This window comes from Brachypodium distachyon, chromosome 1 (genome assembly GCF_000005505.3).
Source record: "Brachypodium distachyon strain Bd21 chromosome 1, Brachypodium_distachyon_v3.0, whole genome shotgun sequence".
Classification (NCBI taxonomy): Eukaryota; Viridiplantae; Streptophyta; class Magnoliopsida; order Poales; family Poaceae; genus Brachypodium; species Brachypodium distachyon.
Genome location: NC_016131.3, coordinates 28,018,050 through 28,143,772, shown reverse-complemented (window position 1 = coordinate 28,143,772; position 125,723 = coordinate 28,018,050). Strand labels below are relative to the sequence as shown.

The following is a 125,723-nucleotide window of genomic DNA, read 5'->3' as shown; positions in this document are numbered from 1 at the left end:
CATGTCCTCCCTCTTCACCTCGTGAACCAACCCCGGGTCCCACCACTCCAGCATCCAGCTCCACAACCACGCCAGTCAACAGCACCCCTTCCACCCCAACCACGTGTCCGCATTCCTCTCCACAAACTCCACATTCTCCTAATTCCATCAAACCAAACTCCTCTGCAACCAGCTCTTCACCCGCTCCTCGCCCACTTCCGAAAATAGCAATCCATGTAGCAATTCCGGCAAATGACCATACCATGCGGACTCGCAGCAAAGCAGGTTTTGGCTTACCTGTTCGCCGTCTGAACCTTCACGCTTCCGCCACCATTTCTCCCATTCCTAAAACCTACAAAGCTGCTCTGCTAGATTCTTACTGGCTGCAAGCAATGCGAGACGAACACTCTGCTCTTCTCCAAAACAACACTTGGACTCTTGTTCCTCGTCCTCCGCAAGCCAAAATAGTCTCTGGAAAATGGGTTTATCGCCACAAATTTCATGCCGATGGCACTCTGTCGAGGTACAAAGCTCGTTGGGTCTACCGCGGCTTCTCCCAACAACCAGGCGTGGACTTTGACGAAACTTTTTCTCCTGTTGTCAAACCCAGTACAATTCGAGTTGTCCTTAGCATTGCCACATCCGCAGCATGGCCCATTCACCAACTCGACGTCAAGAACGCTTTTCTACATGGTTCCCTCCTAGAGACTGTGTACTGTCAACAACCAAAAGGTTTCGAAGATCCCGCTCATCCTGATCACGTTTGCCTGCCAGAAATCCTTGTATGGCCTCAAACAAGCGCCTCGCGCATGGTTCCAGCGCTTTGCTAGCTTCATCAAAACCATAGGCTTCGTGCCCTCTCAGTCAGACTGCTCCCTATTTATTTTTCATACCAACTCTCACACTGCCTATCTTCTACTTTATGTTGATGATATTATTCTCACTGCCTCCTCTGATTCCTTCTTACAGCACATAATCAATAGCTTATCTCAAGAATTTTCCATGACTGACCTTGGTGATTTACATCACTTCCTTGGCATCTCTGTCACTCGGTCATCTTCAGGTCTTTTTCTTTCCCAACGCCAATACACATTAGACATCCTATCCAAAGCTGGCATGTTAGACTGTCATCCTACTCGAACTCCAGCTGGTTTAGGACAAAAGCTTTCCTTCGATGGGATTCTGTCCCTGATGCCACATTCTATCGCAGCATCACCGGCGCCCTCCAGTACGTAACCATCACCAGACCTGAACTTTCATATTCTGTCCAACAGGCTTGCCTGTCCATGCATGATCCTCGTCTACCCCACCTAAACCATGTCAAACGTATCTTACGCTACCTTAAAGGTACTCTAGATTTCGGTTTCCACATAAACAGCTCCCCACCAACTTCCTTGACAGCATATAGTGATGCAGACTGGGCCGGTTGCCCAGATACTCGACGATCTACTTCCGGTTACTGTGTATTCCTGGGCAAAATTCTTGTTTCGTGGTCATCCAAGCGTCAATTAACAGTGTCCAGATCTTTTGCTTAAGCTGAATACAAGTCTGTAGCTCATGCAGTCGCTGAAACAGTGTGGCTGCGTCAATTGCTGACTGAACTTCATCGCCCCATTGCTCAAGCCACTCCGGTACACTGTGACAACATCTCTGCCGTTTATATGTCCGGCAATCTAGTTCAGCACAGGCGTACAAAGCACATTGAGATTGATATTCACTTCGTTCGTGAGAAGGTAGCTCTTGGTCATGTTCGTGTGCTTCACGTTCCAACCAGTGCTCAATTTGGAGACATTTTCACCAAGGGATTACCAACGGCAAGCTTTCATGACATACATTCCAGTCTCAATGTTGGTGATCCCATCGCTGACACTGCGGGGGGGTGTTAGCCAGAATACTATTGTTATACTTTGTACTATGTATTAGCTTTGTATTCTTTCCCACGATCTCCACTCGGTTTCCCTCAGCAGTTATTCAGTAACTCATATATATGTTCTCTGCACACGATAGTCAATCAACAACGATTCTATATCAATTATCAATGTTGATTGGTAGTATTTGATTGGGGTCAGATAGTGATGGGAAATATCTATTCAAGTGCGGTTCCAGAGCAATATAGCATCAAAGTGAAACAAAAAAACTGCATGTCACTTCTGTTCCCAGATTCAAATAAGAATGGTAAAAGATTAGAGCTCAGAGAGGAATGCAGTCAGCTGCGTTTGAGATGGCGTTTTGGAGTTGGTGGGCCGGCGAGCAGGGTATGCGATAGATCGAGCAGGGCGGCGCCGGACATCTCCTGGAGTCTTGCTGGGCTGCACGCACGTCTCGATCGATCGCAGGGCGGCGCCGGATATCGAGATAGATCGATGCCTTTTTTGGGCCCAGTTGAAGGTTTCTGTCTCACTTATATGGCGTCTTGCTGGGCTACCTAACGGGCCTTTCCTCTGGTTTTCCTGGGCTATGTGTTACCAGGCCGAGCCAGGTTTTTCAGGGACGAAATTTAAAGCCAGAGCCCGGCCCGGAAACTGAACCGGGCTGGAAACTGAGGCACGAGCTCGGCGCGGGCCGGTTTATTGGGCCGGGCTCGCGCCGACTCGTCAGGCCGGGTTGCCGATGCCAGGTCTCGCTGTGGTTCAGTGGGCTGACATTGCAGGCTACAAAATTTGTCAGGCCCCAGGCCATGGCCCAAGTTGCCCGGGGCCCAGCTCCGCCCAATCTCAAGCGTATAATCAATTTCCGTTCTTCTGCCAGGTGCTTTTATACGTTCCATGCATCTGACTGGGAAAGATGCTCTCGGTAAGCCGGGATTCAAAAAAAAGCATTTTACGTGGTCGTTCATCAGCATAGCACAATAAGAAAAGCTGTTGATACATAAACGCGATAATTGTTTTATTCATCCTGTGGTTTCGAATTTTCTGTTTGCTAATTGTTAAGTTGAGGCACTTTTGTTGCAGGTTGTTGTTTCTCTACGAGGAAAGATAGTTTGGGAAGGAATGACCAGGAATTCACAACATCAACTAATCCTGTTTGCCATTTTGATATTTGTCGTTTGCATCTGGTAGCCTGAAGACCGATACTGTACGATACTTCTGTTGATTTATCGAAGCGCTCTGTCAAGCATTTGACACCCTTCTACACCAGCCTCCCTCCGTTTCTTTTTGTTAGTCGCATAAAAATTTCTTCTGATTTTCTAAATATAAGGCGCAAGAAGTCTGGCCAGGCCACACATATCGTGTGATTGAATACAGCTGCATAACCGTGTCTTTATTTTCGTTGCATCGGCAGATCAGTTGTGCATTTGAATAAAGTATAGCCTTGCGAAAGAAAAGAAGGGAGTAGCTTTGTTTGACACGCAAGAATGTAACTCTTAATTCGTTGGATCGCAAGTGGAGTAAACAAATTGTTAAATTAGATGTCCCATTGACGAGATCCTGAGTTTCTGTAAATGTTTCTCTTCCAGATCTACTTTTTTTTTTATGTGATGTGATGTCTAATTGTAATGTTTTATGGACAATGAATTGTAAAGTCGTTGTTTTAATTCATATTTGCACTAAAACAACGACAAACATTTAGGATCGAAAGTAGTAGTACAGTACTATGTTTGTAGCATGCCAAAACATTTATAGGATACCATCAACTGTGCCAAAACATGTAGCAGTCCGCAACAAGTTTTTCTTAGAGATCATGGGAGAGGGGGGATGAAAATCCCCACCTGAATATCATTACTAAAAAAGGAGAGGTTACTCATTTTCATTACAGTCATGGCAAATATCCAGAGGCATGCCAAGTCGCAGCGCTTGCTTTCTGGTACTGAACTGGATACTCCTAGCTATAACAATTTTTTTTGAGCGAACTCCTAGCTACTCCCTCCGTTTCATAAATATTGGCACGGTTTTAAACTAGAACTAATTCAAAACCGAATCTTTATGTAACGGAGAAAGTATAACAAAACCAAATAACTGGTGGAGACTATCAGCTCGTAACTGGTCTGGAAGCAACATTGAAGACCCCAGGCCTATTTAAACAGGCATAGCATGGCCCCTCAGGCCTGGTTACAAAGGGGCCGAGCCGGGCCCAAAATGCCTGCAACATGCCAGGGACAGTTCGAAGCTCCACCGGGCTGGACCGGCTGTCGTGGTGGTGTCACGGCAGATGTCATAGGATGGCTTATGTTGGGGCCGATGGACGAAGGAGGATCCGGAGGAGGGAGGACGTGAAGAGAAACACGCACAAGCACTCAAGCACAGACAGATTTACCTAGATTCGGAGTCCTCTTGCCGAGGTAACACTCCTACTCCTGCTTTGCTGTATTAGCCGAGATATCGAGATCTACAATGGTGCTCCCTGAGCTGTATTCTTGAGGAAGAAGAAGAAAGGAAAAACCCTAGATGTCTAAATCATCGCCCCCTCTCCGGAGAGGGGCGGTGCTCTATTTATGGACCGCTCATGTCCCACTGACATGTGGGTTAAGGGGTAACGTTATCTTCTTTGGGCCCCGCTAGGCACGCGCTTTGGTTCCCTCCAGGTGGCACCGCAGGGGACAAGACAAATTTAGTTTTCTGGCGCCCTGCAACAAGTACTGCTGCTAGCTGCCGGCTTCCGTCACAGATTCTCTTTCGGTGCTTCTCTGCGCAGTCGCCTGGCACCGCGATGTAAGCAGCGACTGCTTTCCCGTGATAAAGAGAACGCTGCTTTACTTTGCGCCATGAGATAAGGATAAGACCGTTGATCCATCTTGGCGGGGGCCGAGATCAGTGTACTCGTCCTTATCCTGCAAACACGTAAGACAAGATAAACGTGCCGGCATACACCTAGTATCCCGGCTTAGTATTAGTTTGGCTTAAGGATGCCGGCGTATATGCCTATGCCGGCCTTGCCTTCGTCATCTCGGCTAATGTGTGTCGTCAAGACCCTACTCAGGGTCATCCCCCCGACACTAATCCCCGAAGCTGTTGTGGTCCGACAGAGGAGAATGTCAGGCCACGACAGTTTCCCACACACAAACCATCGAAGCTCACCAGGGCCTAGCCGAAAAGGATGCCGAGACAACCCCGAGTTCTTCTTAGCCGAGATCAAGTCAATCCGACATACCGGGCCAGCGTGCTCACTCAGGTTTGAACCGAGATTCCTTTCTCCTCCGTGGACGGCAGTAGAAAACTTGCTTCTGCCGACATTGGTGCCACCTGTCGCTTATACTCCACGTTCTACTTAAATAACGGGAAGATAAGACCCGAAGTGATGCCGGCGCGTCTTTTAAGGCAGCGCGTCATCACATCGGACAGTAAAACTGACAAGCCATTAAGGGAGGAATATCGGTTCCCACGCGGATCCTTATCCTCCCAGATTCGACGGGATTTACTGCGACTCTCCGCGCGTTAATTGGATTGATTGCCGCCATGATTGTGCGCAGCCCTTTCGTCGGCCACAAGGATCGTGGGTGCGGAAGATCTGCGCCCCATTAGTGTCCTGCTGGTATAAATAGAGGGAGGGGGCGAGGGTGAAAACCCTTCGCACTCCCCGGACCTTCTCGCGCTCCTCTGCTCCTCTGCTCCTTGCGCACTCTGCCATTGTTGCTGCTCCAAGCTCTTCCGCTGTCGCGCCTCTTAGCTCCCAGCGACCGAGCTCGCCACCGCATACTCGCGCGTGCTCGCTTAGTTCTACACCGTCGTTTCCTTGCCCGCTTGAGCCTTGCGCCACCGCCTTCTCGCCAGAAGTCCTAACCCTAGATCTACTTTTCGAGCAATGGCTTCTTCCCGTGACGCCGCCGTCATCGACCCCGCTGCTCAGCACACCGAGGAGGAGACGGGCTCGGAGCGAGCTGGCTGGGAAGGCTCCGATGTCTCCCCGGCGGACATCGAGTGGCTCCGCCGCTCCCGGCGGATTCCAGAAGACGTGGAGTGCCGGATTCCCGGCGACGAGATTGTGCCGGCACCCGAATCTGGTGAGCACGTTGTTTTCCTCGCTCACTTTGAGCGCGGCTTTGCTTTGTCGGCTAGTGATTTCACTAGGAAATTTTTAGACTTTTTCGGCCTTCTGCCACACCACCATCCGGCAAACGCCATCCTCACTCTCTCGGCGTTTGTCACCTGCTGTGAGGCCTATCTCGGCCTCTGGCCTTCCGTCGACTTGTGGGCCAAATGTTTTATGTTCCGGCCCCAAGTTCTTCCCGATAAAGAGAATCCCGGCGCCGCCACCGTCATACCCCGCCGGGGTTCGGCCTTTCCTAGGATCCAGGGTTTTGAGTCCTGCAAAAAGTGGCTCAAGACCTTCTTCTATGTCAAGAACTCCTCCGACACCGACAAGATTAATCTGCCGAGATTCATAGTCGGCCCTCCGGAGGAGAAAAAGAACTGGAAGTACGACCCAAAGGACAGCCTTCCGGAGATCAACGAGACCCACGCCGGCATCCTTGAACTCAAGGAAGAAGGGATGACGGCCGATGACTTGCTGGCCACCTTCGTATACCAGCGGTTATGCCCGCTCCAACACCGGACGCACAAGATGTGCTTCTACGGTGGTCAGTTTGACCCGAACCGGGTGTCCACCGTCCGGCTAGACTAGGCTGAAGTCCGGCGCCGGGTCAAGGCGATCGCGAAGATGAGTATGCCGGAGCGCTGGGAATGAGGTATGCCGGCATACAGCCGGAAGCACCGTCCGCCCCCGGTGAGTTTTTGTTTATTCATGTCTTTTGTTCTCATCCGGCATACGGCTATGTCGGCTTTCCTTTGACAAAGACTTATCTCGGCACAACTTGATTCTTTTATGCAGAAGTTCACCCTTCAGTGCAGCGAGGACGGGAAATCCCTGGACAAGCGCTTTGGGAGCCAACGCGTGACCATCGATCATGAAGATCCTGACTCGGAGGATCACATGCCGATTGCTCATGCCGGCCCTCGTCGTACCGAAGGTAATCACTCCGACATTCTCTCATAGCTATTATAACACTTGTCATTAGATTGCTCACACCTGCATTAATTCGGGGACAGCCGACTCGGCCGATCCCGCTGCTGCTGCTGAGGCGTCGGATCCAGTTGCGGCTGCAGCGCCAGCCCATGAAAAGCACGGACCCATGATCGTTGGGTAAGGCTCACAACATCCCAATCCTTGATGTCGGTTTTCTTCTTTACTATCATGAAAATAAATAACTTTCATTCCTGCAGGGAGGCTCTGACGGCCACTCAATCTCAGACGTGTATTGCGTCTGAGATCCCGGCAGCTCCATCTCCTCGTGCTGAGCCCACAACTCAGGCCACGGGAGAGGCCGAGACTGCTGCGGATCCGACATCCCCCGTCCGGGATGTCGGCCCGAGCATCGACGCTTCGAGCGTCGCACAAGCCGGGACGACCGCAGCCGGGACTGCTCCTTCGTCGGCGGCAACCGAGACACAAACGGAGCCGCCGGTCACGGAGACGCCTCAGCAGCCGGCCACAGAGCCCCAAGGACCCCAAGGACCGCAGACTACAATAACACCGCCATCACCGCCACCGTAGCCGCAAGCTACTCAACTAGCGACTGCGCAAGCTAAGAGAACCAGGAGCTCCACTATCCCGGCTGGGCAAGCGCCTCCAGGTTCCTCCAGTTCACAAACAACCAAGGGAGTTCCCCTCAGGACGACCAACGGGCACAGCTGGGGGTCGCTGGACCAGTTCGTAATGGACTGGAACAGCGCCGACAGCTATGAGGTGAACTCCAGCACCCTCCAGACAGCACGACAGAGCCCTCTGATGGGGCCTGCACCTATAGCGACTCCGGAGTCTGTATCGGCTCGGATGTTTCAGGCAAGGATTGCCTTGTTTGAATCCAGCCATGCCGTCGAGGTATGCAAAATTCCTTTGAAGTTTTTTACTTCTAATTCTAGTATCTATACTCCTAGTCCTCGAGGTTTAGGGCGAGTAAGGATTAGTCGGCCTGAAGCTTATCTTAGAAAACTTCAAACATCATTCCCCGAGATTTAGGCCGGGTATAGAATAGTCGGCTTGAAGCTTAAAAACTTCAAACACTTATTCACCGAGATTCAGGCCGGGTATAGAATAGTCGGCTTGAAGCTTAAAAACTTCAAACGCTTATTCCCTGAGATTCAGGCCGGGTTTAGAATAGTCGGCCTGAAGCTTAAAAACTTCAAACACTTATTCCCCGAGATTCAGGCCGGGTTTAGAATAGTCGGCCTGAAGCTTAAAAACTTTAAACACTTATTCCCCGAGATTCAGGCTGGGTTTTAGAATAGTCGGCCTGAAGCTTAAAAACTTCAAACACTTATTCCCCGAGATTCAGGCTGGGTTTTAGAATAGTCAGCCTGAAGCTTAAAAACTTCAAAAACTTATTCCCTGAGATTCAGGCCGGGTTTAGAATAGTCAGCCTGAAGCTTAAAAATTGTTGACCTCTCACTGCAATAGAATTAACTGTTGATTATTATCTTGCAGACCTGCATGAACAAGCGCACGGCCACCTTTAAGATGTTGCTGGCGAAGCATAAGAAGCTGGAGGCAGAGCAAAAGGCCTTGGTAGCCGAGCGCCAGAGCCAGAGTAAGCACATTTCCACCGACATAAAGACTTTGTCCGAGTATTATTGCACTGCAAAAACTTATACGTGCTCTTGTTTACAGCCGGGGACAATGCTCAAGTATCTGAGCTCCTGAAGCGTGTCGCCGAAGTACAAGGTATAAGCTTGTCCTCATCCCGGGTTTCATCTATTTTAAATTCAAGCTTCTGTAACATACGTCTGCTAACCAGATGAGAAGACTCGGCTGGAAGAGCAGCACCGGGATCAAGTGGCCCGGCTGAAGGCGCAACTCGAAGCTCAGGCGGAGGCGCACAAGACTGAGGTAGGTCAACTGACCTCGGCCCTCTCCGCCCAAGCTGACGAGAAGATCCGCCTAAAAGGCGAGGTGCAGAAATGCAAGGATCTCGTCGCCAAGGTCGAGACCCGCGCCAGTACTGCCGAGAAGGAGAAGGCCGAGAACGCCCGCCTGCTCAGCGTATGCCGGCGTGACCTCATCAAGATCGACTCAATGCTGACGAGTAAGTTGCCCCTATACAAATCTCTTCCTCTGATCACACGTCCGAAAGTGGCAATAGGGTGCCGAGACTCATTACTACCTGTTTGCCTTTGTCAGAATTCTTCCCACAATCTGTTGAGACTGCCCAAGCTGTCGTGATCAAGGCCCGCAAAAGAAGGGATCCAGCCAGGGCAGCACCCTTCGAATATGACTTGGAGGATTACTTGGTCAGCATTGCGAGCCGGGTAAAGCCTCTAAAGTGCTTCGGGGTGAATATGCTCAATGCCGGGATCCGGGCCTTCCGAGCGTTGTGGCCGGGAGAAGAAGCCCCAACCGGCATCCCGGAACTGGCCAAGCTCCTTCTGGAGGTGGAGGACCGGCTGAACGAATGGCGGGAGTCAGCCCCTCGTGTCGGCGCCGACGAGGCATTGTCGTTCGTACTCTCTTGGTACGACAGCATCAACCTCGACGTGCTGCAGTCGATGCGAGTCGGTTCCCCCTTCCTCTCAGATCCGGAACTCATCGCGAAGCGGCAGGAGCGGGCTTATTCCTTCATCCAATATGCTGACGTGCATAAGTTTGTGGAGGGCCCGGTTTCAGAGGCTGATGCCGAGATGGCCGAAGAAGAAGACGAGGAGGCAGTCGACGAAGAGATTGTCGTCGAGTCGGCTTCCACTGCAACAGATGCGCCGAGTTCCGGCGCCAACAATCCTTCCGTTACTTCTTAGGCATGTTAGAAAAATTACTTTAAGATTATCAGATCCCCGGGATGCCGGGTGCAGATGTAACCGAGTAATAACACTTTTGTTGGTGAAGCACCATACTTTTAACTTATTTAAGTTTTTAATTACCGAGTTCCCAACCGAGTCACCGAGTATATTTTTTCTGTTGGTGAAATTTTATGACTTCGGTTCTGTTGTCTTCCTTGTCGGCGTTCGACGTATGAATCGCGAAGTCATAGAACAACCCTTTCAAAAAATTAAACTTGACAAACTCGCTTGGAAATACCCGAAACCTGAATGAAATGCCGTTTGAGTGAAACAACGCGCACCTCGGCTCGCTTCTTTGTTTGTTTCCGCAATCGTTTTTCATGTGTTTAGTTATCTCGTTCTCAATCTCTAGCTTGCCATGAAGCCGGGTTGCGGACAGCAGCGAAGTCATAGAGGGGATTTTCAATACCGACACAGTACTAAACCGACATAAGATTACACAGCTAAGCCATGCCGGCATACAAAATGATAATTGCAATATAACACTTAAATAGCATGAAAGTCCCCGAGTTCCTTTTGAGAATCCGGCGGATAATTTCATTGTCTCAAAACATTCAACATAAGGAGAAAATGATACAAATACTCATCTTTCAAGTATAGAACGGACGAAGTAAAGCTACATTCCATGGCCTCTTGGTATCCTCGCCTGACCTGTCCATCCTGTTCGCTTTGGGATCCTGCGCATCTATAGGATAGTAGGAATCGTTGTGTAGCGCTTTACTCACAATGAAGGGTCCTTCCATGGAGGAAATAGTTTGTGCATGCCGGCTGTGCACTGCACAAGTCGGAGCACGAGATCTCCTTCCCGAAATACTCGTGGGTTTACCCTCCGGCTGTGATAACGCCTTAGGTGTTGTTGATAGATGGCCGACCGAGATAGAGCCAGTTCCCGTGCTTCTTCGAGCAGGTCGACATCATTTTCTCAGGCCTCTTTTATCTCGGCCTCCGTATACATTGTCACTCGCGGAGAGTCATGTTCAATGCCGGCTGGTAAGATAGCTTCTGCCCCGTATACGAGGAAGAATGGCGTGTAGCCTGTAGAGCGATTTGGAGTTGTCCTGAGACTCCATAGCACAGCTGGGAGTTCATCTAACCAGAATCTTGGAGTGCGTTCCAGTGGTTCGATCAACCGAGGTTTTATGACGGCTAGAACCATGCCGTTTGCTCTCTCAACTTTTTCGTTGGACTAAGGATGTGCCACGGAAGCAACGTCTAGTCGAATTTTCTTTTCTGTGCAAAATCACGCAAAAGGTCCTTCCGCGCAGTTCGTTCCGTTATCCGTGATGACACCGTGCGGGTAACCATACCTCAAAATGATGTCTTTCAAGAATGATACCGCAGTTTTGCCATCACACTTTCGTATCGGCTTCATTTCGATCCATTTGGTGAACTTGTCAACCATGACCAAGATATGCGTCATGCCTCCTCGCGCCCGCTTGAAAGGTCCCACCATATCCAAACACCAAACAGCAAATGGCCAAGTGATTGGAATAGTTTTGAGCTCAGATGCCGACATGTGAATCTTGCTGGCATATCTCTGGCAACCGTTGCATTTCCGGATCATGTGTTCCGCTTCCTGCAATGCACTCGGCCAGTAGAAACCGTGCCGGAATGCCTTGCCCACCAACGTTCTTGAAGATGCATGGTGACCGCACTCTCCCTGATGAATATCTCAGAGTATTTCTTGTCCTTCTGCCGGCTCAACGCATCGCTGCAAGACGTTAACACTTCTCTTGTATAGTTCGCCATTGATGATAGTGTATTCCTTTGCCCTTCTGTGTTTGCCTTGCCGACACTTCTTCTTCCGGGAGACTCCCGTCTTTGAGGTAAGACATTATCGGTTGTGCCCAAGCCGGTACGGGGCGAGTAGTGAAAACCGGCTCATCTGGTTCGTCTATCTCCATTGGTTCAACCGTCATTGCTTCCACCGAGTTAGGGTGCTCAGTCCCCGGATTACCGGAACCGCTGCCACTATCAATGTCCATCGGGGTGGCGTCAGCTTCCGAGCTATCCGGGATAAAGATTGACTCCGACTCTGGTGATGGCTTGATGGATAGTTTGCGTAAATGCTCCAATGCCACACCAGCCGGGATGGCCTGTCGTGTTGAGCCTAGTTTCGACAGCGTGTCAGCTGCCTCATTCTCTACCCGCGGTATATGATGGAATTCGCACCCTTCGAAGTGACCACTGATCTTCTGAACATGAAAGCGGTAGAGTGCCATATTGGCATCCAATGCGTCCCAATTGTCGGAAGCTTGCTAAACTACCAAGTCCGAGTCGCCAAAGCATTGAATCGTACAAACTTCGATTTCTTTTGCCATCTTTAGTCCGTGCACGAGTGTCTCATACTCGGCGACATTGTTGGATGCCGCAAAATGAATTTGCAGCACATACTTAAGTTGGTCGCGCTTAGACGAAGTTAAGACTATGCCGGCACCAAGCGCACTTTTCATTTTGGAGCCATCGAAATGCATCTTCCAGTAGCTAGTTTCAGGCGGTGGTGGCTCATATTCCATCTCGGCCCAGTCCACCAGGAAATCCGCCAGAGCCTGAGATTTTATGGCATCCCGTCTGTCGTACTACAGCATGTAGGCTGCTAACTCAATAGCCCATTTTGCGATTCGGCCGCTCGCGTCTTTATTGCTCATGATTTCCGAGATGGGCGCCTCACATACAACCCGGATTTGATGTGCATCAAAATAATGCTTCAGCTTCTTTGCCGCCATATAAACGCCGTATGCCATCTTCTGGTAACGGGGATAATTTTGCTTGGACGACGATAATACCTCGCTCAAGTAATATACCGGTCTTTGCACCGATTTGCCGGTTTCATCTCTTTCCACCACTATGACGGCGCTAACGACTCGGTTTGTTGCTGCTATGTACAACAACATCGGCTCCTTCTCCATTGGCGAGGCTAGTATTGGCGCCGTAGCAATCATCTTCTTCAGCTCTTGAAAAGCTACTTCTGCCTGTTGCGTCCACACAAATTTGTCGGTTTTTTTCATCAACTGGTATAAGGGCATTGCCTTTTCACCCAGCCGACTAACAAAACGACTTAGCGATGCTAGGCACCCAGTGAATTTCTGCACATCTTTGAGACATTTTGGCAGTTTCATTCTTTCTATGGCGGCAATCTTCACATGGTTCGTTTCTATACCTCGGCTTGATACCAGGAATCCAAGCAGCTTTCCTGCCAGCACACCGAATGTGCACTTGGCCGGGTTTAGCTTTATTCGGAATCTCCTCAGATTTGCGAATGTTTCCCGGATATCATCCAGCAGCGTGGCACTTGCCTTGGTTTTTATGACGACATCGTCGACATATACCTGCACATTTTTGCTGAGTTGATCGTGCAAGCATTTCTGCATGCATCTCTGACAAGTAGCCCCTGCATTTCTCAAGCCAAACGGCATAGTGCGATAGCAATAAGCCCCAAACGGGGTGATAAATGATGTCTTTATTTGATCATTAGGGTTCAGCGGTATCTGGTGAAAACCAGAGTACGCGTCTACAAAAGACAACAACTCACACCCGGCAGTAGAGTCAATCACTTGATCGATCCGAGGTAACGGGAAAGGATCTTTTGGACATGCCTTGTTCAGGCTGGTGTAGTCGATACACATGCGCCACACCTTGGCAACAGTTGGGTCGTCTTTCTTCTTCTCGACCATGATCGGGTTTGCCAGCCAGTCGGGATACAAAACCTCCATGATAAAGCCAGAAGTTAGAAGCCGGGATATTTCTTCTGATATGATCTTCCTTCTGTCGTCGGCGAAGCATCGAAGGGGCTGCTTCACCGGTCTTGCGCCTGGTCTGACATGTAATGAGTGCTCAGCCAGCTCCCTTGGCACACCCGACAGGTCCTGATTTGACCATGCGAAGATGTCCCGATGCTCACGGAGGAAGCTGGTGAGCTCGCCTTCCTATTTTTCACCCAGGCCGGCACCAATGATGACGGTGCGGTCCGAGAATTCACTGTCGACCTGTATTTTCTTCGTCTCCTTGGCTACCTGAAAAGCCACACTTCCATGGGAATTGGTCATAGCCGACAGACCAATCTGTGCCGCCTGGGCCATCGCAACAGCTTCTTGTAATTTCTTCTTCTCGTCAGCAATGACCAGTGACTCGGCCAAAGCAGATCCGGCCGCCACACACTGAAGGGGCGCGTAGAGATAAACAAAACTTTTCCTACGCGAACTCCCAAGATCTAGCCGAGGTAGAAGGCCACGAGGATTACCACTAGACGCGCAGTTGCGGATTATCGATGCAGCGCCTTAATGCAGTGCAGTCCCTCGATCCGATCCAGCCGATCCAATCCCGCGATCGTCGAAGTGCTGAACGTACAGCACCTCTGCCGGTATCCACACGTGCGAGGAGGAGCTCCGGCGGCGGACTGCTAGGTCCGGTGCGACGGTTGGACTGAATAGGGCTAGGGTTCTCAACGCATGAGAGTGGCGAACCGTGCCCCTTAGGCATCCCACACCCCTGCTTATATACCGAGTGGAAGTGGGCTCCAGCACTTGTGGCCCATCCACTCTGCGAGTCCAACTCGCATTGTCAGCCCATTTCCGGTTCGGGTCCAACCCGACCAAATACTTGCTCCTACTCTTAAGTGTGTGACCCCGCAGGCTCATGGCGACTTGGACACGATTGGAGTCCGACTCTCAATCGATCAATCGGTAGCGGCTCCTAGCAGAACGTGCCGACTCCCAAGTACCATCGAGTCATGATGACGTACCTTCCTATGTGACATACGTCTTAGTCCCTTTTGCCTCACGATATACCTTGTCGAACTATAGGCGATTAATCGTCATCCCTTTAATAGTTCAACTCTCTTCTCGATCTGTGATATACGATTCATCTGACTAACTCTTAGTCGATCGACCCGGTTAACAGTTAACCGAGTCGCGCAAGGCCATACTTCCTGAATCATATCACTCGAGAGGACCCAAAGAATATCTCTCCAGTCGGAGGGCCAAAATCCCATCTTGGTTATCCACATCACACAGCTTGATTCTCAGTCAACCCGAACTCTGCCTTGATAACTGTCCTGTTACGGAACAACGTTTGACAGAACCTAAGTTGGTGATCCACAACTCGGATTGTGCGGTAACCTCAGGTCTAAGGATTACATTGATTGAGACATGCAAATGACGACCTACTCGTTGCATCTCAATATGGGTCAGTCCGACTCGCTAAATTCTTTAGCCAAGTCCGTGTAAGCTGGAATGACATCACCATGCCCATGACAAGTGGAACCGAGTCATCAGCCAACTTTCACATTAGTCTAGGTTATGTGTCCAGCACAACCTCAATGACTAAGGACAATTTCGTATGAACAACATGAATACATAGTTCCACAATCAAATCACATATTCAATGATACATATCAGATGTTCAAACAAGGACAACTTAATAATCTTTATGAATACATTGGGAATTACATCATACATGATTGCCTCTAGGGCATATTCCCAACACACACTCCATTGAGCGCTTGTAGTTGCCAGTAATGGTTATGGTGCCATTCGGCCCTGACATCTTCATCTTCAGATAGCCTATGTGGGTAGTCGCCATGAATTTGGCCAATGCCGGTCTGCCAAGGAGGGCATGGTACGGACTGCTAAGGTCCACCACTTCGAACACCAGGTTCTCGGTCTGACAGTTCTCCCGGGTGCCGAATAAAACGTCAACTCGGATCTTGCCTACCGGGCACAAGATACTCCCAGCACGATACCATGAAAGGTAGTCCGGCTAGGCTCAAGCATGTTATCAGTAATGCCGAGTTTAAGCATCGTGTCCCGGTACATGATGTTTATGCTGCTCCCATTATCAATGAGGACCCGAGTGAACTTGACGTTAATGTCGGGCCTGATGAGTGTCGGGTCAACCACTAGAGCGTATCCGCCGGGATTTGGCATAACCTTGGGATGATCTGCCCAGTTCCAGTTGAGCTCGTGTTCCGACCAGTACATAAACTTAGGAACAGATGGTATCACAGCATTGACTTCCATCTCTCGCCTACGCTGACTTTGCTTGTCGGTCGGCTCCGTGATGAAAATCATGTAGCTCTGGTGATGCTCCTTGTACTCATTTCTTCTGGCATATTGTCGGATACCTTGGTCTTCCACCTGATTGACGGCATTATTACCAGAAGGGGCCCCTGGACCTGGGCGTTAGCGCCGGTGAGCGGTGGAGGAGGGGGCAGCCGACTTGCCTCACCCTTCTCAGCCCGCTGCATATGTTCTCGTACCCCTGAGCAGTTGAAAACCCTGGGCTGGTGTCTCCTTCATGATCCGGTGCGCGAAACAACGCGGTCCCGGTGGGCCTTGTTCTTCCAGAAGTTCCAACAAATAGATTCTGTCGAGCCGATGTCGGGCGTCCAGCGGCGACACTTGTATGTTCCCAACTCGAGCTCCGAGTGGGCCGAGATTATCACGCTCTCGCCTGAGATAACCTTCATCACCCATGGCCGAGTACCCGTCATCGTAACGGTCTTGCCGGCGATCTTCACCTCGATACAGGGGGTTGCGCCCGACACCCTGCTGACAAGCAGCTGTATTGGGTGTCGGACCCCGAGGTTGGTTTCCATGACCAGCCGAGTGACGCTCTTGCTGATCTCGGCGATTGTTGCCGAGACGCAGTCCACTCTGGCTGTCATCGACTCTCCTGACCATTTGTTTCTCGGCCAGAACCGGATCATAATGCTCTAGGCGCTTATCTCGGCCTGAGTTGACACTCTTGTCCCGTTTGCCACCAGGCGAGGATGCTTGCTTGTCAGCCCGGCCATCAGCACCTGTTGCCGAGTGAATGACTTGAGATGCACCGGGCTTGCCGTTCAACCTCATGTATGCTTCATTCTGCTCGTTAGCCATGCGGAGCAACTCCTTCACGCGTAACTGCTGCAGCCGGAGTGCCTCTCCCCTGAGATTCGGCAACTCTTCGGCCGCAGCCTCGGCGGCCCTGAGATTCTTGACAGGGGTGTTGTATTTCGGCTTCAGTGCCGAGGCAAAACTTGCCGACACTGCGAGTACCCCTATGCCATCTCTAGCTATCTCAGCGTTTAAGTTCCTGCCACGGTTACGCACTTCCCCAACTCGGCTAGGGTTAGTCAATGCGGTAGAATTGAGACCATGGGCTTTGTTATACTCACGGAGCGAGATATCAAGTTCTTGCCAAGCGCGAGCCACATCGACAGCCTCCTTCAGCAGCTTTTGGCGCTCCAACTCCAACTCCGCTTGCAGCTGGGCCGGGTTAGCGTTCGACGCCAGCAGCACGGTCAGCCATTCGATGGAGGCATGGAGCTGAGTCGGCTTTGGTGGCAGAGCCGATGTGCCGGCTTGAGCAGCAACGTTATCCGGCTTCTCCAGGGGGAACTTCGTCATTCTGCCGGATTTGCTTGGGACCGCGCCACTCTCTGCGGTGCCCTTGCCAGCATCGACGCCATGAGCCGTCACCATGACCTCCACACGGTCAGCGGGGCAGTCGACATGCCTGCAGCGAACCGTGCAGACAGCAGGGGGATCTTCGGCCACCACCACCCGCTCGGGGTACCTGCAGGGACTGTCGGTAGCGACATAAACCTCATGCATGCTGAAGTTGATGAAGCGGCCCACGCAAGGAAGCGGTGCGTTGTTGAAGCAGCCCGCATTGTTGTCGATGAAGCCCAGAGAGCCGAATCTCTGGACCAAACCCGAGACCACGCGCTCTCCGGTGACGAGGAAGCTTCCCGTCCGGATGAAAACTCCAGCCAGCACCGCTGCTGGCCACACGGTGGGCGCCAACTGTCGTGGTGGTGTCACGGCAGATGCCTTAGGATGGCTTATGTTGGGGCCGATGGACGAAGGAGGATCCGGAGGAGGGAGGACGTGAAGAGAAACACGCACAAGCACTCAAGCACACATAGATTTACCCAGGTTCGGAGCCCTCTTGCCGAGGTAACACTCCTACTCCTACTTTGTTGTATTAGCCGAGATACCGAGATCTACAATTGTGCTCCCTGAGCTGTATTCTTGAGGAAGAAGAAGAAGAAGAAGAAAGGGAAAACCCTCTATGTCTAAGTCATCGCCCCCTCTCCGGAGAGGGGCGGTGCTCTATTTATGGACCGCTCATGTCCCACTAACATGTGGGTCAAGGGGTAACGTTATCTTCTTTGGGCCCCGCTGGGCACGCGCTTTGGTTCCCTCCAGGTGGCACCGCAGGGGACAAGACAAATTTACTTTTTCTGGCGCCTTGCAACAAGTACTGCTGCCAGCTACCGGCTTCCGTCACAGATTCTCTTTCGGTGCTTCTCTGCGCAGTCGTCTGGCACCGCGACGTAAGCAGCGACTGCTTTCCCGTGATAAAGAGAACGCTGCTTTATTTGCGCCATGAGATAAGGATAAGATCGTTGATCCATCTCGGCGGGGGCCGAGATCAGTGTACTCGTCCTTATCCTGCAAACACGTAAGACAAGATAAACGTGCCGGCATACACCTGGTATCCCGGCTTAGTATTAGTTTGGCTTAAGGGTGCCGGCGTATATGCCTATGCCGGTCTTGCCTTCGTCATCTCGGCTAATGTGTGTCGGCAAGACTCTACCCGGGGTCATCCCCCGACACTGGCCCCTTTAAACCTGAAGGGCATGTAAAATAGCCCAGGCCCGTTCCCTACTTCCCTGCCAGCAAGAAGAAGAAAAAGAAAAGGCTCATTAGGCCAGGCCCAACATTAAGAAATAAAGAAAAACAAAAGAAAAATGCTAACTGGGCTGAGCCCAGCAACAGTAGTTAGTAAATGCATAAAAAAAGGAGGAAAGAGGCATATGCACAATGCCAGCTGCTGGAAGCCTGGTATGAAAAAAAAAGTGCTAATCGGGCTGAGCGCAAAGTTGCGGCCTAGGCGCAGCACATGCCGGCCTAGGTATTGGCACAACTTAAGACTAGTCCATCGGGCTTTTCTTTGGGCCCGGGCCCGATGGCCAGCTATAACAAAGAGAGAGAGAGAGCGCCAAGGGAAATGGAGAAAGAGGGAAAACTGCCAGCGTCGTGGATTAGATTACATTTTTACCCATGGCTCTTGATACTCCGCTTTTGTTTTGAGATGATACTCTATACATCTAAATTGGATTATCAAGGAGTATAAACTAATCTCAGTGACTGTCTTCAGATCAAAGGGAATTGACCGTCCAAATTAATTCCGTGATACTGTAAAAAAACAACTCTACTATGATTATAGCAATTCGCCTGTATACAATTGACGGCATAGCAGGAAAATTGTTGTCCACGAGACTCTCTTTCAGAAAGGAAGTTATAGATAGCATCAGGATTTACCTAGTACGTCAATACCTGATGACACCTAGCTCTTCAGTTATAGAGCGACTGCTCATCATGAGAAATATTATCTAGCTACTTTCCTCACTGCGACTACTACATTTAGTCCAGATCAGATGCAGGCCGCTGATGAGGAAGCTGCATGCTGGAGATATCCTCCCGGGGAAGATGGCCCAGCTCAGAGCCTCCACCCCCGGTGCCTACGTTCTGGCCCGTGACTGCAACCGTGCAATCATTCTCGAAAAATGGCAGGGTGGCCTTCCTGTTCTTCCGGAAGACGAGGTAGAGGATCGCGGCAATGTATATGAGCATGCCAAGGAACCCAAATATTCCGGCAAATACTTGGGACACGGTGGATAGCCCGCTGTGGAGGAGCACATTCAAAAAGCTGGTTATCAGGAAGTAGATGTTGATGATGACGATGAATGAACCGATAGCCCATGTTAGCACAGAAATCTGCATGCATCGGAATGCCAGTTAGATGCATCGGAAATGAGTAATCACATTGCTATGTTGTTTAGCATTTCCAATTATTGGCGGTGAAAAACTTACGAATCGTGAATTTACGTGCTGCCCCATCTTTGTTTTGCTACTGGTGAACTTAAGAAGTGGCACTAGAGCAAAAGGAAGTTCAAATGACAGTATCATCTGCATATAACAGTCAGAAATTATAATAAAGTTTACAAGTACATATACAGATTGACTTTCATGTGCAGCAGAGTTTCTTATAAAGATTAGCAGCAGGATGATGGAAAAGCAAAGAGTTTCAGCAATTACCGACGCAGTGATAATCAATTGGCCGGCTGCTGAGGAACCACCAATTAGTGATACAATCAGACTAGGCACAATTGCCAAGGACCTAGTTAGAAGGTTCCGTAACCAAGATGTCATCCGAAGATCTAGAAATCCCTAGATTAAGAAAAGACTAAAGGTTATCACAGTATATAAGATAAAAATTCAGAGGTATGGAATATGTTACTTTCCATTTACATGCAAAAAATAAATAAAAAAGTAGGATAGTTCCCAACCATGTTTTTTGCCCAGGGCTTACTACCGTCTCCATCCATTTTATCTACAGTTTAATTTATCTTGATTAAGCTGGTATAATAGCAATGGTAGTGCCCCAAGTTTTCCCACTTTCTTGTCCACTTTTTTCACAATTTAATAAACCAAGAAAAAGCATGCATTTCAAACATAATGTTTCCCTTGTAGATATTTCGATGTGATACCTATACAAAGCTCAATTAAGATACTAAATGTCGTTAAAAATCACATGCATGGTTACTTTGTTACATCTTTGCTTACATTTGCAAATATATTTGAGTATTCTATGCACTAGAACAAGATACATTCCGACAACATTGCAATTTACATGATAGATACAAGAGATGCAAACCTGCATGACATATTGTCCTGCATAAGTTCCCGTAATTGTAGAACTCTGTCCAGATGCCAACAAGGCAATTGCGAAAACCTTTGAGCTCCAATTTCCGAGGACATTCTACAGCAACAGGCAGAAATCAACACGCAATGGCGGAGCTTAGTTCAAGCCCGCCCCCCCCCCCCCCACCCACACACACACACACAAAAGCTATTTTCTTTTGTTGCATATCGGTTAGTAATTAGGTCTAATTGAGAAAGAATAGAGCATTTGCCACCCTCCAGATCAAATGCTAACTTAGCACATGATACTTACAACAGCGTTCTTCAGCAAATATTGTCTAATTAAAAATAAACTTATGATGAAACCATAATATAAAGACCAAAGTCCTGACCAACCTTTAACAAAAATGAAGCCTTGTTAAGATCTAGATCAGTGCAGTTCATCTGATCTTCTGGGTTCAAATTATTTGAATTGCAGACTGCACCACTAACAGATATGATAGATATGTTGATCAGAAATGCTACTGTGAGGGCAAACGCGCTTTCGATCATATAGAATCTACAGGCCTCCTGCAAGGAAGTAGAAAAAGATGTAAGTAATCCTCATGCATACTTCTGAAATTAATAATAAGATGTGCTCTCAACACACCAAACATCTGGGGGTGGGTACTTCAGACCTGAAACCCGAAAACCAGGCCGAAGCGGACCCGTATAGACCAAATTGTCGGTCTATTCAGGTATCGGGTTTCAGGTTCTGTTCTTACTTTCATATTATTGAGTCTCGGGTTCAGGTCTCGACATTGAAAACCCAAATAAACCATATAGACCGGATTTTTTGTAAAATCCTTGAGCACGTGAGCAATTGAGTCCAAACATCTAAGAGTATGTTGTACTTCCTCCGTCCAACGAAAGATGTCTCAACTTTGACTAAATTTGAATGCATCTATACACTAAGTCATGTCTAAATACATCCAAATTTTGACAACCTTGAGACATAATTTGTTGTACGGAGGGAGTATGAATTTCCAACTACTTGTGTTTGACTGACTGGGCATTCATTATGTATTGTTGCTATATTTTTTCGTGATTGGTTTGTTTTTTTAAAACGGAGATATTTTTTGTGATTGGTTCATTAATTTGTTATGTTTGATCTACTGTTCATGTAAAAAAATCGAGGAGCAATAAAGGTCTTTATATGTTTCGGTCCATTCAGGGAACCGCTGAATTAAACGGTCAATCGGTTCTTGTTTTTCCTCTTCAGGAATTCATTCTCATTTTTAGGAACCCGAAATACCCGAACATTCAGACCGAATTAATGCCTAGTCCTACAAACATTGACAAATTTGGGTGCACATAGGATATCAAAACAACAATAACACGTTAGGTTAAGGTAAGGAAATACCTTGATCCCATTAACAGATCGTGGCACTTTTCTCGATAGTACCAATGCTGAGTGGAGAAAAAGATTGTGCCTGCAGTTTTTTAATAGAAAAATGAAAAAATGTCTAATTTAGAATATTAAGAAATGCTCGGGAACAAGAGATGGATAAGAAGCTTACGGCATCACCATGGCACCAAGTAGTGAGATAGCAGAACCTGTAGCTCCATTTCCTTTGATCTCAGGAACAAAAAGGCCCCTCATTACTTCTGAAGAATTTGGTTTAGAATAACCAAGTTCAACTAAGAAGCAAGTTGCTATTAAGAATACCAGAAAAGCTATCAGAAATTCCAGCTTACGGACCTGCATTGAAAAAAACGCAATATGCAATATGAGCAACAAGACTACAAACATTGCTCGTGTGAGACTAATGCAATACTTAGTTAAAGACCTGTGGTAACGGCTAACAAAGCTCATTTAAAAAGTACTTTGTAGGTTCCAGAAAAAAAAATACTGCAAGCGGCAAAAAACATACAGGTCTCCAAAGGAAAAAAAAACATTTCTTTAACCTATGGCATTGGAACCTCATGGAAAAATACTAACCTTTCAGAAATACTCTGAAAGTAAAAAAGGACATATTCTTACCCCATATTGTTGTAGGAACAGGAGCATCAGAGTGCTGAATCCGGTTATGAGAACACCACACCATATCGGGATTTTAAAGAGCATGTTCAAAGCAAAAGCAGTTCCAATTACTGAAATGAATGAGCAATCACCAAATCTGATTAGGTATAATTACCAGACAGAATCAACATGTAGTTGCAAATATCTGTTACATGGAAATTTAACTGACAGTTTCCGTATCACAAACTGCAATTTTTAAAATTTAGATTTTGTTTATATAATGGGGTTTGCCTGCAACATCATGAAACATCTGAACTGTGGAACCCAGGTAGCTCTGTGATTCAATCAGAATGCAAAGCATGTGGCAGAAGTTCTACTTTAAGTCTTTCCATATTTTAATACCTTCAGGAATGTCGCATGCGACTACAGCCAGTTCTGCAAGAATCCATAAGATGAAATTTGTGACCTTGGGATATTCAGCTCTGCAATGCTCAGCAAGATGCTTCCCTATCATACAGTGAAAGTTGAAAAATTATCAGAAACGCTCACGTGGAAGCAATCAAGCAATAATGGATGCTAAACAAAACAAAGATAAGTGCTAGTGCTGCATGTCTCATAATACTGACCAGTTACAACCCCCAGGCTGGCTGCAAGTGATTGGATTACAAGTGCAGCACAGGACGCGATAAGTATGATCCAAAGAAGCTGGCAATAAAACAATATGGTTATGATTCTTGGTAGTGATAATCATGAACTATCTGAATGATAGATGACAAAAGTTCCCTCTATAGAATCCCATACTTTCTAGGAAAGATAGGATAGACAGGACCACAAAATGCTAGAAACAAGACAAAAATAGTGATGCACCTGATATTTGTATAGTGCTCCAGCCTGTAGGTCCGTCTCAACTGCAGATGGGTCGATTTTAGTAGTCATCAGCAGACAAAATAGAGAATGAGTACTCAAAATGAAATTAAAAACAAATCCAACTAATCTTACAGTTGCCAGGATCAATATATGCAATAGAGACGAGAAATCCAGGCCCTATGTATGAGAACAAGTTCTTCCAACTGTTTTTCTGTCAATAGCACAAATAGTCAGTCTTCTTCATTTGACCCCAGCATCCAGAGATAAATCCAGAAAAACACTGATTTTGGCACATCACGTTAAAAGTACAAATTCTAAAACATCACCGCATCAGATGCACATGTGAGAATAATCTTGAATAAGGAAGCAAAGAATGAACCTAATAACTAAGCTCGGATAGTAGTTGCCATAGTGACTCTTTTTTATCTTTCAAAACCAATCAAGAAGTATCATACACATATACCATACCTCCGAAATAACAATCTGATCAACATCAACGCTGTCAATAAGAGGAGTGCCAGGTCCATTCGAGCGATTATTCTGCCCGACGCTGGTCATAAATTGTGGCTGTGATGAGCATTGCCTTGAGCCACTCATCCCACTCTCTCCAAAGGACCCTCAAGCCTGTTAGCTGCAAACACACAATTCAACAAGGGGTGTTATTTATAGGTACGCTTTGTAATGACACTATCTCAGTAACTAAGTACAAAGAATATGCCTACTAGTGGAGGTGTACGATAGCTTCCCAATAGGATGGCAAGAACCATAGCCACTAACAAAAGAAGATAAGATAAATGAACACGAAGACCTGAAAATAGTGGACCAAAGGAAAGATACAGTATGTACATCAAAAAGTGGCAATTTGGACCAATCTTGATCTGGCAATTGGGATGACCATGCTCGAGCCAAAGACATCTACTTTAGTCAGGAAGATATATTCCTCTGAGCAAATTGGACGGTCTAGAGGTAAAGACACTTAAGTGTGTGATTACAGAGGGAGCATCGAGAATATATAAACAATAACAGTACATGATATATACTTTCGTTGAAAGAAGAGTACCTAAACATTGGAACGCTAAGCTTCAACGTACCTTTACCCCCCCCACACGCAAGCTCAATGCAACAGGATCCTATACGGACATGTGAAATGGAGATAAAATAATGGAAAGCGGTCGAGAGCTTAACCAGAAGTGTGGCATGAGGTCATCAATCAGAGACGCCACGAACAAAAAAGATGGTTCGAATAAAACCATGAGGCTTGAGGAATCTGAGCAACAGAGGATGATCCTGATCCCTAGGAAATGAAATTTGCTTTCAAGTTTAAGGTAGTACGAACCATCCCAAAAATAAAATGCTTTAACCTTTTTCCAAGTCAAACTTTTTAAAGTTGTGCCACATTTATAGAAAAATATAATACGGAGTAATATCTAAATATTAAATAAATATGTCTATATTATTAAAATAAGTATACAAAAAGATACCCCTCCGTGACAGATTTAATAAAAACAGATTTAGACTTGCAGATGTCGATACATCGTTCTATGATCAAATTTAAAAATGTTTGAACCAGATCAAAACTAGAACATCTCAGAGTGAACATTTCAAAACAGGGTGAGTAAGATTATTTTTTCTTGAGTGTGTGTAAGGAGTTTGCATGCATGTGCATGATGCGTCTCTCTTCCCAGGATTGCGAGTAGAAATCCCAGTTTAACAAACAGACGGCAAAAAACATCATCTAATTGCCCGATCCATGGCCTGATCGCTGCATGAAATCGCAGAACTAAAAACGAGATTGGCAGTCCGCGCGGCGGCCGCGCGCAGGGGGATCTGGCGGGCCGGGGCGGCCGCCAATCGCGCGTGCGGGCTGGAGAAAAAACAGAGAGGAGAGAGCGAGTCCGGACGGAGGGAGACGGCCCATACCTGCGGCAGCGGCGGCGGCGGATGAGGAGGAAGAAGACGAGGAGACGACGTCGCCTGCCTCTCCCGCTCCTTTCAGACTTTCGGTTCTGACGGAACACGAGTCCACGAGAGTCCCCCATCCCAATCCTGCCACTGATCCTTCTTCTACTGGCCCGGGCACGTGGTCCAACGGATTCCAAAGGCAGAGAGCTCCGTGCTGCCGGCTGCCGGCTGCCGCTGATGCACCGGCCACGGCTCCGCTCGGCTTGCCACGTCGTTCGCCTTCTGGCGGCCGTCGGATCGGGCGGGTACCACGTGTCTCTGTCCGTCCGATCGGAAAGGATTACTTGACGCTACAGGTGACAGGTCACCGACCTCTTTGCGCGTGCCCGGAGCCGTGGACCCACCGCTGCAGAATCGAGAGAGAGAGAGAGTCAGAGAGCTCTTCCAAAGGAAGGAAAATCTTGGCATGAATATCGTCTGTGTCAGCATCAGCGAGACTTGAGAAGATAAATACGGCCAATTATTCATGATTTTCTATATACTTCCGCGCGAAAAATGACGATTTTCTGTCTACATACTTTTCACGTTTTATTATTATTCCCTGCAGCTCTTTCTTTTTTTCAATGACTGTCCTGCTAATTTTGGGCCTCTATTCTTTCTCCACCGGGCCAGTAGCCGTGCAACCTTAGAAATTTCCTCGTTCGCATGAATAATTATGAGTGATGGTATAGCGCGCAGTGTACTAAAACAAAATCTAGGTGATCATTTCTTGTTATCCTGAGCTATCTGATCTCTTTTTTTTTTTTTGTTGACGGGTCCCAGTGTATCTTGTCTTAATGTCTTTCTTCTGAAAAGGGATTTGTTTTTTGTTTTTTCTGAAATGCAACCCACCCACGTTCCTTTTCATCAGAAGAAAAAAAAACGAATCGACCCGAGTCGAGGTTGGCTTCGTCCGGCGCGCCCGCGGCTTGGATTCAGCCCATGGAGATGCTGGATTCCGGCTGCGCGTCTAGGCCCATGGGTTAGTAGCGTGCGTACGGACACCGAAGCTCTAGGGCCCAGCAATCCCTCGGAGCAGGCCATGGCCCGTGGCATCCTCGAGCGCGCGTTTTGGGTTTGAAAGTCCAGCGAAACGTTGGACCGACAGAGGAGCACCCGGGCCGCTGCTGGCTGGCGGCTCGTTGTTTGCGCAGGAGGCCCGCAATTAGAGAGGACCGAGCAACGCGGACACCAGCAGCCAGCCAGTCAGCCAGACAAACCTCTCGTCTCGTTTGACATCGTGCTTGTGCTTGCCTGTTCGAGCAGCTGACCACGAGATTTTGGCGCACTTTCTGTAAGACCGTAGGAGGAGCGGGTTTTTTAATAGAAATCGATGTGAAGAGCCCATTGTTTCGGAAAAAAAAAAGCTGGCCACGAGACGCAACCGCGCTTCAGATCATTTTACGTGGTTTGGTGAGAGGTGGCGGTAGGAAATCACGAGTCAAAAAGGGCAAAATTGCTTCTTCTTTTTTTGTTCGTAGAACGTACGGAGTAGTTTTTTAGGTAAAATTCGTCCAGCAGACAACAACTTGGCAGATGAAAGCACATAAGTACATAACTGTAACAATCAAAAACCGACGAAAGCACATAACTGTAACAACTCAAAAACCGCAACATTGATGCCGTAAACTGGTATGTGCATGCATCGATGGTTACGTCGTGACTCCATCTTATTCCAGCGTGGCGGGATTTTGTCTCACGTGTCAGCCACGTAAACCCCTCGGGCTTCTTTTTTGCAAAATAAGCCACATAAAAGTTAGCCACTTCAATTCTAGTCATGTGCGAGACTAGGACGGCGACATAAGGAGAGGTGATTCCTCGATCAAGTCAACATCAGGTGCGAGGCTTCACAATGGCGATCAATTGGATGACAACATGGAACTGCAACTTTGAAGTCGGCGGCTCCCTCCTAATTACATATTTATACGCTCCTGCCCTCATATCATTTGGTAGGGTTTTCTCGTTGAATGATCAGGTGATTTTTTGTTGGTGGAACTTGTTGCTGGCTGTGATAATGGTATGATTAGCTTTGGATTAGAAGAGAGCAGGGAGAGGTTGGCTAGGGATTTGGAAAGGGAGAAGCTTGAGATGGATTTGATGAATGCGGCGATTTCGGAGGCTACATCCCATGCAGTGTACATGCCACGTAACGTCCCTGCCCTTGTCCATACCATCATGCCATGTTGGCCGAATTCGGCGCCACGACGTAAGCTGGACCGTAGCTGTACATGCATGCCACTTAGGGGGTTGACCGGATGTTTTTTCAAGTTGTTGTACTCATGGCTATTTTACTTCATATTTTAGTTTTTCTTCCCATAAATTTAGCCCTCAATTTACCATGGGACATGCATAATTTCATCGTATGGGCTTTTTCGCAGAAAAAAGGTTCACTTTTTTCCATAATTTTTACCCAACTCACTCTTAACTTCCGCTGAAGTATGGCTAGTGGTCCACACGTTGGTCTACGGCATGGTTGATTCAACCTACGTAGATTATGTTTCGTGACTGCTCGAAAGTCGAAACAGAGAGAGTTAGGAGGTTGACAACAAAGTCCAGAGAGACCGCTAGGGTTCTCAGATAGGCTCGAAGGGATGGATATGAGAATCGATGTTGACACATGAAACGGTGATGAATCAATAATCATGCAACCAGGTTGGATGATCAGTCGTTAAGCCAGATATGTCAGATCAAATCATGGTCGTAAGTGTTGTTTCCTTGCGTTAAGTAGAGTAACCGATCACATATCTAATCTCGGACAGAGGATGAGGCCCGGTAAAGTCGGCCAGCTTCAAAATTATAGGATAGACTTCACCTAACAATGGATTGGATAGTTTTTTTTTTCTTTGATGGATACATTAGATAGATTTCCAGGCACAAGAAACACAAGGGTTTTCCACGTCACCTCTCATAGCAGGCAATGCATGAGCTTTGTAGAGGCCTCTCCATCAACCCTGCATCCATCATGGCTGGGAGGGACAAACCCTTCATCCATCCATCAACCTCTTCTTTTTCCTTTCCACCCTCCTCCTTTCCGTGACATTCTCTGATTGGCGTCAGGCCCACACATGCTGCAAAAGGCGTGTCCTCCAAAGAGGAGGCCGTGACTTAACATGAAAGCTTCACTTTACAACTCCAACCCATTGGAAACAATAATAGTGCTGCAGCTTATATATATATCTGTATGTTGTGTTGTTGCAGTGACTAGAGACTAGACGCATTGCTAGCTATTCCTAGGGATCTCGATCGGTCGATGCATGCGTGATGCGCCCCCCCCCCCCCCCCCCCCCCTTCCCTGTCACGTGTCAACTCCTCTTTGTAAAAAAGCTAGCTGGCCGGCCCATCTTAATTTCTTTAGTTTCAACGTGGGGCAGCTCGCAGCATGGTAAGATTAGCTAGGATTATTTTACAAAAGTAGAAATAAATGCCTACACAACCGTTGTTTACAACAAATACAATTGACTGATCCCATTTTCTGTGAGTGTGTGTGGTGGTGTGTGCTCGGTGTTGTAATCGGTGTTTCTTTTCATCTGGTCGTATTGAGTTCTCGCTTGTGTTGCGTATGCTAAACAAAGTTCATAACTGTAACGTTCATGACCTACATTGCGCAAGGAAGATTTCTCTCTTATAAAACTACAAGTTTTACAATGGTTGACGATTTTAGAAACCGTCCAACCTAGCTGATCCAATGGCAGAGAAAGGAAAAGTACCGGAAACTAGTAAAACAAAAGTACTGGAAAATATTAGAAACTATCAGAATTATTGATTTATTTTTAACTAAAATGATTGATCGCTTAAAAACAAACTTGTAATCTCAAAATAAATGGAAAGGATCATGCAATCCCGTAAGCCTGTGAGTTGAGCGATGAACAAATCCACTACAACTCGTCGTCCCACGCATCGCACTGCCGTTCTTCTCCGGCTCCGGCCGCCGCCTCGATCTCCCAGAGCTCAACTAGATTCTTCCCACATGCACCTCCCTCTCTGCCTCCTGCCATTTTCCCTCGGTAAATCTGACATATCCATAGTTTTAGCTCGGCCTCCACCAGCAATCCTCGCTGTCATGGTTGAACATAGTTTTTCAGCCGAATTATCATGGACTCATGGTCACCACCTCCCGCTGTTCCTCGTTCGATGGCTGCTGCGAGAGGCAACGCCGGTCAGGAATTTTGGGGCCGCCGGAGAAACTGCTAGAGGGCGGGCCAAAGGGGATTATTAAGGGATAGCCGGAGAGTGCGAGATGGGTTCCGAAGGAACACCCAACGATGGCAATCTGGTCGGTGTGCCTCTCTCTGTATCACGGCTAAACAATCGACTGATTGCTTTGACAGAAAAGTGCAGATTAGTATTGACGTTCCTGGAAACCGAATGCCGCACGAGATTATTCATCCTCTCGCGTAAGCAGACAATCTTCACATAACACCTCGATGGGCTCCGGCCGGAAGACGCGCATGCCGGCGTCGTGTTTGCCACACAGCACCATGGCAGGAGGGGAAACAGATATTCAGTCTAGAAACGATGAAGGCGAAGGGTGGGCCTAGCCTGATAAATCTAAACCGTTTATTCCATGGGGAACACGATTAAAGAAGAATATTACAGATAAAGCTCAAAAACAAAATAGTATAGATATAGATTAATAATGCAGATCAATGGACAGAATTAATTCCGGCGGGAGTACCGAGAAGTACTCGACAATCACCGTAAAATAGTTCAAAATACAATGCCATACCTATACAACTAAACGGACAGAAAACACCAATGCGCCGAGAAAAAGAAGAGATCTATAATACACTTATGGTGGACATCTTTCAAGTTTCAACTAAGACCCCAAACGTGAGTCATACTGGTTAACTAGGATATACCTCGAGGAATATCTCCGATGTGCCCATCTCTCTCTTGATTTTGTCATAAACTTTTCCGATGGACGGTCTTGAGCTATATACCTCTAAAGTAAGTACTAAGTGATTCAGATTTGTCTAGATAACTGTATGTATCTGGACGAGTTCTAATTTATAGATGCATGCGAATCTAGACAATCCTGGTCACTTGTTCCCGGACGGATGAGGTATTTTCTTTTGAGATGGCTCCGGTAATGCCAATTTATTTGGAAACATGCTGCCCTCGGTAGAAAGAAATTATGCATCACTTTGTTTGTCGAAGTTAGCTATTCTTTATGTATTATTAGCTGACAAATTATCATTTTCTTACAACTATTGATTGTGATATGGGTTTGTAGAAGAAAGTATGTGTACATGGTGAAAGAAATTAAAACAGACAAGCTGGAGCTGTCCGTCGCACGCAGGTGTCTGTTTCCTCCAGCAAAGCTGTGTTCAGATAAAAAGAAACAAATTAATTAAAGTTGTGTTGGGTTGGACGGCGACCGCGTGGAATTAATTAAAGATGATAGTGCTTAAGTAGCTAAGCATAATTAGTCGTGCTGATCTCGATCTTTACACGTGGGAGCTTGGGTCTTTTTCCCTGAGGAAGCTGCATAACATCTAGGCGTCATGCATGTCATCAACGCTCTCGATCCCTTTCCCCCCTCCTCGCTGCTTTCCTACCTATTTGTAGTATTGTCATCAGCTAGCTTCTTTGCTCTTACGAAAAAGATCAATTTTTCTTCATGACATGGCTGGTGAAGATCAATTAAGACACTTGTAGATCATTTCATAATAAAAAAAAGGAAGCTTTTCTGCGCAAGGTAAATAATTGCATGATACCGTCACATGTTAAGACTCCTTTGCTTTGCCATCCACTCAAATTAATATACTCCCCTCGTCCAACAGAAGATGTTTTAAATTTGTTAAAATTTAGATGTATGTAGATATGACTTTGTTGGCACAGCCCTCCGACGAAACGAACGCTGGATGACGGAAGGAGACGAACTCGAGACACGAGTATTTCCGGCGACATACGCCTCGGCGCACAAACGCCTCCGCCGACGAACGGCTTCTCTTTACTCAAATTGGATACATACCCATGCCTCGCGCACATATGTACAAAGGACTCGACCCCACACGACGGCAGCCCCGGCAACCACCATGGGCACACCCACACGAGAGACCACTGGAGACTACATTTTTCTCGTAGCTACCGCTCTCTACGCAACTCTCTAAGCAGTACGGGCTTTATACACGGGCCAAGCACATGCGCACGCACGCACGCTGCCCACCTCGCTCGCCTGGCCGCGCGCACGACGCGGCTGCCTCCAACAGCCAGCAACGGTCCCTACTACATGCAGCCAACTTGGTCCACACGCCTGAGCAACAAACTCATGCATGCCACTAACCACTAGTCTAATCAAGATTACCACTAACAGACTTAGTGTATACATCCATTTAAATTTAATCAAAATTGAGATATATTTTTGTTGTACGGAAAGTACTAATATTAACGAGATCCATTTGTTTTTCGTCTGTTCGATTAGCTCGTGGCCGTGGCACGCAGGCAGGAATGATGAGAAAGGCTGCAAGCTTTATGCAAAAACATGCAAGGAACGAAGGATTCGATTCCCCACTACACATGCATGCACGCGGGTCGATCCAGCAGCAAAGGCCGGCGGCCAGCGGGTCTCTCTCTGACCATCTTTGTTCATACATCAAACACACGCACAGACTGGGCTGTACGAACGGTGGCGGATACACAGTTTGTGCTTGTGCATGGCCCCCGCAGAATCCGACCACAGGATAATATGGTCTGAGCGCGTGGGTGCATATGCCTCCAAATGTTCTTTCCTCCTCGCTGACTGCTTGCAGCCCCTTCGTTGACCGAATATATATCACCCGCACAGTGTTCCTCCAGCAATGCAATCATCTGCATGCATGCTAATTTATTCATTTTTTCGTAGAGCATTTTTCTTTTCAGTCGAAGAAGAATGGTTAAAAATACTCACTGTCGGATCCTAAATTGTTATCGAAATATTACATGTATCTACTATATTTAAATATTTTTTAAAAATAAATACATTCATATTTGGATAAAATTGAGACGATAATTTAGTATCGGAGGGAGCAAGAAAGTGTGTTTATCTCCTCGATGCAGAACACAGCAGAATCATGGATCGAGCGAGCTCTCTTGTGCATGAAACTGTGAAAGTGATGCATGCATCCAAATGTGAAAGTTAGCTGGCCAGTTCGCTTTGCGTGTGGTGGCGTGTGCATGTGTGTGGAGCCGTCTGAGCCAAGGGGCAAGCAAGCAAGCACTAGACACTAGTATAAATTTGGAGAACATTCCTTGTCCTCCCTCGGGGAGGAAGGCCCCAACAGATACACTCCATGGCGCTAGCTACCTCTCCACTGATCTTTATTTTAATTTGCTTGCTTAATTCATCCATCTCTTTGCCTGCCACCACCTCCAACTCCAACCAAACCAACTAAAATTTCCATATCTTTACGTGTAACCAAAATTAACAATGCTTCTGCATGCACTTTACTCCCTACGTCCCAATATACGAGACACGCACGCGTCCCAAGATTGTCAATTTAAGTATCAAAATATAAATTATATGACGTAAAAAATATATCATTAAAAAGTTCATTTGATTACGAATCTAATGATATATTTTTTATGAAATATAATTTATATTTTGCTAATTAAATTTGGAATCTTAAAATACGTGCGTTACTAGTATATATAATGGGAAAGAGAGAGTACTTCAGCTAGCTTTTTGCCAAGTATACGCTAATTAACCAAGCCTTCACTTGCATGCCAGGTGATCTTGGCCACTACTCAGCTACTGGTCAAAAGATGTGATAGCTAGCTAGCTAGCAGAGGGTGGAAAGAAACTAAAAGGTACTAGCTTTAATTTCCTCTGCTGACATTTGTTCAGTTAAACAATTGGCCAGTGGCAGCAGTTGCATGCTGGCCCTGATTAGATTAGCAAATTGATTCATTAATTAACGCACAATCCACGTATAACAGTATAACAGTTGGAGCAGCAGTGACCTAATGTTTACAGCCAGCCAGCTTTTCTGTCAGTGCTAGCTCACGTACGTAGTAGAAAAAGATAACATATGAAATGCACAGCGGCACAAGGGGAAAAAAATGCTCCTCCTACTGCAGTCAATTGAATTAAACAGCCATGTAGAGGGAGTATATACATGATCCATATATGTTCCTGTTGGAGCTGTAAGACAGTAACCAGCTGATCGATTGATGTGTGTACTGAATATGCAATGCAATGCAAGAGCGGCCAAGAACAGTGGCGTTGAAATTTTTTGACTGCATGTCATGTATGTGTCCACAGTACAATAACGACTGTACGCAGGAGTAGGGGATCGGAAAAACAATTCAGGCAGAACACAGCATGCGGCGGCATGGTCCTGATTCGCCTACCAAATTGTGCAGAGAGAGGGCAGGAGCTGCTGCTGGCCGGCAGGATCTGGTTTGGCGATTGGTATGGAGGATGAGGGCTGGCTGGTGCAAAAGAATCTGGAGCGCATGCCGTCCAACTGCTCCAGACAAAACCCAATTCACAAGTGAAAACCTAGAGAAAGAGATGCATGCTTTTCTACTACAGTATCTCTTCTCTCTCTATCTGCCTGACTATCTCTCTTAGAGGGGGGCTGCTGGCTGTGAGAAGACTGAGTGAGTGAGTGAGATGATGGCTTGTGCACGCAGCAGCTAGCATGGGAATAATGGCGATTCCTCTGCCTATCTGCTCTCTGTAGTCTCCATCCAGAGCCAAAGCTTCACAGTGTGCCACTGCATGATCGAGGACCCTATAAGCCTAGCCTAGCTAGAGCTATCTACTCACAAGGAGCCTACATGTACAAAGACGGCTTTGCTTGCAGGGGTGAGATCGATGATGAGCTCTGTCTCGTCTCAGCAGCTTCATCCAACCTACTAACAGAAAAAAAGGGTGCAATTATTTTTTTATTTAATTAACTAGCTAGGTCAGATATTTTTGGCAGTAATAACTTAACACTGCATTTTCTCAAAGCCATACTGGTGGTTGTTGGTGGTGGCACTGGCATGCTGAGTGAGTAGTAAGTTTGCAGTAATAATTATTGATCTAGACTCCTTCCTTTCCATATTATAAAACATATGCCTTTTGTTTTAGGTCAAAAATGAAAAGTTTTACTGATTTTATAGAAAAAATGTCAACATCCATAGTAATATCAGATAAATATATTGTGAAAACATATTCCATGGTTGATATATTGATATTGGTTTGATATCGTAAATGCTGATAGTTTTTCTGTAAATTTGGTTAAACTTTAAAAAATTAGACTTAACAGCAAAAACCATAAGCTTTATAATATGGAAAAGAAGAAGTATTATACAGTGTGCACCAACAAACTAATGTCGGTACTCATATACACTTATCTATGTAGTAGCTCTATTTCGGTATGCAAGTCATATCTCCCAAATCACCGCTACCAAGAAGGATTTAATAAAATGTTGAATCAAACATTAAATCTCATGTATTTCTCCCTCCGAAAATTAGTGGCGTGGATTTCTATAAAAATATATACAAATCCACGTCACTTATTTTGCAACGGAGAGAGTATTAGTTTGAGGAAAAACAAAACCGCTCGCACAAACATACGCTTTGTGCTGCTCTACTTCATACATTAGCTAGTCAAAGATTAATTTATTAGAAGAGTACTCTTATTAGAACATGCATCCGAGAGTTGGTGGAAGGAGAAAATAACCTGACATTTTAAAGATGGGCCTTTTTATATACCAATATTATTATAGGATAATATTCTGATGCATGAAAAGTTGGAATCCTGGCCTCCTCCCCGTTTTGGTTAATTAACGAATTAACCTCCCATTGCATGCATCCAAGCCCCCAAATACATAATGCATGCACATGTCTCTAGCCAGTGTTTTGTTGCTTAGCCCCCCCCACGCCTGATTACTTTTTGTAGAATAAAAAATTGGTAGAATAACCGTTGTTAATTTGGTTGGGTGGTAGACCAAGTAGTAAAACATCAAGCAAGGGGGAGAGCTGAGAGCAACCCCAAACCACCCCCTCTATAAAATCCAGCTCCTTCCCCCCTTGGCTTGCACCACACAGACACACCTTCCGCCGCCGCCGCCAGCGACTCCGGTCGTTTGCCAGCGAAAAATTCCTCTCTTGTTTCTTTCTTTCCATGGATTCTCCCTGCTACAGATGCAGATGGAGACATGTAGTCTCGTCCGTCCCTCTCGATCTCGAGTATCCGCTACAGTTCGTCGTCGTCCGGCCAGCAGCTTAATTGCAAGAAGGTTTGTTATTTCCTCCTTTGGATTCGATCGATCCGAATTAATCGATCATCGGCTGCGTGCCTGGCTCCCTGTATGCCACACATGTAGCCCGATCCGTGCCGAGGTTGGATGCTGTGGGTGGCGTGCAAGGAGCCAAGCATGCATACATACAAGCTCCATGATCGATCCATCCATCCTAATATATCTATTTGTCTGCCAGATGTGTTTTCTTCCAACATGTCGATGCATAGCAAAGATTCCATGTTTATATATGCCTGTCTTATTTCCATGTGATCTGCTTTTGTTTTGGTTTCCCGGCCAATTTGTATGTGCAGGGGCCGGCTGTGAATCGATGGTTCTTCATGAATCCTCCATGTCGTGTTCAAGCTTGATCCAGATGAGCGTGTGAGGTGTTCTGCAGGCTGTTTTGTTAGCTGTCACCTCTCGGTCCCCAAATTAAACAGCCGTTTCTGTTCCTTCTTTCCCATTTCGTTCCTCATGCATGCCTATGCTAATCTTGAGTGAAAAAATGGTAATTATTAGTTGATACAATATAGCGCCTCCCGTGTTTTCCTGATTTGAAATGTCAAACTAAAACCATACTAATTTTCGAGGATAATTAGGAGCATTTGTATACAACTCTTTGCTATGTTCACCGTGTCTTCCATTTTCTGAAAACCCATGTTTACCTTGCAGCTAGCTAGCACTGTAATTGTTCTGACCATCTTGTTCCTCACCAGCTCATTCACATGAAAAGGCTGTTACTACTTTCAATTAGCTTTTCTTGTTTGGCTTTATTTCTCTACTTTCCATGGTTATGGAAGTATGTAGACGTTGAACTTGTAACGGCTGCTTTGCAGTTTGTAATCTAGCCCTTTGCTGGGCTGGCGCTCTAGTCATCTCGAAACGTATGCGCTTTTTTTTTTAAGGAAACGTATGCGTTTTTTTTAAAGGAGACGTATGCGTTTTTTGACAACTGACACGCAATTCACTAAAATTTCTGCTACAAAATATATGGCCATCTGTAACGGATATCAATCTTCAGTTACTACTTGTTTGCTTGACCACAAGAGTTCCTATTTTTATTCTCATGTTTCTCTCCAAATATTGTTTAATTTGCATTAATGTGTCCTTACCATATGCAGTCAGTATCAGTTTCTTTTGAGCGATTGGCAGCTCTACCTTTTTTTTTTTGCGAAAAGAGGTCAGCAAGAGCTCTTCCTATTCATGCAGATGAAAAACAGAAAGAATTGTAGCTAGTGGAATGTATTTGAGGAGAACATGCCGAAACCCGGCTCAGTCATCAGTTTCCGTGATGAATATACATCCAGCAATCCATGCGAATTCAAAATCCTTGTTTCATAGTGTTGTGGTTCCAGGGAGGAAACATTTCCCGTCTTTCAAACTTGTTCGTTAGGGCTTAAGCCTCTCTCCGGTTGGCAGGATTTTTGAAAATTTGGGGACATACCAAAAAACATAGAAATTCAATACAATTTGCGGTAGCTAGAGCCTAGCTAGTGGTCATCTATTGAAACAAATGAAATCTTAAAGTGATATTTCCGAAAGGAGTTTCGATGAAAAAAAATTGCAAGACAATGTACTCCAATTAACCAACTGAAGTATTGGAAAGCACACCGCTGCTAAGATTAAAAAATCTGGTCCAATATATTCCCTTTTTTTTTAATATAAGGGTAAGTGTTTCCCCAGATTTCCTAAATGTAAGGCACAGAAACAGTTGCATGCAGTGAGAAAAATCCGTAGCCACAAAGCAGTGCTGCATCATGCGTGGAGAAAATCAGCGGTTTCCTTCGTTAGTGGAAAAAAATCAGCATTTCGATCCCTGCATTAATGGGCAATTAACGGAATGCATGCACCGGAGAAGACGTCTTTCCTAATCAATCTAAGCTCCTGCGGCTCGCCGGAGCGGAGCTCGCCTGGACGAGAGCGTGTTGGAGCTAGAGCTAGAAATTAAGAAGAATCAAACCGTCTCCATCTAGCTCCGGCAAGAGAGAACGGCCTCGGTTGATTAGCTAGATTGATTCATCGCTCTCTCTGCTCCGCGGCTTGGTTGAGATCTTGGAAGACCGAAACCTCAAGGTAACCCGATAATCAACGGACGGAATTAATTCTCGCGAGAATACTGAGAAGTAATCGTCAATCACCGTAAAAGAGCTTTTATATATATACTTCCAATCTGGGCGGGAGCTATATGATGTTGCAAAAGAACTTAGAAAACAAAATCATACTATACTCGTAGATGACAATCTTGTTTAGGCACTTTACAACAGAGTGTGTGTTTCTTGTGCATGCATATGTACATGCAGGTTCATCATTCATATGCATGTATCCAGCTTCTTCTTTTTGCGAGAAAATGAATCCAGCTTCTGATACTAGAAAGTTTGAACAGCAAGAATGCACTCATCATGGCATGAACATTATGTGTATGTAAATAAGCGCGCGTATATATATTCGTCTCTGTACGTAGGGAGAACAGGAAAGCCGTGCTAGTAGAATGCATGAACACCATTGCGCGAGAGCCCTAGCTACTATGTAAAGCTACCGGCCTCTAGCTGGTTATCTCCATGCTCTTGTTGGGTGATGCCGTGGGGGCAGACCAAGCCAAACACAAGAATTTTGTCTCGCAGGCCCTGTCTGGTCTAGCTAGCTAGCTCTACAACCCCATCCATCCATCTATCCAAGCTTCCTTCTCTTCCACTACCTGAGCAGAAAAAATGCATGTGGTGGCCGGGCCCCACCTTGCCCCAGGTCAAGTTGAGCTCTCTTGTGCTTGGTCCCTTGTGCTTTCTAGAGAGAGTGAGAGAGAAGGTATATATACGATAGAGAGAGTTGCTAGCAATGCCATTGTCCTCTCTGATGAGCAAGCTAGCTTAGCCAGGGTAGACATCCATACTCATGACTCATGAGCTTTCTCTCCTTCCAACAACAAAAGGGGCCCTGCGACTGCAAGAGATGTCTCTCCGGCCGAAAGGGCAAGGAATTTCCCCCGGTCGATCTCGTGCCTCTTATCCTACTGCCGGCATGCGTACTGCTACTCCTCCCAACTCCCAAGATATATAGCTGCTGACTGATTGACATGACTCCTTAATATAATCCCAATCTAGCTTAGGGTTGGTTAGTTAATTTGTCACCTCGGTTAATTAATCTCTCTACTGAAGAAGGCAAGAAGCGATGTTCCATCGTCTGAGGCTTAATCCCAATCTGACTTAGGCTTAGTTAGGAGTATATCTAGTTTCTTTTATTTTATATTAGAAGCACCGATTACAACTTAGCGAGCTGTATTAACACTCAAATCCATCCAGACCAATCGATCGGCTGCTAGCTTGTAGTTGACAAGGTAAATAATCGAACAGACCTGAACACCTGATTAGGCCCTCTTTGAATTGTAGCGTAGGATTCTCAAAGGAATTTAGGATTCTAATTTTTAGGAATTTTTCTTAAGAGAGTCCTTTGGATCATAGAAATGGAGTTGGCAAAATTCTATGAAATCTATTCCTTTGGCCTTAATTCCATAACAATTCTGACATGAGCTCCAAAATCGTTTTTTTCTTAAGTCCAATGCAGCTATGTCTTTATCTCTACTCCCGCAATACCTGTAAAATCGCTATGTTCATATTCTGTGCACCATCTAAAGATGCCACTACTCGACTCACTCATTATTACAAGCAAAGGGCCAAGAAGCACTGGGCAACACAAGGAGATAGAAACACCAGGTGTTTTCATGTTTCTGTTCTTAAAAAACGAAGGAAAAATAGAATTGTCTCCATTACTAATGATCAAGGTCAAACAACTTTGGATCCTGAAGAGATTGCTGACTGTTTTATCACTTATTTTAAAAGTATATTCTCTTCCACTAATCCTGTCAATACACAGCTCCCTCAAGCTTTTCATGCAGGACTTATTCAAGATGAATTTACAAATTCAATTCCGCGGAAGGATGAAGTTATTTGGGATATTTTAAAACAAATGAGAAATGATGCTTCCCCAGGTCCAGATGGACCGAATGCTGCTTTCTACAAGGCTGCTTGGCACTGGATAGGTGATGATGTCACCAAGCTGGTTCAAGAGTTCTACTATAAAGGTACTTTGCCCCCTCAATTGAACGAAACTAGCATTGCTCTCATCCCCAAAAAGAACTTATCACCAAACGTAAAGATTTCAGACCTATCAGTCTTTGCAATGTAATCTATAAAATCATTGCGAAATCTCTAGCCAATAGAATTAAACCTCATCCTCCTAATAGAATCTTGGATACTCAACAAGCCTTTGTTGAAGGTAGAAGAATATCTAACAATATTATCATAGCTCAAGAGATCACTCATACCTCCAGTCTTTCCTCTTGGAAGAGTCAAGCTTTCATGCTTAAAATTGATCTTGCTAAATCTTTTGGTAGACTTGAATGGAGTTTTCTTATCATTGCCCTTCGCAAGCAAGGTTTCTATGATTTTTTTATTAATCTTATTTACTCTTGTATTTCCAACTCTTTGTTCTCGGTTATCATAAATGGCAATTTGCATGGTCTGTTCAGGGGATTTAGGGGGATCAGGCAAGGTTGTCCCCTATCTCCTTATCTTTTTGTCATTGCTATAAATGAGTTGGCTGCAGGTTTACAGGAGGAGCTTCATAGAAGGAATCTGCAAGGTATCGTCTTAGGCCCAAACTCTCCTCCTATTCACTCCTTAATGTTTGCAGATGATTTAATAATTTGTGGCCAAGCAAATCAAGCTGAAGCTAGTACTATATGGAACACCTTGCAACACTTCTATGCTCTTTCAGGTCAGACTCCTAACTGGGCTAAGTCTTCTGTTCTTTTTAGTAAAAATGTCAACAATACTCAAAAGGACATAAAATAATTAAATGTATTTTCAGAGTGGTCAATATGACTGTCGATACCACTCATTTGGGCCACCCCCTTGTTATGCCAGCTAGAAATAGATCAAATGCTTACTCCTTTGTTCTCAATAAATTCAAATCTAAATTAAACGGTTACAAAGCGAACAAACTCTCTCGCGTTGGTGGATTAACTCTAATCAAGTCTGTTTTCTCCTCTTTACCAGTTTACTATATGTCTAATATTCTTTTCTCCAAAAAGATGTTGGCTAAAATGAATGCAACTATTAGAGACTTTTGGTGGACTGGTATTCAACAGGAGAATCAAAAGAAACCCCTTTACTTGAAAGCCTGGTCTGAAATTTGCAAGTCCAAGAAAGAAGGTGGTCTTGGCATAAGAAATCTTGAGGCTGTGAATAAGGCTATGTTGGTTAAGGCAGTTTGGAATATTGTGACTCAACCCGACAACACTACATCCAGAATTCTTAAATCCAAATATTTTCCTTTCACTTCGTTTTGGAAGGCTCCTAACAATGTACCGAAGTCTGCCTTCTAGTCTGCAATACTGAAGGTAAGAGACCCACTTGTCAATGCCACTACTATCCAAATCTCTAAAGGTAATACTTGCATCTGGTCTACTCCTTGGTGTCCTATTTGGAATATCATTCACGATTATCTTAACATTCAAGATGCCGGTTTTAACTATCTTGCTACTATCTCTGATCTTTGGTTGCCAAACTCCAAAAACTGGAATATAACTTTGCTTACCACACTGTTTGGTGCTAATAATACCAACATAATATCTTCTATTCATGTTGCTCATGATGATTTAGATGATGCCTTAATTTGGAAATTCACTCATTCTAGAATCTGCACTTCTAAGAGTGCCTACCAACTCTTTAGCCCTGCTTTTTATGGTCATAATGTATCTCCCCTTACTTGCCTCACTGTTCAAGTTAGGAATATGATTCAGGCTGTTTGGAAATGTAGAAATTTGTCTCCTAGAGTGTAGGTTTTTGGCTGGAGATTACTTAGAAAGGCAATCCCCACTAGAATTAGAGCGGCGGCAAGGTCAACTCGCATTGATCACAAATGTTGCAGGTGTGGCATGGATGAGACTGACTTTCATCTATTCTTTGCTTGTCATTTTGTCCATGAAGTTTGGTTCTCTTCCCCTCTAGGTTTAAGAGTGGATGGCTTGCTCCAACAAGGGATTGATCAAGTTGAAAATGCTCTTCATCATATCATGACCACCTACAATAATGATAACTCTGTTGCTACCATTTTTAATATTCTTTGGTCTATTTGGAAAGCTAGAAACGTCCTTCTTTTCAACAAGGAGAATAACAATCCTCTGCAGGTATTACATGCTGCAAAAGCTCTTCTTTACACAGGGGATTTGGAACATTGCCATATTGGAGGCTGCGCTACCACTCAAACTCCAGCAACTTTGAACTCTACCTCTCTTGTTGCTTTGGATAGGAGTAGGATTTCAAAAAGACCCAACATTTACACAGATGCTGCTTGGAAGAAAATCCTTTGGCTTCCTCTTCTTTATTTGCAGGTCCTCAAAGTAAAGCAGGACTTGGTATCTTCATGCACTGGATTGGTGATGGAAGCGCTCGTGCCATTTTTATTGAAGCCACCTCCATGGCTAGTTCTGCTTTGCAGGTGGAAGCTCAAGCTCTCGAGCTTGCGGCTCAAATATGTCTTGCTTTGAAGGTGCAACATCCGAACTTCCTCACAGATAGTCAAGTTTTGGCGGAGGCAGCAGCAAGAAGAGATCCTTCCAAGCATCCAGGGCATTGGACGATAAGACCAAGTCTACATCAATTCATATCTTATACGCAGGATAGTGATGCAAGGATTTTCAAGATTAACAGAGGTAGCAACAAGGTTGCTCATAAGGAGGCTCAAAGTGCTTACAATCTTTTCAACGTGGGTAGCTGCTTATTTAGTTGTGATGGCATAAGGCATAATGCTTCCTTTTGCCCTGTAAAAGCTGGTCTCAGCTCTCTAAATGTGCAATCTTGCACATTGTTGTTAGCGACTTGTCTTTAAGGTTTTAATAAAAGTTTAAGTTGCCAAAAAAAAAGATGCCACTACTCAAATTCATGCATTGCCGGTAACCACTAACCACAGGGCGAGACTATTCTTCGTGTGTTGTTTCTATGCAGGAGAGTCGATACGCTGAAGTTGCCGACACGAAAGCCTGCACCGTTGGCCTTCAGCTCTTGGGCAACGTCTTGCAAGCTCTGGTGATTCTGGAGTCAAATAATGCTGATGTTGTGAACGTGATCAAAACGAGTGGCAACTATCGCAGAAGAATTTGGCACGTCTACGAGGAAATAAAGCACCTAAAGTCCCTTTTTCACGACTTTGCAGTGAGGAGAATCGGAAGAGAGAGCAACAAACTAGCCCATGGCCTAGCTAGTTTGGCCAGATTTCACAATGTAAATGAGTCATGGTACGGGGATATCCTTGATGTAATATGTGATGCTCTTGTACTTGACTTTGTAAACTTCGTTTTCAACTTTTCATCAATGAATGAAACTCTCCTTCCCTCAAAGAAAAAAATCCTGTGTTTTCAAATCATATAGGATTTTTTTCCCTGCAAAAGAAAAAAACCCTACAGTGTTTCGATGTACATAGCATTTCAATCTTGTGTTTTTCCTATTTCTACGTTTTTAATTTTTTGAGGACGCAAACGGTCGATCCCCGTGATTCGATTAGAAAAAAGTATTGGCCCGTTTATAAGGAAAACCGAGCCGAAAAACCGATACAATACCCAGCTAATTATTCTAGGAAAGCCAAACGAAAAACCCTAACAAAGAGCAAACACATGACGAAACTGAAGAAACAAGCCGCTACCGTGAAGACGAGCCCCCTCCACTCCAACGACGCCGAACAGGGAGCAGCTCCTTGCGCCAGAGAAGGTAGGCAGAACTGGGCTTCTTCGACGACCGGAGCCAGAAGAGGTTGCCCCGACAGTAAGAGCTCGAGCATTGGCAAGCCCGCGTCGCACGAAGCCGCCCTCCTGGCCAGGGCCCCCGCCGCCAAATGAGGGCTCCAGAGGCAACGCCTCCAAGGAGGACATGACGTCTAAGGACGCCGCTGTTACCCGACCCGGACACCGAATCAGAGTTTTCGCTCGGAGGCACCTCATTTGCAAAGGGTGAGAAGTGACGGAGCTGCACAACGACGCCTTCAAGAAGGAAACGACGTCCAAGGACGCCGCCGTCACCGGCACCGACAACGTCGATGCAAGGTTTTCACCCGCAGCCACCAAACCCACCACGGACAGGCGCAGACAGCACTGCGAGCCGAGGTCCCAACCAGAGGCCACCGCACCACTGCGAGCGTCGGCGAAGCCCGTTGAACGCCACGCGCCAAACCACCAACGAGCACCGGCCAGGGTGCTGCCACCGCCCCACGCACCGGATCAAGCCACGCCATCCTGGCCACACAAGCAGCGGAACAGGGCAGCATGGCCATGGCCCGCCAGCCCAGATCAGGCCCACAACTCTGCAGACGGCGGCCGCCCGCCGCCACCACGGATCCCAGCAGCACGGCTACGAAACCAACCGGATCCGACATCACCAACCCCGGATCCGGCGCTTCCACCTCCAGATCTGGCCACGCCAACCTCGGCAACGAAGCTGCCGCCCCAAAAGCACCCGACGGAGGGCCATGACCAGCCCCGCCGCGCAGCGCCCACGCTTGCCAAAGCACTGCCAGGCCCGCAGCCCTGCAAAACCTACACGCTGCCGCTCGCCGCCCACTACTGCAGCAGCCCCCCGCACCAAGCACCGAGAGGGCCACAGGAGGGGAGGCCCTGTGGCTGGCGGCTGCTGGGTTTCCCCCGTGTCGCCAGAGGAGGGCAACGCGGGGGTTCCTCTGGCGACACGGGGTAGTTGCAGAAAAATTAAGAGAGTATTTGTGATCCGCTATGTTTCTACAGTTTTAATCCCTACAATTCAAAGATACCTTTGATGTGCATACGCTTTAAGTACAGTTCTGACCGTATAATTCGCATGCACGCACGCATGGTCCAAATCTAAGGCAACAGGAGGCCTAATTCTCTCATGCTCCCCATCGGCCATGTCCTTTATACAAACATATACACTATATCCATATGTATGTATGTAGCTAGACGTCGATCGTTTCAGTTCGGTATGTCAAGTACATCGAACGATCCTTAGCTTATTATAGCTTCTGTCTACTACTAAGAGCTAGCCGCCGTAGGTTAAACCAACTGAATCCAAGACGACTGGATCGTTTCGTTTGTGACAACATGGTCCATTCCCTATAGGCTACAATCGAGGACTGCAGAGGTCGACGCATGACCATTCTACAAATTTCCTAGCCCTGTTTCAACCGTTGATCCGTCCACTCTCTCGCTAAGACCTTTTTTTTCTTCCAGGATTTGATTCCATCGTTGGAACGCATGAATTTCAGAGAATTTTCTGAGAGGAACAAAAGAATTTAGAATGCACGTCCCAAATATGTTTGGCCAATTCATATCGTTTTCGAGGAGGAGGCGCTAACATAAAAAAATGTGAGTTCTGCCCGCCCAGTGGACGTAATCATCCTCGTCGCTGTCACCATCATCAATTGGTCTATGTTTTTTCGCGGTTTGTTCCGATGAAAATGCATATATAGATGTGGCTTTCAAGGGCTGGGAGGATCATTACGATAGAGAGAGAGGGAGATACGTGTTAAACTATTGTGAACATGTCATTCTCTGCACATGTGTAAACTATTATGAACATTCAACACTTGGACGCATTATTAAAGTGACAGTTTAATTTTCTTCTCTGTTAAATATATGTATGAAGCCAACCCCTGTCACCTTTCGAAAGAGAAAAAAAGACAGTTTAATTGGTTTGGACAAAGGCAAGGGACAAAGGACGTGACAATAAAAACCCAGCACATGACTCAAGGACTGGTCAAAATAAGTTCAAAAGTGGTGGATCATGAGCTTAGCTAGGCTGAGTGGAGTTGCAGGGTTCCTATGGTAGATTAATCAAACAAAAGTTGTGTTGGTTGCTTGGACCAATGTGCAGGCTGAAAAGGAAGGCACAGTCCATCCAGGTTGCCACTAGCATAGCTCGGTGAGCTCATCATCATAATGTTAGGTAATTAGCTAAGTTAATATTTAAGTAGGAGTAATTAGTAGTAGTACATGCCTGGCTTGTACCCAAATCTTGGATGATTTGGGCGGCGTTGGTTTGGGGAAGAAAGCGAATGTTGTGGTGGTGCACCTACCCGTTTACCTTTTTTGGTATTTCCAAACTTGCAAGTTTCAGAGAGGCCAGTACGCTGCCGATGGATCCAAACTGGCTGAGGTTGCTATGGAGGAGCTAGGTTTAGTTATTGGTACCTGTAGGATTTTTGGCACGATAGGGCCGGGATGCAAGAGGTTGATTATTCGATTTCGGTACTGTGCTAAAAACGGCTGTAGGAATTCATTTTTTGGATCATTTAAACTGTTGTACTAGCTAGGAGACTTTGTTAATTTCATTTGCGTGCTATAAGCTGCAGAACAAGGGACCGGCCAAACCCTGATCATTTTTCCTAGCACACCTACCCAGCCCTGAATGTTTACTGCTACTAGCAGAAAAAAAAATCTTCAAATCAACCAAACCCGAGCCTTCCTGCTGGCTTTGCCAGCGTGTGTTCTGAATTCACGGAGCCAGGCAGGCACACTTGCAGCTGCAGAGTTGCAGGGTCCAGAAGTTGTTGTTCCCAGTGCCATTGGCAGTTGCCAGATGAAATGCCCCGAGAATGCACAACAACACTGAGGCTGCAGCTCTTCTCGAGTGACAGCCGGACGGGGAACCTGCCCGTACGTCCATTGGCGTGGAGACAAGAGAAGAATATGATCACAAGACACACAGAAACCTGGGGGCCGTTTCTTCGCATGCCTTTCAGTCTTCCAGAACGAGACAGGGAGAGGGAGACACAAGTTTCGTTGAGAGATCAGTTCAGGTCTTCAGGAAAAAAAAACATACTGTGGGTTTTACATTTATACAGTACGTATCTGAGAACAAATTCTCAAGCTCTACAGACAATGTGTGCGTAAACAAAACCTAGACAGTACAACGACAAAAAAATCGTACGAGGTTAATAAAATAAAACAAAAATAAATAAATCTGGGCTGTAATGCTTCGTATGCACAGTTTCCCTCTTCCTTACTCTGTATTTCGTTCCCGCCTTCCCCACGTCCGTCTGTGTCCATTTCGCGCCAGGTCATGGGCGGTCGGATATCGCGGTGAAGGTGATGGAGGTGCGTGTGGTGACGGTGTCGCCGGACCCGGACGACGACTGCGGGGAGGAGGAGCGCGCCACGATGGAGCTCAGCATCGACGACGATGTGGCCTTGCTCCTCAGGGTGAGGTCCCTGAAGTCCCGGATCACGTCGGGCTTGCTGATCTCCTGCGAGTCCACGTCCACCTCGCCTCGAAGCATGGCGAGGACCGTGGACATGTCAGGCCGGCGCTTTGTGATGTTCTTGGTACACAGGAGGCCGACTTTCAGGAACCTGCAGGCTTCATCGACATCAAGGTCGTCGCCCAGATTACTGTCTATGATCTTGTCCAGGTTCCCTTGGTCATAGTATGCCCAAGTCTGCAAAGGGAGGAGAGGATGGTGATCAATCTCCTTGCAATATAGCACTCTAAATTAAGTTTGAAGGGAGCACTCTAAATTAAGACAAGGCTCAATCCAGACGACTTGGACCCTGGCCAGGCCAGCATCTGGGTTTTTTCGCTGTCCATACTGATATCTGTGGAATGGTAGCTGATCATGGAAGACATTCTACAGATTGAGCTATTTTAGAACTCTGTAAACTAATGGTACAAATTCAATGATAAGAAATCAGGAAAACCTCAAATGGAGAAGTTAAATCTGCTGTAGACTGTCCAAAGAAATAGGCTCTTATGTTTTCTAACTGAGCAATAGGGCTGAAGCGTTTACATTTTGAACAGAATCCCATACCTTCTCAAGAAGAATCTGATCTTCATAAGGCAGTCTTGTATCAGTGTTGCACCTTCCACTGACTATTTCTACAAGCAGAACACCAAAGCTGTAAACATCTGATTTCCGTGTCACTTGTCCTCGAATGGCATATTCAGGAGCCAAGTAACCTCTGCAAGCAAAACTACAGTGAGGAAAGCAACAGAGGGAATATTTGTATCATGAAAAGAGTGGTAACATACTAGTTTTGATTTTTGTTCTTTTCGATCTTAACAAGCTTACTAAACAAAGTATATTTTGCGCTTTCTTTTCGATCTTAATAGGCTTACTTCAAAGTATATGTTTGCCCTCTGCACTCCTCACTAATCGACAGTACTTGCCGCAACAAAGTTCAAACTGTCAGCCAAACTAGCATTTTAATCTAATGATCTACCACAAGGTATAAATAGAGATATGGCAAAGCAGACAGGTTTGATAGAACAGTTCAAAAGTTTTCACTTACAGTGTTCCTGCAACTCTTGTGCTAATATGCGATACATCTGAAGGTAGAAGCTTTGCTAAACCGAAATCAGAAATTTTTGGGGTAAGATCATCATCGAGAAGTATATTGCTTGCTTTGATGTCCCGATGGACAATGTGAGGGCGGATGACATCATGGAGGTATGCTAGTCCCTTGGCAACACCAATGCAGATATTTACTCGAGTTCTCCAGTTAAACTGGATGCTGCTATGTCGAGAACCTATGAAATGTCAAGCACAAGAAAATTTACATTGTCTGAAAAATTTCGAAGAACAAAAGAATATAGATGATTCAGTAATGGGAATTTACCTAGAAGGGTTTGTGAGAGGCTATTATTTTCAAGATAATTATAGACAAGAATTTTGTGGCTTTCTTCGACACAACAGCCATAGAGTTTGACAAGATTCTCATGTGACACATTGGAGATCGCAAGGAGTTCACTAAGAAATTCCTTTTTGCCTTGTCTAGACTGCAAAGAAAGCACCTTTACAGCAACAGCTGTTCCATCCTTGAGCGTTCCCTGAAATCGTAAGTTGGTGAATTTCAAACACTTGCCTTGAATTAAGTATGACATCCAATACATAGAGCTATGCTGTTACCTTGTACACAGGTCCATAACCTCCCTCACCGATCTTATTGGATTGGTCAAACTTTGCTGTTGCCTTAACCAGCTCCTTGTAGCTGAATCTTGTTATATTCTCAGTACCAGAGAAGTCTGGAGAAAGTTAAATGTTACAATGGAAAGCAGACCGATGAAGAGGTGTGAAAGGGATATCACATTCCAGATGGTTTTTCATAAAACTGTCAGCATAAGAGATCTTACCTTCATTGCACGGATCATTTTGTTGATGGGTCACCCCTATCCTCTTGAAAAAGAGAGAAAAACAACTCATTACAGAGTTGTTTCAATTTTCAAGCTATTGTACTGAGGTTCGCTTAATTGAAATATCAGTTTAACATCGATCTAACCACAAGCGCATAGATTTTCATCCTTCGACAACAGCAATCATATCTTGGAACATAGTTCACCAGCCTTCAACAACAGTAATCATACCCTGAAACAGGAGATTATGAACAGAGGTTCAGGTTACATAACAAAAAGCAGTGTGTACAATGTCTGACCAATAGTGTTAAAGCATTTCACCGATTATCCCAATTCATGTCTAGAGTTTTAACAATCAGAACTGACAGATTATCTTAGTCGGTCAGGATTTCAATTGACGACCAATTATCATTGATTTTGGTGTGTTGTCATTTCACATGTAGTATATGAAGAATATGATCAAACACAGACAGACAGTAACCTAGGCCGCTAGGCTACCATGACTTTGCTCTAATCCAAATAGTCTCTTTTAGTAGTTATATCTTTATTGGGTAGGTATCAATGTCATGATCGAATTCCAGATATCCAATGAACTTCAGGACAAAAAACGGAACTGATTACACGTTTATTTCTTGGAATAAACAATGGATGAGAGGACACCATAACTTTTGTCTACTCCAAATAGTCTCCTTTTAGTAGTTAGTATATCTTTCTCGCGTAGGCATCAATGCCATGATCAAATTCTAAAATGTCCAACGAACTTCAGGACAAAACAAAGAACTGAATAGACGTTCCTTTCTCGGAATAAACAACAGATGAGAGGACACCCTACCTAAATTGCATCAATAAACAGAGAAAAGAATAAAATATGTAGCAAAGGTACGTCACTGCTTCCTTTCTGAAGCAGAACGGATCTGTGCTGAACATGCAGACACCAATATAGTTTCCGGAAGGTAAAGATGTAAGATTTGGTCAATGGGCAGACATTTTCTTTCTCTCACCAGTTCAGTTCCATTCAAAATCCGACATTTCTACACTACCACGGCTCCCCATGTCCTCCAACAAAAGTTTCTCCAATTGTGTGCTACTAAAGGGCAGGGTGCGGATATAATTACTGAAATTGCAGCACTTAAGTTACCAAATTCCCACAATCAAGTAGCTAAATTAGGTGTTATGGTCTCAGGGGAGTCAAGTAGTCAAGTCTAATAAGTAATCTAATAAGCGATAGTTCATTAATCGTGCACTCTTATGATCAAGAACACATAACGGGCTCTACAACCGTGTTCTAATTTGTTGCGGAAGAAAGACAATCGCACTAAGCCACTAACATCATCAGGAAACCAAGAATTTCAGAGACAGCAAACCGAATCTCCGTAACGAGAATCGAAAGCAGAACAGCGAGGCTCACCTGAACCCGCGCGGCAGTGGCAGAAGAGCCGAACCCGACCGGAGAAATTGACGGTCTCGGCCCGCAAAATTAGCCCGCCCGCGCACCGACGGAACCCGCCGCCGAACAACCCGACGCAGCGAGACTCCCCGGCCAGAGAGCACGAAGTAGGCGACGCGCCAGAGTCTGTCAACTCGGGCGTCAGCGCTCGGCGGCGAGATGCACAGGCTACAGCACAATAGGAGGAGGAGGAGGAGAAGATTGGAATGAGAAGGTTTGGTTGGCGGCCTCCAGAGCTTCTTCCGGTTCCTCCAAAGCACGGAGTAGGTGGGAAACGAAGAGAAGACAGAGAAGAGGAGATCTCTCTTCTCTCTCTCTCTCTCTTAAGCCGCGGGGGGCTCAGTCGTCGCCGTTGACTTGGCCAGCCGCCAAGCCCCGGACTGGCGGTGGGCCTGGGACTGGGCCTGGGCTCGGACCGGCCCGCGTGGTGCCGATGACACGGCACGGTTTTGGCGCCGAGGCGTTGAATTGACTTGACGGCTTTGACCTAGACAAAGCTGCCCTCATCTGGCGGTTTGACGTGTAGAACTACTCGTCTACTCTGCTCTGCCGCTGTATATCCACAGGAGGAGGAGTACTCCTTGTTTTTCTTGAAAAAGACCGGCAGTCAGTGGCTGCCTTCGTAAGCACAGGAATAACGGAGAACCCACGGAGACCTCGTCTTATTTTCTATCGAAAGCTAAAAGTAGACCAATCATATCTCATTTTCGTGTCTTAACTCTTAATCTCACTCGTTTGTTATTTATTTCTTTCCACTTTTGGTAATATGAATCTGCTCTAGCATCTCTAATCTTATCGTCTTCTCCAAGTCAGCAATTACGCGATATGACGGTCTAGGTTGTGTAAGGGCCCTTGTAACCCAACCACTCTCTATTTGGTCATCGACACTCAAGTTACTATTTTCTTGTGTCTATTTACTCTTCTCGTCATTGTCTGTGATGTGTAATGACTCGGGTAGTTATCAATGTGGTTCTGCGGACGTATCAATGTCATCCTCAATCTTTTCCTCCCTTTGCAGACTCGGATCGATGCCGCATCCAACAGGTGGGTCCTGCCTGTAAGTAATCACGTGAAACCGTCAAGCCACTCAGTTTTGGGCTAGTTGACACAATCTTGCTCAAAATATGTGGTTCTGTAGACGGTTTTACGATAACTGGCGGTACGATTGTCCCAAAAATTATGGTTTTCTAAAATTTTCTCAAAATTATGCAGAGTCTCCCCACTCGTCTCTCCCAAACGATAACCAGCAAAAATTGAGTTGCCAAGGAGATTCGCATGCCGCCAGACCTCCCCCTCCTGATGAATATGGCAACCAGCACATCATCAACTTTAGGAGCCGCCTCGCCAAACACGAAAGTTTAATGAAACACGATGAGAGTTTGATTTACGCACGAAAAGTACATACAAGTCGTTATTCTTCAAGAAAAAGCAGACGGCCCGATTCTGCGTGGCAGCTTTCCTCGATCCGTAGCTCATCAGTCCTCCTCCTCGCGAGGCATATCACGCCATCGATCACGTAATTAAATCTGTCCTTAAATCTGCCGAGGACGTTCGTGGAAAGTAGTAATTTGGTACTACTGCTGCTCACACAGTAGAGTAGATCGAGATGGTTAGTTTCTCTCTAGATTATGTATGGGTAAGGGTCGTCGATATGATCTGTCCATACTGTCTGCAGCACGCAGCGAACACGACGTTTCCACACACACACGGAACACGCACTGATCGAGTTTCTTCGTTCTGGCTTTCAAATTCACATTATGCTCCAGTAGCTAGCAGCCGGGATCGATCGAACAAATGGTTAAAAAGTTATGTTTCGTAAAGGTTGGCATGGTTTTACATTAGAGCTAGTTTAAAGCCGCGTCAATTTCTATGAGACGGAGGAAGTATTAACAAAGCTGTGCATGTGATTAAAAAGAAGGCATGAATGATTCGATCAATTCCTCGTTCCCAGGCGACCCGCGACCGGCAACGTGATCGATCGTTTGCGTGTCCTTGAACTAAGAGGGTGTTAGCATAAATTAAGTAGCAGTCTAGTAGACCAACTTGCATATACTGTTGAACGTGGTCGTTGCATATTACTGGCACTACTCGTCCTCGATCGGAATTAAGATCGCTAATTCGATCCAAGACCCCAGACTCCATCAGCTTTTTATTTCGGACCGGCCAACAATTTGAGTAGAACTGCTGCTAGCTACTGTGGCATGCATCAGGCATATTATGGACAGAGAACTCACTACAACAAATATGTCTTGTATAGACATTTTCATTGAGACAATGTACTTTTTGTCTCTACCTAGAAACAATTTTGAGACAGAGTTTCATGTAGAGGCATTCTATAAGGCGCTATGGACAATGTCTTAAATATAGAGACACTAGTTGAGACATTATGGTGTACAGACATTTTTTGAGGCATTTAATAGATTGTCACAAAACTCACGTAGAGACATGGTTTTGAGATACTTGAGGAAATGACTTTACGGTATGGTTAGAGACACTATTTGAGACACATATTATGTTGTGTAGAGACATTCTTAGAAGGTTTGAGACATGTAGCAGACTACTCATAATAATTTCATTAGAAGTATAAGCAAGAGTTGGTATCAGGTTGAAATGGTTAGGTGAGTGTGTAGTTTTCCTTAAGGTTTTGAGTTTGAGGATTGGTTTCAACATCATTTTTTCAATGCATATTTTCTAGCACATCACTACAGAGACACAATCTAATGTCTTTACAAAATGTCACATTGAATGTAGAGACAATATAATGTCTCTATGCAATGTCCAAAAAGTATAAAGACATAATGCGATGTCTTTATGAAATGTCGTATTGAACGTAGAGACGGTATCGTGTCTCCATGCAATGTCTAAAACAATAGAGACGTTTTCTTACTGTCTCATCACACATAGTGACACTGTCTATAATGACAGCTTTGTGGCATTGTACCAAACATGTCTAAAATTATATAGAGACAATTATAGTGTCTCTGCGAACTTCGTAGAGGCTTTCGGAATATTGGAAACGTCGATCCATGCATGATGCAAGCATGGATGACGGGGTGATCATCCAGTACCGAGAAAATTACAAAACATCAGCTAATTAATTAAAGCCCACTTGACACGTCCAGAGAGATTGATCGGGAGTAGTCACGATCAAGACCGGCCTGGCCGAGTCAATCAAACTAACCTGCAGGGCAAGATCGACCATTAATTGCTTGCTAAACTTGACATATATATTCTACATCTTCTCAATTGAAAGCTGAAAGTGATCGGTCCCTTCGCTATATATGAGACTGTGCAGTACACTGTTACTCGTCTTGGCACGAACAGACCATGCACAGATGCATGCATGTGCGGCTACAAAGTAACAAAACGCCGGCCACGAGATCCGGCGAGCATGTAGTACACACGTACGTACGCGGGATGAGTCGATATTTAAACCTCGACGTGTGCGTGGGAGGTATTTTCTTAAAAAAAATCACATGTAATTTTATTCAGATTCAACATTCATCGCAGTCACAATGATTTGGATAAAAGCCCAAAAAACTACGAAGTAACTCTTGTAACTGAATATTACATTGAAGTCTTTCAAATAAATCTTCTTCATGGTAACAATCTTCGCAACACGAAATACTGCGAAGGCTTCAGTAAAGATACTGCAATCAGACTTGGAGCAACGACACCACTACTTGAACACCTACACCAATTTGATTACCTTTGAAGGTTTAAGAAAGCTCCTTGAGTCGCTCATAAAAAAAGATGAGAAGTCATGAGCATTGAACGTACTTGAGCCGGGGATGAACTCCTGAAGGTACAGGTCATCGAATCACAAAATCTTCATCAGAACACCAAAGAAGAACTCCAAAGCCACAAAAAATAATGCCAATAAAAGCACTAGATACGCTAACAAAAACTCATCAACTCCGTGTGAACGGATCTACGAGTACATGTATTTAGACGTTTTTTAAGAAATATACATCCATATTTGGGCAATTTTGAGTCAAGAATTTAGGATAAGAGGGAGTATTTCTAACCTGAAGTTCACAGCCATTCGATGAAAATGTTCTGTCCATTTACGCTTTCATAAATTCAATGGTCAGATCAGATGATTTTTAGTGTCGATTTAAGATAAGCACAACTTGTTTTGGGTTTTGGGTTTTGAGTTTACGCGGAAAAAAAACTACCATGTGGTTAGATTAGTTTTTGTTAGCAGAGATGTACCCTTTTTGCTCAACATAAGAAGAAAAAAAATACAGTTTTCTTATAAGTTGTCATCTGCCATTGCACGTTCTACATCTATAGTTATTTCTCCAAACCTTTTCACTAAAAAGTCGCAGAAAGACTAACTTCAAGGGCTCATTTGGTTGTAGCCTCGATTCCCTCCGGGATCCCTGCCTTTTCCCTGGGTAAGAAGCCCATGCGAAAAAGCTCCCCTGGGCCAGTCACCGGGCCATTTGGACGTCCCAATCCACGGGCCTTTCCTGGCCTTATCCCGTCGTTTTCCTAGGATATGATCCACGCCTCACGACCACGGGAAAAAAATCCACGCTCGTGAGTGAAGTCTCGGCCGCCGCCTCCATCTACGCCGCTGCCTCTATCATCTCCCTCCCTAGCCTGCATCCATGCCTCCATTCCCTGTGGCGCCGCCGCCTTCCTCCCCGCGAGAGACAGAGGCCTTCTCTCTCCTCGTCAGGCTCTCTGCCATGGCAAGCCTTTCTTCCACAACCGCTTGCTCGTCCCACCCCAAGATCTGCCTCCGCTGTCCTCTAGCTAGCTCGAGCTCCTGTACGTCCCTCCAGTGGCTATGGCGCCCGGGTAAGCCTCACTTATTGCTGCTTAACCCTTTTCTCTTCCGTTGTTCCTTGGGGTGAAGCAAGCAGCATCCCGATTCCCATGGAATTTTTTGTTCTTTCCTCTAAACAATTCCTCCATTGCTGCCGTATGGCTCGTTGAAAGATAGGGGAAATTCTCCCATGGTGGAAGAGGATCCTGTGCGCACCTAAAAATCCCCTTCGGGTGAAGGTTTTCCTGGATTTGTATTCCCTTGCAGCCAAATTAGCCCCAAAAGGTTTCGAAGAGATGCTAGGAACAAAAAAACTCTTCTTCTTTTCTTAGAGCAACGACCTGTCTTTATTGATTTAAGAGGCAAAATACAAAAGATTGATACATGAACGAACACAAATTACAAAGATACTCAACAAAACTAAAAGCTTCATTGTAGTCCTTTAAAATAAACTTCTCTTGATACATTCTTCGCATCTTGATGTTTCTCCACGTATTCGTTGACAATTGCAGAATACCATGCTTACACAAGCTGAACTAACCTCAGAGGTTTTGAAAAGCCGCATGAGCCTCCCACCTCAAACAGTGAGAACCTAAGATCATTGAACGCACCATGGCCGGGTCATACCACTTGCAACACAAGCTGTAAAACTGCTTCTCCGTCAATGAATCAGCAAGAAAAAAGACCAAAAACCCGAAAAGACATGTCGTGAAAACCACTGACTCCATGGCATAGGTTGCAACGTCTACACCAGGATGAGGAAAAAGCAAGGACACCAATCTTCTAGACGATGGCGTCTCCATCGCCAAGACGCCACCGAGAAGCACACAAAAATCTAACAAAAGAAAGTAGTAAAAACTTGATGCTAGACGTTGATCCGTGGTTCCCCTCGTCTCTTAAGGCCAGATCGGCCGTTAGAGACGAGGGGCACTGCTGGAGATGAGATCGAAGCTTCTTCGAAGACGGCGACGGCTAGGGTTTGTAGATCCGAGAAAACCTGCGGGGAACAAAAAAACTCGTGCGCACCTAAAAATCCCGATTTCCATGGAATTTTTCCTTCTTTCCTCTGAACAATTCCTCCGTTGCTGCCATATGGCTGGTTGAAGATAGGAGAAATTCTCCCATGGTGGAAGAGGATCCCATGCGCACCTAAAAATCAGTTTCCCTGGATTTTTAATCCCTTGCAGCCAAATTAGCCCCAAAAGGTTTGGAAGAGATGCTAGGAAATACTCTCCTTGGCGGCAGTGTTTTTTTCCAATGCAGGGTCGCCCGTTAACTTAAATCAACCGGGCCCAGAGTTGGATAGAAGTAGGAACGTATGCCCATTTGAACCCCAAGCTGCGTACGTACAGTGTTGGGTAATTAAGTGGGCCAAAGTTCGAGGCCTGAGTTTCTCAAAACAAAAAAAAAGGCTTGAGCCTTGAGGTGGCACGCCATGTCCAAGCCCAGATATCAAAGATAAGATTCTGGGCTATTAATGCCGGATTGCATTAAGTACAGCCTCTAAAAAAAAAGATTGCATTAAGTACTGGAGCACGTACACTGAGTTATCACTGTTCACCAGCAAAGCCACGCTCATCGTAGTAGAATCGCAGTACAGTAGCATCAGTACATTGCATTTGCGGCACACGCACGCACGCACACTCAGCATTTCCTAGCTTAGTAGAAACCCCACCCACATTTCTGACTCGACCACTCTCCTCTTTCTTCCCCGGCACCGGCAACACACACGCGCGCGCCAACGGATCGATCGGCGGCGGCGGCAGCCCGGACCGGCGGGAGCGAGCGCCCGGCGGCGCCGGCAGGCAACCAAAACAACCCCCTACTAGCGCCGGCGCCCCGCTAATTAATCAACCACTACTAGCACTCTACTACTGAGGACGTCGGCAAGCAACACCCAGATGCTCAATCGATCGATCCCCGCCCAAACAAATTAAATAAAATGGGGAACCCAAAGCTAGAGTTAATTAGCATCTCCATTGTCGTCCTTCTTTTGTTCTATCTCAGGGCGAGGACTCGTCGGAGGAGTTGGTGGAGACGGTGATGAGCGTGGACGCGGACGAGGACGACGTCCTGGGCGTCATCGCCGCCGGCTTGATGAGCACCACCGGCGTCTTGCTGTCCATCCGCCGCCGCTGCTCCGCCACCAGCTGCGCCGCCACGCCGTCCAGCCGCTCGCCGTTCGTCTCCGCCATCAGCTTCTTCCCCCTGAACAGCACGGACTCCACCCCGCGCTCGTCCATGGCCGCCTCCGCCGTCGCCCCCGGAGCAATGCCATTGCCCTGCAGACCCAGCAGAGAGTTAATTTAGCTTCCGTTGGTCGATTCACGTTTCACAGGGGTCAAATTGGGGAGAAATTTACTAATCTATTGTGCTGGTTTTGTTATGGGATTTACCTGGATTCGGATGTAGTTGGTCGCTCTGTTCTCGCCGAACGACATGGACACGGCCTGGTCCACCATGTCAGCCTGGCACGCGCCGGCGATGCGCAGGAGCCCGGACGCCGATGAAAGCCCGCGGCCATTGCCGGCGGCGGAAGTGTTGCCGCCGAGGGAGAGCACGAGGATGTCGGCGGGCCCGGCGGCGAAGGGGAACTCGCGCTTGTTGTGGAGCACGTGCGTGACGGCGACGGCGGCCGGGTTGGCGACGGCGGCGGATGCCGCCGCGCGCAGCCTGGTGCGGCCGTCGAGGGACGCCGTCTCGGCGGGGCCCACGCCGCAGGCGGCGGCGCAGACCTTCCAGAGCGGGAAGTCGAAGGCGTCGGCCTCGACGGCGTCGGCGCGGGAGAAGACGAAGGGCGCCGCCGTGGCCACGTCGTAGCAGGGGATCAGCAGCGGCTTGGCCGCGTCGCGCACCGTCAGGGCGTCCCCGAACGCCTTCCTGAACACCGCCTCGGGGCGCGCCCGGAAGTTAAACAGCCCTCCACCATGGCCGCCGCGGCCAGAGAAGAGCTTGCGGTTCTTGGCCACGAGGTCCCGCGCGGCGGCGGCGGGCATGCGGGACGCGAAGAGGGCGGCCGCGAGGAACCCGCCGGCGCCGGACCCGGCGGCGAGGTCGAAGTAGTCGGCGACGCGCGCTGCGGGGTCGCCCGAGAGCTCCTGGAGGCGGCGCTCGAGACGCACCAGCGCGGCCGCCGCCAGCGCGCCGCCGTCCGCGCCGCCGTCGATGGAGAGCACGCGCACGCGGCCGCCGCCATCTTGCTGCGCCTGGGCCTGGGCATGCGCGGCGGCGCCGAAGAGGAAGTTGGACTCGAGGATGGAGAAGATCTCCTTGCTCAGGCGGTCCGACCCGCCGCCGAACGGCGCCACGTAGTGGAGCGAGGACGGCGCCGGGATGCGCTTCTGATCGTGCGAGGGAACCGCCGCCGCCGCTGCCATTGATTGTTTGTTTTTGTTTGCCAACAACGACAACAAGTGGTGCGCTGCTACTTGGTTCCTGCGAGGAGAGAGCGGGGTGTCGTGACTGGGAAGGCGAGGGGAGCTTGAGTTGAGTGTGTCGATGTGTGTTTGCCGGCCGGGAGAATTTATACTGGAGGCCGGACGAGGCGCGCGCTGCGATGGGCTTCGCGCGCCCCGGTGCGCCGCGTGTCCTGTGTCGTCTTGCACTCAACAAATGGTCGCGCGCATCCGTCCGTGCGGGCGTGCGTCCTACGGTTGGTGCTCTACAAAATCCCATTCGATTTTCCCTTTTAAGGTCCTTCCCAAAAGAAAAAGAAAAACAGACGCAAGGAAGATGATCGGCACTCCGCTCGAGGACGAAGCAAAAAAGTTGCATTTGGTGTTGTGTGACCCTTTACATTTTAAATACTCGTAAAAATTTACTCATGATCTGTACATTTACGTGTCAAGCCAATTACAACAGAGGTGACCCAACGTTACTTTGTCTGGTTTCCTCCCTGGCTCATTCATGCTAATCGACCATGGCGAATTTTTTTGGGCCCAAGCAATAAAAAGTCCATTTCCCTGAATAACTGCAAACGTGCAAGTATATATAAATCCAAGATGGTCCCGGGCGAGCTTGAATAATCAGGGACCAAATATAGGCATAGGTACTCTGCTGTCTCGAGCCCACTCAATTAGGATTTGAAAGAGACTTAAAGGAAGGAGAAGAATTTGCGGCACCTTTACCACCATCAGTAGGATCGATCCCGATGCAATTTGGACCAAAAAGCTTTGTATGCAAGCATGGCTTCAAGTATACTTCCACACGCACACACATCTCCCAAGACAAGTATCAGTATGGATGAAAGAAATTTGCACGCATGGAGATGGAGGCTCCGATTGATCAAGAGCATCCTTGATCCTTCCGTTAGCACAAAGCAGAACGTCGTCCGATGATTTCTTTTCTTTTCCCCCATCTTCTTTTTCTAGCTAGCTATTTGCCGGTTTCCTACAGTGATCGAGCTAGCTAGCCACTGTTCCTTCTGTCCCGCGCCCGTGTGGCTCAGCCCACTGTTCACCCGGCTCCACCACACGATCATCGAGCTTAAGCTTCACTCCATTCGTCTTAATTAACTACCAACCGCCACGACGAGGACGCACTACGAGCTACTCCTACCACTATAGCTTAATTTGCCAAATGCCAATGCGCTTGTCATTTGCCGTGATGACCGATGGATGGACCTTCGCACACATCATTCATGCATCCACCACGACAAATAAAATCCCCAAGCGATTTAGGCGTTTGTCCCATGATTGGTGTGTGGGTACATGGCCGCGTCGACTTATAATCATTCGATCGGCAACGTAAACCACTAAAACCAGCCAGTGGACTGGTGGTTAGGCAAGCAAAGGGCAGACTGTGCGGTCTACTAGCCCAACATTCCGGTGGGTTTTGTATGCGCTGATAATCGATTCTAAATCATTGCAAATTATTTGTCCTCCAGAAAACAAACAATAATTGCAATTCTTGTTACATTTGTATATGTGTTGCTTGTGCTTTGCGCCGGTCAGTTGGCGCCTAGCTACTACCCTTGTGACTTGTGAGGCTAAGGCTAGCTAGATTAGGGTGAGCAGGTTAAAGGAAGTTGGAAAAGGGCTTAAAAGAAAAGGGACTGCCCTTGCCTGACGGTCAGTGTCCCTTGGTTGTAAGGTAGGCACAGGACAGGGCCCGGTTTTAAAACAAAGTGAAGAATTTGATGCATTGCTAACCACATTATTGTTTTCCCTTTAGTTTGCCTTTCTCACTGTCACGCTTCTTTTGGGCTCTACAAGATATATTGCATGTATCCTACCCTCCTGACGACTCCTGTCCCTCCCTAAAGAAAACTAAGCACTAGTACTTGCTTATCAGTAGTACTACATCCAGCACCTTCCTATTCTTAGGCAAAAATAAAAATAAAAGAGAGTTGTGGTTATCCTCGTTCTAATTAATCTATCTTCACCACGCTTGAGAACTAGTCTGATTCTAAATTCTTGATTCAAATTTGTCAATATGAATGTATCTATTCTTAAAAAGCATCTAAATACATGTAATATTTCGACAACAATTTAGGATCGGAGGGAGTAGTACTTCTTCTGTCCAACAAAAGATGTCTAAGTTTTTTTAAATTTAAATATATCTAGACAAGACTTAGTGTATAGATGTATTCAACAAATTTAGCCAAAGTTGAGACATACTTTGTTGGACGGAGGTGCAAGTTTTATATTTCGAAGCGAGATCTCTCCTCGAAACGGAAGGAGACATCTACGAGAAAAAACACCGAATAACGTGCTAGCTATAATATTAGTTGTCGGAGGGTGAAGTTGCAGATAATACTACTAGCTAGAACATCTAACTGCGTGGATGCTGGACACACCGTCATGCATCGATCTCTATATATATATATATATATATTTATATATATTTATATATATATTTATATATATAATATCTGATGCATGGACCCCTAACGACTGTCACATATCTGATGGCAACGTCGTCGACAGCAAAAGAAATTAAAAAACGCTCAACTGCACACTGTTTGCATGGACAAGAGCGACGTTTGGGCGTCCGTTGAGCCATCATCACCCGCCCGGCCCGTGCTCGTACACATTTGTATCCCCCCGAAAGCAACGCCGCGTCCGCCTAATCTAAACCGACCGATCCACCGTCAGTTCGATCGATCCGTCGATCCGCCTCCGGCCGATCACAAGCTAGTTTGCCTGCGGTCTGCTGGTCTTTCCCCGAAGCATCCTAGCTACTCTGCTAGTTGCGTTCAAGCTAACTAATCATGTTGTAGCATCCATGATTAGTATAGATATGTAAAATGCATCTTCTGTTTCCCCCTTGCTAGCTCTTCGCTGCTACGGCTAGCAGCTGGTCGATCGGTTTAAGATATTTTTCCTGTCCCAAAGGCAACGTACGGTCGATCAAGGACTTATCATTACCTGTGCTAGGCTAATTAAGCTCATTTAAGCTAAAGATCATGCTTAAATTAACTGCGCCATGTACACACAGCTTCGTACGTAGTACGATCGAGCCGATTCCATGTGCATGTGCATGTGCGAGTAATCTAGCAAATTAATCTCTGGTGATTAAATCTGAACCGTGCTGGCTGCGGAGTCTAAACCGCAATTTTCTATTCATGACGGGTAGCTACCCGTGCTTCGAAGGTTTCTTAATGCCATGATATCTCATTATCTCCTATGAACACGACGTCTTTTTAAAAAAAAGTTTTGCATGAAAGAGATGTGTGCACATGAGTGGATATCGATCATGCATTAGGGGAAAATGACTGTTATTTAGTTAGGCAGATTGTGCACTTGACGTGAACATTTGTGCTGACGTTGACTAGGTAGCTACCTTGTACTAAGTTTGAGATAATGATAAAAAATAACCAATTCTGGTAATAGCACGTTGAGATACTTTATTAGCTAGGCATGTAACTGCGATGAAAATGACAAGTTAGATATGGGAGGCTTTCGAGAAATGCTTAGGAAACGTTTCATCATTTGGCTGCACGTACAACGACGGGTGAATCAACGCCACATTCACAAACGAACATCTTTTTGGCAACCCGGTTACTTAATTAATTAATCAAGTCTATCTACAGCGTGTCTGCTTAAGAAACCAGGAGATGCCGTGCCTTCCTTGTGCCGGGTGCCTGAGATTCTGAGAACCTGCTGGGGGTGCTGGCTTCAGGGGCTTGGTCGATCAAGAAATAAAGTACTCTCCCGCGTACGTGTTTCTCTGTGTAATTATAAACATCGGCCAATTGTCTCGCACGTTTGGCCCATTATTAGGTTTCGTGTTATGGAGACATGATGCAAAGGACCGACTGAAACTTTGTTAGTACTTGTTTTAATCAAGAAACCATGAAGCCATCGATGTGCAGGGAGCACACTACACGTAATACAAACACAACACTCGATCCCCGGCGTCTGGGATTTGGATCACATGCACAACGTGCAACTTATAAATGTCGTCATCTGGCCAAATTATTACGATGTCTCCCCGGCCGGCAGTGGGGCAAGGCAAATGAAAAGGAGACCCACAGTTTACGCGTGGACGAGGGGTCCTAGCTTAATTTACATGCAGGCTTTCTTCGATCTTTTCACCATACTACATGCATGCATGCACAGCGCATTGCAATTAGTTGGTCCGGATTCAATTAACTAATAACACCGCGCGACAGGCACGTACGTACGGCCCTGCCGCTCCTGGCCTGCTGGCGACCTACGTGTGGCTCAGTGGCCGCACATGCGTACGTGCATGCAGCGCGCCGTGGCACGACATCCACGATATATCCCGGACAAGAACAAGGCCCCGACAAACAACATAAATCCGGCCGGATCGATCGGTAGCGGCCAGTTGCTGCTGCAGGGGTGGCTAATTCTACCAGATCTGAGAGTATCCAAGGATCGAATTTAATTAGCTACTCCATGGGGTTAATTCGTAGATCGGGCGTACAGATGGATCGATAAATGAAGCCGTAGAAACATGTACATTGTACCTCGGCCTTCGTTTAGAGAGAGAGAGAGAGAGAAAGTGCAGAATTGAAGGCGCAGATCAAGGGTCGGAGCCGGGCCGGGGTTGGGTTGGGTGGGTCTCACGCGGGTTGTTGCGACGTCCTTTCCCTGGCTCTCGCTCTCGCTCCCTAAGCAGCGGCTGGCCTGGCCGATCGATCTATATCGGTCGTACGTGCCTGCGCGCCTCGCTTTCGCACGCACACGCACACATATGGACCGGTCGTACGTACTAGTACGCGGCGTCAGGCGCTGAAGGGGGGAGGGCGGTGTCGGCGCAGCGGCGCGTGCACAGGAAAGAGGAGGCCCAGCTAGCGGAGCCGGCAAACGTTGCCGTCCAAGCGGAAAGGCCGTCGGCCCACTGCACCCACCGACGAGTTAAACGGAGTCTCTCTGCCCGAGCTAACGGAACCGATCCCTGCTATTAATTGGTCACAGCTGCTGATCGATCTCAACTCCACTCGACTCGATCCATCGGCAAGAGCTAGAGCTAGCTGGCGTGAGGTTCGATCGAGCTGCAATTCACAAACGCACACGTCACGCCTGAGAAATTCCTGCCGCGGCGGTGCGTGCCGTACTACTACAGATTGAACCATGCATGACCAGCTATAGTACGACTAGGTCGTACTCTAGCTTGAACGACGATTAGGTGCTGGCTCTAGATCAATCGACGAAACTGATGATGATCCCACCCCGTCCCAATGATTAAACGGTGGTTGCAACTTGGAACTGATGAACAGCAAACACCGCTGCGCGCGCTAGCCATGCACATACTGCTGCTCCTCCCTTTTTCCTTTCCATAATTCTTGTTAAAATATTAAATGTATGTTGACGTTTTTTAACAATAGATACATTTATTTTTAAATAAATTTGAGACAAAAATTATGAAACGGACGAAGCGACGGATGAAGTAGCAACCAAGTAGCTCCTTGTTAATCGATCATCTGACAATTTCCAGGGGACCTGGGCTCTGCAACCATTTACTGAATGTGCCACTGGCCACCGTCCACATTGCACTGCATGCACGCAGCTTTACTGTACGTCCGTACGGCCCCTGCAGGGAGCACATCTATCGATCGATCCATGCATGCATGGGCAATCTGGCGCATGGCCCTCGATCGATCTGCCGCGATCGAGGGGATGGTTATAGACAGGCTTGCAGCTGGGCGGCAGGGCAGGGGCAGGGCATGGTGGCGCCGAGCTACTCTTCGGTACACACAATTAGGCCTTCGATCCGTTTCCGTGGCCGATGCATGCAACCACGAGTGTAGGACGCAGGAAAGGACAAGAGCGAGTTAGCTAGCCAGGCCAGCGCAGGAGGAAGAGATCAGATCAGGGGCGCGGGAGGCCGGAGGAACATTGCCATCGATGAGACGATAAAATGAGATATCCCCACACGTCGTCCGGCCCGGCTCGATCGATCTGCAACGATTCAATTCAACGCGGCCAGCCAGCTAGCTGCGTGGCTCCACCACACGCCTCGCTCGCAGTCCGTCCTGTCCGTGTCCGTGCGTGGCCCGTCGCCGGCGCGCGGGCGCACGGGCGCAATTTAACCAGATCTGGCCGGGGGCTCGGTCGTACGTACGTACGTGGCACTGTTGGTTGGTGCGCCAACCTGTGCCGGTAACGAGAATTCGTTCGTTTTATTGGATCCCATGCCTCCGTCCGTGCATGCGTGGCACGGGCGTGATGACACGCATCTGGTACACACCTGGTGCCTGCGTTTTGCCTGCATGCAGCAGCTCCATCCATCCATCCATCAATCAATCTCGAGTAAAACAAGCGGTCGGGTAATTAAACCGGCGGTTATTTGCATGCAATGCATGGCCTCCAGGCCCCGGCTCCATCCATGGGCCGGATCGGAGCCGATGGAGCGGAGCGGAGCAGTGTATTTCTACCGAGATCCGTGTCGTGCGGGCCGGATGCGGGCATCTTTGGACAGTAATGTCCCATCTGGGCCGCGCAATGCGTGCATGTGCCCGCCCCCAGGCTTGGCCAGGCCGATCCAGAGCGAATCAATGTCGATCGATATACTATGCGTGCGCAATTACTGGTCCCTTCCTTTAATTTTGGCGCCATCTGCTACTGCTACGTTTGTTTGGACTCCTAGGAGCAGCTTCTGGCCCGTAGAAGCTGGAGCCCAAACAAACATCAAATTTCGGGACAACTTCTAAAATCCACTGGTTTGGAACGCTCCACCGAACTACACTACCGAGCGGGATCCACCAAATTGATGCTTCTCAGCTGCTGCGGATTCCAAATTCTACTTTTACCCAAATACCCTCCACCAAACTACATACAACGTCCAAAATGCCACAAAAGGATTCGTTTATGTTCTTCTCACCCACCCACCCGAGCACTCTGCATCCCGACCACTCCCATCCCAAGCAAACCGCGGCTAGGGTTAGCTGCTGCTGCCGCCTCTCGATCTCCCCCCACCGCGCTGCCGCCCTATCTCCCCAACCGCCGCATCTCGATCTCCCCCCACCGGAGCCGCCCCGAGATCATCTTCCACCCACGCCGCCCCCTCCTCTACCGCTGCCACCGACGCCCCCTGCTACAGACGCCGCCGCCGGTCGATCTCCCCTCGTCGCGCCCGTTGCCCGACGCTAACCGCCGGAGATGAGCCGCCGCGGGTTGTAGACTCATCCCCTCCTGCTCCACTCTGCGCCATCGGCTGCTGCTACAGCTCGTCCCCGCCCCCTTCTGCTCCAAGCCTCCAGCTCGGCGCCTTCCCCTGCTGCTCCAGCTCGGCTCCGTCCCCTGCTGTTGCCTGCTATTTCTCTGTGTTCCATGTTCTCTCCGTAGCCTTTGTCTTAAATTGAGTGCATAACGAAAGCTCGGTGCATAATGATGATGAATTTCAGTGATTGGCAGTCATGTTGATACATAAACTTGTGTGAATGTGTTCAGAATATTTGAGATGTGTAGATGTGCTAATTTTTTTTGTCTAAATGCTCACTGTTATTTGATGAATATATGGGATAAAATCTGCACTACATTGGTCTACAGATTGAAGTCACAATGCCACAATAGACACAACTCCTGATATAACTCCGATGACCGCAAGAGAGTAGGATTGTAATAGGTTAAACTAATGTAGTGCCATGATGACATTATATTTTGCAACCAAACGATGTGTGAATAATATATTAGCAGTAACCTATGGTACGATGTGTTCAAAATTATTGTCGTGCGTAGACCATGGAGTGAAAAAATGATAATCTGCAGCAAAAACCACTGTTAAACAATTAATTTACAGTTTAAACAATACAGTCAACACTAATTTACAGTTAAAACACAACTACAGACTCATTCAGGTCATTTCAGCACATTGTAGTTGCAGCTGCAGCCGGACCAGCCGCAAAAACAAACATGCATCAGACAATTCCAATCTTCCAGCTGCAGTTGGCAGCCACAGCTGATTTTAGAATCTACAGCCGTAGAATCTGCAGCTGTCAAGTTGCAGCCCAAACAAACACAACCCTAGTTGTACTGCCGGTACTAATTTAGTACTGCCAAGTACCTGTAGAGGCGAGTGTACTCCCTGCCGTTTTATTTAGCCTAAGATGCTGCTACCATTGCCGCTACAGTAGGCTTCTGCGGGATGGGACGACGACGTGGGACTCGCGTACGTGCCCTGCATTCGTGGGATAGGGAGACCGCCGCATAGTGTTATGGTTCATACAGTACTCCTATGGCCCTCTTCTTCCCGGCTGCGGCTTCTCCAGAAACCAGCTTAGGCTGAATTTCTGTGAGAAGCTGCTGCCACAAGAAGCTCTGAGAAACTGTCTTATTCCCTTCTTTTCGGCTTCTGGAAATTTAGCTTATTTTCTTATTTGAGTAGGAAAAACCTGTAATACCCTTGGACATCCGTTTTTTCATGTTCAATTTATACCGTTGTACATCAGTATCTTATACGGCTGCTCAATGCATACATTTTACGATCTAATCATACCTGCATCTATACACACACTTGCAATTTCTTGAATCTGCTCTGGTTCATATGTTCATCTATAACACTTGCACATTTTCTTTTTCATCTGTACACACACACATACACACATCTGTGTATACATCTGCATCTATAGATCATTCATCTATGGATATCTTTACATACATACATGCATCTGTTAATCTGTACACCCATTTAGAAAAAGAGCATCTGTACATGCATAGTCTCTAAATACATAGAAGCAAACACCAGATCTTGGATAAAAATAGAGAGTAAAAAAGAAGAAGCAAAGATCCAGCAATTCCTGTACTACTTGCTATATGCATCTGTACTTCACTAAATACAAGAACTTCAGGGGAGGATTTGCAGACAAACTGACAAAGCATCAAGGACCAGAACCATCAAGAACCACGCATGGCGCTGGATCCGACGATATGGGAGAGACGGGAAACTACAACGGCGGTTACGGCTTGGCTGGGGAACGCTGGTGGCGTGAGGACTATTGGGCGGCTGCCGGTGAGAACTCCTGGTACGAGTGAGAGATGCGGCGGCGGATCCCGGGATGATGAGGAAGGAAGGCCGCGGCTGCAGGGGAGATGGGAAGGCGGCGCAACGAGGGATGATGGGGGATTGGGTCGGGATGGAAGAAGAGGGCGGCGGGCGACGAGCTCCTGGTCTGGGGGCGGCGGCGGCGGCGGATCTGGGGGAGATGATGAGAGTGGCGGCTGGCGAGGTCGAATGGAGGAGGTGGGGCGGGATCGGGGCGGCGGCTGCAGGGGAGAGCTCCACCGTGAGGAAATGGGATGGGGAGGACGAGCTCGAGGAGGTCGGGGTCTGGTGGTTTGCCGGGAAACTCGCGTGGTGGCATTTCGAGTGTAATGACGGTTCGCCCTTGGGGTAAGTTGGAAACGTGCGTCCGGAGAAACTCGGGAAGCTGGTCCAGACCAGTTTTACCCCACAACCCATTTTGCATTACGTTTTGGAGGAGCTTTCAGGAAGAGCCGACGAGATTTTTCCTTCTTCTGAGCTTCAGCTGCCTGGGACCTGGAAGCTGCCCTGCAAGACCAAAAGAAGGGGGCCTGTATTCTACTGCACTTTGCCCCTTGGTGCTATATGGAGTCATGGTGCTACTGCCTAGCTCCATCGGAAAAGGAAAAAAGGATCGAAGGAAAAACAAGGTCTACATAACGAAGGCGATACGAGACAATTCCGTGCCAAAAAAAAAAAACTGCAACAGATCACCTAAGAGCAGGTACAAGTGTACAACGATATGACTAACCCGGCTAGTGCTAATCAACCTGCACTGCAGGCAGCAGGGCATCGATCTGTGACGCCCGTCTTAATTAGCTTAGCCTGATTGCATTTCATGCATATTGGAACGGGAACCTCTCATCTCGTCGTCCTTGGTGGCTCGATCCGATCCGACCGACCGTGCTAGTTTCTAGCCGGAGTACAAAAGGAGGTCGCGCCATGCCGGACGCTGCACACTCCGGTTCCTGTGCTGTACATGCGCGCAGGCATGCACAGGTCGCGCCCGGACCCGGGCCGGCACCGCCCGCGAGTTCCGCCGGCTCGACTCTGTCGCAGCACATCTTCTTTTTGGAGCGGAGAATCTTTTGTCCGCTGGCCAACTGTCGCGATGCCATGGCCGCAGATTTGTTTTTCTTTAAATACAACGGTCGCTTTGTACGCGGCCGGCCAGAATAAACTTACAGTTTGGCAATCCGGAATTCATTTCATTTGATCAAAATGAAATGAAATCTAATATTTAATTGGATTTCATTTGAATTCCGGAGTGAAAAATCATATTTGTCTAAATTGAAGAGCGAGAGACAATTTTAGAGAAATGATGATTTTTAAAGGGAAATTGAGGCTAGTTATAGTGTGATTTCATGAAATTTGAGATTGAATTCCTGTGGCTAATTCCGTACCAACCAAACAAGTTGTATTTTGAAATTCAAAATGAATTCTCCAATTCTATGTCCAAATGATGGTGCCAAATGAGCTGTTACAGTATTTTTTTCCTAATTGCTTGAAAGTACTTATGCACTTTTTGTGCCCGTCGCGCGCGCACAGTTCCGCGCCTCTCGTTTTCTCCTGGCGACGTGCAACCGTCCGATGGATTTAGGACAAAGTCCATCTGGTCCACCCTCCACGACGCCCCAAGGTGGCCCCACCCATCCCTGTGTTTGATAGCTATCCCCTCCTTTTCACCTTCTCATTTCTCCCGAAATCTCTCCGCCTCCGTCATTTTCTCTTCTCTCCGGCGATTTTTCTATGCGGTGTGGTTCTCGGCGGGGCGGGTTGACGGAGAACGGAGAATAGGGGCATGAGTGGGCAGGGAGCGTGGTCGACGAGGAGCCCCAACTCGCTCTCTATTTCTCGCCGCGCCGTCGAACACCCCCACGGCTAGCCGCAGCCCGCAGGTTTTGCTGGTGGTTGGCGAGGCCGGGGGCATCCGCACGTCGGGGGGCGCGTTGATCCAGTGTTCGCGGTCAGGGATCCGCTGGTGATTCGAGCACGGCCTTCGCATCCACGACGCCTGGGCAGAACGAGCTCGACGGGCGCATCTAGCTCATCGATTTGACCATGCTTTCGGTTAGTTCTCTCGTCCTTCTTCTCCCACCTCCCAACGCGCATCTACGCTTGAGTTGTTGAATTCGCAGCATTAGTGGGATTGTGTTAGTGATGCCATCGATTTTGCAGTTCGCCATCGTTCCGGCTGCGTTTTTGCCCTGCCCCGTGCTACTGCATGTGTTTGTGTTTGAGTTTTCACCGACCCCTTGTGTGTTTGCCCGATTGATTAGTCCCGGGTTTAGATGTGGAGTCCCGCCGCTATGTATCTGATATATGTTGTATGTTGGTAAGCAATTTTTAGTTCCCATGGTTTGTAGCTGCATTCAGGGGGTGGTTAAGCAATTCTACCTGTATGTTCTGCTTGCAACTTACCGCGTCAAGTGTAGGATTAGGATATGCTTTCTCTGGTTATTCTGTTAGGCAGCTTTTTTTGCTGTATATTAGGAATAGTGTGTTTAGTTCATGGCAGGGGGGTTGACTGATGAATGATTTTAGTGATTTTATAAGTTGCTTTTCTGCGAAGGACTAGTGTTCTCCAATTTTCGATAGGTTCGATGATTGCAGAGCTCCTAACAAGTTGCTTTTCTTCTGAGGACTAGTGTTCTCCAATTTTCGATAGGTTCAATGCTTACAAAGCTTGTCGCACCAGTGGCACCCGGGGTACCACCTCTGCGCGACGCGTGGGTCGCACCGCTGAGTTTCCGGGAGGACCTCATCCCGGGCGGCAGCTAACAGGCTGCCCGGCAAGCCACCAGCTCGAAAGGGCTAGCGGGGCTTCGGGGAATATTCCCGCCTGGCCGCCTCCCGGGAAGTCACTTGCCGGGAGGAGGGGTTTCCGGGCTCAGGCTCCCGCCGTGAGGGCGGGCCCGAGCAAGCAGAGCAATGGTGCCACGTGGGCGCGCGTCAGGCGCCCGGTGCGCAGTTCCGCCAGGGCGAAGAGTGAGGCGCACGGCACATTAAATGAGCCGACAGGAGGGGAGTTACCCGTCTAGTCAGGTAAATAGTGGCTGTCCAATCCTACTTGTTAGGCTATAGACCCCTAGCAGAGGAGTTGGCGCTCATGCATGTATACCAGCGCACCGAGGGGGAGTTCCCTATCTCCCTGCTCGCCACTTGTAATTCATGCACCGTGGCACCTGTGGTATCCCCTTGGCTATAAAAGGAGGACCCCCGCCAGCGGTCAAAGGGTTCGGTTCGGTTTGGTTGGACCAGCTCACAGTTAGCCCCTAGCATTGGTAGAGAATAGTAAGGAGCACTTAGCCAAAGGGAGAGAGTACCCGGGAACTCACCCGGCAACCTGTAAACACTTGGTTTTGTGATAATACAAGCTCAGACAAACAGGACGTAGGGTTTTACACCTCCGGGTGGCCCGAACCTGGGTAAAACGTGCGTGCATGTGTCCCTAGCTTGCATGCATTCTGGGTGCACCTCTTTGTAGGTTACGTACGCCATCGGCCACGCCTGCGATCGCCGGAGCGATCCCCGACGCCCCTGCCGAACCTAAAAGGGGGTGTGCCAGCACGCCCCCGGTGTCGGAGCCCCGTGCAACGTCAGAGCTCCTAACAAGTTGCTTTTCGTGGGTGTCAGGCTGATTTTGCCATGATAGTTGACTTGCTGTAATATTTTGGATTAAGGGCAGCATCGGATTAGCGACGTGGTCGTAGGCAGTGTCGGGAGGGGCGGCATCAGGGTCAACATGTTGTTTTGCCCGAGTTTTGCTGGTTGATTTCGCCACCGCGCGAGTTTTACCAGCAAGGCCATAGGGCACGGGACCTCCTGCATGTCACAGGGGGAGGTCATGAGGGCTATGCGAAGGTGACTGCATCGTTGAATCTGGCTCTGCTGACCGCGAGGAACTCAGCGGGGCACATCGACCACGGGGTTAGGGCATCGAGCCATCTGTTTTTGCGAGCTTTTCCCCATGGTTAGATCTCCTATTTCCCCTATTTTTTGCCCCTGATTTCCTCTGCAAAACATCAGCTCCCAATTCAAGCACGACGTGTTCTAGGTTTTGGTGGTGCTGCAGCAGATGTTTCCATGGGCTGATAGCTATGTGATTCGTAAGTTTGTCATGTTGTTCGAAACAAGCTCAGTAATGCTTATCTGGTGGGGCTTGTTGATCTCGTACGGGGGTAATCTCACTATATTAGCATGTGTTAAATTTCTCATTAAATTGGCCTGAAGGGCCATGCTTCTGTACCTAAAATCCCGTGTTGCATTGTGTAGTAGGATTTTGCTTTCAGTGTTCACATTTTACTGATTAGGAGTTGTGTTTTACCCTCTAATATGCATCTGATCAGGCAAATCATCGTGTAGGATGTGCTTTTACCTTACAACCGAAACTACCCCCCTTTGGTATTATTTGCTCATTATAGAGTGACTATGCTGCAGCTATAAATAGCTCAGGCAAATAGAAGCCTCTGGCCATCATCGAAGCTAGTGTTCTGGCCAAGACAAGTCTCTTGTTCTCTTCCTCTACTTCTCTTAAGTAGAAACACTGCTGGAGCCAGGAGCAGAAAACTAGTAATGGTAGTGGAGGCAAGGGAACCAGAAAATTGATTGAGTCAGTGCTCACCCGGGAACAGGGTATAGAAGCATAGCTAATCTGCTGGGTCTGAAGCACTTCTAGCTGAAGACTGCTTCTTGAAAGAAATCACCTGAGGCAAGCTGCGTATAGGTAGACCCGACTATTTTTCTTGGCTAAACTTGACTATTCAGTTGCTAGCAATTTTACTACAAGAACTTGCTTTCAACTACACATTTACATTAGTTTGTTCCCTACATTTTTCATAGTTTTGATTAATTTTTACCCTACTTGCTTTTTTTAGTATTATGAAGCAAGGGGAAAAACTGATAGATTCAATCTGTTCAGTGTTTTGGCCCTTTTGCCTAAGACAAAGTATTGGGGGAAAAAACAATCACCTCCAACATGTGTGTTTCTGTAGCAAAGAAGTCTATGGAATTTTATTTTTTAAAACAACTTATGCATGAAGTAGTGCTTGTATTTATCTGTAAGTTTCAGGCTACTCTTTTTGTTTTGTAGTCGACGGTTCATAGTTGCTTTTGGTTTGCTTATAGCTGACAGTTTAGATTACCCCTAATATATGTTATTTTTTCCATTAAATGTGTAACACTTGTCCTTGCTGTGAAAAATATAGCTACTAGAAGCATCTCCATTTTTTTTGCCTACCCCAGATTCCAACTCTAGCATGCAGCATTTTTTAAAATATGTAGCAATTGGGGCATTTAGGGGGTGTTTTTAGGGGTGATTAACTTTTGATTTCCTATGATTTAGGGTTTGTCAACTACAATAGAAGGGAGGGGTGCCGAAGAAATTGCACAGGTGGGCTGCATGAAGGGGATTTTGGTTGTTGAATCTAGGCACATCGGGGCGCATAGACCAGGGCGGGGGCATTGAGGACGACGAACAAGTTAAGCACGGAGGGACGCATCTACTGTTTCGTCAGGTTATCAAGGTTAGATCCTCTCAAATCCTTCCCACAACTGCCCCAATCTAAGCAAATTTTCAGGCAATTTTCTGTGAGTTTTCTCCCTAGCAGTAAGACCTAATCAGCTTAATTTTGAGTTCGATAGGTGCATCCTAGCATGATTACAGCGCTGGTAGGTACTAAGCTGCTACAACAAACTTTCTCGGACCGAAAGTCGCTTCCCTAGCTTAATTTGACTTTAGTAGTTGCATCCCTAAGAAAGCATAATTTGCGTTTATGTGACACTAAGTTGCATTTACATCACCCAACTTTTGTGGTGTAAAAGTTGCTTCTCAGCTTAAATTTTGACTTAGAAGTTGTATTCCTAAGAGGTATAATTTCAGTTTATGTTGTCACTGAGTTGCTTTTTTATTTCACCAAACTTTTATTGAATAAAATTTGCTTCTAAGCTTAAATTTTGACTTGGGAGTTGCATTCTTAAGAAGCATAATTTCTGTTTATAACACTAAGCTGTATTTATTTGACCAAACTTTTCTGGAGTAAACGTTGCTTCTCAGTTTAAATATTGACTTAGGAGTCGCATTCATAAGAAGTATAATTTCAGTTTATAGGTGACACTAAGTTTCTTTTTACTTCACCAAACTTTTCTGGAATAAAAGACGCTTCCCTAGCTGAAATGTTGACTTAGAAGTTGCATATCCTAAGAAGCATAATTTTTATAGTTGACACTAAGTTGTTTTTCATTGCCCTTTTCTGGAGTAAAAGTTGCATCCTAGCTTAAGTTTTGAATTACAAGTTGCATTCCTAAGGAGCATAATTTGTTTGTTTAATCATTTCTCTTCTCCTTTTTTTTGGAGCTGCCTTTAAGTAAAGCATGTTGTTCGGGTTCTATTTCCTCAGGAAGCATGCTTTTTTTAGACATGGAAGTGCCAAAGTGAAAGTAAGTAACATGGAAGCAACAAAACAGAAGGTTTGACTGCGACAACATCAAATGTTGATATTAGGGAACAAAAGAATTATGTGTGTTTAGTGGGTCTTTTCTCGCAAAGAACAAAGCAACAGTGCGGATAAAACATTCACCTGAGTAATCATATGGCTAGAGCGTGCATGTGTTTTCTCTTTTCAGTTTTTGGGCAACATACTTGCAGAATCGGTAACGCCAAACACACCTAAGTGCTTTTTATGCTTTTCTTTTCTGTGTTTTTTGTATAGTGCACCTTTTGCAATATAGTGCACCTAATTGTATTTTTTTTGTTTTCTGTGTTTTCTGCAGCTATCAGGTGTCCAACACAGGGCTATAGCAGCGTGCTACTTTTTGCACCTTCTCTTGCCACAATTTTCTCTCTGGCAACCATGACTACTAGGAGGATCTACTGGGTGTTTCTTATTTTTTATTGTTAGATAAGCAATTTTTGTTGGGGCATGGATCTCTGTTAATGTGATTTCTACCGGTTTTGGAAGGCAAAATGTACCAAAAGCAACTTTGATTAGGTTTTATGTACTGTACCTTCCTTTGATTTCTACAAAGCCCCATGCAACTTTGATCAGCAAAAGTGATTTTAGCTTCTTGTACTTGTACACTAGAGAAGTGCTATGCTCAAATACCATTAAAACCGGGTGGTTTGAGGACCTTTTGATTGCTCGCACAATTCCTTAAGCAACCTTTATTGCTACGAAGTAGGGAATCATGACGTCCAAAAGGTCAGTTGGGGACGATGGAGAAGAAGATGGGATCATGGAGGGGATAGAGAAAGAAAAAGCAAGCAGAGTTGCTTCTTTTTGCTTGGATAAAGGGCAAGGTTTTTTTTGGAAAGGAGATAAGAGACTTAACCAGGTTCTCACTAGCCAAATTTACGATAGTTAAACTCAAAGCAAAACTTGGAACCTGTTGGTCAATTCTTATGATTTTTTTTGCAAAGCAGACATAGTACCTTTCAAACTCATCTTTCTTTGCTCTTTTTTGTGTGCAGGTTACAAAAATTATATTCACAAAAGAAGATGGAAAATTATTGGTCAAGCATGGAGATCTTCTTGAAGAGTGTATATGTGTAGTAGAAACTGGAGGTTGTCCTCGTGCAGTTGACTTTAGCATGAATCTGGGTTCTCTGGAGGAACCATCTAACATGTACAAAGCAGATTCGCTACTCTTTGAATCTGGAGGAGGCATTTTCCTTGTTGAATCCTACATTAGAAGGTTTATTAAACTGCCCTACTGTATTGTCCATGCTGATGCATTTTGAAGAAAAGAGTTGCCACAAAAAGAGTTGCCACAACAACCTGTACAAAGCTGATTTAAAAGTGTAGAAAGTGTTCCGTGGGCTTTGCCTAATAATTGTTTTTGCTTTTGGCCTTTCTTTTTTGCTTGCATGAAGGGGCAACTTTTTTTCCTCACTTTCTACAGCATGGCAACCTAAGAGTTGGCGGGAGGAAACCGCACGGCCGTGCGATGTACCAGGCTGGAAGCACGCCTTGAAATCAAGGAGGCGGCGGGGGATAATATATTCCATTTTAGAAAAAGAATGAAAAGACTTACCATATACGGGTGTGCACCGCGAGGAGCCTAATAGTGCACGATCACCCCATAGTACTGTCCTTTTTTTTGGAAGTGGGCCGGCGAGCTGTGCAGATGCCGAGCAGAATTGGCAGTTTGCAATTGGGCCAAACGAGTGATGGGCAGCCCACCAAAGTCCAGCCCCCTCTCACAGAAAAAGGAAAAAGTCCAGCCCAGACATAGAGAGACAGGGAGAGAGTTGATCCACTCACTGGAAGTCTGGAACAGTGGAACCCTTTCCTCCCTGACACACAGACACGCCGCGCCGCCGTCCGTCGCCCGCGGCCGGAGCGCCTTCCTTCGCCTGTAGCCCTCTACTGCGCCGCTAGAGCCGTCCTATCCCGACCTCCTAGGACCTACCTGGGCGCCGCGCGCCGCCACACTGCAGAGGCCAGAGGATCGCCGGGCACCCTGGCTGCTGCGCCACCGCACCGGAGAAAAGATCCAGCCGCCGGTTCCAGCCGTCCGCCTGCCGCTCCTCTGTTCGCCACTCCGCCTTCCTCCGCCGACCATCCCTCTCCGCCGTCCGCCGAGCAGCCCTCTTTGCCGCTCGCCGAGCACGAGCAGCCCCCCTCCTCCGGCCGCCGAGACAGCCACGCCATCCTCTCCCTCTGCTGCCCCGCCATTGGATCCTCGCCTCCGCGCGACGAACCCTTCCTCCAGCCTCCGAGGACGGCTGCTGTCCTGCTGGTCGGGTCCTAGCTCGCTGTCCGCCGACGCCACTGCTTCCTCTCCTGGCTGGCTGCTACCAGCACCTCGACAGACAACCAAACCATTGATCTGGTACGATCATATCTATTCACATACTACTATTACATCAAGAGTTTCTGCCATGTTTTATCTACCTGTTACATCTTTATTAAACATCAGTTCGAATTCTATAACAACTGTGCAATCGAGCCATGTTTTTTAATGCTTTCGCGCGGGCTAGTCAACAGCATTTGTGGTTTTATGATGGAGGGAGGTTGAGGAGAAGAATTAGTGGGCTGAGGAGACGAAGGTGTTTATGAATTTATATAAGAAATGTTATGGGTCTTTTTGCTAGGAAACGCGGATACGGCAAAAAAAAAAGTCACGTATCGGTTGTTGGATACCTCCTGATACTCCAAAATAATTACATCGCACATATCAAATGATTTTTCTATTTTAAAATAGAAAGAATAAATCGGATACCTGGTGGATACGCATACACCCACTAGGTATAGTGTGAAATGTGATGGGTGTTTTTGTGAGAGGTTTCCATGTTTTGGAATTATAAATTCCAATGTGAATTATCTATTTTTATGTCCTGCAGCTATTTAATTTTGTTGCTTTTGGATCAAACGATTCATTTTTGGTGTCAAGCCATTAATTATGGATCTATTTTTTATTTAGTAAAGAGGAATGATTGTGTATTTGTAGGGATAGGACAAGAAAATAAAAAGCAGAGACTACCTGGGATCTGAAATGCCGGCAGTAGCGCCTCCCTCTGCCATGTGTGGGGCGCTGGAACAAACGATCGTCTCTCTATGCCATGTGTCGGGTGCTGGGACAAACGGTCGCCTCTCTCCTGTCACTGGATTAGAGAGGAAATAGATCAGGTGCAGCTAGGTAATTTCACATGGGTGTCTATTACTCCCTCCGTTCCATAATTCTTGTCGAAATATTACATGTATCTAGACGCTTTTTAGGAATAGATACATCCACTTTTGGGCAAATTTGAGACAAGAATTATGGAACGGAGGTAGTAGCAGTGTAGCGAATCTTGGAGAGATGCGGCTTTTAGCAATCGTCATCTAAAAATTGGAGAATCTATTCCAGGATGTTCACAGACGCTCGGCACAGTGGCGGATCTACATGTAGGTCAGGGGGGGGGGGGGGGGGTTGCCGCCCCCCAGCCTGAATTTTTTTGCTGGCTCTGCGCCATTTGATCAGGGGGAAGACGAAGGGATGCATGTGGGAGGAGGAAGAAAGGGGGAGTACAATTAATAACTAAAATAAAGAAGACGAGGTTATGTACCAATTCAATCATTATTTGTTTGCCGCTGGTGCCGTTGCAGAAGGCAACAGTCTCTGATGTAGTGTCCGTCAACCTGGCTCTGCCTCTTCCCCTCTTAACTACCCACCTCTTTCACCAACTGAGGCCAAGGGAGCATATAGGAGGAGGTGGCTACTTGGGCGAAAGGTTGAGGTTTAGAGGCCGGATATCGTGACCGCTGCAAGAGTGATAGATGGTGAGTAGATAGGCTCTGTAGTTGGACTGGGCCCTAAAATGAACCTGGACTGAGATAATCACATACCTTATGCAAGCAAATCAGAACTATAGGAGGAGGTGGCTACTTGGGCGAAAGGTTGAGGTTTAGAGGCCGGATATCGTGACCGCTGCAAGAGTGATAGATGGTGAGTAGATAGGCTCTGTAGTTGGACTGGGCCCTAAAATGAACCTGGACTGAGATAATCACATACCTTATGCAAGCAAATCAGAACTATGGGCCAACTGTCAAACAAACCATCAAAATGATTGCAATAAGTAATGAAGTAAACCCTTTCTGGAACAGTTGAGAACTACTGCAACAACAAATATTGCCTGAATAAATGAAAAATAAACAATGAACGAATTATATCAGAAAGTGATATGCAAATTGAATATGCTTGTTGGATGTGATTTTTGCTTGGATGGATTTCTTGTACAACTTGCAATTTCTCCTATGATAGTTTAAGAAACACTCTGTGATAATTTGGTGTTGACATAATAATTCGTGGAACCATCTTTGGTGTGTCTGGCATCGTCTGATATCTGGTTTTTCGTATATCAGATTTCCCTCGCAATGGATAATCAAGGCAGAAAGCACAGGATTTTGATGGTGTCTGACTTTTTCTTCCCAAACTTTGGTGGTGTGGAAAGCCACATCTATTATCTCTCACAATGCCTGCTTAAGCTTGGCCATAAGGTATGGTTTCCTGAATAAATTAACTTCTCTGTTCTGCTCATTTATGTGGTTCAAGGACATCCGATAAGCTAGTGTATACGATTTTGATTCGTCCTCTTTCATCAGTTTACGCTTTACCCGCAAATGCATAATTTCTAATGGATCCCGAGGAGCATGCAGATGTGCTGAGTTTCTGTCTGAGGATGTACTGCTTTGGAGATCTTACATACTAATTAAAGCAAAGCTTATAAGTTGTACACAATAATTTATGGTACTAATTTCAAGTAAACTTTTGATAAATTTAATGTGTTCTTCCATAGGTTGTTGTCATGACACACGCGTATGGAAAACGCTCTGGAGTACGATATGTTACTGGTGGCTTGAAGGTTTATTATGTGCCATGGAGGCCATTCCTCATGCAGAATACGCTGCCTACATTATGGTTGACGTTTCCAATTATAAGGACCATTCTTATTCGAGAGAAGATTTCTGTTGTGCATGGACATCAGGCCTTTTCAACACTTTGCCATGAAGCATTGATGCATGCTAGGACAATGGGGTACAAAGTTGTCTTCACAGATCACTCGCTTTACGGTTTTGCTGATGTTGGAAGCATTCACATGAATAAGGTGCTGCAGTTTACTCTTGCAGATATTGATCAGGCCATATGTGTGTCTCACACAAGTAAAGAGAACACTGTATTGAGGTCTGGGATATCTCCAGAGAAGGTTTTCATGGTTCCCAATGCAGTGGATACTGCAATGTTTACTCCCTCCCCCAACCGCTTAAGCTGTGGTGAAATTGTTATTGTTGTGATAAGTAGATTAGTATATCGAAAAGGGGCTGACCTTCTTGTTGAAGTCATTCCAGAAGTATGCCGTCTGTTTCCAAAGGTGGGTTATAATTGTGGCATTCTTTGCATGAAATAAGAAAAAGTGAACTATATGTATGTACCAAAGCAGAATACATTCCTAATGCAGCATATAGATAATGACTTTCTTCATCACTGTCATCCTTCTTATTCTGATCCATATAACAAAATTTTATGACTGTTCAACTTCATAGGATGTTCGGGTTCTTACATTATCATCTCAGACCCTTACTTTCTTTTCTGTTTATTGTCTACATTGTTTTGGATTTAGTAAACTCAGTTGTGTTTCTTCAACAAATAAATTTAAGATCTTCTCAGGTTCGCTTTATTGTTGGAGGTGATGGTCCAAAACGTGTGCGACTTGAAGAGATGAGGGAGAAGTTCTCCCTTCAGGACAGAGTTGAGATGTTAGGGGCTGTACCTCATGCTCAAGTGCGTTCTGTTCTGGTATCTGGTCATATATTTCTGAACAGGTAGCTTTCTTAGTTTTCATATTTTGTAAAATCTTGTTTCTTTCATCCATTCATGTAGATTGTACTTATATGCAGCCTTTTTCTGTCCTCCTTATTGAATTTTTACTTTGCCACTGAATATGGGATGATACTATGATTTGTGGCAGTAGTTGCCAGTTTCCAACATTCATTTTTATCGCAACAAATAAGATTGCTTTTACTGAACTTGTCCATCACATTCTGGAAAACCAAGGCTTCCGTGACAATGATCTCCCATTAACAGGGAAGCTAACATTGATGGATTTAAATGTTTGGAATGCTTAACACTCTCCTTGAGCTGATATTTTGAGCCACTTTGGATCCGGTGGATCTTTTTTGCATCATGGCCACTTTTATTTGAGATTATTGGATTGTGGCTGTGAACATCTGGTCCTTAAAACACCTATGTAAACAAGTTTGAATAAAACAGCGGATGTTCTGGGGAATATTTCTTCTTGAATTCCTAAATCATATTGTAGTTGTTCTATGACAGTTGTGCAGAGTGCAGTACATATGTGGATGAACCACAGTAGTACTGGAACCTAACCTCGCGCTATTTTAGTTCGCTTACAGAGGCATTTTGCATAGCCATTCTGGAAGCAGCGAGCTGTGGGCTGTTGACAGTAAGCACGAGAGTCGGAGGTGTTCCAGAGGTATGTGCTTGACTATTTTGAACTTCTCTTTTGTAGTTGTAGATAACCATAAATTTCTTCTAGTTAGACAATTTACAGTTTCCCTTAAATGGCATCTTTCCAGGTTTTACCAGATGACATGATAGTACTTGCAGAACCAGATCCAGAAGATATGGTACGAGCTGTAAAGAAAGCTATCGACATCCTTCCTGGCATAGACCCCCAAGTCATGCATCTTCGAGTGAGTTTCAACTCTATACATCTGGCAATAGCACTGGTTCCCCTGTCAGAAATGGGCATCCTGCACCAGCTTTTCCTTCCAGTAGAAAATTCTTATGCAAGTTCTTTGGTGCTTATTCAAATCTAACATGCATTGTAGATGAAGAAACTTTATAGTTGGGATGATGTGGCCAAAAGAACCGAGATTGTGTATGATCGGGCAATGCAGTCCTCAAATACAAATTTGCTAGACCGTCTTCCTCGGTGAGTACAAGGCAGAGCACAGATCGTTAAACTCGATCATCTTCTTTTCTTTAAGCAAAAATATTTGTGACTAAAAAAAATGCATGTCAGATTTATTTTTCTTTCATCATCGCGTGCAGGTAAATTTATTAGTACCATTTTTTGCGGGCTCATTGCTAAATTCTATTTATAATTCCTGCTATATGCCATAGAATGGTTAGTTCTAATGGTCAAAGTTGTGGACAACATCACTGCATTTTCTCACAGGCATTAAGCATAAGAGGAAGCCACTAATGTTGTTGTAATTCTGTAAATGGTGTAGGTACCTCACATGTGGAGCCTGGGCAGGCAAACTGTTTTGCCTTGTTATGATCATAAATTACCTAGTATGGTGCCTCCTAGAATTCCTGCAGGTAAATACTGTCTGTCTACCCATGCTTTTCCAATTTTCTCGACATCGATGGGATTCTAATAGGGGTTCTTGGTCTCTCCTTCTCAGCCTGCTGAAGGCATCGAAGAAGTCCCAGACATAGGGCCACTACTCACTCATTTAGATCCAGTAGACGATCCGTGCGAAGCTCAAGGGGATTGAATCCAGAATCAAGGCGTCTTGCAATCGCTGGCCTGGATCACATAGTTAACAAGTACAGAACTCGTGTGTGTTTTAGCTTGGCTCCCACCTCTGGAATTCCTTTTGATTGTGAAGTTACCTGGTCGTGTAGTTGGAACTGAAAGAGAATATATAGGATAAGGTTCTTGTTTTTCTCCTCCCAAAAGACATCGCATCGTCACACCAGCCATATATATAACAAGGCTCTCAGCATCAGATTGTTATAAGGACCTGACCATGGATCGGTTGCTTTCGTTTCGGCGTCTTCTTCTCTGCAATTATATCCACGGTCCACGACTCAACTTGTCACGGGAAGAGCATGATCGACACGGAGAACTGCCGTCCGTCCGTCCTGCAAGTAATATCCATCCTGCTTTCTTCAGGTAGCACGACACGCAGACCGATAATATCTAGCGAGCCAACCTACGGACGCACTACTACTAACTACAGTTATGTTGCTGATAAGTGATAACGACGAGACGATGACTCCCGGTCCTGGGAAGGAAGCCGCCATGCCTTTTCCTGAGAACGGCCGGTCAGTCTCTTTCTCACGTCGAGGAAGATGCATGGGTGCTTTTCACCGTGTACGACGAGCAGCAGCAGCACTTGATTCGTTAGTAATGCTGGTCGCCGTGGCCGGTCTAGTACGGATGACGAAAAGGCCGGCTATGGCGACGTCGGTATTGCTTTCCCTGCAGTTAATTTTGTGGTTTATAGGTTGGCAACGATGTGATTCAAGGGATAGATATATGCCGACATATCCAGTGGAAATCATAAACACATGGTCGATGGTTCAAACTTACAAACCATCTACGTGAACTATCGATCGGTTCTAAAACATGAGGTGCACATCATAATTGAAAATCAAAACACTCACTTAAATAAGCAAGGCTGAAAGGTACACATCCCAGAATGATAATCAAGAAGAATTTCGCAACATTTCCCAGCTAGTTCCATACTACTCCTGATTACTTATATGGGGCAGCATTGGTTCACCTGTCAGTGACGACGACAAGGAGATCTCACCCGTGCTTATCCGGTACACGTCTGTACCATCATTCTTTCCAAAAGCTCCTACTTACATTTCTCACACTGTCTGCATCATTCCGCCCACATATGGATGCTCGCTCGCTTCCAACACACGGATCGGATCTAGCCAGGAAACACAAGGATTTGTTTACCAACAAAGCCTGCCACAATGTATTCTCTTCTCCCGAAGAAGACTTGGTCTCAAATCTGAATTTTACTAGGAATTGTTGTTGCTGGCTGTGCCGGTCGATCGATCGGATGGTTCCACATGGAGGCCGGAAAATCGAGCTTACAGCTTTAACTGCCAGGTAATTTCCTCAGGTGTCAGGTTCCATCCATCCCCGTACAGACGATCAATTAGTTGCCGGCAGGTATATACATATCGATCAAAAGAGTACTGTACTTAGCTAGTGGATCTGTCGCGTCATGCTTTTAATTCCTTACCCACCTTGAATTGAAACCGACCCGTCGTTGCGTCCTCCGATCTGGATTAGGCGCTGCAGTGAGTCAGACTCCACGCGGATCAATTACGTCTGAACCGAAGCTAAGCCGTATTTCAAACAAGGTTTAAATAAATTAATCCGGTTCGTCACGGCAGTGTGTGTGAGTGAGAGAATCACCGAGATCCATTTTCGGTGTCCATCAATTCGACCAACATATCGCATGTTTTATGTAGTACATACATTTGCTGGTATACGTCGTATATATACACATGTATTAATTGCGTTCTGTGTGCGTCATCTCTGTGCCTAGTTCCGAACGGAAAATAAACAAAATCGATTCTGCCTATATCTATCACCCACGGTTTTCCGGCACGATCAGGAAAAGTGAAAACGGGGAAGGAAGAAAGGAAGAAGAACCGCCGCCATTTCTGAACTCTCGTCTCGTCCTCTCCTCGTGCCCGTCGAACCTAACACCAAGAACCTGTCGCATACATACGGTCCACCGTGAACCACGGCCTCCGGTGCATCAGGCCCGTGAGACCGGTGCACGGGCACGGGTGCACGCAGCTTCTCTTGCTCGCTCCAAGAAAGTTTTTCTCCGGCGCCCGTGGACGTGGAGACTGAAGCGCTAGCCTTTTCTTTTTGCGCTCATCTCTTTTCTGCAGTCCAAATGGTAGGTAATCCACTAAAAGCAAGCAGCTGAGTTGTTAACCTCGCAAGGTTGAGCTTCGTATACCCGTGGCAGAGGTGACATAAAAACTTTTCCTAGCGCAAAAAGATCCATGCTTGTGCCTGACTATCACTGCTCTCTCTAGCTAGGACTGCAGAATAATAATACTACCTACAGATTGCACATGAATTTAATCCGGTATGGCTCCAATCATTTAATCCTCCTGACGCAGAATGAGGTAAGCAGGAAATGCGAGGGCTAAAATACAAAACAAAAGCATTTGCAAAAGTGCCCCCTTCTCCCTACCTGCCGGACTTCCCCACAGCAGGTGCTCCCCAACGAGAACACCACCATCGCTACCGCTCTCTCCCTCGACACGAGTTCTCTGGCGTCTCGCTCCGTCTCCGAGGCATCGACTGGCCCATGGACAGCGCCGGCGGTCCACTGCCGGTTTCCGGCGATCGCGCGGTGAGATTCACCCTCAACCAGTCCCTACTGTTCTTTCTCCCCCCCTGGGTCTACCTGTTTCCTTTTCTGCGTGATTTTTGCGGCCGCTATGCTGATTGCTTTGATTCTGTGCTGGACGGCGAATTGATTCTCTAATCCACTATTTGTTTCCGTGTGTTTCGGTCATAATTCGGCGCTTAATTTTGTTGCTCGCGCTAGAAAGATGCTGAGGTAGGTTTGGTGGCGAGTTGGGCGAATCTTGTTGCTTCTACTTCATTTTCCTCTTGGCAACTTCGATTACTACTGGAAGATCGATTTTTTTTCTTGATTTTTTCCTTTACGGTGGCGCCTTTCCGCAATTGTGATGAACAGCTCATGTTTGCCTACAGCTTGTTTCCATATCTGTCACATGGGCTAAAAATACAGTGCTAGCATATAGTGTGAGGTTTCCTGGCCATTTCTGAAGAGTATACATTACTGAAATTTTCTAGTGTATGTGTGATGATTTAGCCTACAAGTGTGGTTATTCAAGTGCGTGCATAGTTTGTTGGATGCATTCTTTGTCTTGGGAATGGAAGATCAGCTTCAATGTCTGGGATTACCTCACACCGATCTCTAGATTTTGTTTTTAGATTATCACACGTTATGTTGATAACACCTGTTCAGCGAAGTAGTGTCGGCGATGGCATCAGGTATGATCAGTCAGGCAGGTAGTATTCATATCTGTGTTGGAACTACGAAAGTCATGGGAAGTCATGGTCCTCATGGAATCTTGAGCCATAGTGATGGTGCTGTGGACTCCTCGGATTCTTGTTCCTTATCAAATTAGAGTTTTAGATTATGTGGAAGAGGAGGGTGTAAGTACATACAGCTGCATTGGAAGGAGTACATCTGGATCTGATGGTGCTACACCATGTGTTTAGAAGCTTTGATGAGCGCCGTGAGCTTGATATTTATCCTCCATTAGTTTTGCAACCTCAGTTTAATTTTATTCAACATAGGTCGTTGACAGGCAGTACTGTTTGCTTCACCATGTAGGTACCGGACCAGGATGACAATGCCCAAAGTGCAGCTGGGCACAATTCGCGAAGGCCAAACCTTTCTTTGCAAATACCAGTTAGGACACTGGAGAACCATATACCTACTTCGACAAGAATTAATATATCCCCCAGCCCCAGTTCGATGAGAACTGGATTGCCACCTAGGCCTAATTCAGCTAGACCAAAATCATCTATCAAGAACATCACCCCACAGCGGAGTTTCAGGTTAAGGAGTTCAACACAGGAAGGTGATCGGACTAACCTTCTAGTTCCTGGGACAGCATCAGAAGGGTCACAGGATAATCCAACTGCACCAAGTTCCTTTTCTTTTAGAAAGGTCATTAATTCGTTATCAGCAAAACGGACGTATTCTTTGCCGGTCACACCTGTAGCAACTTCAGAGAAAGCTTCTTCTCCAGGAATTCAGATAGACAACAAGCCAACGACATCTGTAAGTATATAAAGATTTTCTGTAATACTGCTAGATTATAGCTGTTACACATGCCAGTTGGCAACGAGGCCTTACACTATTTAAAGATTCCAGTTTTGCTAAGGCGATTTAAAAAATGTGTTTTACAATGTTGGCAGAATGAAGAAGTTCAAACACAAATTAGGCGATCACTTTCAGTGCCAGGAAATCGCAAAAACCGGAGTTTGAGGAGAGCAGATTCATTAGGTGTCATCCGTGTGATTCCAACAACCCCACGACCTGTTCCAGCTGATATGACTGCATTACATGATGGCGTTGAAGAAACAGTAGAAGGTATGTAGTCCTTTTAAACCTTACTCTCATATTTCTTCAGACCAAACCTTTTTCCTTCAGAAAGCAACATTTGTTCATCAAAGTCATCCTTGTCAGCTCCTGGAGACGGAGGTGAAGATATTCCTGAAGAAGAGGCAGTCTGCAGAATTTGTCTAATTGAACTCAACGAAGGAGGGGAAACACTTAAAATGGAGTGCAGCTGCAAGGGAGAACTTGCCCTTGCACACCAAGACTGTGCTGTCAAATGGTTTAGCATCAAAGGAAACAAGATATGTGATGTATGCAGACAAGAAGTTCAGAATCTGCCTGTGACATTGTTGAGAATACCGACTCAAACTGTTAACAGACGACTAGTAAATGGTGGTGCTCAGCAAAGAGTAGCTCAACAGTACAGGTAAGGACACTTGAGAGAATAGGTTGACTCACTAATATTTTGTATTGGCCGCTACCAGGCAAGGATATTGTTTTTTTTTCATCTGTCAAGCTTTCTGAATCAGGGACGGGAAAACGTGTTTTCAAATGCATTTTCCATTTTTGTGGGCTTGACTCACTCTTCGAAATTAAAATAGCAATGCAATAAATATCCATTGATGCTTTTGCATGCTCGGCATAACCTGACACTTAAATTTATTACAGATTTTGGCAAGACATTCCAATTTTGGTGATGGTTAGCATGCTTGCATACTTCTGTTTCTTAGAACAACTTCTGGTCTGTGTTCCCTTGCTTCTTTTCTTTACATTTCATTAGAACCATTTTTTTGTTTCAGCTTTGTGAATCCATCTAATTCTCATTTACACTTTCACCGGAACAGGTTACTGATATGAGGGCACATGCACTGGCGATTTCGTTGCCTTTCTCATGTGTGCTGGGCCTCCTTTCTTCCATGATAGCATCCACTATGGGTAATTAAATAACTTCTCATCTTTGCTATTATAAGAAGCACTACCAACGCCACAGAAACTAGTTTGTTTATTGAGATACTCCGTAACTTTTGGAAGTATTTACATTGGACTCTTGGGTATCATGTGGGTTGATTTGTCTTGAAAAGTATTTTATATATCATAATTTTATTAGGTTTGACAAATATGTAAAAATGGAAATTAGCGGCCAAAGTTACATTTTGAAGACTATGTCAATGTCCAAAATGAAAAGCTTTGAAACACTCGAGGGAGTAGTAAACAGGTTTTTCAGTGTTTTGTATGCATTGGAAGACCTAAACTGTGGTGTTTCACTATTGCTTGTTCCAATTTCTAGCCCCAAATTAGCATTGCGCTTGTTGAACTTGCGTAATGAATTCAAAACGTTTGTCGGAAGCCAATGGTGGTATATTCAATTCCAGTATTTCTGTAGTGAAACTATTGTATCATTTGCGTAGGGTTATTTATTTCTTACTATTTGGCCTTCTTGTCAACATTACAATTCAATTCTTTCTGCAGTGACCAAAAGCTATCTATGGGCGTATGCTTCCTTCCAGTTTGCAATTGTGATTCTGTTTGCTCATATATTCTACAACGTGGTACGAAGTTTCTCCTAATTACATCTCAGGCAGATAATGTTTTTATCACACTGCTTACTACCATCACAAATTTGCAGCTAAGAGTGAATCCAGTCCTTGCGGTCCTACTCTCCTCATTCACTGGGTTTGGGATTGCTATCAGCACAAACTCACTGCTAGTAGAATACTTGAGGTGGCGATCTAGGAGGAGGAGCCAACAGTTAGCTCAGCATGCGAATGCAGGCCAGCGTCCAGAATCTGCTAACAATGCTGTAAATGAAAACAGTGGTGATAGACAAGGGCATCATCCAGAATCTGGCAACAACGCTGTATGATCATCCAGGTTTGTGAACAACAAATTTTGAAATATTTAGTTCTCAAGTACTGGGAACTTCAACTTGCTCTCGCATTCGACCTCTGCAGATCAAGACTTGCAACCAATGAGTGTGACTAGCTTTGATATTGATAGCTTGTCGGACTTCAGAATTGCAATCGGAAGATTAGAAACATGGGAGCATCTTCCTGGCATCTGCATTGGAGGTGACATGCCACCTAGAGGTTGCCCATGGATATAGTTAGTATAGCAGTTTGGCATCAAATATGTTGTTTCTTCAGTGTAAGCTTAACAGATCTGAACCTATAAAAGCGAGTGCGGCTAGTTGTTGTGATTTAGTAGGCATATAGGTAAATGAAATATAGGGCCACAGCAGTGAGAGCTCCTTAGCTTGCACATGAGAAGTTTCTGCAAACGAATTTTCGGAGTGCGAGATATTTTAATACAAATTTGTTGGTTTGTGACATAGTTGTCTGAACTCAGAGCCCAGTATTGTGTGTCAACAGAAAATTATGTGTGCAATGTTCATCTGTGTTCAATTTGTTCATTGATATTCTGCTTTCTGTGTTCGATTTGTTCATCGATGTGTATCTTGTAGACATGTGATCTTACAGATATGTTTGAATTTGTTTTATACTGTAGATGTTATGCCCTGGGCATCTGTGTTCAATTTGTTTTCTCATGTTCTACTCTGTGCATCTGTGTTCGATTTTTTCATCGGTGTGTGATCTTATAGATATGTTTCACCAGATAAAAAGTATCATCATAATAAACAACATATCCAACGCAGCTAAGTTCCTTTGTTCCTTTCAAAAAGAGCTAAGTTCCTTTGTTCATCTGCAGGATGTTTCTGAGAACATTGAGCGCTTCTTTCATCTAGGATTGTAATGGCCTGCCCTTTTGAAATCGTAAATGATCCAAGGGTTAAAACCTGGAAAAATTTCCAGGAAGCTGGAGCCAGTAAGAAAAAGACGAAATATGGTGCAAATGATCCTCATTAAAAAAAATCTACGGATTGCAACCAAATACAAATCAAACAAGCTAAACTCTGCTAGGAAAAGAAAATGGAAACGATGAAACAAGAAGCATCCCTGAAGACCCTTTACGTATTACGTAAAGCACGAAAGAAGACGTACTTAGGTTATCGAAACCGTGGAGGCGTGGACTGAGCGAGAAGGCGCCATCTTGTACTGACCAGCCTAGTCCTCTTGGCTGGCGTGCGAGACTGTCTATCTCGGAGAATGATGGATGAGAGCACGCGGCGCCGGCAAAGCGATATGCTTGGGACGCCACGCATGAATCCCACTCGGCTTCAGTTGCGCTCCCTGCCTGCTCTGCTCTGCTCCGCTGCCACCTGTAAGCTCCGGCCTTCCTCTTCTTCTTCCTGATTCCTGTGTGTCCGCGCAAGATCAGATGAGCTAGCTGCTCTAGTTTATCAGGGGGAACTCCGAACTCGCGTTTTCCGAAGCTGTCGTGATTGATTGATTCGGATACGAAATTCTACCCCATTTCCTCCCGCTGGTTTGATTTCTTGGTAGGGAATTAGTAATGAATTAGTTTAGTCTTTTGAACAGCCGGGGATTTGCGTGGCCTGAAGAATGGAACAGTTTTTTAGGCGTTGGGTTCTTCATTTAATTTTGAAGGACTGAGTAGAGTGAATTTGGTGGCGTGCTTCACTCACTGGGATCAGTCTCCTTGTTGATGACGCATCACGCATGGATTGATTCTGATGCTTCACTTGTATTTTCTGTAGCAAACGGTCCAGCTCCAGCATCTGACTAGTACTTGAGATTTCAGAAGTTGAGGGCAGCATGGGTGGTGTGGCATGGAGAGTTGGTTCCAAGGTGCAGAGATGGGGTTGGGAGAACTGCCTCCGGGGCTTCTCGTCTGCTGCTATTCCATCTCAGATGGAGGTTTTCCCTCTACGATTTACATACATCTTGCGTTCTTTCTTGCGGTATCCAAATCCAAAATGCTTGAGTTGTTGACACTTTGCAGAGTGTTGGATTCATAGGGCTCGGAAATATGGGCGCCCATATGGCAAGGAACCTGGTGATGGCTGGATATAAAGTGTCAGTTCATGATATGTAAGCACTTCTTGCCTATTTCAATTTCTTGTGGTGCCTTTAGTCTAATGCGCTGTTCTATGGTTGCATTCAAACTATTATTAGACCATCCAACAAATACTGAATCTGTAACATTCAGCAATGAGAGTGCCATGAAGAAGTTCTCAGATGATGGAATTCCCACAAAACAGTCTCCGCTTGAATTGTCCAAGTCAAGCGATGTCATAATTACCATGCTACCTTCCTCTGCCCATGTAAGCTGTTTACTCCAAGAGATCACCTTCGTTTTCAGTTCCTTTCACCACCTGGATCATATTATAAAAGAGGATGTACATAAATCGGTTTTGCTATTTCTAAGGCACTGACAAATAACTATTTCTAAGTCGATGCTATCAACCATCTGATTCAATCATTGAGATTCATGTAAGATTAATGCAAACTCGAAGAATGGAAAAAATCTGAATCGAATGGCTATGACCATCAACCGAGAAATAACTATTTCTAAGTCGATTGAGAAATAGGCACTCCAATATAATTTCTACAAGAAGGAAATGTTAATTTTGAATTCTTTAAGGAGGATGACAGTACACAAGTACTGGAATCGAATTGTATTAAAATCCTTTCGTAAAAGTCAATTTCTCAGTGATCACATGTTCTTTTCAGGTATTAGATGTATATAATGGACGGAATGGCTTGCTTGGTGATGGGGGGCGAGTTGGACCATGGTTATATATAGACTCGTCCACCGTTGATCCACAAACATCAAGAAAGATATCCATGGACATATTGAGATGTAATTTGAAAGAAAAGAAAGGTTATGATCTGCCACCATACAAAACCACAAATACACTTTGCAGTTGGAAACTTGAATACTTCAGCCTACATGCAAAAAAGATGAAACCAACTGCCATCTTTTTCTTCTCTTTCCTTTTTATCGACCAATAACAACCAATACTAGAAGTATATAAAACCAGGAAATTCATATTTAATACTAGAAACCTATGTGAACATGTGGGCTAAGCATGTGTCTCTTTTCTTCAGGCTACGTCAAAAAGCTGATGATTCTGGATGCTCCTGTGTCTGGAGGTGTTCCTGCCGCAGAAGCCGGGACTCTGACTTTCATGGTATCATTCGTTGATTCACATAACTTACTTTTACAAACATAAAAATACTGAGACTTTGTCGGATCAAACCATATTAGATAGAAGGGCTTGTGTCTTAAAGGAATGAAATATAGGTGGGTGGTTTAGAGGAAGCATATCTAGCAGCGAAGCCTATACTTCTAGCAATGGGCAAAAAGCTAATCTACTGTGGCGGGGCTGGAAATGGCTCAGTAAGTTTGATTTATTCTCACTCTTCACTGAGATTTCTCTATATAGTTCTTGATGATGATTCCAGCTCACTTTTGACATGCATTTTAAGGCCGCAAAGATCTGTAACAATATGGCCATGGCTATCAGCATGCTTGGGGTTTCTGAGGCCTTTGCTCTTGGTCAGAATCTTGGGATCAAAGCAAGCACACTCTCAAACATATTCAATTGCTCTAGTGCCCGGTGCTGGAGTAGGTATTGTCTCCTTCTCACCTATTTGTGGTTTGAGATGCATTAATACAAGCTTTGCTTCTTCAAACATTGAACTGGGTAATGGACCATAATGTTGTATTCAGGTGTAATGAACTGTAGAAAATATTTTTCTCGTCTTCCACGTATGCCTTAAAGTTGCATCATCTTAAGTTCATAATTTCATAACTTCATAGCTTTTTTTGTGGTTAATTTCGACAGTGATACATATAACCCAGTTCCTGGTATAATGGCGGGTGTACCATCATCGAGGAATTACGACGGTGGTTTCACCTCCAAACTAATGGTATGATTCAAATGCAATGGAAATATTCTGCTTGTCGAATTCTGTATATAAGTGGATTGCCTGGTATAAAAGCATTCCTCTAAAAAAAAAATCTTGTGATCACATTGATATGTGTTGCACATTCCCCACTTCTGCATTGTATCGTATATTAAACAGGGCTCGTACTTCACCATTTGAATTCCTCTGCAGGCTAAAGATTTGGATTTGGCCATGGCCTCTGCATCTGGAGTTGGCTTCAAATGTCCCATGGGTTCTGAAGCACTTGAGATGTAAGATTACTACAAAATTTCAGAGAACCTTGCATTGCACATCTTCTTTTTGTTGTGCGACTAAACACTACGTTCTGCAGTTATCGAAAGTTATGCGATGGGGGCTGTGAATTCAAAGACTTCTCCTGCGCATTCCGCCATTACTACACTGGCAGGGATGAAGAATGATCTTGCAGTTTATTATAGCCAACCTGTTGAAATAAACCAATAAAAGTTCTCGAATCCTCTGATTTAGTGTTAAACAGTGCTCATACAAGGTTGTAGTCTCTTGCTGCATTTTCGAGAATTCAAGGTCACACTACGTGTTGGCTTCGGCACTACCTAGAAACCCCCTGTCTGATTAATGAAATATCATGTTTTGGGAGATGTAATCTCTTTTGTGTTGACAGTTTTTCGTGTTCACCTTATTTGCTGTCGGCATCTCACCACTGGACTTAGCCTAAGGACGATACTACAGTAGCATATTGGCCTGAGAGTTGCACCAAACTTGCTCCTTGAATATCCGGAGCCATTGATCCCAGGTGACTGGAGATGAAAGCTTGGATGGAAGGAAGCCGCGAAGAAAAAAAAACCCGAAAAGAAAACACCATTTGGCGAGACTAGGAACCACAAATCGGAACTGGTCTCACTAACTAGCCTGCCGTCAATATTGGAGGAAAAGATTTATCGTGTCGATGAAGAGCCCTAGAACAATGGAGACAAGCCTAAAAAACAAACATCAGCTAACCTAAAATGCAAATACAAAGAGGATTTGGAGGGTTAGGTAGTCTATGGTTGAAGAGAAAGGTGGAATGAAATGGAACGGCTATAGTTTTTCATATTCTAGGAATCAAACACCCGAACCACTGATTTCACCTGGAACAAATCGACTTTTATATTTGATGAATGAAATGGTTAAACATCCATTTTAGTTCCATATATTGTAGGAACCAAACAAGAGGATGGAGATCCATTGGTTGTAGATCTACCTGCACAACCTTTTCTATAGCAGTAAAGATCGCATAACTTTACGGCTCAAAAAGAAAAATCACACAACTTTACAAATGTGGTGGGATGATTCAACGAATAACTGTGCCTTCAGATGGTATGTATTACTATTGCGGAGGCGTACACCGGGAGTAGGCTTTCACGGTTCAGCAAGGACGAGGATACAGGAGGCCATTGGGCCGGGCCAGAAAAGGCCACCGAGCTGCCGAGCTTGGCGCATCACGGGCTCGCCCCGGCCGGAACTAAGAGCATCTTCAGCAGTGGCCCTTAAAACATGGCCCTATTTGTTGTTTAGGAGTTGCCCCTAAATTTTTTTAACCCCTATTTTAACTCGAGCTTCAGCGGTATCCCCTAAATTCCAGTCCCTATTTCTTTTGACCATCATTTTTACATGAGTTCTATGTGTATCCATAGTTTGACCACACAATAATTCAAACATACATAAGTCCAACACATGGATTTCAACCATATTCAAATACATTATTTCAAAGCACACATTTTGAATATAATTTTGAATTATTCAAAGATGGAAATTGCCGATAGTAGTAACAAAAGTAGTGCAAACAGTAGTGCGAACATCAAACATAGTTCAAGCAAATACCATAATATGAAATATCGCATGACACAACTACTGAGAACTATGCAACTCCCACAGATGCTCAACAAGATCATCTCTCAGTTGTTCGTGTGTTTGCCTATTTTTAATGCCCCTATGAATCGCCGAGAACTCCTCTAGTAGAAGTGGATCACGGTACCCATAGTCCTCTTGAGTCAGCACCTCTGTATCCTCTTGATCATAGTCGAACTCCTCCTCCTCACCTCGCTCATCGTCGATGATCATGTTATGCAGAATGACGCAAGCAGTCATGATGTACCAAAGAATATCCGGGTCCCACCATCTTGCAGGACCCCTCACCATTGCAAAACGAATCTGTAGAACACCAAATGCTCTCTCCACATCCTTCCTCACAGCTTCTTGCACCTTTGCAAAATGCTTCTTCTTATTACCTTGTGGACAAGATATGGTCTTCACAAAAGTAGCCCATAAAGGGTAGATGCCATCGACAAGGTAGTACCCCATGGTATACTTGTTACCATTAACCTCATACTCCACCTCCGGAGATGTCCCTGATGTAAGACGTTGAAACAATGGTGATCGTTGCAGAACATTGATGTCATTTAGAGAACCTGGGAGACCAAAGAAAGAGTGCCATATCCACAAGTCTTGTGATGCAACAGCTTCAAGGATCATTGTTGGACCATCCACATGTCCTGAGTACATCCCTTTCCAAGCTGTTGGGCAATTCTTCCACAAGTATTGCTCTCTTTAGAACCAAGCATACATGGAAACCCTTTAGCCTTGTTAATAGCAAATAAATGTTTTGTGTCATCCACCGTAGGTGCCCTCAAGTATTGCTCTCCAAATTTCTCAACCACAGCCCTCACAAAGTGCTCGAATGCTTCATTCATAGTGCTCTCAGCAAGTCTCACAACATCATCAACATTGTCAGCTGAACACCATATGCAAGTAGGCGGAACACACCAACAATCTTCTGAACTGGAGTCGCCCCAAGAAGACCTACTGCATTTGCCCTCTGCCTGAAGTAATCATCATGGCTCTCAACCTCATCCACAATGCGCAAGAAACGATTCATGGACATTCTAAACCTCCTCCTAAAGAACTTTTCATTGTACACTGGAGGATTTGCAAAATACTGGGCCACAATGCGCAAGTTGGAACCAAACCTGTCCCTTGGAACCACTGTACGCCCCGGTATTGCTCCACGCCGCTTCTTCTTGTTCCTCTTTTCCTCTTCCCCGGCTTCGGCAAGAAGAGCAATGGAGATGTACAGATCATCATCATCAATAGCAATCTCCTCCTATTCCTCCAACCATTGCTCAAGTTCATCATCACTGGAGCTGTCCATCTGCAAAAATTGAGCAATGTAGCCTTGAATTTATTCATCTTTATCCATTCATTCACATACATATGAATTTAGTTACACACAAACATATTGAAAAACAAAGATAGAAATTTCACCTGGCCGGGTCGGACGGGAGTAGCAGGCGCTAGGCACGGGGGCAGCGGGCGAGGGGAACAAAGGCGGCGTTGCCGGAGGGCGAGGGCGGCACAGTGGGTCCTGGCGGCGGCGCTGGGGTCGAGGGGAGGCGGCGGCGCTACCGGGGTCGAGGGCGGCGACGGCCGCGGTCGATGGGGGCGGCGCTGGGGTCGAGGAGGGCGGCGCGTTGGGTGGGCAAGGGCCGCGGCGTGGCAGGCGATCGAGGCCGGCGGCTTGCCGGGGAAAATGGCGGGAGGAGAAGCAGACCACGCGGGAGGAGGAGAGAGAGCCAAAAAAAAGAGAGATAGGGGCCTCCTAGGGAGCCCCCAGGAATGAGGGTCAGAGGTGTGTTTCTAGGGGCCTTCCTCTTTTAGAGGCCCGAATAGGGGGCCTGCTGAAGAGCTATTTTTTAAAAATAATACGAATTATTTAATCATTATTGAAAATAATACACGTTTTAGAACAATTTCAAAAATAATACACCCTCGGCCTGGCCCAGACCGACTGGAGCTAATCGGCCTGGCCCAAGCCGATTAGGCCCACTCGGCCTCGCCCAGGCCGACTGGAGGCCGGCCTGCCAGCTCACAGGCCGACTAGCCCTTGTCAGCATCGCCCAGACCGATTGGGCCCCAGTCGGCTTCGGCCAGGCCGACTGGGTGTTCGTCTTCCTCGCATGTATAGGGGAACAGAAGCTCGAACGCCACTCTTGCCGTTGATCTCCCTTCGATTCCCCTAGTATCCACTCATTCTCTTCGCATTAACACATACGAATTAATCCCCACTATTCCACGAACCAGTTCAGGCGCAATAGGTCTCTCGTCGCAGCTGGGGCTCCGGGCACGGCTTCGGCATGACGTCGGGGACGGCACGGCAAACGGCGACGGTTGTTCGCGAAACCTTGTCAAAAAAGGTGAAGGGGGTCAGACGAGTCTCCCGGTGAAAGGAATCGAGGAATAGAGCTTCGGAGCGAGCTCCCCTTCAACAATGGAGGCGACAGACGGCGGAGGAAAACGGTCGTGGCACGAGATGTAGAGAGCTTGAGGGGCAACCTCTCAATAGGATAATGAGAGAGGAAGGGCAGAGGCACACCGTGACGCGCTAGGAATCGACTTTTATAGGTAGAGGAGGGAAACCGGAAGACGGATGCCGACGGGAGGCATTCGGTGCGTGTCAATGGAAGTGGCCATTAAAGAAGGAAAACGGGAGACCTAGCGCCTGAACTGGTTCGTGGAATAGTGAAGATTAATTCTCATGTGTTAATGCGATGAGAATGAGTGAAGACCAGAAGAATTGAAGGGAGATCAACGGGCGAGCAATGGCATTATGTTCCTCTACGTACGAGGAAGACGAGCACCCAGTCGGCCTGACCGAAGCCGACTAGGACCTAATCGTCCTGGGCAATGCTGACAAGGGTCGGCCTGACCGAGGCCGATTAGTTTCAGTCGGCCTAACCTAAACTAAGGGTGTATTATTTTTTAAAAAAATTCTAAAACATGTATTATTTTGAATAATGATTAAATAATTCATATTATTTAAAAAAAAATTAGCTGCCGAAGACAATTTTTTGGCTTCGACCTCTGCTGAAGATGTTCTAGACGGGCCGTGCCGGCAGGCGAACCCCCCGATCCTTCCTCTCCAATTCACCTCTCAAAGAAAAAAAAATCCCATGGCCTCGTCCCGACCCGACACGATCCTGCCTCGTCCCGATCCTCCCTCCCCATAGGCCAAGTCCCGAATCCTGATCATCAGGCGGCGCAGGGAGCATGGAGCAGGCGTGGTGGTGGCGCAGGGAACAGGCTCGGCGAAGCTGCACAGGAAGCGGCGGCGGCGGCGCACGGGGCGCGCGGCAGGAGGAAGACGAAGGGGAGCCGGGCTGAACGAGAGCTGGGCTTTCTTTTCGGCCAGGCTGGGCTCGTGTGCCGGGCCCGGGCCGGCCCATTGGCCAGCTATGTTTCACGAGGGGCTGTTTTGTCCGGATGTAGTAGATCCGACGGCAAACACTACCCATTCCACTCTCTCCGCCGGCGACCACCGCTGGGTTCGTTCTCCTTGAGACCTTGAGATCCAACTTCCCCTGCTGGTGGCCGTCGCCGGAGAAGTATCGAGATGCACGGCCAGCCTCGCCGCCCGGCGAAGCCGGAGGACGACGCGGCGGCCGCAGCGAAGGCCGCCAAGCTCCGGGACCTCCAGGTCCAGGTCCTGCAGAACCACCACTCCCGCACGTAAGCCTACTCCTCCTCCTCTTCCTCTTGCCGTGCCTTGCAACCTCCGAAGCCTCTCGCGAGATCGATCTCTAATGAGTTGCTTAGTCGATCGTAGCGAAAGAGCACTAGATCCTCGTCTCTGCTGCTGTGTATTTCGCCCTTTCTTCGTCAACATTGGAGCAAATGTAGCAGGAGTATACTTACTAAATTCGGCCTGTAGGTATACCGAGGAGGCGCTTGGGCTGAGCTTCAAGCTTCTCGAGATAAATCCGGAGGCCTATACTGCGTGGAACTACCGGAAGCTTGCCCTGCAGCACAATCTCAGGGAGCTTACTGACCCAGAGGCCATCAAGTCTTCTGTTGACGACGAGCTCAGAGTGGTAAGTTGTGGGCCATCAAGTTTGATCATGTGTCAGATTGTTCTATGCTCACCAGAAATCAAGTTGCTCATCTTTGTGAATAGAATTCAGTCGATTGCAGAGTAAGAAATAACAATTGGAGCTAGATTGTGCCAATAATAAAGTTTTGTGCTTTAGTTGTTTTAAGTGCATGTGTAGTCGATTGCTTGATAATCCTCTGTTTGTAATTTTGAAGGTGGAGATTGCTTTGAGGCAAAATCCAAAATCTTATGGGGCGTGGTATCATCGCAAGTGGTTGTTAAATCAAAAGCTTACCCCAGTGGATTTCAAGCGTGAATTCGGCCTATTGGATAAACTGTTAAAGGTGGACGCAAGGAACTTCCACGGATGGAATTACCGCAGGTAGATTTCTTTGTTGGAAATAAGATCAAAGATATTAATTAGACTGATTTCCACCCTTCACAGGTTCCTCGCTAAGTTTATGGGGGTGCCAGAAGAGGAAGAGCTTAAGTACACAATGGATAAGATCTGTGACAACTTCAGTAATTACTCAGCATGGCATAATCGTAGGTATGCAATTTTTAGCGACGTTCGTTCTAAATGCTCTTCGACATGTCCATGCTTTGACATTTGAAACTTGTTCTGACCTTTTGTGATGGATCATGATAACTAATAACAGTCAACTAAATGGAACCTTAAATCCATCCAAATTATGCTTCGTCTGTAGTGAATGATGCACAAATGTGTTGGCAACAGGACTGTCATGTAATCTATCGAAATTATAGTGCATATCTTGTAAAACAGCAAATGGAAACTTAATGGGACTTAGTTCTTTGTTGTTTGGACTACTATTGGTACCCTGCAGAAGTACATATACACTCTTGTAACTTTTGTGAGATGTTTTGAGTACATTGTATTATCTTGGTGTTAGTTGTTTCGATCTGTAGTATTTGGTTGAGTACTCTATTTGGTTTACTATCTGTTTTTGGTAATTACTTTTCATGACATGTTGTGTTATATGCTGCAATATCTCACTTAGTTTGTTGCAGTATACTTCTGTCCAATCTGCTTACCCAACAGAGGAAGGGTTTTGAGTCAAAGCAGAAGATATGTTCAGAGGAGTTTGAACTTGTAACCCAAGCACTTTTTACAGACCCGAGTGACCAAAGCGGATGGTTCTATCACCTCTGGCTTTTAGCTCAGACATCCAGTCCAGAAAATCCACAACTGATTTCATCATGGCCTTGCAATGGTGCCAAACTAAGTTTATCTCTGGTTGGGAAAAAAGATGACCTGAACACAGTGTCTTCCTCATTGAAGGAAGGGATTGTGCCCATTGTTCTCTATTTCAATGAGCCTGTCAAAGGATTAAGTCCATCAACTGTGAAGTTGAATTCTGATTTGGTGATTGGTAACAATATTCAATGGAGGCCCCTCTCAATAACAGACTCTGGACATTCCAACTGTTGGGCCACATATCTTGAAATTACAAACAAAGAATGTAGCAGTTCACAACAATTTTCTGTAGAAGTAAGTATACCCTGCTCAGATGACATTGTGTCTAGAAGTGGCTCTCATTGCAATTGTCCTGTGCATTTTATGTTTACCATTGAACTGGGCAACAATGATGATAAAGCACGGAATATCGATCTGTTTCATGACCCAATTTCCTGGAATGGCTCAGAATCAGTCCAATCTCACGGAAACCCCAGTTCTGTCCCTTTTGATCACCTAAACATCACTGATGCCTTGGTTCAAGAGGAGTCAAAATGGCATTTGGAAGCATTGTCTGAACAAATTGACCTTTTCAGAGAATTGCCTGATGAGAATAGGTTAGACTCTTCATTACTTTTGCAGCAGCTGCTTAATCATTCTGACCTTTGTTTTCACATTATACTTGCTCTTTTGCAGCAAATTTGCCAAGTTGACATTAGCACGGCTATCGCTTGCTTGTGCTGCAATAAAGTCCCGTGGAAATTCTCCCATTGAAAGGAAGGGATACTGCGAAGAGGCACTAGGGTTCTTCAGTGACCTGATTTACCTGGATCCATCTCATAAAAGATATTATGAGGATGAGCGGAGCTCAGTCCAAATGGATCAGGTAAAGTGAAGAATTGTTTAACAAATTTGCTTAAAAATTTTGGTTATGAAAAACTGGAAGCTTTTAGTATTTGTGGAATTGTGCACTTAAAAAACAAGTATTAACATGACTATTTTGGAATTTTTTTATGTTTTTACATTACTGGGGCTGTTTACGAGAATTTCTTCTCCATTTATATTAAAGTTTAGTGCTATGGTGAAATAACTAGAGCCTACAAGTTCTCTGACCTGTTGATTCATTAGAAAGTTCCTGTTGATTCATTAGAAAGTTTGATAACACCACGTGTTCTCTGTGTGTTCGAGTAATCATCTGCATGCTCCTTGAAACCGTCTAATAATCCAGGTAAACTAATTTACACTGATAACCATGTGGTGTTTTAACACCCTTTGGAACTATGTCGACTCAAGTTAGAAGGTTAATATTGTTCATCAAAAGGATGGAGTATGATTAATTAACATTTTATAAAATTTGTGTAAAAGATGCTCCCTCCGTGTTATCATCATTTAATGGGTTGCATATAAACATAGAATTTGCTGAAGTCTAACATGTCCTTTTCTTGCAGTTGACATGCAATATGGCGACTTTCATGGAGCACTGTTCAGACCAAGTGCAATCAAATCTATCTCCGTTAAATCATGTGCAACTTTGCAGATTGGCATTAACACGCATTGGATATCCTGAGCGTTTACTGTGGGTTCAAATGCTGGACCTAAGCCATAACAATCTCCGATCAGTTGAAGGTTACATCTTTTTCAGAAGCATTTTGGTAGTTATCAGCGGAATAGGAGTACAGGGCCTACGAATTAGCTTCTCAAATGAAATTGATTAAAATAATTTATGTCTTCCAAGATTCTTGCTCCAAGTTATAAGCTGACACCTGAACAGATTTTACACCTCAACAGTTACAAGAAACTAAATTATTGTGTGTGTGTGTGTGTTTTTCAGGTTTGGAGGCTTTGCAGCAGCTTGTCTGCCTGAACATCAGCAACAACCAGATCAGTGGTTTCACATCACTTGAACCTCTCACGAAGATAATTTCTTTGAAAGTACTAGATTTATCATGTAACGAGATTGGAGCTCACTCGATAGACACAGCACGGTATATCTGCTTATCTCCGTTTTCACACAAAGTCGAACCATGTGATGCATTTGAAGAGTGCCGAAAGAAAAACATCAATGTCGAGGAATTCTGGGACGCCATTTTGTTCTTCAAATCTGTGAACTTGGTGCAGCTTGACGTCAAAGGAAATGCAGTTGCCAACAAAGATACATTCAGAACTGTTGTGATGACACTCAGTCCTTCTCTAAAATTCCTTGACGGCACATGTGTTCATTAGCTATTCATCAGAGAATAGAAACTTGGATGGGATGTCAAAAGTAATCATTGTACTCTTTTTTTGCTAGCAGCCATAGATCTGCTCCATGTGTATTACAGCTTCTGTAAGCAGATTTGAGAGACAAATACAATGTTCTTTGGTACCACTACAGAATTGCATTTGCAGTTCACCATGGGCATTTACGTTGCCAGCAGAAGTTTGGCAGACTGAAAATCAACAAAAATATAATTTTACATACAAACCTATTTATTTTTTTCAGGAAAATTTTACGTACAAACTGTCAGGCTAGTTTTCCTAACTGCGTTGTGCAATACTATGTGCCATGCCATCCAGGGTAATTTCACTTGATGACACATTGTGAAATACCCTTGTATGGCATCAATTACAATCAAAAACCAAATCCAGTTTACAAATTCTTGTCGATTTCACAGCCAGTCACACTGATTGAAGATTTAAGCAGTAGAAGTATAGCACTTTCAGTTTTGTTATATTGAACTGAAATCTGTCATCCAGCTAGAATAACAAAATATGCAGGGAATCTCACATGACAGAAGACTACAAATTAAGTAAGTCACCGTAAGAAGGTTTCCAGACATAAATACGTCTAAGCTATATATGCTTGGGAGAGCAGAAAAATATCAAAAACATCCTTCACTTGTCCAAGGACAGGAGAGACATCTGCTCTTCAATAAAGCAATCAACATGGCAAGATAAACGGCAAGCTGCGGGGATCAGGATGAGCCCAAGGCACCTCTGTTCTGTTGGAGGCGAAGGAGAATGGCGCGCGCTTCGGTACTCCACTGCGTCCTGAAGGATTATGTTCCCTTGCTTGTCGATGCAGTGAAACAACCCAAGGAAATAGCGTCCATCGTTCACCCCGATCAGCATTCTCCGAAAAAGCAGCTTCTGGAGTTTTGCTACATGCTGTGAGCTGCTGCTAGTTGTATCCACAGATGTAGTAGAGCTGTTGAGGTAAGTAGCTTCAGGGCCCAAAAAAGCTTGACCATCAGGTGGTCCCTCCATTATGCCCTCTGCCAGAGATGAATTCTAGAATCAATATCAGGTGATGGAAAAAAAATTGTAGTCTACACCAGTGAGAAAAATCTTTCAAGAAATCTCACTGAACTAAGGTGAATATTCATCAAAGCTGTATGAAGCCCCTTAATACACCAGTAGATCACTGATACTAAACAGGAAGCAGTATCAGATCCACAATTACAGTCCCGATGGATATGGAACCATCAGTGGCAGAAGCAAGGGAAAAAAATCTGGCAAGCGTTGCAACATGCCGTGAACAAGTAGATAACAAGATATCATACATAGTTGACAATCACAGCTTCTTCTTTTTCTGAACCAGGCTATCCCAATTTTCCATTAAGCAACGTAAAAAACAGTCTAATGAGCATCACCAGGAAAAAGAGAGGGAGCGGGTTCGAGCATCACCAGGAAACTACTAACCAAACATGTAGGTTATGGGACGAAAGAAATCTAATGACACTACACTAGAGAAACTAACCTAGAGTAGAATAAAGTTCAGATGCCACGCAGGGCCAGCCATTAAAATGACAGTTTATCCATATAGAACTGCAACCTCTATATCACAAGTAAATAATGGTTTAGTATCTTTTATCAGCCTCTTCAACGTCTACTATGAAATGAAACTAACCACGCTGATAATTTAGTAACTTGCTTTGAGAATGGTGCGATCTTCAGTGTAACCCAGTAGACCAAGCCTAGATCAACAGGCATCTCTTGATCGAGCATGGTGGATGAAGTTAACTGTATCTTCAATTTTAGAGCGAAATATACTACCTGGTGTTTCCTTAAAGCAGAATATGCAAAGATTATGTTGCTGTCAGTGGCGACTGCTATCTAATGGCTTAACCTGGGATTTCTTTTTCACGATAGCTATGATAGTAGTGCTAGATTCCAACAAAACTCAAACGTGATATCTAAATGGAATTCTAATGAATCATTGGGAAGAAAAATAAGCATGAGGCTAGGCACGCTTGGGCCTCAGTGATCCAATAGACCAATACCCCCCACAGGGCCAAAGGCATCCACCCGTATCGCCCCTCCCCGTCCTCCTCCGACCTCGATGGACCGGAGCCGCCAAGGCCACCACCCTTCTCCCTTCAATACGGCCATGCCGCCCTCGAAAGGATCGACTGCGGCCCACGCGCGCCACCACGCTCCTCGGCCCTCGCTATTCATTCCGTTGCAGGGGTAAGCGATGCAAGGCTCCCAGCCCACGATTTCGCGCGCATGATTTTGCTGGTGGTGGCCCGTTATTCACATCTGAACAGGGAAAGCGGGAGGGGATGACCTCACCTTGCTGCTGGTGGCGGCGGCCGGAAGAGAGGGGGTCCTGAGGGAGCTCGGGGCCGGACGACGTCGGGGTTGTTTGCGGGCTCTGTCGCTTGGGTTGGAGGTCTTCCAGGAGGCCGACGGCGAGGGGCAGAGGGCGGCAGGGAGCTACGGGGGAATGGGGATGGTGGCGGAGGCCAAGGAGAAAAACTCGAGGGGGATTCCTTTTTCCATAGAACCTTCACCCGACTCGTGAGGCCTTGTTTGACCGTAGAGTATTCTAGATGAAACCCGTTTAAATTATCGTTCCAGCTCTCGCAGATCCACTTTGCAGCTCGTTTGACAGCCCGAGTCGTGTAAACCCAGAAAAAACCCCTAGATACACCTCTTGTGGGCTATCATTCGAGACGCCGGGAGGGGGTTCGCATTTTAGAGGCGCGGCGGCGCAGTGAGCCTCGCAGAGGCGAATCCTGAGGGGAGTAAACGAAGCCCGACCCCGGCGCCCCTCCGTCCAGCCGTTGAACCTGCGTCGGCGACGACTCTGCGACAGTCGACGAATCCTCGGGCGACGTCGAGGTTATAGTCCTGTCTTCTTGCTCTTCTTCCCAACTTGACTCTTCCCCAAATCCTGTCGTCGTGGTCAGGGATGGCAAGCAGTAGTGAGACGAGGTCTTCTTCTCCCCGTCTGGATCTACCCTTTCCTCTATTGTTGCCCTCCTGATTAAGGCCTTAATCTTGATTCTCCTCCCATCTCCACCTCTGGCCAGCCCCTAGCACCGCCTTCTTCCAGGGCCGCCTACGCCTCAGCCAGATTTAGCACCGGAACAAATACTGGCTAGCGATGAATCTTTGCTGTAGTGATGCAAACCGTAACAGTTTAAAATTGCATTGTGTGTTGTTTGGAATGATTGCAGGGTGTTCTAGTACTGCTTTCTTTCTTTTGGGCATGTGATTAATCATGTTGCCTAATGACTACTATAGTACTATACTGTACTCATTCCTAGTGATTCTGGTGTTCTCAGATTATTCCCTTGGGTTATTAAACTGGTTTGAAGCTCAGGAGTAGAATTAGATAATCTAAAGCATTCCATATGGAATACTAGTGCCCCAAGTATGATCCATGGTGTTTCTATAGTCTGAATCTGGAATACTGGTTGGGAAATTCAATCTGGAATACTAGTCTGAATCGAAAGTCGATCAACGACCATGAATCTCGAGTATCTGTAAAAAAATTTGAAGGATCAAGTATCTGTAATTTAAGCTGAGTTGTTGGTACATTTTAGAAACTGTGTGCATCTTCAAAGTTTCATATTTTTACCTCTCGTGCACTTCGAAATTTTATGGCGTCTAACTTGGTCGCTGTTACATAAGGCAACTTTTCACATTGAACCGTTAGTAATGTTGGTGTTATTCATCCTTTGCAGGATCAGCTATCAGTGGACCCGTTGGCAAAGGAGTGTGTTGACCTTTGGCCTAGGATACAACGCAAATGCCATTGTTTGAGAGCTGATTAGCCTGTGCTGCTAGTACCTTGTGGACTATTGTTTTGAAGAAGAAAAACCGAGCTGAAGTTGTAATAATTTAGACTTCTGTTGAATTGTTGTCTGAGATTTTATGATAAGTGATTAATTACCTGGCTACCAAACAACACATTTGAGAAAAGAGATCGTAGTGTATTTTTGGGGAAGAGTATTTCAGAGTATTGGTGGGGGAATTTTTCACCAAATACTCTAGGGGAAAATACCCCAGTACCCTACAATACCCTACAGCCAAACGAGGCCTGAGGGGTTATTCTCAACTTTACCTTTTTTGAGCTCCAGTTTTTTTTTCTTTGGTATGGTCTTTGTTTCTAGGAGGCAACGACTAACAAGTCAAGAAAAATTGACATAGCCACATAGTTTGATTATATATCGCTACCTGGTGTTTTATTAACACGACATGAAGGACACACACTATATGTATATTAGGGGTTCGTTCGGTTGGAGGGATTTTTAAAGGAATTTTACAGGATTCCAACCCTTAGATTTTTTTTCTTATTTGTAGCATTCATTTTATAGAAATAAAGATTAAATTTCTAAGGATTGTGTCTATATTGGTATAATTTCTAAAGATTTTAAGCATTAGGTAAGAGCTCATTTCAAAATTATATGGATTAGTGTGCGCATGGCATTCCAATCCTTTACTTTTCCTATTGTTGTGATTTCATAATCCTGTGAACCAAATAAGCCCTGGAACTTTTCTTATAACTGTTGTAGGAACTGATATTTTGAAGAAGATCGCGGCATGTTTAATGTGCATAACAAACGAAATACGTATGTATTTCAAACTTTAAAACTTCAGAGTTTCAATATAAAAGATGATAATCATTATATGCACCTTAGTCTCAGATGGAGGTGGTACCGTTGTGGTGATGTACACCTAACGTTGTTTGTCAAGTGCACGTTTAAGATCAAGGTCATTGGTTATATCATTGCACACATGTCAAAACACAAGTTGACAACGAGAATGGCAGATCAGGTGAATGTACATGTCAAAACACAAACCAACGGCTAGAACGCCAACTTGTAGGCTTAGAACATTAAATGCTACATATGTCAATACAAAATATTAACGGGCGGCAGATGTAGATTTCACGGACACGCACACGCACACGTTAAAAACGCAAATAGAAGTTAGAACGATGTGACATGTGTAGAGTTCACAGGAGCGTACACGTCAAGACACAAATCAACGACCAAAACGTGTACCATAGATACAAAGTTCATTAGAGCGTACACATCAGGACACAAATCGGTGGGGCATAACAACGAGCGCCCAATGTAGATCTCACGGGAACATACATGTCAGGTCAAGACATAAATCGACTTCTAGAATGACAAATGGTAGGTATAGCTTCCGAAGAAACGTACTCATCAAGTCGCAAATCAACGGTTAAAATGACAAATGACGCGACATATTTCACAGCATATCAGCATTTGCATACACAAACAAATTGACGGCTAGAATAGAGTATGTTTAGTCCGAAATACCCAACTGTTGCTGCTGCCAAATTCTGAAACCCTTGTCTTTGAGAGGTACGGAGAAAGAAAAAGAACCCTCAAACCCTAACTTCTTCCCCCATGGACGACGGCGACCTCAGCTTCGACTTCGAGGGCGGCCTCGACCCGGCCCCGGCGGCTGGGGGGCTGGCGCCGTCCTCGGGCGATGCCGGCGCTATCGGGGGCGGGGGCATGGACGGAATCGGGCACGGGCGAGGCCGCGGCCGCGGGAGCTATAGGCAGACGGTGTGCCGGCACTGGCTGCGGGGCCTGTGCATGAAGGGAGAGGCCTGCGGATTCCTGCACCAGTTCGACAAGGCGCGCATGCCCGTATGCCGCTTCTTCCGCGACTTCGGCGAGTGCCGGGAGCCCGATTGCGCTTACAAGCACTCCTACGACGACGTCAAGGAGTGCAACATGTGAGATCCCCAATTCGCTCCGATACCCCCAGAAAAAATTGTTGGAAGTAGTTAAGTCATAATGATTGCCTGGTTTCTAGCTCTTAAGATATAGCTGATGGTATATATTTTCTAGTTATGGTGGAATTTAGCGATCACCATTTGTTAGCTTGGGGAAGGTACTGACTTAGGGGTGCCCATCTCCTTGGGTAGTTGGGGGTTTAGGTCTCAAGGTTGCTCTGTTCATAACCCCCTGGATCAGTCTCAGTCTTGGAATGATATGTTGTAGTTCAATTCAATTTCCTGAAATTTAGTGACTGAAATACAGTTTTGATTGCTGCTGATCGAAGCTACTGAGGAAATAGTGCATGAATATATTATACAAGACAGTTTGTTGGAAAAGAAAATTACTGTATGGCTTCTAGAGATGGCAGGATGAAAGATGCTAATACACTAATGATCTTTTTATGTGCAGTTATATGTTGTTAAAATGTCAAAAATCGATTAATTACAGGCATTTGTCGTATCTGACATTTGCGCTATCGCATGGTGGTCTACAGGTACAAGATGGGGTTTTGCCCTAATGGCCCACATTGCCGGTACAAGCATGTCAAGCTACCTGGACCACCACCTCCTGTTGAGGAAGTTCTTGCAAAGATTCTGCAAGTGCGCACATCCGGTTTCAACAAGTTTAATCAGCACAGGGGCAATAACTATAATCAACAGGGGGAGAGACCTCGACCTCCACATGGTTCAGGCTTACCTAACCAAAATTCGACAGAAAATGCTACCGCCGTGACAATGCAACCAGCTGCTGGGCAACAAGCTCAAACGATGAATCAACAGCCTCCGCAGAAGCAGCAGCCGCAGCAGCAGAAGCCAAATACAAATGACCAGGTTCAAGGTGTTCCAAATGGATCATCTAATCAAACCACCAGAATTGCAACACCCCTTCCACAAGGGACAACTAGGTGCGTGTGGAGTTTCTAGTCGATCTTGTAAAGCTTTCAGCATACTCTGTGAAAACAATATACGTAGTCTTAGTTGCCATGGCACATATTACTAGCAACATTATGTTCTGTGTTCTGATATTTGAGACAAAGTTTGTTTGTCCAAGCCTGTTTTACATTCACCTAGTCGACATATGAAATATGTTGTAACCGCAGTCTGGATACTTACATAAGTTGTTAGCTGGCACTGTTCTTGCTTTTCTGGGTTCTGAAGTTAGTTTGTGTGGTTAGCTGGATATCCCAAGGTTGGTTCCACAATATCTAGCCCTTCAGCAGAATAAGCTTATGTGGTTTAGCAGCAATCCACAGGGTTGCTATGTATGACATCATTTGTATAAATTATTTCATGATTGGAAGTTTTATTAGCAGTTCCTGGAGGGAATACACATGATAATTAACATATGGGATGTACACTTGACATTAATTCAAATGTGTATCTCTTCGAGTTATTTCGAATGCTTTCTAGGAATAACATATAGTTTCTTATTGACTACATAATTTGAACCAATATTTTATATTAGTTTAAGTTTTCATATCTCTAGATGATGTGGTATACTCCCTCCGTCCAGGTAGCAAAGGCCTATCTCCCTCAAAATGTGATTCACGAATCTAAGGCCCCTTTCACATGTCTCCCTCTTAACTACATGCAGTAATTCACTTGGTTTCTACTTAAACATTAATTCCTTTGCATGCATTGAGCCATTTTTGCTTTGGTTCTGGTGTTTTCAACATTAAATCTACACCTAATCTCCTTTTTTACTATGCTGGTTATACCATTTTTCAAGAGGCCTTTGATACCTGGATGGAGGGAGTAATACTTAAGGATCCAACATTTCAATTGTTGATATATATCTTATGGATGAACTACTCCCTCCTTTTCACAAAGGTTGGCATATTTGATTTCGTTAATACAAGCCTTTGACCAATAATTACAGTATTAATATGTAACTTATGTGATAGGAAACCATGATTATTAGCAAGACTTTAAAGACGAATTTATTGATATAAATTTCATCTATGAAAAAACATATATTAATTGAGTTATGATTGGTCAAAGCCTTGTCTTAACGAAACCAAATACGCCAACCTTCGTGAAGGAGGGAGTATTTCTGTATCAATTATCTGATCTTTTGTTGTAGTTAAGGGATAATCATGCATTCATATTTTGTGACTCCATCACCCACAACATAATGCTTTGTCTATTAGAAGTTCTGTTTGATGTTTCAATGTTTCATACTATCAGGCATCTTTGTGATAATCTAAAGTCTCGGGTTGGTAAATTTTAAAAATCAGGTACTTCATTGTTAAGAGTTGCAATCGGGAGAACCTGGAAATATCAGTTCAGCAAGGCATCTGGGCTACTCAAAGGAGTAATGAGGCTAAACTAAATGAAGCTTTTGAATCCATGGAGAATGTCATTTTAATATTTTCAATCAATAGAACCCGTAATTTCCAGGTAAATGGAACTTTTTTCTTTGCTCATTTTGAGAATACTAGACATTTAGCTGTAATCTTTTGTTGCTTTTGAAGGGCTGTGCAAAGATGACTTCTAGGATTGGTGGTTACATTGGTGGTGGAAATTGGAAGTCTGCTAATGGGACAGCACATTATGGTCGGAACTTCTCTTTACAGTGGCTTAAGGTACATATATTCTTATCCATTTCTTGTTTGTGTTTGCTATCACTTTTTTGGGTAGTTTGATCCTTTCCAGATTATGGAACATAAGACCTTAGAGCTGAGTAGCTGACAAATGCAACACATAGTTATGAATTAGAATCATGCAACATGGAAACATTATATGTTCTAATTTTGGTCCAGTCTGTGTTCTACCATCTTGGTATGTCTATGTTTACAACAGTTTTTGCTCTGCAGCTTTGTGAATTATCATTTCAGAAGACTCACCATCTTCGTAATCCATACAATGACAATCTTCCTGTTAAGGTACATCCCATACCTCATTCCAAATGTGTGTTGGCCTTGGCTGTTTGAAATATCTTACGTTCATACCTATTTAATTCACTTTTGACTTGTGCAGATCAGTCGAGATTGCCAAGAATTAGAACCTTTCATTGGCGAGCAATTGGCTTCTCTGCTTTATCTGGAGCCAGACAGTGAGCTTACGGTATGGCATGGTTTTCTTGCCTATTTACCATGTTGTCGGACATAGCCATTGACTTGTTTCTTACTGGCGGGCCTGCCAGCTTAAACCATCAGAAGTACAATTGTGGGGTTACAAATGGCTTTGTTCTAGGCTAGTATTCCCACGTACTGAATGTGATTTAAACTGCAGAAACACCATCCACCACATTATAGAACTTTGTTTTTACAAAGTAAAGTACCTCTTTATTCATTCCACGTGTATATAAGGTCTTGCCCACTTGTATTGTTTGTTTCAACATTTTTAGCAACCACACATTGCATTTCCCTTTCGTTTTCATTGTTTGAGGTGATGTCTGTGCACTGGCTGATATTTGAATATGGGTTTAGGAAATGCTAGTTGCAGCAGAGGCCAAGAGAGAAGAGGAGAAGGCAAAGGGAGTCAGTGCTGATGAGGCAACTGACAACCAAGATATTGTGCTGTTTGATGACAATGAAGAAGAGGAAGAAGAGGAAAGTGAGGAGGAGGAAGAAAACAATGGCCCAGAATCTCAAGGAAGAGGAAGGGGAAGGGGAATGATGTGGCCACCTCATATGGGCATGCCACGGGCCGTTGGACCACTGATGGGAGCGCGTGGCTTCCCTCCGAACATGATGGGCGACGGCTTTGGTTTCGGCAATGCCTTTGGCATGCCTGATCCTTTTGGCATGCCTCGTGGTTTCCCACCGTTCGGCCCAAGGTTTCCCGGTGAGTTCGCCAGAGGTCCTATGCCTGGTATGGTCTTCCCTGGAAGGCCTCCGCAGCACGGTGGCCTCTTCCCCATGGGTCTCGAGATGATGATGGGCCCTGGCCGAGGAGGACCGCTCATGGGAGGCATGGGAATGGGCGGGCCTGGGCGACCAAATCGTCCCATTGGCATGGCTCCCTTCATGCCCCCGCCACCTCCGCGCCCCGTGAAACGGGGGGACCAGAGAAGGCCAGGAGGTGGTGACAGGAGCGACAGGTATGAAACTGGGTCAGAGCAGGGAAGCAGGGGCCATGACACTGCTGGGAATTCTGCAGCAGACGGAGCCAGGTCCCAATCTGGGGACAAGTATGGCAGAAGCTCCTTCCGAGACGATGACAGTGAGAGCGACGAGGAAGCGGCGCCTAGGCGATCCAAGAAACGATAGAGCAAACAGAAACTTATTATAGAGCACCTTTTGGTCCATGGAGACTATTTTCTCCTTTCTGCCGAGATCAGCCAGATACCTCTGAAAATTCCACCCCTGTAAACTGAGAACTGAGTTGTATCGATCGAACATGTACACCAACAGCTATGGTTTTGTTAGGAGAGATTATAGATCGAACATCGGCCTCATTTTGTTGAGATTAGATCATTTAATCATGCGGTTTATATCTAGTTCTGTGCTTCTGAGTTAAAGATTGAGATTTATGTTTTGTCAGGCTGTGTGCTATGTGGTCTGTTAGTACAGGGAGGCCTAACGGTTAAAGTTTTCAGTTCAATGCTGCTAGCTTTCTATATGAACTACAAATTGGACTAGAATCATCACCCGTCACACTTGGAGCGCACGGGTGATTCTTCTTTTTGCCTTTCGGAAAAGAAAAGAAATACACGTGCAAAAAATTTGCTCTGTATATTTGATGCTTAATGGTGTCGCCGACGGCGGCTTTGGAGACTCAGGCCAAGAAACAACACGTGGCCCGGTGGATCCACTAGGGAGTGAGCTGAGCTGAGCTTCATTGTCCGTAAAGGAGATCTGGGGATGGGACCGGGCGGAGATCGTGAGAGGGACGGAGGAATCATGAGGAGATCGGCGTGGGGAAGACGATGGAGATGCCCAAATCCATCCACGCCTCCATTCCATGGAGAAAGAAAGAAAGAAAGAGAAAAAGAGTGGGTGGTGCCTCTTACTGCACTCCACATGCAATGCATTTCCCACCTTGATTTGATTTAATCTTTTGTCGCGATCTACCGTACCGATGCTGATTTGCTGTGTACAGTTAGCTGATTTGCACGCACCTAAAATGATGTGGTGAAGCTTAAAAAAATTATTCAAGACAGATAGCTTCATGTCACCAACAAACAAATATGCTCAAATGAATACTTAGAAGTTAGCACTATCTGAACATACTTATCTCATTTCGGCCCCCGTCAATCCTACGAGCTCTTTCTATTCTATTTCTCCCCCCTTGGCCAAATCCTGAGCAGAAATAAATGCGCTGTACATCACATGACACACCTCTCGGGAGAACCATTGAGCCAAAGCACGTTGGGACAGTAGATTGACTGATGGACGGATACTTGGATTAGGGGCATTAAAGCCTGAAGAAAATGGATGTGAGATGAGTATGATGGATGGATGGAGGCGCATATATCACATCCACCACTCACCACTGGAAAGGGATCTTCCTTTCTTCCAAGTTTCAACAAACAAGAAACGAAGTCATTTTCTCCTTCTTTGCCATGCGATTGGCAAAAGGGTCGTAAGTGAGTCAGGCAGGGGACCCAAGGCCTCACATGGGATGTGTGGGTGCCTCAAGAGAAAGGGAATGATGCATAAATTCCAAATCCAAGCAGAATTAGTGGGTCAGTCAGATCAGATGCAGCTTGTGCCAGCCTTTGGGTCTATTCATTCCATTCCATGGTCCTCATAGGATTTGCCCAAGTGCATGCTTCCTACAGACATTTTTTTCTCAGCCGTGCTTCCTACTGACAATGGCAATACTTTTGTGAGGCTAAGGATCAATGAGATGGAAAAATACCCATCTCAAGTCTGAACTGAATTTTGGCATCTTTGCCATTTTGTGCAACCAAAAGTGCCATGTTGACCAGGGTGGGGTGCTTCCTACTGATTATGCGGAATATCAGGATATGAAACAAGATAGGCATATGCTGCGATGCTACCTGACCAAAGAGTTGATAACTAAAGAGCCTACATTCACAGGATTAGTATTCCATGGAACAAAGTTTTGCCATGTTGACCAGGGTGGGGTGGGGGATTGGGGCAGTTTCTACTTGAAAGTTGTCATGACAATGATTATTAGATGGTACATAACTTTAAACTTAAAAGCTAGGCATGATCTATGTGCTTTCAGTTCCAGTTCTCAAAAACTAGAGGAAAAAAGGGTGCAGGAACATATGCAGCAGGCGAAAGAGCATTATGCCCTGGTGCTACGGACACCTTCTATTTTCAGAATTCGACTGAACCAACAGATGCGATCCCGGTGCTCAGGCTTCTCGATTCCTGCCTGCTCGCATAGTCGTCGCAGCTGCTACCTAGCCTCTTTGAAGGAGCCGAGCTCAAGAGCTCAAGGCCCTGCTTTCCCATCTGCTGCACCTCCTGCGGGGAGAGGATCTTTATGCAGAATACGCTGTTCACGAATTCCCTGCAAGTTGCAAGACACGGCACTTTTAAGGATGAGCATGGAATGGTAACACAGAACTGCTTGGATCATTATCAGGATGGTTACAGGACTTACTGCCAAGGGTCGTCACCAACGAGAAGGACATCCTCCTCCCGGTCGACGAATACAAGCTGCCAGCCTGATCTCAAAGGGTCTTCCAACTGGCCCTCAAGGCCAAATAGGCGCCCCAGTTCTCTACGTAGTTCATGATAGCTACTAAACCTAGTGATATCGAGCGACCTTCCGTAGGTTCCAGATTTGTAAACCTGTTTTTCAACGAAAGCAAATTCACAGATTAAAAATTACATACAAAATAGTATCAGGGCATTTCAGAGACTGGATTATATATAGTTCCTTACGTCTAGTGGTATGTGTGGTCAATGTTCCAAAAGGTCAGTTACAAAATTATCGATTATCTTTCTACTAGCTTATTGTCTAAAAGCATACACAGCTACTGATACTCATAGTCAAGCAGTGAGAAAAATAACTAGTAGCTCGCATGTATGTAGCATGAGAGGAAACAAACAAGATGAGTTCAGAGAAGTAAAATGAATGGTTGTCCAGTAGAAAATGCAACTCACCTTCACAAAGGTCGCAGGTGGTTGATTCCCTTGATTAGGATTGTGTGAACATGGCACATATCCCGATTCATCTAAACAGCCCGGACTGTTTAGCGTTTGATCCAAGGAGAAATCATTTTGAGAAGGGCTCAGAAAATTGGAAGTGGAATACGGAATTGTAGTCGAATCATTCTCATCATGGAGGCTTGGGATGCCTCCTTGCATTAGAAGTGACTGTGAGTCTATGTTAACGCCAAACAGAAGATGATTTTGAGGATCAGAGTTCCCATCTTGATCCACCAAGCACCCTCTTCCAGGAAGCGGCGCCAATGCAGAGCTTTGAGGTATACTAGGTGGTGTTGAGTCCAGGTGTTCTATGTTCGATGTAGCCTGAGGCCGGGAAGTAAGAAGAGACTCCACTGCGACTCGCTTTGATGACCATGGGTCAGGAACAGGTACGGCAGTAGGTCTTGGCATACCTAGGTGTGAAGCTGCCTCTGATGAGAATGGACCCAATGTATTATGCATGGCGGAGGCACTGGATGGGGACAATGAACTCATATTGGTGTCTGAAAAGCTCTGAGGCTGCGAAAATGGCAAGACTGTTTGCAACGTGGTAGGTGAAGACTGGGGAGCCGAGGAGAGTTGAGAAAATGATGACTGGTAGTTGGCAATGTTCTTCTGTTGTTGTATGTGTTGATGCTGAGGGACTTGCATACTCTGTGATTGCTGCTGCTGCTGATGCTGTTCTTGCTGATGTTGAATCTGGGGCTTCTGCTCATTAAACGACTGGCAGCGTTGGAGCTGCTGTTGAAGGAACTCAGACTGAGCCTGACCTTGGATCGCGGCCCCATTAATATTTTGAAGGTATGGCTGCTGCTGAAACTGAGGCTGTACTTGCTGTAAAATCTGACTTTGCAAAAGCGGCATAGCTCTACCAACCATGTTCTGCGGCTGCTGGAACTGCAGCATTGTGGGCGACATTTTTGTTGGGTCCTGGAAAGCAGTCGCCGCAATTGTCTGGTAAATGTCTGGTTGTAGACCAAGTAAGGACGCATCCAGCCTTGGCTGCATCCAGGGACTCATACCAACTCCACCAAAATTCAGTGACTGGAAACCAGGATTAGAGCCATCGCGAAGCCACATGAGAGAGGAAGTCAAATCATCATCCTTACCGCCTACAGAAGATCAAATTTTGTAGTATTATCAAAAGCATTCTACACAATCACCTGAGCATAGCTATCTACAAATGCTAGCTAAAGATCAACTGCTCCTCGTACCATGTAGAGAAGGCAAGCCTGTTGGCCACGGACGCTTCAGTCTGAGTGGAAAGGGAGTTGGATACATTGGGAAAGTCGTCAGGGGCTCAATCTCCCAAAGTGACACCCTTGGCTGCCTCTCCCCAGCAGTTGATTCATCCCAGCCAACCTGCATTTTTCATAGACAACTTTTCTATCATGCGAAACCATGAAGTTGGTACCAAGCAAGAGCAAGCCATCTCTGTAGGAATTTTCATCTTTATTAACCAAAATTTTGCATGGTACATGGGTAAGCAACATGTGATGTTCTTCTACAGCCTTAAGTGGAGGCAATAAAACTGCCTGGAAATATACCTTTACAGAACGCCAATGCGAGTTCGGCCAACGAACAGCATCAAGGTCACTAATTCCTGTAATTGTCCCCATGTATCTGGAAAATAAGAATATCTGATCTGGTTAGCCTATGAACATTAATACCCAGTATTCCTGTGACTAGTCAGAAGCACATCAAAACTCAATTTATCATACCTCCTAACACTTGATTCTTCTGTCTCAAAAAGCATCCTGAAGCGCATCCCCACAGATATACGGGTATGATACACAGCTTTAACATACTTAGCAAGCGGTATAACAAACTCACAAGGACTAGCTCTGTACAAAAAGAAGGGGGTTAAAACATACAGAAGGACAAATGCAGAACCAATAAATGCATACAGACATTCTACCTTGGATTATAAAAGATTGTAAAACGGCTATTTGTTGAAGCAGCATGAGCAGCTGCAGCAAGAAGACCAATGTGCATGCTGTCGCTAGATAGGACTGAAGATGGCATGACAGTTTGTGGCCGAGTTGCCCGGCGAATTCCCAGAAGAAGCTGATTGCTGTCGTTCCTGAAAAAACAAAGGAGATACACAAACTCGCCTTTGAGATTCTCTGTGCTGGAAAGAACACAGCAAAGTAGAGGAAGTTTGCCAAAAGATCATTTTGATTGCTTAAAGAATGAACATACCAGATGAATAGGACAGAGTCTCCAGCAACAAGTCTTTTTGCGCTTACAAAGACACTCCAGCCTGTGGTGAGAAGATGCCGCTTTGGCTGACCTACAAAATTAGAGTTTAGTGTAAGTCTCTTCCTTATCTTAAGATAATGATTACCAAGGAATAATAAACCTTCAACCAAACAATAAAGAGTAAACAGATGACATCATGCTTGACATTGTTTCGCACAGCAGTTTTTTTAAATGAAATAATTGACTGAGAAACTAGGTTATTATTTTCTCAAAATTGAGAACTGATAAGGACTACTCACCGCGGAAGATGTGACGGAATTTCCACTCATTGCCATGAAGATCTTTTGCAAAAAGCTCTTGCGCCGGAGGTTGCAGAGTGAAATCCTGCAAAAAAAAACGATATGCAAGTTAGAACAGCTAATGATTCAGTTCAGTCTATGCAACCAAGGACGTTCAAAAAATGAGTTGGTAGTGTAGAGAGGCAGCACAGACCAGAGGAGGAAACACTTTCTCAGCTGCTCGCCGAGGAACAGAGAATCCACCGTGCGTACTTGTGTCACTTGCAGTTAATGTTTTGCAAAAGTAATTCGTTGGCTGTTTGTTGGCAGTACCTAATTCAGCAGGTAGATACGGATCCTTGAGCTCTTGCTGAAAAGAGAAGCAAGCTAAAATTACTCTCTTGGATAGTAAGTGGAATTTGCACATGGCGCAGGGTAAATATGAATTACCGGGTTAAGTGGCTGTAACGTCATCTGGGCATAGACCTCATCCGTCTCCGGATCAGCCTGAAGGTAGTAGCAACAATGATCAAACACAAAGACAGCGGTGAAATTACTTGGCTATGGAAAAAATGCACTCCAAACCTCCATACTTACATTCATGGTTACATTGTGAAGTTGGCATATAAGCTGTGGAGGTAGGTTAGGATAGTTGGGGATTTGAGACTCTATTTCTTTATTTGTAGATGCAGCTACCTGAGACAGAAATTCACCCAGTAAATCTACATAAACAAAGAAAGCAGACGATTTCTGACAGAATTAAGCCAGATTTCTGTTTGGCAATGAAAATCCCACATAAAATAGGATTCAGGACCATGCAGAGCTCCTCACACTGAGAGTGAAAATACACTAACCTGCTCGCTGTGACCCTGCGGGAAATACACCACCCGGCTACCGACTGCCGGCAAGGAAACAAGCGGGCCAGCACAAGCATGCCACAATTCCGAATTGAGGCACTTGTGCTCCTCTACATCTGCAATGGCAAAAGTATTTGAGCAGAAGACTTATCAGTGTTGATTTTGGTTGGCAGTGATAGCTCTAGGGAGCATGAACTATAACGAAATGGACTTCCTAGTGGCCTAAGATACGACTATCATTTTTCGCCCTCCTGGAAAGTAGGCTATTATTCAGATGAAAAACACAAATCCGCTTTTTTCAGGAAAAGACGATTCCAACGAATGAACGCATAGAGCAAGAAATGGATGGGAAGTGGGCGAGATTACAGAACTGAAAATTCCCTTTGAAAAAAGATACGGAGCTGAAATTTCGTGGGGATATAATCACCCCCAAAACACATATACACAGAACAATCATTTTGATGTAGACTGCAACATCCCCAAACAAATCCAAATATTAGACCAGGCCCATATTTGCAGCATTGGACAGTGGCCTGATCATACGACTATGATCCGTAGAGAGCTTTGAAAAAAGCCATACGAACAAACGTCAACCAAATACTAGTCCTATAAACTTCAAATCGCGCTGTAAATAAATGAACCGCGAGGGCATTAATGAGCAAGCCACGGAGGACTATGACAGCGAACTCCGGGCGTATCAGAAGAAGAAAAAATAGAGTACCTTCCGGCGACGCTGCCGCCTGACCCGAGAGGACGCTGCCTGCCGGCGACGAGAGCCTCATTATCTCCTTCTTCTCTACCCGACTTCCCGAAAGGCCAATCAGAGACCGATCTGGAGGCAATAAAGGAACGTGCACGCAGCGGCGGAAGGAAGGAGAAAACGAAGGAAAGATTCCTCCTTTTTCGGCCAAATCACAGCGCCTTCCTGAAACCCATCGCTTTCTCTGCTTCTCCTCGCCTACTCACGCCACAGAGCCCCTTTTGCCGTGCGCAGTTACGCTTCCCGGAAAATTACCGCAGCAGCGCCCAGTGCTCCAACCAGAGCACCCAGGTTTCGACTTCCCAGGCCGGCGAGAAGACGCGATTTGGGCCCGGAAAGCAGCCGGAATGCGCAGAGGAGCGCCGCCGTTGCGGACAAGAAACGCCACCCCGAGCGACTGGACCGCTCGATCCCAGGAGCCGCCCCGTCAGATCTCGTGGACCAGGGTTAACTCCGCGCCCCGGCCGCCGCTCCCCGGCAGATCCGACCGCCGCCGCCGCCGCCGCCGGAGAGGGAGGGCAGGAGCATGCTTTCTACTCGGTCGCCGCCCCCTTCTCCCGCATACGCCCACAGCTTCCCAGCTACAGCCTACAACCGCTTCTTGCTTTGCTTGGGCCTTGCGCTTTGGTTGCTTCTTCTTCCTCCTCTTGCTCCTGCTGCTTATTATGTGCGCCCCGGTTCCTGCTCAAGTTGTTCCTCGGGGTTTTAACCCCACGAGTGGTGCTCCTCTTTTCAGCAGTTTTCTCTTCCTGCTCTCTCACTCTCTCCACCTCTCTTTCTCTTGTGTACAGTAAAATTTTATATACGCTTCGTTTTACTACTCCTAGTTCTGTATTGGAAGTTGCATAGGAAAAAAAAGCTGCGTGTTGGAAGCAGGGCGGCTGTACTCACACGAGTGAGCATTTGTATATAGAAGCAGAGTGTGTGTCCGTGCTCCATCGTCCTTCCCAAAAAAAGAAATTTCTAGCCGTGTGCATCGTTTTACTCGAAATTTTAAAACTTGAAAAATGTTCACTATTTTTGCTAAAAAAGACGAAGGTTCATATGGATCGACCCAAGATAATTCTAGTAAAAAAAAAATCCTTTGATGAAGAGGTGAGAAGACTCTTGTTATCTCCAATTATCACTTTTTTTGGTACGTAGCAAAATGATCATATTAGAAATGCGGAAAATAAATTGTACTCCCTCCATCCCATATTAAGTGCTGAAATATTACGTGTATCTAAACGTAGTTTAATATATAGATACGTTCATATTTAGAAATTTGAGTCACTTAATATGAACAGAGGGAGTACAAAAATTGTTGTTGCGGGGTCCATATAAATCGGAGAGATATTTTATCTTTTTTTCCTTTACAATTACTTAGTCTAGCTAAAAGGTAAGTTTGTTTTTGCCTTTTCAATCTAATACAAAATATAGGTCTTTAACACTGTTAGTTATCCACATTTCGAATCCAAGGCAGTAATAAAAATTCGACAGTCTATACGGTTTTACTTTGGATATATTTTAACTCACAATTAAACCGGATACATGACGTGTCACCTCTATGATAGTCTCTTGACTACACAAAAATTATGAGTAAGTTAATAGCTTCCGACAAAACAAAGTGACACCACTCCGGCTTAACTAGCCGCTTGCATAAACGTGACAAACCTCCCACGGGAAAGGCCGCTCATGAATACACGACCCAAATAGGTAGAGTACGGTTCATTTTCGCCCACGGGCCGGTATCGTCCATGGATAACCCGATTAGTCATGGATAGGGTATGGGTGCAAGTTCATACCGGTAGGTTGCTTGGTAAAAATATTCTACAGATCTATGGTTTCTTGTCGATCCTTATTTCCCTACATGGTTCTAAATGGCAAATGCTCATACCAAATGCACGAAAATTATATGAATTCTAGAGAATTTTATGCAGGTCTATAAGAATGAATTATTGCGTAATATGTGGATTAGTATATTTTTTTCTGTTCTTTTCCATAAGACGTTTTGGCAAGCCAAAATGTTTAACAGGAGTTTAGTATATTTCCCTATGATCTTTTTGTATATATTTCATAAGACCTTTTGGCAAGGCAAGTCTTTTTTTATTTGCCTTTTCAATCTGATCCAAAATGTAAGTACACTCTTGGTGATCTGCATTTCGAATCCGAGGTAGTAATAAAATTCTGAAGGTTTGTATACGGTTATTTCGGATGCATTTTGAGCAAACAATTATGGCGAACACATGAGGGATCATCTCCGAGACAGTTCCTTGACTACAGGAAAATCAGGAGTAAAATAACAGCTCCCAAACAAAACAAGGTGACGCCACTCCCATCCGAGATTGCGCTGCATATTGACTTCTCATGTCATGCTCATTAATTTGGGCTAAGCTGCTTAATTTCCTGCAGTACGTACCTTCTTTTCCGGCTGTCGTAATGTGGTTGGAACAGTTAGAACATGTTGCAGCAGTCAAACTAGCTGCCCTAACGATCTTGTCTGAACATATTTGAGGTTACTAGCAGCACTGTCCACGGACTAAACGAACTCATATTATTAAAGGCAGAAGGGAAAAATCCAATGGGAAAATACATGAAACATTGGCACCGGCTACTAGTGAAACTCACGAAATATTCCATGCTTGCAACGCAGGGATTTTATAAAAATTGGCAAGTCTACAAACAATATATTGCAAATAGTACTACTATCTTTGCTGTTTTTATAGGATGGAATCTCCCTCTTTGCATGAGAATTATTAAGCTTGCAATTATACTAATATTCCTATGATTAGTTGACTGGATAGATAAATCTGAATTGTCAGATGAATTAATAAAAATGGGTGACCATCCAATAAGTAGAAAGGGGCATTTCGTACGCGCTTCAAGCATCCACGAAGGATTACGGAACAAATAGTACTCCAAAATATATGATGTTCTAGTTTTGTCGTATTTTTTTTTTACAATTTGACAAAGTTTGTAGAACAATCTACATGCGAACATCTATAACTATAAATTAGTTTGAGTAAACCCGTTATGATATATATCTTCATGATATACTCTCTCCGTTATATATTTCTTAATGCAAATTCTTTTAAAAATGAGCGATTCTAAACATTAAAACGCATCTAGATAGATCCGTATATAGACAAAACTGCGTCAAGAATTATGGAACGAAGGAAGTACTCCCCCGTGCCGAAATATTACATGTATATAGACGTTTTTAAGATATAGATACATCCATATTTAGACAAATTTGAATCACTTAATATGAGATGGAGGGAGCACTTATTAGAGCTTGGTCAAACTCCTAAAGATTTTGCTTAGGACAAAGCTAAAACATTATACATTTCGGAACACAGAGAGTATCTTTGAAGCTAGATCCATCGCACAAGAGTCGGTTATCACGTGATTTATATATGTTCCAGTTTTAGGGTGGCGAATAGCTAGCCACGGTTAAACACAAGCTATTTGGTGGTGTGCACCCAGTTGCAAAGACCAATCGCGTGAGAGAGCTTAGCTGGTCTTGCATACTCTTACATACACTTCCACCGTGCCAAATTAGCTGACGTAAATTTATATAAGAATTTATATAAATTTACGTTAGTTAATTCGAAGAGTACATTATTGTTCAGAATAGAAAATTCGAGCGTACGGTGGAATACTTGCGAGAACAGCAGTTCCTTTCCATGAACTGTTCTTTGATGTAGGGAGCATTTATGATGACGTACACGTACACGCGCCCATCGCCATCGCATATACGGAGTACTTAAGCTCGTACTACGTACGTACGTACATGGAGCTTACCAAATACGGTGACAGGAGAAGGATGAAGAAGTCTTGTTCCGGACGACAGGAACGTGCAAGCTGGCATGACATGCAGACACATATGCATGCTAGCAAAAGATCCGTGCGTTGCGGAGCAACAGAAAATTGTGTCAAAACGTCAAATCAAATGTTGATGTGTCTCATGTGCACATATGTATATAACGATTAAAGAGAAAATGACACATGCTCAAATCTTTTGCCCTCTACTTCCAGGTTATCACTGTTCTCACATACACCACACTTGAAAAGTCATGTGTGAGTGTTTTTTACCTTTTTTGTTGAATTCATGATGTGATTCTCAATATAATCATGAACAATGAAGAACATGTAGAATGACGTTTATCACTACCATCCGTCCAAGCCGCTCGACCTCCCGTGTGGTGATGATTTAAACAGCAAACATCGGTATATCGATCAAGACAGCAAGCAGCAACAGCCATCATATAAAGCAAACGGCAGTATAAATCAGCCTTCCTGCTCTTCTATTACTCCCACTCACTACTTTATTTCTCAAATCGCTTCTTCCTGTTTCTCTCGTCGCTCTCCCTCTGACTATCCTCTCCATCCACCCTGAGTGCAAACTCCTCCTCTCCCTGTCCCGATTCATCCCGCCACCGAACATTACGCGGCCGCCCGCTTGTGCGTCCCGCCTCCGCCCATAGATTCCCGCTGCCCGTTCGCTCCTGCGCGCCGCCTGCTCCCACTTGCTGCCCGGTACGCCTGTGCGCCCTCTCACAGCCTTGTCCGCACGTTCGCCGCACCCGCGCGCCGCCCACACATCGCGTCCGGCCACTGGTCGCCGCGCGCCACTGCCCGTCGGGAGGGCCACCGATGGCTCGCAACGACGCGGTCCCTTCTGCCTTGCGCGAGGCCACCGCCATCCCGGCCTCAGGCTCATCCCATCGCCGTCCAAGTCCCGGTGGGAGCCACCGGCGCAAAAGAGCCGGTGGAGGCGGCGGTCGGGGCACGCGACGGAGCCGCGGGTCCGCAGCCGTCTTCCGCACACGGACGCTGCCGACGCGCACGAGCTGGTGGAGGCGACCAGGAGCGGTGGCGGGCGCTGGCGAGATCTGGATCGGGTGAAGGTGAGATTCGTAGGAGGAGCAAAGAGGGCTCTGTTGTTGTTTTTTTTCCTTTTTTGGGCGGTACATGTTTTTTCTGCGCTTGAGGACCACAGGAGCCGGGATTAAAAGGCGTGTGGGGACAGCGATGGCAGATTCATAATTTCAGTGAAGTGAAGTACCGCGACGCCCGTATCGTCACTCCCAACTCCAATTTAATATATTATAGTATAGATATCGGTCTCAGGCGAAAAAAGGTCGACTGATGATGGACAGGTCCCTCGCTAGCCTCCACACGATCGACTTGATTAATTAAAACTGTATTAATAAATTCTTTCTTTGATTTAAGCATGCATGCATTGGACCCTCGACATCAGTTGGAGGAATTCTCGGCCGGCCAACCGGCTGCATGATTGTTAGAAGTGATATATCGGGTGTTCGGTGCTCTGATTCTTAAGCAATTGGTCTTAAATCTCAGTCGACGTATTATAATAATTGTATTAATTAAGATCTCAGAGTGATCTCCACGCTTTTCATCTCTCACTTGCTAATGTGCTGTAGTTGAATTGAGATGCAACGACCAACGGTCAAGCACAGACTGATACGGTAATATATATATCTAACTAATAATCAGGGGAGTTGTCAGTAGAAAAACCGTTATTAATTGTTTTTGAAAAAAAGGGGATGTTTGGGTTCGTTCGAGCGGGTACAGCACTAATTGGCCTGGTTTAAGCCGGCCGGGATAGTTTTGGACGTACTGCCTACAGTCCTGATGACCGAGCCCATCCATGCACACAGTGCAATCGCCGACGATCAACGACGAGTCAACCAAGCCTCGATCCGTGCTCGATCGTTTCCCATGCATGAACTAATTAAAGCCCCCAGGGCGGATTAAGGACACACCACGACGTCCAAAACGATGGAAATATAAGGCGTGCGCGGCAAATAATTAATCTTGGGCCGGCGCAGTTCGTGCGTGTTGTCTGTCGAACGCCTGCTAGCTCGCCTATTAGCCGGGGGGCCCCTACAACGGGGCCGGCGAATGGGCGTCGATCGCAGCGCGAGCCGTGTTGTGTTGGTACCACGAAACACGTACTACGTACGGACGTGCCGCTGACGAATATGCATGCAGTACTAGTACGACAGGCCGGGCAGCAGGCAGCGGTGTACGTACGGCGCCTATTACGGTACGGATCACACACACACACCTGCCGACGTGTCGTACGGTACCAATATAGAGGCAGGTCCAAGCAACATGTGTGCCCGATCTATATCGTGACCAGCTAGCTGTCGTCGTACGTACGTACGTAAGCACATACACGTTGATCGATCGATCGACAAGTACTCCCTCCCATCCTGTTTTTTTTTTAAATCACACCCGCACGCACACTCACCCCTACGAACTGCACGCACGCACATCCTACTCTTATGAGCATCTTCGACAGATTGGGCCGTCGGCAGATCATCTTGAGATTGGCAAAGTCACTACAGACGTCTCATAGTTGACGGGTACGTCACTCTCACTGAAACACAACGCCGGTTAAATTCTGAAATAAATCCAGAAAAATGCGAGCACCCATGTCAAGTCTGGGACTTGAACACTGGTTCCACCACAAGGAACCAACCACAAGGATCCTAAACTTTATTGTCGAAATATTATATGTATCTAGATGTTTTTAAAATATATATATACATCCATATTAGGACAAATTTGAGTCAAAAATTTAGAATCAGATTGAGTATCTAGGAACGGAGGGAGTACTAGATAGTGTATGTGCGAATATATATACATCTGAGCCCCTGACTCATCTATATATTCACCATGGCCCCGAGTACGTACGTGTACACATACATCATACATAAATACATACATACATACGTGATACGTGAGCTTCCATCGGGCCGGGTCGATGGATCCAAGCTCGAACGTTTAATTTTTACGATTAGCCGCACATTGGATCGATACACATGTCTACGTATCCTTAATTGCGAGAGCTCTGTCAAAAAGAAGTAAAAAATGGTTACCGCATGCGATACGAGAGTAGTTGTCGGTCGTCGCGTTGTACAGGCAGAGCTGCTGCACCTACTAACCAGCGTCCCGGGAAGGAAGGAGCTAGGGCCGGGGGCCGTCTGGTCGCGTAAATCCCGGGGATTTATATGCACCTCAGCCGTCCCGTACGTACGTCCAGCCGCGCTGTATCCTGGGTGGACCAACCTCCGCGTGCTGATGATCCACGTATATACTCCCTCCGTCGGTGACTCAAATTTGTCTAATATGTACGTATCTATATATTAAAATACGCTAACTACATGTAATAAAAAATCACTTAATATGAGACGGAGGAGTATCAATTTTGGGTGCGACAGGAATAGCAAAATGGATAAAAACTGCCCGAGGGTGTGCACGCCGTACTGCTTCAATTCCGCCCCGACAACGGAACTGGATTTCAGACGTACGGGCGCAGAGATAAGGACCTAATATTAGAGATCGGACCACACGATTACGGTCCATCGCCATATTTTTTTTTTATTAGAGTAAATTTCACAAAACCACACTTCTTAGAGATAGGTTTTAACGAGTCACAGTTATGATTAATAGTCTCACAAAACCACATTTTTTGAGGCAAATCTACTCACAGAACCCAAATCAGGTAATCAAAAGATTTGAACCCAAATCAAACACGATCGACGACTAGCTAGCTCATCGGGCAATGGGGAGGAAGGAAGAGTGCCAAACTAACCACGGACCAGGAAGAGCTTTTGGAAGGGGGGGTGGGTGGGTAGGGGCAGCCCTACTACTTACGTACTATCCCTAGGGAAGAGAGGGCCATCGGGATTGGGGCTGGGGCAAAGCGATCCAAGCGTGCATCCATCCATCCATCCGCGCTTTTAATTCTTCGCATGGCGACGTCTCGAAATGGTAGGTGCCGCCGTAGTAGCACTACGTACACTACTAAAACTTGTTGGTTAAAAAATGTCAAACGATTTGAACGCAAATTACTATGTTAAAGTACGTTATATATGACATGAAATCAGAAGTATCATGAAGTATTTTTTATAAAAAATTTAGCAATACTAATTTCATGTCACGTAAAACCTTGACATACTAATTTATGATAAA

General features: G+C 45.6%; 11 protein-coding genes, 3 long non-coding RNA genes and 1 other non-coding gene across 23 annotated transcripts; 9 read left to right on the top strand and 6 right to left on the bottom strand.

The window, feature by feature from the left end:
- Window positions 1-18,893: 18,893 nt before the first annotated feature.
- LOC100839981 (metal transporter Nramp3) lies at window positions 18,894-25,383 on the bottom strand. Its single transcript, XM_024457271.1, has 14 exons — window positions 25,227-25,383; window positions 23,775-23,937; window positions 23,439-23,517; window positions 23,307-23,347; window positions 23,066-23,144; window positions 22,842-22,946; window positions 22,461-22,570; window positions 21,997-22,178; window positions 21,840-21,909; window positions 20,834-21,007; window positions 20,451-20,555; window positions 19,832-19,963; window positions 19,607-19,702; window positions 18,894-19,510 (listed from the first exon to the last, which is right to left on the bottom strand). Exons 2-14 carry the CDS (start codon window positions 23,901-23,903, stop codon window positions 19,157-19,159), a joined length of 1,656 nt encoding a protein of 551 aa, XP_024313039.1. The 5' UTR covers window positions 23,904-23,937; window positions 25,227-25,383; the 3' UTR covers window positions 18,894-19,156.
- A 9,850-nt stretch (window positions 25,384-35,233) lies between these two features.
- Window positions 35,234-36,366, top strand: LOC104585525. The gene is made up of 2 exons (XR_733309.3): window positions 35,234-35,459; window positions 35,774-36,366. It is a non-coding gene; the product is annotated as an uncharacterized LOC104585525 (long non-coding RNA).
- On the top strand, window positions 35,487-35,632 carry MIR160B (microRNA MIR160b). The gene has a single exon (NR_126869.1). It is a non-coding gene; the product is annotated as a microRNA MIR160b (primary transcript).
- Window positions 36,367-46,255: 9,889 nt separating the features above from the next.
- Window positions 46,256-50,473, bottom strand: LOC100839675 (cold-responsive protein kinase 1). The gene is made up of 7 exons (XM_003563362.4): window positions 50,016-50,473; window positions 48,608-48,839; window positions 48,384-48,499; window positions 48,094-48,304; window positions 47,767-48,004; window positions 47,286-47,436; window positions 46,256-46,916 (listed from the first exon to the last, which is right to left on the bottom strand). The coding sequence occupies exons 2-7, from the start codon at window positions 48,675-48,677 to the stop codon at window positions 46,539-46,541; spliced, it is 1,164 nt and encodes a 387-aa protein (XP_003563410.1). The 5' UTR covers window positions 48,678-48,839; window positions 50,016-50,473; the 3' UTR covers window positions 46,256-46,538.
- A 5,862-nt stretch (window positions 50,474-56,335) lies between these two features.
- Window positions 56,336-58,364, bottom strand: LOC100822909 (patatin-like protein 3). Its single transcript, XM_003560401.4, has 2 exons — window positions 57,228-58,364; window positions 56,336-57,113 (listed from the first exon to the last, which is right to left on the bottom strand). The coding sequence occupies exons 1-2, from the start codon at window positions 58,206-58,208 to the stop codon at window positions 56,835-56,837; spliced, it is 1,260 nt and encodes a 419-aa protein (XP_003560449.1). The 5' UTR covers window positions 58,209-58,364; the 3' UTR covers window positions 56,336-56,834.
- A 17,139-nt stretch (window positions 58,365-75,503) lies between these two features.
- Window positions 75,504-81,522, top strand: LOC100839375 (phosphatidylinositol N-acetylglucosaminyltransferase subunit A). 3 transcript variants are annotated; one of them, XM_024456508.1, is made up of 10 exons: window positions 75,504-76,092; window positions 76,711-76,889; window positions 78,105-78,239; window positions 78,539-79,111; window positions 79,408-79,562; window positions 80,143-80,233; window positions 80,337-80,453; window positions 80,592-80,695; window positions 80,997-81,087; window positions 81,174-81,522. In XM_024456508.1, the coding sequence occupies exons 2-10, from the start codon at window positions 76,818-76,820 to the stop codon at window positions 81,264-81,266; spliced, it is 1,431 nt and encodes a 476-aa protein (XP_024312276.1). In that variant the 5' UTR covers window positions 75,504-76,092; window positions 76,711-76,817; the 3' UTR covers window positions 81,267-81,522. The 3 variants fall into 3 exon arrangements, with proteins under 3 accessions (XP_024312276.1, XP_010240729.1, XP_024312277.1); XM_010242427.3 differs by lacking the exon at window positions 76,711-76,889; XM_024456509.1 differs by lacking the exon at window positions 75,504-76,092 and having other exon boundaries at window positions 76,758-76,899.
- Window positions 76,906-77,772, top strand: LOC112269689. The gene is made up of 2 exons (XR_002961544.1): window positions 76,906-77,454; window positions 77,621-77,772. It is a non-coding gene; the product is annotated as an uncharacterized LOC112269689 (long non-coding RNA).
- Window positions 81,523-83,708: 2,186 nt separating the features above from the next.
- Window positions 83,709-88,057, top strand: LOC100839069. Its single transcript, XM_003563360.4, has 9 exons — window positions 83,709-83,894; window positions 84,912-85,364; window positions 85,502-85,676; window positions 85,773-86,070; window positions 86,313-86,385; window positions 86,489-86,579; window positions 87,114-87,193; window positions 87,271-87,515; window positions 87,596-88,057. Exons 1-8 carry the CDS (start codon window positions 83,850-83,852, stop codon window positions 87,505-87,507), a joined length of 1,452 nt encoding a protein of 483 aa, XP_003563408.1. The 5' UTR covers window positions 83,709-83,849; the 3' UTR covers window positions 87,508-87,515; window positions 87,596-88,057.
- Window positions 88,058-88,705: 648 nt separating this feature from the next.
- Window positions 88,706-92,095, top strand: LOC100838762 (probable 3-hydroxyisobutyrate dehydrogenase, mitochondrial). Of its 6 annotated transcripts, none has more exons than XM_010242414.3 (11): window positions 88,706-88,862; window positions 89,260-89,419; window positions 89,521-89,593; window positions 89,712-89,826; window positions 90,236-90,386; window positions 90,614-90,696; window positions 90,810-90,905; window positions 90,995-91,137; window positions 91,354-91,438; window positions 91,628-91,707; window positions 91,788-92,078. In XM_010242414.3, the coding sequence occupies exons 2-11, from the start codon at window positions 89,332-89,334 to the stop codon at window positions 91,873-91,875; spliced, it is 1,002 nt and encodes a 333-aa protein (XP_010240716.1). In that variant the 5' UTR covers window positions 88,706-88,862; window positions 89,260-89,331; the 3' UTR covers window positions 91,876-92,078. The 6 variants fall into 6 exon arrangements, with proteins under 6 accessions (XP_010240716.1, XP_003563407.1, XP_010240713.1 ...); XM_003563359.4 differs by having other exon boundaries at window positions 89,505-89,593; XM_010242411.3 differs by having other exon boundaries at window positions 88,724-88,862; window positions 89,304-89,419; window positions 89,505-89,593.
- Window positions 92,096-93,322: 1,227 nt separating this feature from the next.
- Window positions 93,323-95,364, bottom strand: LOC100822596. Its single transcript, XM_014896111.2, has 4 exons — window positions 95,341-95,364; window positions 94,274-94,574; window positions 93,975-94,205; window positions 93,323-93,882 (listed from the first exon to the last, which is right to left on the bottom strand). Exons 1-4 carry the CDS (start codon window positions 95,362-95,364, stop codon window positions 93,323-93,325), a joined length of 1,116 nt encoding a protein of 371 aa, XP_014751597.2.
- Window positions 95,365-96,733: 1,369 nt separating this feature from the next.
- Window positions 96,734-100,931, top strand: LOC100838450 (geranylgeranyl transferase type-2 subunit alpha 1). The gene is made up of 8 exons (XM_003563358.3): window positions 96,734-96,976; window positions 97,179-97,338; window positions 97,553-97,719; window positions 97,783-97,887; window positions 98,367-99,149; window positions 99,229-99,418; window positions 99,981-100,158; window positions 100,364-100,931. Exons 1-8 carry the CDS (start codon window positions 96,861-96,863, stop codon window positions 100,753-100,755), a joined length of 2,091 nt encoding a protein of 696 aa, XP_003563406.1. The 5' UTR covers window positions 96,734-96,860; the 3' UTR covers window positions 100,756-100,931.
- A 243-nt stretch (window positions 100,932-101,174) lies between these two features.
- Window positions 101,175-103,348, bottom strand: LOC100838157. Its single transcript, XM_003563357.3, has 2 exons — window positions 103,087-103,348; window positions 101,175-101,786 (listed from the first exon to the last, which is right to left on the bottom strand). Exon 2 carries the CDS (start codon window positions 101,776-101,778, stop codon window positions 101,407-101,409), a length of 372 nt encoding a protein of 123 aa, XP_003563405.1. The 5' UTR covers window positions 101,779-101,786; window positions 103,087-103,348; the 3' UTR covers window positions 101,175-101,406.
- LOC112269820 lies at window positions 102,352-104,724 on the top strand. The gene is made up of 2 exons (XR_002961956.1): window positions 102,352-102,981; window positions 104,487-104,724. It is a non-coding gene; the product is annotated as an uncharacterized LOC112269820 (long non-coding RNA).
- A 1,390-nt stretch (window positions 104,725-106,114) lies between these two features.
- Window positions 106,115-111,029, top strand: LOC100837853 (zinc finger CCCH domain-containing protein 45). Its single transcript, XM_003563356.4, has 7 exons — window positions 106,115-106,519; window positions 107,059-107,469; window positions 108,802-108,964; window positions 109,039-109,149; window positions 109,381-109,449; window positions 109,544-109,630; window positions 109,996-111,029. Exons 1-7 carry the CDS (start codon window positions 106,182-106,184, stop codon window positions 110,776-110,778), a joined length of 1,962 nt encoding a protein of 653 aa, XP_003563404.1. The 5' UTR covers window positions 106,115-106,181; the 3' UTR covers window positions 110,779-111,029.
- Window positions 111,030-112,515: 1,486 nt separating this feature from the next.
- On the bottom strand, window positions 112,516-118,517 carry LOC100837546 (auxin response factor 17). Of its 2 annotated transcripts, XM_003563355.4 has the most exons (14): window positions 117,699-118,517; window positions 116,975-117,093; window positions 116,718-116,816; window positions 116,571-116,627; window positions 116,335-116,490; window positions 116,142-116,226; window positions 115,843-115,933; window positions 115,559-115,723; window positions 115,362-115,484; window positions 115,188-115,263; window positions 114,855-115,002; window positions 113,596-114,752; window positions 113,090-113,280; window positions 112,516-112,996 (listed from the first exon to the last, which is right to left on the bottom strand). In XM_003563355.4, the coding sequence occupies exons 1-14, from the start codon at window positions 117,757-117,759 to the stop codon at window positions 112,801-112,803; spliced, it is 2,724 nt and encodes a 907-aa protein (XP_003563403.1). In that variant the 5' UTR covers window positions 117,760-118,517; the 3' UTR covers window positions 112,516-112,800. The 2 variants fall into 2 exon arrangements, with proteins under 2 accessions (XP_003563403.1, XP_014752732.1); XM_014897246.2 differs by lacking the exon at window positions 117,699-118,517 and having other exon boundaries at window positions 116,718-116,842.
- Between the last annotated feature and the right edge of the window lie 7,206 nt (window positions 118,518-125,723).

Excerpts from the sequence above, each read along its gene's own strand:
- LOC100839069 (XM_003563360.4), top strand. The coding sequence starts at position 83,850 with ATGGACAGCGCCGGCGGTCCACTGCCGGTTTCCGGCGATCGCGCG. Across the intron at positions 85,365-85,501 it reads ACAACAAGCCAACGACATCT|AATGAAGAAGTTCAAACACA; the intron begins GTAAGTATATAA and ends CAATGTTGGCAG. Across the intron at positions 86,386-86,488 it reads GTTTCTTAGAACAACTTCTG|GTTACTGATATGAGGGCACA; the intron begins GTCTGTGTTCCC and ends TCACCGGAACAG.
- LOC100838450 (XM_003563358.3), top strand. The coding sequence starts at position 96,861 with ATGCACGGCCAGCCTCGCCGCCCGGCGAAGCCGGAGGACGACGCGGCG. Across the intron at positions 96,977-97,178 it reads CAGAACCACCACTCCCGCAC|GTATACCGAGGAGGCGCTTG; the intron begins GTAAGCCTACTC and ends TTCGGCCTGTAG. Across the intron at positions 97,888-98,366 it reads TCAGCATGGCATAATCGTAG|TATACTTCTGTCCAATCTGC; the intron begins GTATGCAATTTT and ends AGTTTGTTGCAG.
- LOC100822909 (XM_003560401.4), bottom strand. The coding sequence starts at position 58,208 with ATGGCAGCGGCGGCGGCGGTTCCCTCGCACGATCAGAAGCGCATCCCG. Across the intron at positions 57,114-57,227 it reads CCAACTACATCCGAATCCAG|GGCAATGGCATTGCTCCGGG; the intron begins GTAAATCCCATA and ends CTGGGTCTGCAG.
- LOC100839675 (XM_003563362.4), bottom strand. The coding sequence starts at position 48,677 with ATGAGTTGTTTTTCTCTCTTTTTCAAGAGGATAGGGGTGACCCATCAA. Across the intron at positions 48,305-48,383 it reads GTTATGGACCTGTGTACAAG|GGAACGCTCAAGGATGGAAC; the intron begins GTAACAGCATAG and ends TTACGATTTCAG. Across the intron at positions 48,005-48,093 it reads CCTCTCACAAACCCTTCTAG|GTTCTCGACATAGCAGCATC; the intron begins GTAAATTCCCAT and ends GACATTTCATAG.
- LOC100839375 (XM_024456508.1), top strand. The coding sequence starts at position 76,818 with ATGCCATGTGTCGGGTGCTGGGACAAACGGTCGCCTCTCTCCTGTCAC. Across the intron at positions 79,112-79,407 it reads TATGCCGTCTGTTTCCAAAG|GTTCGCTTTATTGTTGGAGG; the intron begins GTGGGTTATAAT and ends AGATCTTCTCAG. Across the intron at positions 81,088-81,173 it reads GCCTCCTAGAATTCCTGCAG|CCTGCTGAAGGCATCGAAGA; the intron begins GTAAATACTGTC and ends TCTCCTTCTCAG.
- LOC100839981 (XM_024457271.1), bottom strand. The coding sequence starts at position 23,903 with ATGAGTGGCTCAAGGCAATGCTCATCACAGCCACAATTTATGACCAGC. Across the intron at positions 23,348-23,438 it reads ATATATTGATCCTGGCAACT|TTGAGACGGACCTACAGGCT; the intron begins GTAAGATTAGTT and ends ACCCATCTGCAG. Across the intron at positions 21,008-21,839 it reads GATCTGTTAATGGGATCAAG|GAGGCCTGTAGATTCTATAT; the intron begins GTATTTCCTTAC and ends ACTTCCTTGCAG.
- LOC100838157 (XM_003563357.3), bottom strand. The coding sequence starts at position 101,778 with ATGGAGGGACCACCTGATGGTCAAGCTTTTTTGGGCCCTGAAGCTACT.
- LOC100837546 (XM_003563355.4), bottom strand. The coding sequence starts at position 117,759 with ATGAGGCTCTCGTCGCCGGCAGGCAGCGTCCTCTCGGGTCAGGCGGCA. Across the intron at positions 116,227-116,334 it reads AGAAAGTGTTTCCTCCTCTG|GATTTCACTCTGCAACCTCC; the intron begins GTCTGTGCTGCC and ends TTTTTTTTGCAG. Across the intron at positions 112,997-113,089 it reads GTTGGTGACGACCCTTGGCA|GGAATTCGTGAACAGCGTAT; the intron begins GTAAGTCCTGTA and ends TGCAACTTGCAG.
- LOC100837853 (XM_003563356.4), top strand. The coding sequence starts at position 106,182 with ATGGACGACGGCGACCTCAGCTTCGACTTCGAGGGCGGCCTCGACCCG. Across the intron at positions 106,520-107,058 it reads GACGTCAAGGAGTGCAACAT|GTACAAGATGGGGTTTTGCC; the intron begins GTGAGATCCCCA and ends GGTGGTCTACAG. Across the intron at positions 109,450-109,543 it reads ATGACAATCTTCCTGTTAAG|ATCAGTCGAGATTGCCAAGA; the intron begins GTACATCCCATA and ends TGACTTGTGCAG.
- LOC100838762 (XM_003563359.4), top strand. The coding sequence starts at position 89,318 with ATGGGTGGTGTGGCATGGAGAGTTGGTTCCAAGGTGCAGAGATGGGGT. Across the intron at positions 89,594-89,711 it reads AAAGTGTCAGTTCATGATAT|CAATGAGAGTGCCATGAAGA; the intron begins GTAAGCACTTCT and ends TGTAACATTCAG. Across the intron at positions 90,387-90,613 it reads TAATTTGAAAGAAAAGAAAG|GCTACGTCAAAAAGCTGATG; the intron begins GTTATGATCTGC and ends TCTTTTCTTCAG.
- LOC100822596 (XM_014896111.2), bottom strand. The coding sequence starts at position 95,364 with ATGCTGACAAGGGCTAGTCGGCCT. Across the intron at positions 94,206-94,273 it reads GCAGAGGGCAAATGCAGTAG|CTGACAATGTTGATGATGTT; the intron begins GTCTTCTTGGGG and ends TATGGTGTTCAG. Across the intron at positions 93,883-93,974 it reads CCAACAGCTTGGAAAGGGAT|GTTCTCTAAATGACATCAAT; the intron begins GTACTCAGGACA and ends TTGGTCTCCCAG.